At 45.0% G+C, this 129,992-nt stretch overlaps 3 protein-coding genes and 2 long non-coding RNA genes across 10 annotated transcripts in view; 2 read left to right on the forward strand and 3 right to left on the reverse strand.

Moving 5' to 3' along the window:
* The first annotated feature begins 5,432 nt into the window (after positions 1-5,432).
* On the forward strand, positions 5,433-48,168 carry SEC24C (SEC24 homolog C, COPII component). Of its 3 annotated transcripts, none has more exons than XM_032969153.2 (24): positions 5,433-5,542; positions 13,257-13,474; positions 15,053-15,176; positions 15,920-16,329; positions 17,764-17,946; positions 18,381-18,532; positions 18,900-18,968; positions 24,459-24,570; positions 25,104-25,231; positions 31,292-31,430; positions 32,158-32,273; positions 32,689-32,813; positions 35,158-35,349; positions 35,743-35,836; positions 36,356-36,472; positions 37,449-37,619; positions 38,426-38,522; positions 40,130-40,275; positions 40,693-40,831; positions 41,329-41,447; positions 42,050-42,229; positions 42,561-42,752; positions 43,661-43,750; positions 44,350-48,168. In XM_032969153.2, the coding sequence occupies exons 2-24, from the start codon at positions 13,309-13,311 to the stop codon at positions 44,488-44,490; spliced, it is 3,402 nt and encodes a 1,133-aa protein (XP_032825044.1). In that variant the 5' UTR covers positions 5,433-5,542; positions 13,257-13,308; the 3' UTR covers positions 44,491-48,168. The 3 variants fall into 3 exon arrangements, with proteins under 3 accessions (XP_032825044.1, XP_032825046.1, XP_075929461.1); XM_076073346.1 differs by lacking the exon at positions 5,433-5,542 and adding an exon at positions 5,588-5,605; XM_032969155.2 differs by lacking the exon at positions 18,900-18,968.
* A 3,054-nt stretch (positions 48,169-51,222) lies between these two features.
* Positions 51,223-54,848, reverse strand: MRPS24 (mitochondrial ribosomal protein S24). Its single transcript, XM_032969156.2, has 4 exons — positions 54,740-54,848; positions 53,817-53,900; positions 53,147-53,258; positions 51,223-52,372 (listed from the first exon to the last, which is right to left on the reverse strand). Exons 1-4 carry the CDS (start codon positions 54,788-54,790, stop codon positions 52,089-52,091), a joined length of 531 nt encoding a protein of 176 aa, XP_032825047.2. The 5' UTR covers positions 54,791-54,848; the 3' UTR covers positions 51,223-52,088.
* Positions 54,849-73,130: 18,282 nt separating this feature from the next.
* On the forward strand, positions 73,131-86,314 carry LOC116950988 (uncharacterized). Its single transcript, XM_032969242.2, has 6 exons — positions 73,131-73,264; positions 75,106-76,289; positions 78,923-79,084; positions 79,567-79,747; positions 80,628-80,764; positions 84,890-86,314. Exons 1-5 carry the CDS (start codon positions 73,219-73,221, stop codon positions 80,711-80,713), a joined length of 1,659 nt encoding a protein of 552 aa, XP_032825133.2. The 5' UTR covers positions 73,131-73,218; the 3' UTR covers positions 80,714-80,764; positions 84,890-86,314.
* A 14,945-nt stretch (positions 86,315-101,259) lies between these two features.
* Positions 101,260-108,802, reverse strand: LOC142930557 (uncharacterized). Of its 4 annotated transcripts, none has more exons than XR_012946514.1 (3): positions 108,510-108,802; positions 103,987-104,139; positions 101,260-102,988 (listed from the first exon to the last, which is right to left on the reverse strand). It is a non-coding gene; the product is annotated as an uncharacterized LOC142930557 (long non-coding RNA). The 4 variants fall into 4 exon arrangements; XR_012946513.1 differs by lacking the exon at positions 108,510-108,802 and adding an exon at positions 106,921-107,010; XR_012946515.1 differs by lacking the exon at positions 108,510-108,802 and adding an exon at positions 106,414-106,914.
* Positions 108,803-125,050: 16,248 nt separating this feature from the next.
* The window catches only part of LOC116950973 (uncharacterized), a 22,243-nt gene continuing 17,301 nt past the window's right edge, over positions 125,051-129,992 (reverse strand). The window contains exon 9 of the long non-coding RNA XR_012946516.1: positions 125,051-128,922. This is a non-coding gene — a long non-coding RNA (uncharacterized LOC116950973). The remainder of the gene's footprint in view (positions 128,923-129,992) is intronic.

The raw sequence follows: 129,992 nt of genomic DNA on the forward strand, positions 1-129,992 counted from the left end.
TTAGCCAATTGTTAAGAATATGTTAGCCAAACCTACACACTCGCACATACACTATCGTTAGGGACATTTCTTTAATTGCATAATCTTACCAATGACAATGAATATTGTCATTTTAAGGACTTTCCTATCGTCGTGTATTGTCACGCTACTATGAGGAGTTAGCCTATTCTTTTATTGCTCAGTTAACGTAACCATTGAGGTTTAATTGTACGGATCGATGATTAGGGCATGTGCATATTAGAGTGTTTTTAGATATTAAAGTTGCTTAACACAGAAGAGTCTGAGTGGTTCCTTCCTAAGTTCATGAATAATAATCTTAATGATCAGAACCGTATCCTGCGGCGAGTTCTGAATCCTGAGACGGTACATAATTACACTAAAACATAATCAGTAAAAGTTAAAGCGAGAATCATTGTATTATCACGATTGGTAATACACCACTAGACAACGAAGCCGAGCATCATATCACACACATCAATCACAAGAAACTCACAGAATTCACCAATAATAATACACGTAACTACACCTATTGATCATAATACAAACACACACAGTAATAATACTCCTACACACACATACATAGATCATATACATACATTTTCACGTAATACTTTAGACACATTTAATCACACATACGATTGATCATATTACACTTACACCAAATTAACATGAAAAACACACGTTTAATTATTTGTTTAATTTGCATTAATACATACATTTGCATAATTTCGTAAATTACATATTTTTTTTTTCAAAACATAATATATACAACAGTGACGAAAATTACAAGCGCAAAAAGAGATCAGAATAAAAACAGTCACGTGGGATGTGTTCAAATGAACCTACCATTAAAATTATAGACTGATCATTTCTTTGTCAGTAGGCAAACGTACAAAATCAGCAGGGGATCAAATACTTTTTTCCCTCACTGTAGCTTATCGGATTTCTCCAGGATAAATATTCTGATTCTGAAAGCGATTGCATGGTCATTGAAATGTAAGTGCCTGGGTTAAATCTCAGATATTTAGTAGACTAATTTGAAATTAACCTCATTTATAGCAATGTGTCCTGCCAAATTCTACTTAAATATCTATCACGTTTTTAAAAGACTACGTGTTTCTCTTTGTGTAACATAAAGCGTGCGACTTTATTGTTAGCTTTCTTTGCATCGTCTTTGTCAATGCCCATGTTTCTGAACCGTATGTCACAGCACATTACATTTTTCTGGTAAATTGGTGTTGCTATTCATTATAAAATTAATCTTCCAAAAAATCATACTCTCCTCCGCCTCTTTATTTTGAACCTGTCCACCTTCAATTATTGCCTGGGAGCTTGGATATGCAGTATATACATACTCTGGTTGGACGGGATCATTTACATTTCAGAAAAAAATAATACAAAGTACTGTGTACCGCTGTTTACCTGCATGTGGCCTTGATCAAAATAAAAAATAAAAACACTATTCACAACACTGAGATAAAATTACATTTTCTCCAAATTAACCTTATGGGGGACCCCGGGGTCCCATAAGCCCCCGGCTCTCGCATAAACATTAAATTATAATGTAAACAAAAACTTTGCTCTTTTCCACCAATGGGTTTGAAGGATGGTGGAAAGTGTTGTCTTGTTAATGCATTTAAAACTGAAAACTACTTACCTGCAGTACCTCTATTTAAATACACTATCGAAGAAATTATTTACACCCCTCTGTCAATCATCGTGTTTCTCAGTGTGGATTTGTGAACACACTTTGTAAACAGTACATAAAATAGTACGCGTTTTCAATGCGCTGTTCATATTATAACAAGCGCTTATACCAATGTTACTCTACAGAGTAGTGGGTCGCCGCTCCTCTTATCCGCATTAATACGAGCGGTATGTGGGGACTATGGCTTAACCGAACAAAAAACCTATCTGCACAGATGCATACAGACAAGATAAGTATTATAATCAAACAGAAGGAATTAACGGTGCAACGCATCTCATGTTAAATATCTGCAGGTAATAGGTTTACATCGATTGATTCTGGCTGCAGACATTGGTATGTCAAAAGTAATAATAGAGTAGTTTTAGTGTATTATGCATACCATTATGACAAATAAAGGACTTAGGGGCCGTCCATAAATGACGTCACGCGATTTCTGTACTCTGATGTTGTAGGAGAAAACATTTATTAAAAAGTCTATTTAATTAATTATAACGTGTTGTCTATATTTATTTAAAGTTGCGCATTTTATGTGACGTCACATTTCTCACCCCCACCCCCCCTCGTCACACATCGTCACAAATGTCTGACTCTCCCCCCCCCCCCCCCAGGTGCGTGACGTCATTCATGGGCGGTCTCTTAAGTTGTGTAGGCAGTTCGAGCAGCTGTAGATGATACTTATGATCCTGCCCATACCAGAGCATGGAGTGCATTCGCTTGTTCAGCTCTTCTGTCCATTCGTCCTCGCTGCTGCGCTTGGACACGACATGACATAACAGAATGATCCGCTAAATTTCGATTTAAAGCTTTCGTGACTGCGGGGATTCATATTCTTGGTTCTTTCGGTAAAGTCACGTAGAAGGGAACATTTTCTTGCTGTGGGTTTTCACACCTGCTTGTGTTGCAATCGAAACGTCGTGATAATTTTATTGCTTAATTTTATTATTTCCCTTCTACGTGACTTTACCGAAAGAACGAAGAATAGAACGATCCGCGCCAGGTGGGTCGCGGCGTTTATGTGCGCGGTGGGATGGAGTCGCCAAAAATAAATTGCGATTTTGACTTACGTTTATTCGGGGGCCACAACAATGTGCTTGTGCAGCAGTACCAATAGAGCATCACCAAATCGTAATAATAGGGTTTTCCCCTTTTCTCTGGCAACAAAACTGAAACTTTTTTACAAGGATTCATGTCTGCATTAACCACAATACCTGCAGTCAAAATGCAAACAAAAAACATACTATGATAATATATGCATTCTCTTTGGTTCTGTTCGGTAAAGTCACGTAGGTAAAAAATAAAATAACAAAAATCACGACGTTTCGGCCACAACACAAGTGGCCTTCATCAGGTGAAGGGACCGTGCTGTCATGAGGACAGCGTTGGAGTGAAAACAGCCAAGCCCAGGTCGCGTCCTTTAAGTTGCCTGGGAGGAAACAAAACGCTTTGACAAAGGGATTAGCATAAAAATGAGCATGATGTACATAGGAGGTACATGATGGACCATGATGGACCAGGCGCGGTGGGGACCATGACGGACCAGCAGCGGGGGGGGGGGGGGAGTGAGTGGAGTGAGAGGAGTGAGTGGAGTGAGTGGAGTGGAGTGAGTGAGTGGAGTGAGTGAGTGGAGAGAAATAAGCAGTTGTGAAAGTTTGGAATACCACTACTTGAAAAATATATTGTACCATTGAAAATTAGTTTAATGTTTGGTTTGATTTATAACATCTTTCAATGATTGTTTAATTTGAAACCATCCTCTCGGTTGAAATTGTGTCTGTGTTTGTAAATCTGAGTAGTGGTATCCCAAACTTTCACAACTGCTTATTTCTCTCCACTCACTCCACTCACTCACTCCACTCACTCACTCACTCCACTCACTCACTCCACTCACTCACTCCACTCCCCCCCGCTGCTGGTCCGTTATGGTCCCCACCGCGCCTGGTCCATCATGGTCCATCATGTACCTCCTACGTACATCATGCTCATTTTTATGCTAATCCCTTTGTCAAAGCGTTTTGTTTCCTCCCATGCAGCTTAAAGGACGCGACCTGGGCTTGGCTGTTTCCACTCCAACGCTGTCCTAATGACAGCACGGTCCCTTCACCTGATGAAGGCCATTTGTGTTGTGGCCGAAACGTCGCGATTTTTGTTATTTTATTTTTTACCTACGTGACTTTACCGAACAGAACCAAAGAGTATGGATCCTTGCAGTCACGAAAGCTTCAAATCTAGAATATATTCATTGTCCTTGAAACTAATTGGTCCACACCAAGGGACGGCTTTCTTTTGAGCCTCGACTCAACTGGTGCTCGACCACATCTGGTCGAATCCTTGTAAAAAGGTTTCAGTTTTGTTGCCAGAAAAAAGGGGAAAAACCCTATTATTACATTTTGGTACTGGCAAAGGAGGTCTAATGATGTAGACATCACCAAATCATTTGATCAAAAGTTGGTCATTCAACATTCCTATGACGGAGCTCAGTGATCCCATATGTATATTGAATTTCTTTCCCACCATACGTAGCAAACGGTGCTAATTGGGGTCGGCAACCAAAACAACAAAAGCCATTTCTTTTCCAATTCGGTAAAAACTCGAATTGAGTCGACCGAGAGAACCAGGACCGATCCAAATTAACGTCACTGGGGTTGGCCGTGAGTGGGAATCGAACTCGGGTCGCTAGGTTCGTAGTGCAGCGCACTAACTACTAAAACGACTGCTCCCCACACATTACTTTACAATCAACAACCACGTGCGTTGACTGCACGTGCTCGCCTCTCCAAACCACGTGCCTCGTCGCCTCGTGACGTCACAAAAACTACCCCGGGGTCACGTGTCTTCCGCGAGCGCGCGCAGCCGGTTGCGTCACGTGGGGGTGGTGAGGTAAGGATGAGAAGAAGATCGGGCTCCCGACGAAATCACCGATCACAGATTTGACCCCCCCATATATGGGAGTAAGTTGGCGTGGCGTTAGCCGATCGGGTGTGTCTTTACCCATATATGGTCTTGTGAATCACAGTTCGGCTCAGTCAATCCGGCACCCAGCTCAACACAGCGATTAACTCGCAAATAACGATTAACCTGATATTTTTCACGTTTATTATATTTATTTTCCCGTTTTTATTTGAATGAGGAACATTATATTCTGATGTCCGGTCACGTGGGTCCGACACGTCGCGCGGGGCAAGTGACGCTCCGAACCGGATCACGTGGCCCCGCCCCCACCACGTTCACGTCGCCCCAGGCCACGTGGTAGCCGTTCCGGTCACGTGGTGCCCACCCATAGAAATCACGTGACTCAATTCCCCCTCCCCCCACCGGCTTTTCCAGGTCACGTGGTCCAACTCGCGCAAAGTCCAATTCGGGGTTAACCGTCGATGCACGAATCGTAGTCGTGTTTCCATTTCCTAATTTATTTCACAATTCGATTCCTGCGCTATAGCTTTATTGCACTTTGCAATCCATACTACATTACTGTATTGTGGATGATCTGCAGTGGCATAAAAAACCTGCAAACGTAGCATAAGTCGGAAATTGTAGATTCTTACGCGGAATAATTCCCATGTCTGAATCGACAGCGAAGTTGTCCAACAACAATTAAGCTGAATCGATTCAGCAGCGAGCGCCGACGTGTTGGTTTACCGCGCGCATGCGCAGTCTCCCATAGTAGCCCCCCGCTCCGCTCGTATCCTCACCAACCCCTCCCTCTCGCTGGCGCTTGCCCCTCCCCTTATCTTGTGACCACGCCCCGTAACCTCTGGCCCCGCCCTCGGCCCAGGGAGACGTGGCACTCGCTACTGCAGGGCGACGAGGCGGCAGAGGCTCGGCGCGAGCGTGCAGGTGAAGGCTCTCCTCATTTCACCTCGTCTACGCTCCGTACATCCTCCGTCTCTATCGCGTTCAGTGCGTCTCTTATATCTCAGTTCCCTCGCGTTTTCTTCAACACGGGGGAGGGAGGCTGTACTTCTTTAGGCTGTGATGGTGGCTGTGGTAAAGGCCTTTGCCTGACGGGAGGCCGGGTTCCTTATAGTACTTGTAGTGGGATGGGTTTGTTTGTTTGTTTTGTTTGCTATTTGTTTTGTTTAGTGGTGGTGATGTTGTAGTTGTTTACACCTTTGAGTTTGTGAAAGGAGCGATGTCGGAGGAAATAATGGGGAACCGGCAGTGGTGACGTTGAAGGCTTAGTGATGGTGGTGTGGTGATGGTTGTGGTTGCGGATGTAATGGTGGCGCGGGTGCTATTTGATGCTGCTGCTGGTGGTGGTGGTCATTGTTTTCTTAATCGATAGTGGTGATGCTGTTGACGTTGGCAAGTGATCATAATTGTAGTTGTGGTGGCTGTGATGATTGTGGTGGTGGTGGTGGTGAAAGTTAATGCGATGGTTGTGGCGGTGGTGATTGTGGAGTTTATGAAACCGGCGCTAATTGTTTTCTTTATTAATAGAGGGATAGTGACGTTGGTGATTAAACTGGTTTTGGTGGGGTTGTTATTTTATAATTGTGGTAGTATTTTTTTATACTAGTTAATTGATAGTGGTTATGGTAATAGTTATGCTGTTTTTGACGGTGATTGTTTTTTGGTGGTAGTGATATTTGCGATTGAGATGATTTGATGGTGGTGATTATATGATGGTGTTGACAATGATATTGTTATTTGAAGATGGTGTTGATGACGTTATTGTTCATTAATTGTTATTTGATTATTAGATTGAATATGGCTGGTGGTATGTAAGTTATGGGTAACGACCCAAAGGCTATTATGAATATTATGGTGGCGGTGATTGATGGTGTTGATGATTATTACATTGCTGGTTATGATAGTATAGGTTGTGATATTTACAGTAATTGTATTTCTGGTGGTGATAATGCCCAAGATGATTATTGTGATTCATAGTTATAGTGATAATTCTGATATTGATAAGTATGAGTTTAATATTAATGAATATTGATCATGCCAATTCGTTAAGGCTTATCCTGGTGATAAAAAAATATCTTAATTGATGGTGATGATGATCATCATGACAAAGCTGTCATTAGCAATACTGTACACTTTATTCAAATATCCATAATAGAGGTTTTTGGGTTAGATCGCGTAAATATAAATGTATGGTTAAACCTGCCACCACCCAACACAGCCAATTAGTCAGGTTTGTCACATAAACAAAACTTCCAATGTGTTACTAGTATGGCAAACTGGTGAGTTGGGAAGTAAACTATTTAACGACAAAACCTCATGGATCATATTTGTCGCGAAAGCCTAGTTAAATTGTATTCATATAGATGGTATTAAGATGATGGTGTGGATGATGTTTTATAAGATGGTTCAATATGTACATAAATGTGACTTTATTAAATTTTATTGTAATATTTGATTGTTTTGTGTGCAAGTGTAGTGGACATTGATCTGTCAATTTATATCGGTGTTATTTTCTAAACACAACAAACGTAATTGTATCCCATTAATGCATGGCTGTATAAAGTGTAACGTGAAACGTCTGTTTTTTTGTTGGACTACAAGCCCAGTGAGGATTCACTTTACAGGCTGACTTAATACTTTGCTCTAACCCAATTCCTTATATACTATTAACCATAACATATAACCCCAATCCTGCCTCAGGTCATAACGTGACCCCAAATTTCATTCGTAGCTTTGTAGTCGAGTCCAAAACAGTTAGTGTCTTCCTGCTCAAATGTGTGGAGCAGTTTCTCGTGCTCGTTAGCGGTCTGCATGCATGGTTGAAATATAATATGATGGTGAGATCATTACTAATCTTCTATCATTGTATAATCCCAACCATACACGTAATTTTACGTTTTATTTAGACCCCAGCCTGTGCTTAACGGATCCATTGCTGCCCTGCCATTTCCTGGCCACCTCAGAGCCCAAGCCTACAACGTTTGCTTTTCTCAGCTTGTTTCCCATACTCACCGGGCTCCCGGACTCCATCCTGTTCGCTTTCCATAATCTGAAATTGGGTGCATTTTGGGAGATTTTGTCATAGGCCACTGTAGTAATTAACCCAGATAGTCCACTCCGTTGTATTAACCATAACCCTAGCCCTTAAGTCAAAATCATGTCACCGGCTTGCTTAAGAAGTCAACTTAAACCTAACACTTATCAGGATTGGTGTGTCGTCAATATTCATGCCACGTAGCATGCTCTTAAAGTATTTTCTAGCGTAACGTGGATTGTACTATCAGAAATATTTTAATTAACTGCAGTGGTGTCAGTTGGCCAGACATAGTTGCCCTACTATGTTGTGGAATATTATACAGTACTGATGGTAGCTATTGCTCGATATACACCAACAATAATAATGGATAACTCGCAAAACAGTAAACTCAAGCGTGCGCATTTGCTGCAGTGTCAACTGCAGTGTCTCAACAGCTGCTAGAGATAAATGAGCAGTATTTAGGGCATAATGACTGTTAAGGTAAGAAATGCTTAGACCAGTTGAAGATGTTTGGTTTTAAATCATATGAAAATTAGCATGTTAATATGTGCAGGGGGTTAGAAAATGTTAAGACCTGGTTATTTATCTCAAAGGGAGCAGGTTAAGATGTGCAAGGTTTAACAGTTTAAGCAAATTAAAACGTGCAGGGTTTAGACCAGATTAAGATGTGTAGAATTTAGATGACAGTAAGCACGTTGAAATAAAATGTGCACACTGTAGACCAGATTGAGGCGAGTAGGTTGGGGTAAGCGAGGTTGAGAGCAGCTCTGTAGAGAGTAGAATGCTCCTTCGGCTAAGAACAGCAGCAGCAGCAGCCACGTGTACAGACTTCACTGCCCGAGACGTCACGAAGGGGGAGCATTGAGTGCTTGTAAGAAAATAGGCAGGACTGCAGCTGTGCTCCCTGGATGGAAGGGCTTTATCCTCTCTATAGTTGCTACTCTGGCCCTATGTTTGTGACACGCATTTTATATGATGAGGTTACAGACTATCATTTAGGCAGCTCTGTAGCCCACTCGTGCATTTGCTGCCAAACTAATTATCATGGGTGGAAAGGTTTGAGTCCTATGAGTAAAAAAACCAGTCTCCCTCTTTCTGGATATCTGTGAAAAAGAGCTCGTGGGATTTCTCTAGAAGAAAGAAAGATTCTAATTCTCAAATGAGCAATGGGACAGCATTCATCTCCAGCATTAGTTAACATTCCATATTCCCATAACAGCCACTGTTGATTACTACCGACTACAGAATATTTTCTGCTGAGAATACCTTAAAGAACGTGTGATGTCTTAACACATGATCAGGTTGTTGTGGTGGGACTGGTCTAGTGAAACAACAACAATCCACAGTTGTGCTGGCAAATAGCTGAAGTCTGATTTCTTCTAACAATGTTTCAGGCACCAACAGTGTGTATATGCTTTGAATAAAATTTATGATTTTTTTTTAAAGATGTACGTTACATAGTTTTGGACTTGGTATGGAATGAAGGCTGCATTGCTTGGAGTGCTGGTGTGTGGTTTGGATGCTGAGCGGCTGTGGGCTGTATTGGATTTACTTTGAGCTGGAAGATTTTTTTTCTTAAGCTGTAACCAATTCTGTTGTTAAATCTTGAAGCCACATTTAAAGCAATGTTTAACCACTTATCCAACCGATAGGTTATTAATATTTCTGTCAGTTGAGTTTTCTTAATATAAGGTGAGCTATCCTGGATATTCAAGATGCGTAATTTTTGTTCCATGAGAGATCTTGTTATGTAATATAATTGTATCATTTTAAAAGTTGTATTTTTGGCTGCGACATGGACACAAAGTAGTCTGTTCTTATGAATGATCTAAAGTATAATTTCTCCATGTCCACTACCTTAGTGCACACTTGGTTAAATTAAAACAGAAATTTCAAACAAATTACTCACTAAATTTCGTTCTAAAGCTTTCTTGACTCCAGGGATTCATATTCTTGGTTCTTTCGGTAAAGTCACGTAGAAGGGAAATGATAATTTAAAAAACGTCGTGAGAATTTTATTGTTTATTTTTTTATTATTTTATTATTTCCCTTCTTCGTGACTTTACCGAAAGAACCAAGAGTATAAATTACTCACTGGTAAAGATATTTTGTCTTTAAAATTCAAGAAATTGGCACAATTCAGGCTCATGATTGAGTTTGAGAATAGGTTTTTGTTTTTAATGTAGTGCATTATAGCACCTTCAGTAGCTATGGGGTAATGTTAACTAATTGCATGCAAAGTATATGACTCGAAAATCATATATTCTTATGCTCACAATTAATTGTCTTTATTGTATGCATGAGAATCACGTGGATGAAGTTTAACCTTTAACCAAATGCAAACTGGATCACTGACAAAACTTTGACCAAGTATCAATCTCAATGACTTTTCCATAGGGAAATATGTTTGCATGTACACTAATAGGCAGTAATTGAGCTGTTATAGTTGACTGTCTATGCTACTTGGTATGAGTGTAACAATCCTTGAATCAATTGATATGAAACATTTAAGATCACTATGTGCATCCAATTACACGTGTCAAAATTTGTTAGATTTTTGTAAATTATATTCAGATTATTTAGGCGAATTGGGAGGACAGAATTGTACAAAAGAGAAAGAAAAACATGAAAATTTACAAATGGGGAAATATAAGCAAGACACTGAAATATTGATTTGAATTGTCCCCGATTTATAACAATGCATCGAACTACCATCGGGAGTTGATAGGTGGGAATTTGTTATACCCCTACTTAGCCCACTAAACTCAATTAGGCTACCAAAATAGTTGAATAATTGTTTTTGTTTTGCCTGTTTGTGGGTGCTTTATTGTAGGTGAAATTGGCAGGTGTCATTTTGCTAAGATAAGTCTATCGGTGGGGGGAAAGAGTGGAGACTAGCTTTAATTGTAACCCTGTGTGACCAGCGCGGATGATTGGAACAGATGCCCCCTTGAATGGCGCAGACCCCACCTCCTCCGCGGTGGCATCAGCGCGATGAGTGGCGCGTACTTTAACCTTTACCTTCTACTTGCACTTTTAAAACATTGCGGTTGCCTTGAAATGTACACGTATAAGCCATGGCCCAGCTCTGCTCTTGCATCAAGGGGACACTTTCATCATTGTATATGGTGAGGGCTGCTCTCAAGTCTGTACTACGTGTCATTTCTGGGTTTGTTTTCTCTACAAATCCTTTCAGCCACTTCTCTCGACTTTGACAGCTTTGCTATTCTATGAATCATTTTTACTCGTTAAAGCTTGGGGAAAATTATTGGCTGCTTATTTATGTTGGGAGTTATGTTGGTTTGTGAAAAATATAAAAACTTGCACAAATTATATCCTGAGAAACATCAGTAATGGTAAGTTAATTTAACAAAACCCTTGTTTTAATAAATAGTGTAATAGTTTAACAAATTTGTAATGGACCTATCACGTTATATAAGAGTGGATTACAGTATTGTGGACATGTCATGTTGTATTGCGCAGTTTTAATGTCATAAGGGAAATTACCATGAACACATTTACTCGGTGATAATGGATGGACACATGTTTAGGGTTTTTTAAATCCAAACTTTATTGAGGCTGAGTAGTTTCCTAGCAAAAACTGGTAGCGAAGAAAGGAGATGATTGCTTATAACATTAATTTAATTGTATATAGCGTAATTCATGCAATTGGCATCCTGCAACGCTTATAAAGAGTTTCCATAAATAAGACATGTAGAAAGTAGTTCCCATTGTTCTATATACATGTTGTCTGGTGAATGGAGGAATATCAGGAGTCCAACCTAGCTAATGAGGTTGGAATATATAGGGGTTTAAGCTGTCACTTAAGGTTGGAGGTTTCTATACAGCCACTTCCCCATGGATTTTGTGACACAGGTGTTTCATCATGACGCTGTAGAGCATTTTGGTCTTCCAGTTTGCGAGTGAGGGTAGGGAATGGCATTTTTTAAAATCTAAAATGAATAGTTGAGCAATGACGGAGAACATGAAGGTGATGTGTTTTAAGGTGTGGCTGAGGGTGGTCATCGAAAAGGAATGGGAATGTATATTAAAAAAAATTGTGTGTGTGTTGGTTAAGTCGTGTGTTTGCTCGGCACCGATTGCCATTGGCAAAAAACTACTTGTTTTGTCGCCCTGACACGTGCTATTCACATATGATGCGTGCTTCTTGTCCAAAATGTTTTGAGTTTTTTGCAGTGGCTGTTTCCATTGGAATGCACCACCTAAACTGTGGACTGCCTGCGGCCTAGTTTCTACGCTTACTATTTGAATTGGTAGTTTTTGAACCAGAAGAGGACCTATTGAGACATTGTGGGTTTTCATGCAAAGTAAAATGTACTGGGAGACATACTTATGACATGGAGCAGCTTAAAAATGGTAGTGTACAAATGACAATCCACCAGCATGAAAAACATTGTGTCGATGTCCAAAATAAACAGAAGTATTGTTACTTAATATATTTCTGATGTGCCTCACTTAGTAGAGCAGCAGGGTCAGCAGCTATATGTTTGTGAATTCAAATCCAGGCCCAGGGTTGGATGATTCCCAATATTTCTCAGGGGTGACAATACTTGGTGGTACATTAAGGTAGGTATTGGCAACCAAGGAACTTTACTCTAATTTACGTACCCAACCAGCTGAGTCAGCAGTGCTGTTATGCAACTCATGATGCCGTTCTCTGTGGTCTGTACTTTAGTGGCTAATTTAGCACTCCTTTGCACCTTACAGAGTTGACAATTAAACAGCTTGTGCAAGAATGGTAACCTTGATGAAGATGCTGATAGTAGTGGCATAAATGAACACAAACATGTACTTGAATTAAGTTTCTGAATATCCTCATGGACAGTGGGCTCACCCTTGAGCCAGTTTGCACATGCTTTCAGGTCAGATTCCTACATCTTCTATGTATGTGTACATAGTCCCTTGCTTGTACAGATCCCAAACTTTTGTAATACCATAAGTGTTTGAGTTTATATTCACATAGGAAATGCTCACTGAATCTGAAGTTTTTGTGAAAGTCTTGGTTTGAATGTTTGGTTAATGCCTCTTCGAGTATTTTTGTATTTCAGGAAGGCATAATTGGAAAACCAATTGAATTAAATTGCAAAACATTGTCAGAATAATACTGGTAAACAGCAGTTGAAATGTCTATTGGTAATCAAGCAAAATAATAATCACTCTCCTTTGTGCGCCGGTCATCATAGCCTGACATGTAGTGACCCCCACCTTGCACCGCCGGGATGACGGTGCTCCCCCACTTTTAAATGAGGTAAAGGGACTCCTGTGTGGGTGCAGAAAAACTAGATTGCCCAATGTCAACACATTTATGTCACATTAGTGTGACTTTACATTTTTCTTAATTCTTCAAAAACTTTAGTTTCATAGCCTGTGATGCATTGCTGTGGTGTGTACCTGCAAAACAACAACAGTTTATTTTGCTTGGGATTTTATTTCAAGAATGTCTGACTAAGTCTTTTGTTAAGCCAAGGAAATCACCATTTGAAGCATGTGTGTTTATGATGTGGAATGATCGAATTCATTGATGCATTTTTAATCATGAGCCAGCGCTCACAACATTTTCCTATTGTCGTATTCCCACAGGCATAGTTCCTTCAGGTGTGGACGTCTTCTGGGGATGTGCAAGTGCTGAGCCATGAATCAGCAAGGACACGCGTCTGCCCCAGCGTATGGGCCTCCCCAGTCGGGCTACGGGCAGTATCACGCTCCCTATGGTCCCCAATACCAGCAGGCCCCACAGGGCATCCACAATGGGCCGCCCCAGCAAGGCTATGGGGGACCACCGCCTGTGTCGGCATCTGGTGAGTGTGGAGCGGTTTGCATTTCTACTTCCTCTTAATTAAAGGAACTCTTCGAAGGACGGATTTGATTTTGATTGTCACATGTGTGGTTTTGCGTTCGTGTTCTGCGTGCATGTGAGTTCACGTGCGTGTGTGTTCATGTGTATAAGTGGGGAGCGGTAGTGTAGCGGTTAGTGTTCTGCGCTATAAACCCGGCGACCCGGGTCTGATTCCCGCTCACGGCCAAAGCCGGTGACGATTATCTGAACTGGTCGTGGGCTTCCCCCTAGGTGCAGTGTGTAAACATTGGCATTAGGGAGACAAAGGCGGCCGGGCTTGGTGTTGGCCACTCACCCTCTCGTTTGCCGTGCCGGCCTTGATAGGTGCTCACTAACAGCACTTGCCCCAACAGTATGCTAAGGCTATACGGGGGAGCTTTTTTTGTTTTTGTGTATATGCCACTGCTTCTTAACATCACTGATATCAGCAGTCTGTATTGCAATATAAAAAATCTTTGTATCTCTTTTTATATGTAGATAGTGGCTATTTGGCATGGTGTAAAAGTTATTTTACCCATTTTCATCAACTCTAATTATGTGGGCATCAACTTTTAATAGTTTCACGCTGGAAGTGCGTTTTCAATACGGCTCATAATTAAGGTCATTGGGTGGTCATAGAGTGAACAAACCAAATGATTGGCCATTTGATTTTATAAAATTTCTATCTCTTTAATTTAATGTGCCTAAAAAGTACTTGAGTATTTTTTGGATATCATCTCCGTTGTATGAATTCAATAATTTGAGTTACACTTGTAGGCTTTTAGTTTATCAGTCATAATGCCTCCATTCAAAAATGAGCTCGAGGCCAGCATTCTATTATATGGGCTGAGCCAGGGCTGGAACATTCACATTCCTATGGCAAGGGTCTTTCTCTTCATAACACAGCCACTGATTTGCCATAGAGGGTATTAATTTTAGTGAACCTGAATGAACGATGTGCTGGGCTGACATCTGGCTTACCTTTGAGCTGTGTGGTGGCTTGGAGGTGGCAGTACAGAACTGGATTCCAGAATCTGTCTTTATGATGTCAAGCGTGTTTTATCCTTTCTCTGGATGAACGGTTTTTTTCCGCACATGAAGCCAAACAAGTATGAATGGAATTGTCCAAGCATTGCAATGCAGGACTGATTAATAAAGTGTCTTGAGACTTAGTAAAGATTTTATTGTTCAATCAAGACATAGTTATATTGTATTATCATAAGGAAACTTCCGCCCTTTTGATTGTGAGTTAAGCGCTTTCACCTCACAGCTCCGCCTAACCAGTTCTGACTTTTTTCACATTTTCTTGCTGTGGTTTTCACACCTGATGATGATTGCTTGTGTTGCAGTCGAAACGTCGTGAGAATTTTATTGTTTTATATTTTTATTATTTTATTGTTTCCCTTCTACGTGACTTTACCGAAAGAACCAAGAATATGAATCCCTGCAGTCACGAAAGCTTTAAATCAAAAGTTCTGACTTTGTTTTCGATTAGACATCTCGTATGTATGTTAAGCAGTGTGAGTGGGAGTAATGTTGCTCATCCCTTGTTGTTGCACAGGAGCCATGAAGCCTGGCATGGGCCCTCCACCGCCCATGGACCCGTCTGCACCCCCACCAGGACCCCAGACTGGATATAACCAGTTCTCGCAAGGGGACGTTCAGAACGGGCCCTCCGGGCAAAGGTGAGCTGCCACCCACGCCTGATAACAGACTTGAGACTCAATGAGGATTTCTTAGATGAAGAGCATTTTTATTTACTCGTGTCATCTTCATTTACACGTATGGAAGGTAGTTCTTATATTTTGATTTGGCTTGCATTTTGGTATGGTCGTCTTTTCTCTGTAGCCAATGAAATAAGTATTACTTGGAGGGAAATCAACAGTGCTGTGTTATGTAGAAACTAGCTCCCATTTTGGAAATGTGCAATTTCTACTGCTGTCTCGGGGGACAGTCTTTTGTGATATTGGTGGTTGCCAACAAAAGCATGAAATCACAGTTTACAAGATAACATGTTTTTGGTGTGTATGTTGTTGAATACCTGAGCTTTAACCCAGATATGCAGAAATTATTTTTTGTTGCTCCTGTCATGACTATTTTCCACCTAAATACCGTTTCTGCAGAAGTTAACAGTGGTCATCTGATTGAGAGACTGGGCCCCATCATGGAAAAGTGGAATTTTCATCTCTGGCTTAACACCGCAAATAGAAATGATCATTGAAGCAGATGACATTCTTGGCTAGATTCATTTGTTGTTGAATGTTTGTTTTCCCACATTTTTTTAACCAAAACTATACTTGAATGTTTCCATTACCACCAGTGAAGCAAACCGCCTCGACGCTTGCCTGTAAGTTGTGTCGGACCTGAGCTACAACGTTGTCTATGTTAATGACAGTCATTGTTTCCCTTTTTTATTTTGTACCCGCAGACCTCCCATATCGCAGGCGTTCATCCCTCCTGGGGGAGCATCGCCCCCCCCCATGCAACCCTACCAGCAGCCGGCATATCAGAATGCAGGGCCACCCCTAAGTAATCAGCAACCAGCCTATCAGAACGCGGGGCCACCCTTGACACATCAGCAACAGCCAGCCTATCAAAACGCAGGGCCTCCTCCAACTGCCCATCAGCCAGCCTATCAAAACACAGGACCCCCTCCAAATGTCCATCAGCCGGCCTATCAGAATGCAGGACCCCCACTCTCGACCCACCAGCAACAGCCACCCTATCAGAATGCGGGTCCTCCGACAGGACCTCAGCAGCTGACCAATCAGATGGGGGCAATGACACTGGGTGGAGGAGCAACCCAGTTCCAAGGGCCCCCTGGCTCAACTCCATATGGTAAGTTTACCACTGAGCCCAAATCCGTGTAGACGATGCATTGACTGTCCTAAGTGTATTGACTAACATCACACACATTGTCCCTGCTTGGCCCCGAATCGGATTCGGATGCCTTGGGAAACCAGTGTAACATAGTGCAAGTAGAAAACCACCAGTACCGTGAGAGCCCTATGCTGGCTTGGCTCGGCTCGGATGTGCTAGTGGAAATTTGGAATCGGCTGTTTGTGCTTATAATTTTACCACTTACTGCTGTTAACTGTGTTAAGCTCATCTCTGTATAAGTTAACTTTTACAGTCCCTTTAGTGTCTTTCATTGATGAACAAAGGAACAATTTGCATGCTTGTTGCAACTACTTTAGTTGACCTCCTTCCATCCCACAGGAAAAATTGGCTATGATGTGACATTATCCAATACAGGGAATTGTGATAGAGTATTGATGGTAATTTTATTTTCTCGAAGAGAGACGTAATTTTGCCATTTGACATAAATATATTAAACTCTATGCTTACAAGCAGAAAAAAACGAAATGTTGGCCCCCAATAATTGGTTAATAGTCCATAATAAAGGTTTTTTTGGGTTAGATCACGTAAATATATAAATGTGTCGTTAAACCCGCCACCACCAACTAGTAAGGGTTGTCACGTAAACAGAACGTGCCAATTCGTCACTAGTACAGCACGCCGGTGTGTTGGAGAGCCAAGCCACAACATTTACAATTAGATTGTTAGATTGTGACGAATTGGCATGTTCTGTTTATGTGACAACCCTTACGAGTTGGCTGTGTCGGGTGGTGGTGGGTTTAACGACACATTTACGCGATCTAACCCAAAAAACCTCTTATGGATGATATTGGTCGCAAAAGCCTACGTGTTAAATTGGTTTATAGGTTGGTTGATTGACTCAAATGGCTGGGACAGCATACATTTCTCAACCACTTTGTCTTGTGTTGTATACTTAAAAATGTACCATGCCAATTATCGTAAACCAAGTAATCTGCCCACGGTGGGGTGTGACGCTAAAACTGACAATAATGATTGTCTGACATTCATCCTCATATGGAGCCATAGACATAATAGGATTGCTGGAGTTATATTTAACAACAAGGGCAACTCTTCTATTTCTTGCTCTCTGTTCTAACCAAGACTCTCATCTGAACCCTGTTTATCATACGTAGTGAGGAATTACAACACAACATGAAATTATATACTGTATACCGTTTTATCATTTACTGCATCCTAACTAAGTTTGGAAACAAAATGAAGGACTTGAAAATGTGCTGATCTTGAATGGGATGCAGTTTTTACGATGGTGTATTTTTGTTTTGGTTTAAACTATTTTTCACTCCCATTTTAATCTAATTAACATGCTATCAAAATGTTAATTATAGTATTACCTTTCCTACATTTCATCTGCTGGTGTCTTGTTTTTGGCAGGAGCTCAGCCACCCCCCACCTCACTTGGAGGACAGCAGCAATATGGGGGGCCTTCTCTGCCCATGGCTGGTGCCCATGGCTTGCCTCCCATGCCCCCCACTGGGCCCACAGGTGCCATCCCTGGAATGCAGCCCCAGGGTGGGCCTGGACCAGGCCAGCACGGATACCCACCCCAGCAGAATGGTTTGTCATGGTCACAAAGCATCCCTTTGCTCAAAGCAACATTTGAGTGGCAGTGATTTGCAATGGCAACCCTGAGTCATGGGTGGATATTGTAAATTAACTTGAAAGAAGTAATTCTTCCACTATGAAGTTGCAACAATAGATTATTGATTTTGTCTGTGCAGAACTTCACGTGTTACTCAGTCATAAGCTCAATGATTTTCTCCGAGCACAGCGGTTTGCTCCCACGTGAAACCCACGGCATTGGTGAAATATCCTTATGTGTACACAACTTACATAGGAATTATATGAGTCGCAACACTGATTTGAAAATGTTATATTGAACATTGATGGTCCCCCCACTTGTTTTAAAGTTAAATGTAAAACTTTCGTTTCTAGGGAACATCACGGACTGTAACGTGTTGGGCATTTGTGGACTATTTTTTTTTTCTCAGGTGCATATGGCGGGCAGCCTCGGGCTCCTCAGCCTGGCTATCATGGCAGCTACCCCGCTCAGCAGCCAAACTTCGGTCCAGCGCCACACGGATCGGGCCCCCAGCAGCCACCAGGACCACGCCGCCTCGACCCCGACTCCATCCCAAGCCCGGTAGGTGTGGAGCTTAATGCTGTCTTGCTGTCAAGCTATATATGTAGCTTTTTAATTCATAAGAGTGCTTCCCGAAAATATATTTAAAACTAAATGACATTTTACATGGTGGTTATTGTGCGATTGCGCATCAATTGATGGAAAGTAATCGACAGACCTCTTGGGGCCGTTTAATTTAAAGACACCCCTCTCGGCGAGGAGTGTCGTTTTGATTCTGATTAACACGCGCAACTCTCTTCCATCTGATACATTGTTGCATTCTCTGTTTCTCCTGTGTCTGCTGTTTTGTGTTTCCTCCATGCTGCGTGGAAATGGATATATATTTTTTTATAATTTATTTTGGTTTATTTTTTTGCGTCACGTTCAGCGACTTGCTGAACCGTTGGCCCAACAGAAAACGCGGCATAGGATAGACCCAGATGCTATCCCCAGCCCAGTAAGTTTCCTGCTTGCATGGTGTGACTTAACATTGACGCGACATAAGGCCATGGATTAAAAATAGTTCAAATTTGTTTTAACAAAATTAATGATAAGCTTTCATTTCTCTTGCAAATAAGGGGCTTTTCAATATAATCCAATTTTATTTTTGTTCAATTACACCATCATTGTCTTAGTCTGATATGGATTTTTTTTCATTGCACAATTTAAGTTGCAGGTGAGATAGTCCTTTAGGTTAACTTAACTTAAGAATTGTATAAAATTAAATAATGATACTAAAGTAAGAAAAAACTTGCATTTTATGATGCAATGAAACTTGTCCTATGTGGTGCTAAAGGACCAATTCGCCCTTCGGACACTTACATTATAGGCCATTATGTAAGACGATAATGCAGTTCAGTTTTCTTTCCAGGAATTGTGCATTTCATAATTTCAATCTGGGCATCCTTCAACCTGGGTTTCATGCTGCTCAGCGACTTAAAACTGGAATTGTAAATAAAACCAATTTATGTGAATACGTGCATGCCGGTTTGCTTTGGATTATAGGCTTAGCAGCAGAAAACAGTCATTTGCATCAAAATACAATAACTTCAAAATTTGGCAAGATGCAAACATGCCCAGAGACTGCTATGTCTCTGGTTCATTTCCCTCTTCAAATTGGAATTATATTCAAATTAACATGTATAGATACCAAAATTTTGTATTTTTTTCCAATTGGTATTAAACAGTATTATGCTTTTCTGCTATTGTGGGATTCAATTCTCATCCTTCACTCACTTGGTGTGTTGTGATTAAAATAAAAGCAATGATTCTGATGCTGATAAAGAATTGCCTCTGATCGTTACGAGTATTTTTACGTCATGGCCTTCGCGTATGTCTTGTCCACTGCCTAACAGCTCACCGTCCTCTTGCTTGTGTGTGTTTGAAACACTGACCCTTCCTGGCATGCATACTTCTGGCAACTGGAATACGCAGGCAGACAGCGCTGTGTTTGAATACATGACAACTAGTGGAAATAGCCGAGTAGCTCAAGAGGGTTCATGATTCCAGCACCGCAGCCCCTAAGCCAGCGCTGCTAAGAGAATCCTGGTTTTACATCCATGCAGCTGCCTCTGATTAAAATGACCTGAAGTGTAATGAGTTGGTCTCAACCCAAAGCCAAATCACTATATTGTAGATTGTATACAAGTTTGGCTTTTTGCTTAATTTGGCCCAATCTAGCTAAGAGATGTAACAACAAATATTACATTTCAGGTGATTTATATGCAGTGAACCACACTTCACAGAGCATGAAGGATCGCCTTTTATTTAATTAAGACACAATCTGAAAAACAGATATCTTATTTTTCAGATCTGTACACAATGCTGAATGACCCAAGCTGTTCATTGGAGCAGTCTTGAATTTATTTGGGGTGAATGAGGCATACGTACAACTTTGTGGAAAGTGATCAATTGTCCTATGGAGAGATCATTCCCTGCCATGGGAATGTGGGATTTCCACTACTGGCTCAGGGCCTGATACGCCTTTAAGTATGGAGAAACTTTTTTTTTCATGATAGCATTTCGTATCATTAAAAATATATTATTATAGTCTAAATGGATTATTTAACGATCAATGCAAACTTCTAGGCACTTATTACATTCCTACTTATGTATCTTTTCGTTTGTGAGGAATCGTATTATTGTTCATTCAAGCTCAAGAATCATCACTTTTGGTCAGACCACTTTAGTATTGCTAATTTGAGTTAAAGTGTTTCTTTTATAAATGGTCTTCTACCCACCCTGTATAAGTGCATTTGCATCCAACGCACGTCCCATTTTGTTCTGTTCGAAATCTGCAGTTGGTGCAGAACAATTCTTAAAATTCTGGTCGTGGCAGTAGCATGTTGCTGCTTCTCCTTGTTTTGTTATTGCTGATTGTTACCCCTGCACTATTCACGGATTTTGCATGGGACACTTGAGGTCACCTGGCAGACAGACAGGCAGGCACTTCATGTCTTGCTTGATTCACATGCATAACTTTTTTTGAATGTACAACCCAAATAACAAATATCTTTTAGGTAACGATGTACTTAGGCCATCTGTTCCAGGCTGTCGAACACAGGTTTTAAACTTAATGTCATGATAGTGTGACTGTTGTATCTTAATATATCGCAGCTGTGGCATCACGTTGTGGCATACTCAAAGGTGGCACACTTGATGAGAGTCATTTTAAAATCTGTTTATTCATAAACAGCCCTCGGGTAGTATGGGCCACTCAGCCTAGATGGATATCTGCAGGATGAGAGTAGTTTTTTTTGGCACGTCTTCATGTCAGTGACACACATGGGTTGTGGCAGGGGGTCGTAAAATACCTTACTGGTACACGCCTTTCATGGGTGATGGAGCTAGGAAATCTGTATTTGCAAAGACTCATTTTAAATAGAACACACTTTACCGTGTCGATATTTATCGTTAGCCATTTGAATCTACTGCTTACTAAACTTAACTATTTTTCATTTTACCAGGTCAGGCCCATTGAGCTATATAGTTATTTTTCAGACGTGACCTGGCCACAAATGATAGCCCAATGAAGTGGCTTATTTGTAAATTTATAGCAGCCAAAATATTCTAAAAACATGTTTCTAAATGTGGAGGGAAAAACTGCAGGACCCGGAGAAAAATCCACACGGCCACGGAGAGGACATGCACACTCCAAGTATACAGGCGTCAGGGTCGGGATCGAACCCACAACATCGTAGATGCAAATGTGTTGTTATGCTAATAATACATGTCAAATCGTGCAAGTAAGAATGTTATTTTTTATTTGAAAAAAATGTTAAGGCTGAAGAGTGGCATGAATGAGACGATAAACACGGCACAAACAACACTCACAGTGGGACAAGATAGAGCAAAAGAGACAGGGTGAGGCACTGCAACAAGCGAGGTTATTAAATAGAAAAGTGTTCATCTCATGACATGATACCGATAGCACAATTGAATTATTATAGGGGGAAGTAAATGAAACAGTTCAAGACATCTATTCATGAACAGAATCATGAGTGACTCCAGATAGTGAGCATTCATTAAATCCCAGATGCGAAGTCGTGAATAATTACATCTCTACTGATTTATCAAGCAACAGGTGCATAAGCAGATGTGCCGACACTTTTGACAACGTATTATGTTGTACGTGACTTTAAAAATATTATTTCTCTGCTCCTGTGAAACGTGTGTTGATTGTTTTTCAAAAGAACTCTTTCTCAACATCTTTAGCTCCAGGCTCCCAAAATACATTATGTATTTTATGACTGCCAACTTAATGCAGGATTGCGTATGTTTTGTTATAATTTAAATATCTATATAAAATATGAATTTACATATTCAATGACCAAATCACCCTCCATGTGTTCAGTTTAGTTAGATCTGCCAATCTAAGCAGGGTTCAGCTGAGTTTGTGCTTGAATGAAAGATTGCACAAAGTTATCTCCGCCAACATTTTGGTGGATGGTAAGAAATCTGTAAAATCCTGATTCATAAAAATTGCTCATTGCACTCTAGTGTCAAAACAAAGTTACGAATTGTAACAATTTCCTGAAAAGACATATTATTGACCCTACATACTTGCACATACCATGGTCTTAAATGGAAGCTGTCTCTCAGTGGACCCTCATTAGGCTAAATATAGGATAACTAATTTAATTTAACCGCAGTTCAGTGGCTTTCACATGTGCTCTAGAGGGTTGTATACCGTTTGAAAAATAATTCCCAGAAGAAATTGTGGATAATTATAATTTTGTGGGTACACAAACACACATGGGCAAATTGTTTTAAGAGTGCAGTATTACATTTTCGAACGAGCGCTCACCTGTTACTTCAACTGATCAGGTGATTGCCCTTTTTCTTTTTTGACGATGAAGGCACTTTTACTTTGTCATTGTAGCCATTTAAAAAAATACATAATTATATTATACAATTGGTACATTAAGAAAAGATTTCAGAATAAGCACAAGTATACTGTACAATTCCAGAACTGTTTTTTATTTAGGTATATAGGTTGCTTTGTCATGCTGGGTGGTGCAGTGGTTAGCAAACTGCGCTATAAACCCAGCGACTTAGATGCAATTCACAGCCCCAGCTCACATTAGCGGTGAGCACTATCTGAACAGATTCTGGACCCCTCCAACCCACAGACTCTCCATGACCAACATGGCATGGGGAGGCCTCTATCTTGGAGTGAATTGACAAAGGGTTGTAAATCATGATAGTTCTCAAATGTTTATGACCACCCATAATAATACAACTGGGAATGGTGGCATAGGGATATTGAGTTCTCAGTGATGCTATCCCATCAACCTCAGCTCAATTCTTGACTATGATGTATAGAGAGCTCTATGGTAGGTATCTTAAACTAATTTGGATGACATGTGTATCAGGCTTCAAATAGGTACCCATTGAAATACTTTGTGAGCATACATAGTGGGAAGACAAAGGCAGCAGGGCATACATATCCAGCCCTTTTGACAATCTAATCCTGGATGATATCCTCCCATGTGTTTATTCATAGCACTTGCCTCAATGGCAGATGTGTAACGATCCACCTCCCCACCCTCTCCCAGCAGTTCTATGAATTGTTATAATTCAATTCAGGAATCCGTTTTTTTATTCACATTGTGGTATATACAGCAGCCAGTGCCTACAGGGGTCACATGAACCAATTATGTACAATCTATTCGAGTACAAAAAAACTATTTATCCTCAGACGATTGAATGCATTTTATCCTTAGCTTAAAGCTCAATATTGATTATACACAGAAGTATATCCAAGCACATGGTCGTGGCCTTTGTGCGTCATGCAATGGGATGTTCTCGCCTTTACACCCATGTGAATTTTAATTTGTTTAAATTTCATATCACGCTTTCATTTAAATGCAGTTGCTATTGAACTTTTAAATGTGAGTTCATGACATTTACCACACTTGTCCACTCTCACATAGTGACAATATCCTCTGCTTTATTCTTACAGAGAGTAGGGTCAAGTGTCATTAAGCCAGTATGACACAAGGAATTGGCACCATGTTCAGCTTGGTGATGATTTTAAAACCCTGGAATTGTCATCAAAGGGTCACTGGCAGCTCTTTGCCAGACATACCCCAGATGTTTTGGGTTAACCGACTGAGATGACTAGCAGATGCACCACCTGTGTGTGCTCCCCGCTTTCCCAACAACATATCTCACATGTTCATTTACAGCCAGGTGTCTGGTTAGCTTTAGCAATTGTATGTGCGATTGGCAGGGCAAAGCCTGCGTTGTTTTTTGTGTATCTTTTACATGCTCGCGAGTTGAGCTCGGAGAAGTCAGGGACAGGTTCATACACCACACACATGTATGAATGTATGTATGTAGAACTTATTTCGCATGCAAGGGGTAAGCACACAGCATGCATCACTTGCACACATGCGGTATTGTGCTCACTTAGTGCTGTGCGTGCGCCCTCCTGCCACCACAGATCCAGGTGATCGAAGACGATCGGATGCAGCGCTCAAATGACCCCTACATCACGTCCGTGCGTGGTCAGGTGCCTCCGCTCGTCACCACCGACTTCCTCGTCAAGGATCAGGGTACGGACTCGCTGGCGGGCAGAAGGCCGTAGAGATGGACAGACATACAGAGAGGGAAAGGCTGGGAGATTTGTTGGACAGATTGATGGGCTAATCAATGAATGTATAGGCAGGCAAACAGGTGCATGCACAGATGGCTGGACAGCCACTTGGGCAGATGAATAGACAGATGGATGGTTAAATAGAATGACAGACAAACCGATGGATAGACTGGTGGTTTACAGGACAGGCCTACAGGCAGATGGAGACAAGTGGACCAAAGGATGTTGGATGGACAAACAGATAGATGGGAAAACACATGTAGGTTGACAGATGAATGGACAGATTCACAGACAGGTTGATGTATTGACATACTGATGGAAGCACAGATGGACAGACAGAAAGATGGATGTGGTAGGTGGAAGAATGGATGGGCAGCTGGACGGATGGAAATGTTTTACTGGACAGGTCGGTGGGTACGTAAACCAAGTTAATAAACTTGGAAAGTAGATGTCTGCATTTTTACATGCATGTACCCTCGTATGCATCCCCAGGTAATGCGAGCCCACGGTTTATCCGCTGCACATCGTACAATCTGCCGTGCACCTCTGAGATGGCCAAGCAGTCCCAAGTACCCCTCGCGGCCATCATTAAACCGCTCGCCACACTTCCGGTTGAAGAGGTGAGGTCGCCACGGTGACACACACACACATTTCTCATCGTTCTCTTGCCTCTGCTCGCTGGGTGCACCAGCACACACATCGGGATAATTTTGTGCTGTGACACCCCCGAATCTGCTGGACTGCAAGGTGGCCATGATATGGCAGTACAGCAACCGTGGGTTGGCTTTGACATTTTCAGTGATGTTTCCGCGTATGCTAGGGTTTTTCTTTAAATGCTTGGTGAGGCTTTTGTGGATGAACAAAGCATATTCTTGTCTCAGTTCATGGTCCTATGCCGGTGATGGAAATCCAAGTTTCTATAATGGGGGGCCAATATATCCATATAACAACCACTATTCACCTCCCACAAAGTGGCAAATTTTAGCGACCATGAAAGCGCTAACATACCAAGTTATGTTTTTAATTCACATTTTCGCCTATAGCTTTTTCATATGTATTGACATAAAATAATTATATATCTGATCTGTGTTTAAAGTGAAGATATCCTACCAGAACAGCTCCACAGGGAAAATGCACAAGTTTGTAATTCCCTTTCAGTGTGAGAATCTGCAATCGAATTATATTTTATGCATGCAGTAAAGTTAGAGGATACGCATTGTAGTTTGCAGTAAAAGTATGACAGCTGTCAGTGAATATATAACACCAACAATGTGCATTGTTGCCATCCCAAAAATACCATCTCGCAGTCTGTGTTTAGGCCCTGCCCATCTACAATGCCTGGCAATTGACCATTGGTTGTAAATTTGACAATCTAATTTTGAGCCGTATGTTATTTGTGTCAAAAGTTGAGTCTCTCTCTGCTATGGGTACTTGTTTTTTGGTTTACGAAAGAAGTTGAATCTAGTTTTTTAACCGATGAGTGGTGCTATCTAAGTTCAACTTTGTATCTTGTTTATTAATATAATAATATTAAAACCATTTATAAGGCAAAAGAGGGATTTGCAAGATAGACTGCTAAAGGGAAAGGTTATGGCGGAGTTTCATTATGGGAAACACCCACAACGCTTGGCCGGTCTCACCAGAGGACAAATGCAAATCAGCGTGATGCAGACACTCACTTAAAAAGTTTAACATGCTGCCTTTTTAAATTTAGCATCAGCAATGAAACCATCCAGGATTACCACCAGACTAACCTAACACTATATATCTAGAATACCCAGCATTACCACTAGACCATCCAACACTAACAATACACCACCAAGCACTACCACTACATCACCCGGCAATACCACTACACCACACAGAACTAACATGAAAAGACATCACTGCCACTAGACAATCCAGTACTCCCACTAGAACATACAGCACGACCGCTACACCATCCAGCACTCAGGTTAGACCACGCAGTACTACCACTATATTATCCAAGACTATCACTAGACCCCTAGCACTATCACTCGGTGAGAAGTTCTTAACTTTACACTGGTGACGTCTACGTAAATGGATGCAGACTACATAATAGTGAGCAGCATCGTATAATGCTTCAGAATGTATTCACGATGACACCGACTTTTGCTGTAGGTAGACCATCAACGAAGAGTGGCGCTGGACATTTGGATCCTGCTGTACCTTCAAATTCCACGTCGCACTTTTAAAACTCGTAATGATTTCTGCTATTCCCTGTGGCTCCCGAATTGAGAGTCCCTGCTGCACACCACAAATCATTACAGCGCGGTCATGTAGCGCACTCCCTTTTAACTATTGGCACTTTGATTACAGCCGGACAGATGCTTCTTACCGAGACCTTGACGATGTTGAGGCTACATGAAAGTAGCACAGGGGAGAACACTGCCTGCTCGTGTCGTGTGTACCGCTTTTGGGACTTTATTTATAGGTGGGAATTTACACACATGAGAATACAAACAGTACAAAAATGCCCTGTTTAGCCTTATTAATGGAAGTGAGCACTGTTAGTGAGCACCTTTAAATATAATTGTCATATTTATCCAGGAATGTCTCACTGAGTCTAAATATTTTTCAGGAAGATCCGATATGAATATTGTCTACAAATTTGAATTATAAGGAGTGTTTTGTATGTTGAGTAATTTTAGAATCTGGATAAAATCCACTTATGTGATGGGGAATCATTTTTATGATTTGCATTAATGGATCAAAAATCCGCTTGATGTACTGCCATCTCCTGGCCACATCACAGCCCAGCATGTTTTGAGAGTTTCACAACTGTGTAATCCATAAACTGTCTCCTCAAAAGCTCCGGATCACAGACATGCACCACTAGGCTAGCACCACAACATTTATAATCAACTTTTTCTCCACTTTGCTGACCACACCCTAGCAGAGATCCAGAACTAGTTCAAATATCACTTGGCGCACTGATGTTAGCCATGGCCAGGAATCAAACTCTGGTCGCCGGGTTTGTTACACAAGGAAAGACAAAGATCCCCCAATTAGCCTTGTAGATGTGCCATCGGAGGTGCAGGGAAAGGACAACAAACTAACACAAAAAGCACTTCTAAAGAAATTATCTTTCAATTTATATTGAAAAGTGCATTGCTCCAGTTGCTTCTTAATACAATTTAAGTCCTGTGAACAAGCACCTATTGCCAGTGCAGTGTGCATACAGAAACACGCCACTCATACGCAGGTTCACACGTAGACAGATCCACACATGCACACTTTACATACACATGTAGAGGAGTATTGTGTGTATCCAATGAGGGGGCGAGCAGAAGGAGGTGCGAACGGGTTACGTAAGGGCTTTCAGATGGCTCTTGCGAGAAGTGGGTGGTGCCAAGAAAGAGGAACAGCTGGGAGTGGGTTGTGCCAAGAAAGGAGGAGCCGGCCAAAGAGCTCTTAAGGGGGGGGACCGGTGTCGTCGTTGGGGGCCAGGACAAGTATCAGCTGGAAGAGAGTCTCGCCTCTCCTCGTCGCGGAGCAGTGTTGTTGGCTTATACCCCGCTCCGGGCAGACGAGTGAGAGAGCCAAAGGGATAGCTGGGGTAGGATCCTAAGAGTTACTAAGTGTCCGGGTTAAGGACCGAAATAGAGCGCACCTACACAGGTGTGAGTGTAGGATGCCGAGTGTGGAAGTGGTTTAATAAACGGCAACAGGCCCTTACAGTGTTTCTCGTCTCCACGTGGTTCTACTGCACAACACACACACAAAACAAACACGCAGACGCGCATTCATCCATCCATCTGCTTGAAAGTTTTTTAATTGAAGGACAACTTAAGCCAGGGGCATGGAAAGACGAGCACTATCCGCTGTCGCGCTGCGGTTGTTTTTTTGTGGGGCGCCGGCGAGCACTTGCGATCCAGCCTGCTGACGTGAGCTCTATTTGCGTGGTTCCGCCACAATCCCTTGCCCATCTGCCTCTTGGGAGAAGTGTGAAATGGCTCTGGGACTGCCGGGAGATTAGCCCCACAGCAGGCAGTCTCAATGGCATGGCAACGGCTAATAATGGATATGTTCGTTTTGGTAACAATATCGCCACCACTTGAATTCGCATGACTTTGATGTCCTTTCATTGCGAGCCAAGAATCTGTTGGTTATGTGCGGATACCTTTCGATTAGTAAGTGCTTTGAGTAGTTGAATGTTGATTAAAATAATTCACGACATTTTATTTTATTTTAGGTGCCACCGTTTGATTTTTTGTTTTGTTCCCTAACACATCACAGTCCAATGTCAAGTACTATGATCAACAGATTCATGTCTGTTTAATAATGGTATATTTATTCTTTTATTAAAATGTGTGAAATGTGAACTTTTGATGTGACATTCGCAGGAATAATTACCATTATGATTAGAAATTTTCCTCTTGTTTGTAAGTAGTTGTTTTGGTAGCGATGATGTTATGATTAGTCTATTAATTGGTTGATCACAATATTTATAATTGTAATGCATGCAACATGTCATGCATGTAAGAATACATTTTTAATTATTCCTACACGTTTATACCATTATCATAATGGAAAAAAACATTAGTTCATTGATGTAATTGTGACCCTCATTAGTTAAAGGTGGGTCAGGATTTTGATGGGTAGGAGAGTAATTTGGTAGGATGGATATATAATTAGATTAGTCGGTAGGTAAGCAAGTAATTGCAAACGAGGTTGGGTATGTTTGGAAATGGAATGGCTCGGTTAGTTGGTAGGTAAGTCAGTATTGCGTAGCTAAGTTTTGAGGCACAAATAAAATTTCCTTTGACTAATCAAATTATGTTCAAATTACATTTATTTTGTGCGAGATGAATACTTTTTATTATCATTATAATTTACAGATTTAAAAATATACAGCTTGTGTTCATGTGTTTACAGCATCAGTCAGTGCACGTGGATCATTCTACAACAGCTTCTATTGAGCATAGGGCCATTATCTTGAATGTAATTTAACCCAACATTAAAAAAACCGCTCGCAAAAGGATTAAAATAGTCGTATTACATTGCTCTGAAATAACATCGTACATTGCATTACTTTTGAGTAATCAGTTGTCGAGAGTTAATTAATTTTCAGACTTCGTCCTCCTGGTAGTGTAGTCGGGGTTAATTCATTTTCAGTCATCATCCTCCTGGCAGTGCGCATGCCGACCTCTATGTTCGTCTGGCATGACGTGAGTCAACGTGCACCTGTCAGGACATATGAAAATGTGACGGGCAGCAGCCCTGACGTCTCCGCTTGGGCGTGCGTAAGATTTTTGGCAGAGGCTTGAGACGAGTAGGTTAAAGGGGGCATGAAGGCCAGGATCGGAGAAGGGGGGTTGTGGCAGAGAACACCGTTTGAATGATCTGGCATTGAAAACGAAACAATTTCTGCTTTTTCTACATTAGTATTTACTATAAACTTTGTAAATAATTTGTTCTGCCCTACTCCCACTGCGAATTGGGTTTATATTTTTTGCCATTCTTGCATCCTTTGTACAGCTTCCCTTGTGCCACCCTTGGTTGTTGTGTTCTCTCTGCTCTGATGTCCATTGCGCTTGCACACACCCTTTGGTCCATGTCAACTCGGCAATATCACCCATCCTCTACAGAGCCACTCCTCCCATCCACACTGTCCATCTCCCCTCCGCATGCCGTCTTCCATTCATTTGCAGGGAACACTGCAGGTGAAGGAAAATGGCACGTGGAACCGAACATTACTGCCTACCAGCATAGCCCTCAGAGGTGGCTTAGGGTTGGTTGCAAAGAAGGGATCTTGAGGGGCACGTACTGCAAATATCCTTCCACTGGCACTGGAATGGAGAGCTGATGTAGCTCGTGTGCGTGCCGTTACAAATTTATTCGAAGTATTTGCCGAGACGCAAACCGGATCCTATTTATAGTGGGGTCGATGCCATTGAGCATGGGGGGAGGATGACACTATGTATAGACTCGGTGGTGCTCTATTCGGGTCGATTGCAGAATGCCCAATTTTCTCCGCTCTACTGCTGCATGCTTGCGTTGATAGTGCGAGTTCAAATTCCGGTTGGGGGTCGACTCGGCTCGTCAACTCCCCAGGATGAAGTGCGATGATGACCGCTTTGTGTGATGTACACAGTGACCATTCTTTCGACATTCGACATTCACCGGCCCTAAGAACGTGGACTATTTAATCCTGGTTCAGGCTGCCAACAGATATGAGTGCTGCCCCCCAAATGAGCTGGTTTGAGCAGGGGGGGCACTTTTTTGACGTTTTGACTTTGATAGTAATACTCTTAAGGATGATGCTGTACATGAAGAGGATGGTGTTTCTGTTTGATTAAGCTGTTTGTGTCGGGACAATGCTGCAGGACGATGTTGCAGATGATGATCATGCTACTGCGGCTTATAGTGACGATGAAGATGGACAACGGTTTTGAAGGATACAATGCTGCTGCCAATAATTATGATTTATGATGGTAGTGCTGTTTATGAAGATAGTGCAATTGCAGATAATGATTATTATGAAGACAATCCTGCTGCTGATGATGACGACGACAACTTTGCTGCCAATGCTGATGATCATGTTGATGTTGTTTATGATCACGATGCGGCTACAAATCATGATAATGATGGTAGTGATGATGCTTCTGTTTACCACAATGATGCTATTGATGATGACCTTTTCTCTGTGCCTTCAGACCCCGCCATACATTGTGGACCACGGGGAGACGGGGCCTGTGCGCTGTAACCGCTGCAAAGCCTACATATGTCCCAACATGCAGTTCATTGAGGGTGGCCGCCGCTTCCAGTGTGGATTCTGCAACTGTGTCACTGAGGGTGCGTTTGCATGTTTCTTTGCTTCCCCTTGTATCTTTGTGTGTCTGTTTGTGTCTGTTTAGGTGTGTATGTATGTTCGCCATGGGAATGTGGAATATCTACCATGCTGCCATGGGAGGTGATTTGGCTGCAATGCATCATTGGGGTTAATACCACTACAAATCCTCAAGCGTCCCATGGCACAATAATCACATTGTATTTCCTGGTGCCTATGCTCCCCGCCTTCAACCCACACTAAATGAACACGATGTAGTATATGTGTGTACGCACACTTGTATGTATGTATGTATGCATGTGTGTGGGCGTTTGCGGTAGTGTAACTGTGGGGTAATGTAGTGGTTAGCACATCAGTGATGAATTTCCGAACAGGTACTGGGCCTCCCCAATGTTGACTCAGCATAAAAAAACGAGTACCTGGTGCGGTGTGTAAACATCAGTACTGGGGAAAAAAACACGGCCGAGCTTGGTGCTGGTTACCCACCCACTCATGTGCCAGTCCCAGCCTTCTTAGTTGCTCACTAACAGCGCTTGCCCCAACAGTCTGTTAAGGCCACATGGTGAATTTGTCTTTGTGTGTGTGTTTATGGGAGGCAAAGGCGGGGTTGGGCACGTGCTGGCCACCCACCCCCTCGTGTACCGTGCCACCCTTCATAGGCGCTCGCTAACAGCACTTTCCCCAACAGTCTGTTAAGGTTATACGGGGGGTTATTTGTCTTTGTATATACAGTCCCCCAACACTACTTCCAGCATCTGGACCACACGGGACGACGCGTCGATCACTGGGACCGACCAGAGCTCTCTCTCGGCTCCTACGAGTTCATCGCCACAGTGGACTACTGCAAGGTAAGCAGGTACAGCAGGCAGCTGTGACAGCAACAGGAGTGATGGTGGTAGCAGGAACAAGGAGAAGATATGATGTGCTGTTTTCAATTTAACACGTAGGCTTTCGCGACCAATATTATTCATAATAAAGGTTTTTGGGTTAGATCGCGTTATTTATGTTGTGGATTCACTCTTCAACACACCGGTGGGCTAAAGTAGTGAACTAATTGTCTTTTGTCAACGTGACAATTTATTTTGCTGATTGGCCTTGTCCGGTGGTGGAGGGTTACGACACATTTATAAATAACGCGATCTAACCCAAAAACCTGTATTATGCTGTTTTCAAGGCTGCCATCGCAAGTTTAATTTTACAGATGTGCAATGCCAAACGTTTAATACATTTCCGTGTTTGTTTTTCTGATCTGCTTCCATGTAGGAAAACAAACCACCCAACCCTCCGGCATTCATCTTCATGATCGATGTTTCATACAATGCCATCAAGAGCGGCCTGGTGAGCCTGGTGTGCGAGGAGCTCAAGACTCTGGTCAACCACCTGCCTAGGTAATAATAGCAACAACAATAGCGTTTCGTCTGTCTTGTTTCCAACAGGGTGGCACGGACGCAGAGCACACAACCCACAGTCGGAATGTTGCGAGTTCAAAATCCCGGTTGGGGCATCGGTAAAATTAGAACAGGGGACTTATAACGAAACGATATAATGGGACTTCTCCCCCATAGGAATACTATTCCATTTTAATGGGTGGCGGGAATAGGGACCGTAAGAGCGTACATGTAGCCTTTGTGATGCAAATCGGGGCGATTTATCTCGTACGAAACAATGGAATAATGTAGGGATAGGGACCATAACTTAGGAAAATGTTGTTTCATACCTAGCAATCAAAATACGTACTGTACATGTGTAGTGTAACACAAGTCAGAGATGAAGTAGTTGTGGGAGGCACCATTTATTGTAACACCCTTCAGCCGTTCACACATAGGATCTCCTCCCTCTCGCTCCCGTTGCCGTACAGCCCAGCCTAGACACAACCCTTTCCGCGTTGCACCGACGGCGTCGACCGAGACAGCCAACAACTGTCCTGCCACGCAATTATTGAGTGAAGGCGGCGAAGACGACAGGGACGGCGAGACGAGTCCACTCCCAGAACCGGCAGCCCGGAGCTCTCGCTCTCTGCTGCTTTTATTCTACTCGGTGCGGCCTGGCTCTGCCCTGGCCGCGCCTCCCTTCTGAAACCCACTAGGGGGTTCCAGGGGCTTCCCGATGAAGTCTTCCGTGACCCTTGCCCCAGTTCCTCCGCCCTGCCGGCACAGCCGTGTATGTAGTCGACGGCGTGTGCGCTGTCCACCGCAGTTGCCGCTACTGGACAGCAGTCGGCGCTATGTCACTGCACATGTGCAAAAAAAACATACTGTACATGTACTGCACATGTACAGTTCACGTACAGTACCTGTACTATACACCGACCCAATGTACACAACCAATTCTAAGTTCAAGAACCTTTAAACAGCATTTATACTTCTCAAACACTTAAATGAAAACAATTTTGAACATTTCGAAGCAGCCCCATACACTTTTAAAAGTTTTAATTTTTTTTTTTATAGAAAACGTATTTGTGACGTTTAGAAGCAATGAATCGAACAAAAATATTTTTTGTGTAAAAAAGCACAATCTTAAACAGCATTTTTAAAAGATTTTACCTTAACCTATGATTTTTTTTTTATCTTACCTTGAGGAGTGGATGAGTTGTGCTTGATTGTTGCTGGGAGAAGATAAAACACCTTTCTAGGGTCATACCCACCTTCAATGATTTTGTCACTTTTTTCTGGAAATGTTTCTGCAGCATCTGCATCGGCACTGGCAAACTCGCTGTATTTTTACGTTCTTCAAACTTTATCGTGCCTGAATTCTGTAAAACCATCCACGGGGCAGCCTAAATGGTTTCTCTTTCGCTGCTTTTGCCTCTCCCAACTGATCGTGGGCTAAGCTGATCGGCTTGTTGTTGTTGTGCAGATCCTCTGTCCATAACGCCAGCAATCTTTCCTTTTTTTCCATGATAACACTTTGCCGTGTAATTTTAACCTCCGAATGCTTTAAAGCATGCTTAGCTTGCCTTTCTGTTTCATCAGCATTCTTCACTATTGTACGTACACTCGTTGGAGGAAGATTCAAATGGTTGCCCAATGTCAACCACGCATTCACCTTTCCCTACTACACTTTATCACTTCCAGTTTAACATCGAGCCTAATAATATTGCGCTTTTTCTTACGCCAACTACCTGCACTGTCACCTGCACTGTCACTAGCAACTACGCCTGCTACGCATTGTTGAAGGGTTGCCACGATATTTTGCGATGAAGTCTACACGTGAGAGAACACAGTGGGACTGAGAAATACGAGTTGTACAGTACGTTTTCGACTTGGCTGAACTGAGGCGAAAACCACGTAATGTGTGTGTGTAGGGAAATTTTGCATTGGGTTCCTCATAAAGTCAGCGACGTGAGTACGCAACAACGTACATCGAGACGACATATATTGGGGACCCCCTGTACCACTTTTGAGAGAAGTAAATTGTGAAATATTAAAAAGCATATAGCAAAAAGGAGATCTCAATTCATGAATCGAATCGTAACGCCAGATCGTGGTCATTCATTGAATCGATGGATGGAGGCAGAGGCTGGAATTAATTGTTAAATGCCTAGTGATACCATGTTGAAGTGACTTGCTCTTGTCATACATAAGTGTTTTCATAATTTAACATTTACATAATCGTTAGTTATTTCACATTTATACTCCAAACTGCGGTCGTCCTTTAGATATACGCTTGCAGTCTCAGCGGTCTGTCACCTGGCATGAATAAACGCTCGTTGTGCCTGGATATGTGCGGCAGGGAGGGCCAGATGGAGCAGTCGGCACTGCGCGTGGGGTTTGTCACCTACAACAAGACGCTGCACTTCTACAACCTGAAAGCGTCGCTCGCCCAGCCGCAGATGATGGTGGTGTCCGATGTGGCTGACGTGTTCGTTCCGCTGCTTGACGGCTTCCTTGTCAACGCTGTCGAGTCACGGCCTGTCATCGAGAGGTGAGGGTCAGGGGTCGTGAAACTATGGTTAGGTTAAGGTTTGTGTTTGTAGTTCGGGCTGAGGTTAGGGTCGGGATTAACATTGGGGTTAGAGTTGGGGTTGAGTTTAGGATTAAGGGTTTTGGTTGGGTTGAAAGCTAGCGTGAGCACCCAGCAGTTTAGATTGGTGGCTAGAGTCGAGCGTTAAGTTAGGGTCAATGTTGGGGTCTGCTTTGGAGTTGGGTTGTGGTTTGATATTGGGGTTGGCATGGAACATAATACCAAATAAGTGTAAAGGAACGTGGTGACGGCTGCCTTGTAAAACCAGGTCTAGCGTCAAGCGGAGGCTCATATGTACTACCTCTGTGTCCCGTGTGCCTGTGTCTTGGTGCATCCGTTGTGCTTGCGTCGCAGCCTTCTGGAGCAGATCCCAGAGATGTTTGCCGATACGCGGGAGACAGAGACCGTGTTTGTGCCCGTCATCCAGGCTGGCATGGAGTCGCTCAAGGTAAACGACAGGTGCCTGCTTCTCCCTTGCCTGCCCAAGGCTCCTAAGGCATTATGAGTGCCAGGACACCCAGATTTGTTTGTGTTTTCTTTTTTTGTCCTACCATCACCAGTCTTGTGCACCGGCGATTAACCCTTCCAGTGATGTGTTCTGCCCAAACCCATTTACTTTCCCTAACAGCCAATGCAATGTCTCTCGTTCTTCAAGTGCACATCTCTCCATGCTTCTCTCCACACTGTTCAACAGCTGCTCCTTTTTCTTTGCTGATGTCCACATTTTTTAATCCATATAGCCGATAATATGCACTGATTGAAAACTTAATTTGTTTGTTCCATTTGTAATTTACATAACTATGCATGAATCGTGAATAATTCGTTTTTGCATGCATATCTCTCCATGTACGTAGAATCTAACAACGTATGTTTTGTATGTATTACTGCATTGTTGCACTATATATAATAACGACCGCGAGTCCTTTGCTAATGACGCATGCGTCTTTGTCGTCCCTCGCGTTGGCAGGCAGCAGAGTGCGCGGGAAAGCTGTTTGTGTTCCACACTTCACTGCCAATTGCCGAGGCGCCCGGCAAACTCAAGAATCGCGATGACCGCAAGCTCGTAAACACCGACAAGGAGAAGGTACGGAGTTTTTGGAGTTCATGCTCGGTGTATTAAACACTAGAATCACTTGCAAATGAGAGTATCCTGGGGTCTTTGAATTATCGCCTGGTTAAATAAAATAAACTTGAACCTGGCCGTTTGTTGCATTGATGTAAAATAGGAGTGGGGAAACTACAACATAATTTCAATCAAATTTGTAAATAATACAGGGCCGTGGTGGCACAGTAATTAGCACACGATACTAGGACCCAGCCACCGGAGTTACATTACCAGCCACAGCTTAAATTGTTGGCGATTGATATCTGAATCACCAGCCCGCACTGACCAACATGGTGAAGTATGGTCAGACAACCTCCATGACACATCATAGGGAGACCTTCATACAACCATTGATTAACAGATGACTGTCATTTATTGTTTGTTATTATTTCATCTTAGATTAAATTAACAAGTTATTGCGTCCTGCTTGACAATAGTGGTGCTTGAATGACACTAATGCAGCATTAATAATTCAAAGACGTATTAAAAACAGTGATGTACTATTGTTACCAATTAAATGTCATATAATCGTGAAACATCATTAATAATGCAGAAGGCTTTACAAAATGTCATCTGCCTGCTGAGCCTGCAGATTAGGAAACAATAGGCCTCTGCCTGCCATGATGTCAAGGAGAGACGGTGGATGACCAATGTTAACTTTACGCATGGTTAAATCCATCGTATGAATGATAGGTGGAGTCATTTCAAAATCAAAACTCTCACAACCTTTCTGTTGTGATTTGAGCACTCGCTGGACCAAAGCACTTCCTGGCTGGATATTCCATTCCAGTTACCTGTATCAGAATCTCCCACAAACACTCAAGATTACTAAGGGTCGGCAAAGTTTAGTTTTTCAGAAGTGGCGGGGATGACAAATGAGGGACGGATGCAGTGTGATTGCATGCGACCGCAGAATCGTTTGTACATGTGGCTGATTTCCCCCCCCCCCTCCCAGACGCTGTTCCAGGCGCAGAGCAACATCTACCACTCGCTGGCCAAGGACTGCGTGGCGGCTGGATGCTGTGTTGACCTCTTCCTCTTCCCCAACCAGTTTGTGGATGTGGCCACGCTGGGGCTGGTTACACTGCAGACCGGGGGCTCCATTTATAAGTACAACTACTTCCAGGTAGATGGCAAGCTCGGGTGCAGCAGACAGTCAAAAAGCAGGCACACCGACGTCACGGAGCGGGATTGTGTGGAGGTCCTTTTTTCGTAAACTACCACTACCAATGCCCATCATTTCCAGCACTGTTATCATTGTTGGTCCTGCTTTGAAATGGCTTGGAGGCTCAAACGCCAAAGTAGAAGTATTTCCCTGCTCAAGTTCAAGTTGAGAAGTGCTTATCTCTGATGGTGTTCCCATGTCCAACAATATAACCTTCGTAGTATAATGGCAGGGATAAGTCCCTGTACATGATGCCCATTATTAACCTGACAAAGTGGTCTCTATTTTATTGACCTCAAAGGGATGATGGGTTGAGTCATATCCCTGACTAGGATTTTAACTCGTGACCTTTCAATTGTGAATTAGGAATTCTACTCCAGTGCCACCTGGAGAATCCGAGTGGATCAAGGGACTTGTAATGGCCATGCCATAGCACTTACAGGTTCAGAGTTCAAATCTAGCAGCTACTGAGAATTAAACCAGATTATCAAGCTGAATTGTGCCAACTAATCTATTTGAGTTGGTTTTCTGCATTAAAATCTCCTATCTGCCCTTTTTATCGAATCATTGTCTAGCATCCCTTTCTCACCACACAAGGAAGTTTAGATTTCGTAAAATGTATACATCCCACAGGGCATTTTTGAGCACTGACCACAGCACCATCATTATCATCACGACTGTCTAGTGTCGATGATAATCCTGGTGATGGTTGTGGCTGTGTGCTGAGGTGGCTTGTGTTTGTTACTAAAGCCGTGCTCTTGTTTCAGTCGAATTCGGACGGTGAACGTTTCCTCAACGACCTACGCAGGGACGTGCAGAAAACCATTGGCTTCGATGCAGTGATGCGTGTCAGAACCAGCACAGGTATGGCCCTGAGAGCCGCACTACCTCTTGTACCTTTCTAAAATGCTGATGGTTATGTTGCTCACCTTCCAGCTGTTTTGAAGTATGGTTGTGTTTTCGTTCCGTTTTATTCCAATTGCACTCTTGGCATCTTGTCACGAGACAAGATGTCAAGCCGGAACTCTGACAGAGGAGTGCAGCACAAAAGGGGATACCACAGAGCTACCTTTGAAATCCCTTCAAGTGACCTCCGGTGCACAAAGCAGGAGGCAGTACTTTCTCATCCTCTGTCATTGGGTGCGATATTTGTCACATGAAAGTCCACCTGAAATATTTAATTGTCAGAGCTACAATTTAGCCAAATTAAGTGCAGGACCAAATGTATTGTGATAATGTTGTTTGTTCAGTCATTGGTGACTGGGCTGAGATCATCAACTCTCTAAACATGAAAACCAATATTCTTTGGGTCTTTCGGTAAAGCCACGTAGATAGAAAAAATAAAAAAATATCACGATGTTTCGATCGCAACACAAGCAATCGTCATCAGGTGAAAAAAAAATAGCGAGAGAGCTGCTGAGGCAGAATGTTACAGAGGTTTGAGGTGGGTGTAGCCCAAGGGTCATAAGCGAAGTGGGCAGGTCTAGTGAAGAAATTTGCATGCAAATGCAAGATCGGAGTGCTGAGCTCCCCTCCACGACGACGAAGCTGTGGAGGTGGCCATTGTATTGTGAGAGATAGCATGTCAATGTAAGATCGTAGAGCCACCGCCACATCAAGGAAAACGATCAACGGTCGCTGTGTTAGTGAGACATTTAACCTGTTAATGTAAAAATTTTTAACCTGTTAATGTAACACCAGAGAGTCGAAAATAACTACTAAACATCACAGCCAGTTATGACTTAACCTGGTTAATAACGTCCTTCCAATGATTACTCAGTTTGTACCCATCTTCTCGGTTGAAATTGTTTCTGTGTTTATATATCTGGATGGCTTCATGAACAAATCTTTGCTGATAGCCAGTGGGTTTACAGAGTACCTTTGTCTTGGAAAAATCAATTTCGTGTGTGCCCACAGTATTAAAACAATGATCAGCCATGGTTGAGGTATTGGTCCTACTTTGTTTCAGATCTGCCTTATGTTCACGAACACGATCCGAGACATGTCGCTTAGTTTCCCCAATATTACTACTGCCACAGATACAGCTTAGTTTGTATTGTATGTCAGGGATCACATCCTTCACAGATGGGATCAGATCACGAATTTTATGTACTGTGTTGAATCGAACCTGGATCTTGTGTTTGCTCATGATTTTGGAAATCTTTTTGGTGACCTGCTATGTGTGGCAAGGTGATGGTTTTGATTGGTTCCTCAGATGGTTCTTTACCAAGGGTTGGGGTGATAGCTTTACGGATTGTGTAGTCTAACTATCCATTCATCTTGAGGCCTTGGTGTACGTGTTCCAGTTAACTGGCTAGGTGGTGAAAACCCAGTTTAATTATAGGCCTGGATTTGAGCCCAGGATCTAAGTGGTTCTCGCTCAGCACCGTGACCTCTGCGCTTCCTGGCTACCACAGCACGGATGGTTGGTGGGTCACACTTCTGCTGCATTGTGTAACAAATGCTCACAGGTGTGCGAGCAACGGATTTCTTTGGAGCGATCTACATGAGCAACACGACGGACGTGGAACTCGCGGCTATTGACTGCGACAAGGCGGTGACGGTGGAGATCAAGCATGACGATAAGCTGAACGAGGAGACGGGTGCCTTCCTACAGGTGACTCCTTTCACCTGTTGTTTGGGCACGTGATCGGTCAGTTGCTTTTTTTTGGGTTGGCTAGTTGCCTGGCTGTCTTGGTTTGCCATTTGGTAAGCTGATTAATTGGCTGGCTGGTTGAATTGTATGGTTGGTTGGCTGGATGTGTGTGTGTGTGGCAGTGTTTAGCAAACTGCACTACAAACCTATCAATATGGAGTTGATTTTCAGCTAAGGATGTATCTTTCGGTTCTTGTTGGATCCTGTCCTGGGCTTCACTTAAATCGACTCGGGCTTAAATTAAGTCTTGGCTTGGTGCAGTGCATAAACATCGGCACTAGGGAGACAAAAGTGTTGGCCACACCACTCCCTCTTGAACTGCCTTACCTTTAATAGGTGCTTACTAAGTACTTACTCAACTGTGTGTGTGTGTGGCAGTGCGCACTGCTCTATACGAGTGTGAGTGGGCAGCGGCGCCTGCGTGTGCACAACCTGGCCCTCAACTGCTGCAACCAGATGTCGGACATGTACCGCAACTGTGAGACCGACTCCATGATCAACTACTTCGCCAAAGCCAGTGAGCCCTTGCTGACGCATACACACACGTACACATGTACACATACTCCCTTAAATTTACGGAAAAATGTGTACTTGAACTTGTATGTATGCACTTGTACAAAGACCCTCCGTGTAGCCTATGCGGACGATTGGGGCAAGTGCCCTTAGCGAGCGCCTATCTATTAAGGGCTGACACGGTGCACGAGGAGGGTGGCATGCCCAGTACCATCCCTGCACTATAATACGCACACAGTCACACATCAACACACATCCTGATATTCGCACACGTGTACTTGCACAGATACATGCACGCTAACGCATATAAACTGATAATACACGAAAACCCACATGATATGTGGCGCCTTTGTGTGACATTTGCTTTTGCACGCCATACGAATCCTTTTACTTTCACGCACACGTTGCGTTGTGGGCTGCCCGTGTAATCATCTTTACCACTGCTTTGAGTGATGCGCGTCGCCAAACTAACAGAGCACGTGCCACTCTTGTCCCTCCCAGCATTCCGTGCCGTGGCCCATAACCCAACCAAGACGGTGCGTGAGAGCCTGGTGAACCAGTGCGCCCAGGTCCTGTCGTGCTATCGCAAGAACTGTGCCAGCCCCTCGTCCGCTGGCCAGGTATGTGCCCACTGCCAGTTTTTTACATAAGTGTCACTTAAAGGTAGACAGAGCCCAAAACAACTTACAGCTTGTACATTGATCGTTCTCCAAGTGTTCTCCTCCTCCTTGACCTAATCGCAGCCTTCAACATGTTTCATAATACAGGTTTTCTCTGGGTATAAATGTGTCGGTAAACCCACCACCACTCGACAGCCAATTAGTAAGGTTTATCACGTAAACAGAACATGCCAATTCGTTACTAGTACAGCACACCGGTGTGTTGTAGAGCGAATCCACAACATTTACAATCTGAGTGACGTTTTGCCAGTGGTAACCTTTCTGTCCAATACTGATGTTTACACACAGCATCATGTACTCATCTAAGGTTGAGTCGACAAAGTGGAAATATGTTCTAATGCCACTTTGCCATGACATTCGCCTTGGCCAGGAACCAAACTCAAGTTGCCAGGTTCATAGCTCAATGCATGAACCACCACACCAGCACTCCCTATCCTTGTTGCACACAGATGCGCACACCCACTGCAACACCCAGGGCCATGCGAGTGGCATGACTCCCACTTGCTCAACCTTGCCCTGCCTCTCTCTTCCCCACGCCACAGCTGATTCTCCCCGAGTGCATGAAGCTGCTGCCCGTGTACCTGAACTGCGTCCTCAAGTGTGAGGTGCTGCTGGGTGGCGCTGACATCGCCACCGACGACCGCGCCTACCTGCAACAGCTGCTGCTGAGTGCTGATAACACCCAGTCAGCTGCTTTCTTCTACCCCCGGCTGTTGCCACTGGTGCGTGCGCGTGCGGAGAGTGGTGGTGCAGCGGTTCGCGCGCTGCACTGCGAACCTTTCGACCCGGGTTCGATTCCCGCACACGGCCAACACCAGTGACGAATATCTGAACTGGTCCTGGGCATCCCCTAGGTCGACTCAGACTCAAATGAGAACCTGGTGGTGTGTAACTATCGCTACAGGGTAGACAAAAGGCAGCCGAGCGTGGTGTTGGCCACTGACCCCCTCGTGTGCCGTGCCGGCCTCCATAGGTGCTCACTAACAGCACTTGCCCCAACAGTCTGGTTACGGGCTACAACGGGAGATCGTTATCTTTGTCCATCTTGTACAGCACAAGCTGGACGTGGCGAGCGAGGAGCTACCCGTGAGCGTGCGCTGCTCCGAGGAGCGCCTACAGGATGGCGGCCTCTATATTCTGGAGAATGGCCTCAGCCTCTTCCTGTGGGTGGGCATCTCCGTGCCGCACGATCTCCTGAAGGCTCTGTTCAACGTCGACACGTTTGGCCAAATCGACGGCGAGATGGTGAGTGCGCCCTGCGAGGCGGCGACCCTTGACATTGTTCAGATGGAGTGAATGGCGTCCTCGGTGGCTAAATGTTACATGCCTAGCCTGGTATTATAGGTCATGGGTTTGATCCTGACCCTGATGCCTGCTGTATATTTGGAGCTTGCATGTTCTCCCTGCGGTCGTGTGGATTTTTCTCCGGGTACTCCGGTTTTTCCCTCCAGATTTAGAAACATGCATTTAGAGTATATAGCTACTATGCATTTCCACATAACCCATTTCGTTGAGCTATCATTTGTGACCAGGTCGCTTCTGAAAATGAGCTATCTAGCTCAGTGGGCCTTACCTGGTAAAATAAAAACAGTTTAGTACATTCTTAGACAGTGCGAGGATGATGTTGAGAGTGCATGTCCAACCGAGTACAAGGCAGTTAGGTGAGTGATTGGAAATGTTTATATTTGGAACTTCACACTGTATGTAGCCAACCGTGATAATCGGAGGTGCAGGGAAAGGACAACAAACTACACACAAAAAGCAGTTCTTAAGAAATTAGTTTTCAAGTGTGTGAAGTGGTTAGTGTGGACAATATGTGATGGTGAGCATTAACTCTGTGAGTTGGTGATTGCAACATTGTGAATACCAATGGTGAGATAGTCATGTTGAGGTGGTGGGTTGTCCTTATGATAGACCAGGTAATGTGTGAAGTGGTGCAAAAACTTTCAGTTTCAGGATACATTTTCAAAAGGACTCTGCCTACCTTTACAATGCCAGCTCTCTTACATTCAGATTTATGAGTGTAGGGAGAAGACTTTGTGATCAGACTAAAACTCAAGACGGATCAGATACGATAGTCATGTTGACGATAGTGAATATTGTGCAGCAGATGTTAACGAGTTGTGGTGATGATCGCAAATTGCCTGTTTCAGACCATGTTGCCGGTACTGGATAACCCATTCAACAAGCGAGTTCGTGACATGATCGACTCCATCAGAGCCGAGAGACCACGATACATGAAAGTGAGTGCTCACTTTTTTTTCTTGTTTTATAACCTCAAGGGGTGTGTTTGTTCAGAAGCGAGATACTTTTAATTGTTGACGGTTTCGATAATTAATATTTGAAACAGTCAATTTAAATCACAACCGCATGATAACTTGGGCAGACACCATGCCCTCAAGCGGCATCACGGGCACACCACACTACATTTTTAAATGGCCCACTGCTTGCCAAGGCAATCCATGTGCTAATTGGAAAGTGTCTTGAAATGTTGATTAGTTACTCCCAAATTACTTAATTTTGGAAAGCCACGAAGCAATGTCACTGCTCTACTGGCAGACTTTGCAGGCCGGTGCTGCATCCAACTTGTGCTGCACAGGGACATCTGCCACTGGGGGGTCCCCTTGGCTCGAACTGCAGCCAGGGCATTGGAATTGTTATGAGATGTGTGATGTAAGGCGCTTTGAGTTGCCGAGGCATTTAAACACCCTATAAAATGCAATTATTCTTAAAATGCTAAATTTTAAATGGGGTACGAATGATACTTAATGTTGCATTTCCAATGGCCGTTCCTCGGCCTCCCTTGCCATTTACCCCCTCACCCAATCGCCGTTCACTGCAGCTGATGGTCGTGAAGCAGCGTGACAAGATGGAGCTGCTCTTCAAGCACCTGCTGGTGGAGGACAAGTCCCTGAATGGTGGCGCCACCTACGTCGACTTCCTGTGCCACATGCACAAGGAGATTCGCCAGCTGCTGAGTTAGACTGCGCCAACTCCTCATGTGGCTGGAACTCCCATCGCCCACCTGCCACCGGGAGAGGAAGAGAGGGGCGGAGGTGAAGATGGGGAGGGCAGGGAATGAGAGAGGAGGAGACCCCGTTGTTTGACACTTTAAAAAAAACGAAAACGCAAAAATGGCACACCTCGCCTGTTTTGTTTCGTTCCAATTCAAGCTTCTCGTTAGTGGCCGGTTTCAGTCTCAGAGCAACGCCCATTGTTGTTTGTCTTTTGCGCAAAAAAATGTCACTTTTCGTTTTTCTAGGACCTCGCGACATTGCGCTTTTAAGAGTTCTCAAACTCTTATACCATAGTCGTATATTTCTGCGCGTACATGCGTATGCGCATGCGTTTGAAAGAGCTCCTCTTGTGGCAGGTAGGCACAGGGACCCTACAGACTGCTTGGGAACTTGCTGCCTTAGTTGACAGACCACCTTGCCTTGTGGAAACGGCCACAACATCCAAGTTGTTTATTATTAACATTATTATTAGTAGCAATAGTCACAGTACATAATCATAGCTTAATTTGCGACTTTTTTTCGTAGAATCTGACCTGCATTGGTTCTGGATTCCAAGCTGTGCTACCGTTATAATTTACACTTTGCCGTGTTATATTTTATCAATGTTAGCCTGGGTCTTAATGTTAGGTCTGAGTGGATATTGCCTTGGCCCAGGTGCAAAGGCACACAATGCCATGTGTGTCCTTGCCATAGCCAAAGGATTTCAAGTACAGCCTCCTACACTAGTCAGATTAAATCATGGGCCCAGTATTCTCAACACATCGAGGCACACGCCATCTATATTTGCAGCTGGATGCTTGTTTCCCTGCTGTGTGCTGTAGTTTTTTGGCTTCCAAGCCCCACAACTACACCACATTTTAGTCTTTATTCAAGAGGCAAAGGCAATTGCCTCTTGATTGGCTGCTGGTAATCTCGAACTAACATGTATCTGATAAGATTCCTCACATTCCTGCATAGACCACTTTTGCTACCATAGTTTTGTGCATTGGATTTGAATGGTTGCGTTTGCAGCCTCGAGTGTGGCCTAGCTTGGCTGCTGTGTGCTGCTACTGCACCTCAATGCGTTAGCTCCGCTGCTGTGCAGTGATGAAACACGCTTCCTACTGCAAAGTGCAGGTGGTGGGCACCCCCAGTGTTCGGAGGCCTACAGAGAACAAGTCGCCTCTAAATGGGCTTTCTCATGCACTTACCAGCACAGTGTACTGAGAAAATCAGAACCTATAACTCGATGGTTGCATCTGTGGCACTAAAAGCCACCCTGTCCACGTTAAAAATGTTTTTTAATGGCCTGGCTTTCAGAGTAATGATAGTTCTGAACACAGGTCATCATGGACATTACAATTTGTGGAAATTTATCAGCCTTGCTGGGGTTGGAATTTTATGGAATTGTGTTGGGGAGTGATCAGGATAAATAACTAAAACTTTGAGGTCTTTGTTCTTAAATCTGTAACTGGTTTCTGTTCAAACCAACGGCATAGAATGTATGTGATGTAGTTTTGTACAGGAAAAGATTTGGATGAGACTTATTATGAAGGGGAACAAAGTCACTTTCTGCAAATTATGCTCAAGAGAATTTGAATTTTGATGTCAAGTAAAGCCATGTTGCTTTAACGTGTCAGATTGATTTGCAGTCGGTATTGGGGTGTCCATGAATGCCTGTGTAGAAACTTAAGTTTAGACCTATGTGCTCATTATAAACTGAAAAACAAAAATATCTTCCAAATTAACTTTAAAAAAACAACATACCAGCATTTTAAAATTAAACATCCTTGTGTGCTGTTTAATTTGAACGCTATAAGTGTCCAAAACGTACATGTGACTTTGGATAAATTAAGACTTGGTTGCTATTTGATGTGAATACAGGTGTAGATCATTAAAACAAATCTGGGATAAGATAGCAAATCTACAGCTTCGTCGTACGATTCACAAATGCGTTTAAGCTGCATTATATTTACTTACGAGACTTGTTTTTCCTCCTTCCTGTGTGCGTTGTTTATTTTTAATGGTAAAAGAATGGGACTGGAAGAGAAAGATGTTGTATAATACAGTAGTTGTACGAGCTAGATCCAGTCATTGCCGAATCTGCTGCCCGAGACAGGGCACCAGAAATACATTTGTGCAACTTTCTCCGTCGTCTAACGCAAGGCACAGCGCTGAATTGTGCGTGGCACACCGGTCAGCTTCACCGGGGCTCACAACACTGCAACCAGTACCCTCCAACACAAGGACAACGACCCCACGAAGAAAATGAACAATGGGAGGATGAAATGTGTAAATGAATCTAAGCCTCGTGGAAATCAGATGCCATGTCAACATGATTTGCTGTGTAGAGTCCAAATTGATTTATTTGTTACAAATGGTTAACCCCCCCCCACCCCGCAACCTAAGGTTTTAGTGATGGTGAATGTTCTTAAGGGCCAGGATCACAGATTAGCATAACAGGAATGTATCAATTTAAATAGATTTTTACACTTGAAACATGCATTGAGAAAATCATGTCTTAACCAGTTATTTCAGATTTAGAGTATACGCATTTACTCCATGTTATGCTAATATACCTTTAGGCTAATAAAATGAAAGACGAGACAAAAAGGAATTCCTGAATGGACCACAGATCATTGATTCCATGGATGGAGGGTGAATTTCTTAACTCATTGTTAACAGCCAAGTTCCTTACATTGCCCATACACAGGATAACATTTAAATGTCGATGGAAAATGCTGGTGCTTAAATAACCATTGGAGCATTTTCACTAAGAACCTTGTACTGTATATGAAATAATTTTGAACGGACATTACCTCCAGCGATGCAGGCTTGGCACGCTGGCAGAACCTACATTAATATATACTTTATATTTCGTGCATCTCAAATGACATTACGCAGCGATAGATGGAGCTGAAGGTAATATTTCCACAAGTTAAACGATTTAAAGCTTTTTAAAATTTTACCAGATAAGGCCCACTGAACAACCTGGCCAAAAATGTACAGCTCAACGAAGTGGCTTGTGGAAATTTATAGCTGACAAATACGTGTGACGCATGTTTCTAAATGTGAAGGGAAACACGGGAGGACCCGGAAAAAAAGTCCGTGACCACGGGAAGAACATAAAACTCAAAATATACAGGCGTCAGGATCGAACCCATGACCTGTATACCCGGCGAGGTAGTTAACATTTCACCACAAGTGTTTTCCCCCACCCTCCCGACTCATTTTCTCACAAGCTCCGTTTATTTTGCCTCTGTTTCGTGGTGTCAGCTTTGTGTCGACGCATGAGGGAGAGGTCGGCTGGGAATTTTGCAATCAGTTGTCACCAGATAAATTTCTGAAACAAAGACTCGGCATGCTTATTCGTTAATCCGTGCTTTTTATCCAGTTTCACCACAACCAGGGTTTTTTGCCCCCGTAAGTTCCTACAATTTCCAATTTTATGTTAAATATGCAATCATTTTTATTAAACAGTTACTAGGATTAATTGCTAGTATGATGCTCGCGTATAATTATATTTACAAGACGGTTTGCTTGGAGTTGTGGATTTGAAGGGACTGGTCTGGATGATGGAGCAGCATTCTCCGCGTGCTGTACAAACAACGCAGCTGTAAAGTGAGTATTGTATTTTTAATGAAATAAATTTGATGCAGAAGTTACGCCTTTGGCTTATCTGCCACCAAAAAAGTCCCATTTGGATACGTGCTGCGGGGAGGTTTTTTGGCATAAAATATAGTTCTTAACCTCGTTTTGATGGAAAGCAGTGGCCGATAGGCACTGGGGTTCATCGTGGCCATGTTGGATCTCAAAGTTCAGGTTGATTTGAATTGGCGATTAAACAAAGTTCAGGTTGATTTGAATCGGCGATTAAACAAAGTTCAGGTTCATTTGAATCGGCGATTAAACAAAGTTCAGGTTCATTTGAATCGGCGCTTAAACAAAGTTCAGGTTGATTTGAATCGGCGCTTAAACAAAGTTCAGGTTGATTTGAATCGGCGCTTAAACAAAGTTCAGGTTGATTTGAATCGGCGCTTAAACAAAGTTCAGGTTGATTTGAATCGGCGCTTAAACAAAGTTTAGGTTGATTTGAATCGGCGCTTAAACAAAGTTCAGGTTGATTTGAATCTGCGCTTAAACAAAGTTCAGGTTGATTTGAATCTGCGCTTAAACAAAGTTCAGGTTGATTTGAATCGGCGCTTAAACAAAGTTCAGGTTGATTTGAATCTGCACTTAAACAAAGTTCAGGTTGATTTGAATCTGCGCTTAAACAAAGTTCAGGTTGATTTGAATCTGCGCTTAAACAAAGTTCAGGTTGATTTGAATCGGCGCTTAAACAAAGTTCAGGTTAATTTGAATCGGCGCTAAAAGTTCAGGTTGATTTGAATCGGCGCTAAAAGTTCAGGTTGATTTGAATCGGCGATTAAACAAAGTTCAGGTTGATTTGAATCGGCGCTTAAACAAAGTTTAGGTTGATTTGAATCGGCGCTTAAACAAAGTTCAGGTTGATTTGAATCTGCGCTTAACAAAGTTCAGGTTGATTTGAATCGGCGCTTAAACAAAGTTCAGGTTGATTTGAATCGGCGCTTAAACAAAGTTCAGGTTGATTTGAATCTGCGCTTAAACAAAGTTCAGGTTGATTTGAATCTGCGCTTAAACAAAGTTCAGGTTGATTTGAATCTGCGCCTAAACAACGTTCAGGTTGATTTGAATCGGCGCTTAAACAAAGTTCAGGTTGATTTGAATCGGCGCTTAAACAAAGTTCAGGTTGATTTGAATCGGCGCTTAAACAAAGTTCAGGTTGATTTGAATCTGCGCTTAAACAAAGTTCAGGTTGATTTGAATCTGCGCTTAAACAAAGTTCAGGTTGATTTGAATCTGCACTTAAACAAAGTTCAGGTTGATTTGAATCAGCGCTTAAACAAAGTTCAGGTTGATTTGAATCGGCACTTAAACAAAGTTCAGGTTGATTTGAATCGGCGCTTAAACAAAGTTCAGGTTGATTTGAATCGGCGCTTAAACAAGGTCCCCAAGTCCAGCAAGTTGGGGGGTCTCGGCATTGTCAACAATGCACACAAAAAACATTCAATTGCAGAAATCCGTTTACTAAGAATGTCGGTTCAATTGCTCATCCACACGATTCAAGGAGCACAATCTAAGTGGATGTAGGAAACCTATTTATTCATAATAAAGGTTTTTGGGTTAGATCGCGTTATTTAAGCCTATTTATGTTACTCGAGTAGTGTCCAATTCCATGGCTTTTTGATATGCTCTGCCAACTGAAGGAGTTCCAGAAGGAAATTTCTTATGACGTTTGACACTGCCAATAGTATGTGGGATATCATTGTGGATACAAAAATAATTTAAAAGCCCAGCATCTCAATCCAACAACGGTATCTGTTATATTGCAACTACTGCCAGTTGAAAAAGGCAACCAAAGAAGCACATTGCTGGAAAACATTTGACCAGAGAAGTCTCAACGGCTCGAGATTATTTCAACACTTAAACAAATGCAGTTTATTTTCATTTCGGGCAATGTGGAGGGACAACACATGATTTACAATGCACATTTATCTATATTATAGCCAACCTGAGTAAAACTGCATTCAAGTTCAAACTTCCAATGGTAAACTCTTCAAATAGGTTATTTCACTTTCCACAAACTCTCCAATTATAATATGCAATTTAAACTTATGCTGTTTGTATCTAAAGACATTTTCAATTTAAATTTTAGTAAACCTTTCACTCCTGTTGCATAGTCTATATAAAACAATGACATACTTGTATGTACTGTATATAACATTTGTAGATTTTTATTCGATGCTCTTGTGTAAAATGTTCATAGGTTGTCGACTCTGTCCTGTTCATTCTTTACGTCACCTTCCGTTTCGTCACATCTTGACTACGCTGTCCAGATTCCTCGGTATTTTGACCCTGCCACATTAAACAAATTTGTAATGATGTGCATTACACAGCCCCTTTCAAGACCCGGCTGATTTTTCTATTTATCTGTCACTATCAATGAGCTCAAATTTGTACACTTTTTTGGTTTGCATTGAATACCACAATTCATTACCCCCACTGCACAACAGTCTTGCTTATTTAGACCTCACCATGTGGTTGAAGCTGATTTCACAATGTTTTTAGTATATTTTTTTTCCTGCACGAATTCCTTGTCCATTTACACTGCAGGTTCATACTGAGCCTCAGAATTAAACCCTTTAATGAAAAAAGCTCAAACATAAACTTGTGAAGTTGGTTAATTTATTTAATGATTTTTAATCTTGGAAGTCAATATATGAATGAGCCAGTAATGCATTTTTTGTTGCGTTTCACTTGAAGGAAGATGCAACCAAAAATATGGCCGTGACGAGTTTGATTGGAAGCTTCATCATCAGCCATGGTCAATCTGCTGCCTCTCCAAGCTGCCATGATCCCGCAAAGCAACAATGATGCTTCTTTAAAGACAAACATGAGTGCTGTCAGTGTGCTTATGATATCACTGCAGTGCGACTCCATTCGATTTCAATAGGTCACTATGGTAATGTCACTAGAAAGCTGCAACGAAGCTCCTGAAAATCATGTTGCCTCATTTTCCTTATTAAAAAGCTTAAATGTCTGAGCCCATGACCCAGCCTAGGTGTGTATTTAAGAGTCGTTTATTTTGGCTGCATCTTTTAATATTCAACAAAGCAGTCAATGTTTCATTAAACAAGCAGGTTGATGTCAATTTATTGGAATATATAGTTGTACAGAAATATGATGATACCATGTCAGGCCACATGGTGATTTACAGTTGAGAGTTCAAATTGTGGCTGGGGAAATCTCAGCCCATGTCCAGTGGGGAATTAAATAAACACCACTGAAAAGTCAGTGGTCCTATGGGGATACCGATCCCAGCTGCTGGAAACAGCAGTTTCACAACTGGCTCTGGGCTTCCAGTGTAGGCGAGTACTGCTTCATATTTGGTCGAGTAGGGATGTTTAATTAGTTATTTACCTTGTAAAGCCTCATTGAGTTATGAAAAAAGTATTTTTCCTGATTTGCAGCGCACACCATTCTCTTGCCCTGATTAAATTCAAACAAGACTTTCCTACTCTCTGCCTATGATCACTGCACGCCTCTAAGAAGTGTTTTCATTCGCACCTGCACTATCCTGTTGTATCAATTCCCTCCTGCCTCGTAGCCTGTTATTATTTTACACACAAAAAACGTAGTTATATGGATAAACATACCCCCTAATGTGTACAGCATCTTGAGATGTGGTCAATCATCTGTAATAGGTAAGGGGAATGCAGTACCTACCAATAAGTGGATAGTCTACCAGTAGGGGGCACTTTGCTATGTGACTTCAGAATGGTGTCAGCACATTTCTCAAATAACATGGGATATTTAACATCCACTGTGAAGATGGCGGCACGTAATACACCCCCCCTCTTCACCCAAAATATTAACCAGGGCAGCCACCGAGTTCGACCACAAACCTCTGCTCCCAAGTGGCAAACACGCTCGGCCATGTCACCAAAGAGAACTGACTTTAGTTCAACACAGCCACTCGAGCAGGTGTCTTCGTTGACTCCCTTCACAGGTATTTGTAGACGACCTTCTGTGGGACTGCCTGCACTTCCAGCTTGACGGGGCACTTGTAGAGGAATGAGAGTAGCGTCTCGGTGTAGCCGATCAGGAAGTAGTAGCGCATGGGTGGCAGCCTCGTTATCAGCACGGCGCACACCACCAGCACATTTCCGCGCCTCTTCACCACCACCTCGGTCGACAGGCAGCCGTGAAATGTGCCGTACATGAAGCGGCGGATGAACACGTCCTCAATCGAGCGCTCCGCCGCCCCCACCTCGCCGTCCAAATTGGCTACGCAGCGGTACAAGTGGAGATAAACGGGGACATGGCATTCACGTTCACAAAGCAGTTCCCTCCTTTTATTGTAAATTTCCCCACAAATGTTAACCCAATTGTGTTATTGGTATTGTGCAATGAGACAAAGTATATAGTCGCATACATATCCATATGTTGCGTTAGAAAACGGTCAATGGAAGTGGATAGTACAAAGCTAACTTTGAGATACCTTCCATTGTCCTCTGGTCCACACAGCAGATTTAATCTCTTCGCCTGCCTGGATTTAAAGCCAGGATCTCAATGGCACCAGCTCAGCACACTTATCTCTGAGCCACCCTCAGGCAGTTTCTCCCTTCAAAAACACTGCACAGATGGTTGGGTGGTTTGGGAGCCAACTGAAAATGTTAATCCTCAGATGGGGACCTAGCCAAGTAAAGTGAATGAAACCACAACCATTGTTCTTCTTACCAGGCTAACATGACCAAACGTTGTGCTTGAAAATCTGATTTAAACTCTAACTGCTTGGATTCAACATAGGGAACTCCGTGTTCCAACATTAAAATTAGGGGACCTCGGAGGCAATTGGTCACCTGCTCTCACCAGGGTGGAAAGTTTGCTTTTGTGTGTGTATGTACACGTGTGGGTGTAAACTGTTGTACCCAATTACTTGTATAATGGGGCAACATGTTAATCCGGTGATATTCAAGTGCACATACATGTGCCCATACATGTGCATTGGTATGTGTGTATATTTGCGCGTGTTCATGCGTGCAGTGTGTGCATGCGTACCCGTGTGCTGGGAGAGCCATCCCTTGCGGTGTGCAATCTGGTGTGGTGGGTTCGCCTGCTCGTATGTCACGGGCTTATCCCCCTTCCCCACACGAACCCGGCCCGCTTGGTTCTACAGGGCAAGGTGACCAAACATCGCGCAAACGCATTCCAACACACAGCACACTCTTCCACATATAGAAGAATAAGGACAGCCATATTGTTGGGTAGGTAATGTTAGATGGCACCTTTTAAGTACCGGAAAAGGTAACTGAGTGGTGTGACCAGTACCACATCCAGCCTCCTTTGCCATGTCCGTACCGATGCTCACACCCCACGTTGTTCGTACATTATATTGACCATTGCTTGGACAAGACATGACTGTCGTAAAGAATTATGGCCAATTTTCAACAATTATAACAGCCCAAGGACAGAACGCACCCAAGAGAGGTGGAGTCATAAAATCCGTTCATAAGCAGGAATAAGAATATCTGTAACATCGCAGAACAGTGAGGAATGGTAGTGGTGTAGGGACTACTTGAACAGTGGAGGTCAAACGCTGGTGATGAAATCGTATTCAATCTTAAAATTATATACATCTATCATGAGCATCAGAATTCATTCTAGTTGCTAAATCATTCCACGCCCGGTGACCAAGACAAGCGGCGAAGCCTCCGTTCTGCCAAGGTACCTTGAGACACACTGCGCTTGTTTGTAGTCCCCGTGGGCATACGGGGAACGCCGCCATCGGCTGCCTTTTCGCACACAGAATGCCCTGGGAATTGACACGGGTACAGCAAACGAGTACAGTAAAGGGTAAGAGCAGTGCTGTCTGTATCCAGGCTACCAAGCTGCACGCATTCAACCCTTCTCACACACGCACACGACTCGCAAGTTCAGACCACGTTCACCTCGCCGACACGTACACAACTCAAAACGCTGAAGCATTAACCGCCTGCCACTATTACTCTTCAAAGTCAATCGCGTTCCCATGGCGGGATCCCGTATCTCCGTAAAAAATCCGTTAACAATACAAATTCACGGACATTGAACCCACTGATGATAAGTGACGCCATACGCTGTGCATGTCTCATGGGTTATTCGACCATACTTCACCTCGCAGGGTCATTGCGGAGGGTTGGTGAAGGCGGGAGCATAGAAGTACAATACAATAGTTTACATCGCTGCACTGCCCTCCACTGCCTTACAAAGTGGCCTCGAAATCGATAAGGTCTCTGTATGATCGATCAACCATCGAAGCGCTCCCAAGGCTAGGCCCAGGTTAGCTTCAAATATCAGACGAGTATTGGACAGCGTTCCTGGTAATGCTGTAACAGGCAACCGCGTTGTCTAAATAACAACACAGCTAGGTTCTTATAGTCAGCGCATTCAGTGTAAATATAAAGTCTTTGACTTTCAGTTCACATGCTTGAAATACAGCGTTAAGACTAGCGCAGGCCTTTAAAAGGCTGCGCGCCGCTCTCAAACCGCGCTTGCAGCTCGCGGGATTCGTATCTCGCCGCTTGTAAGAGAACAAGGAGCGACACAGGCAACTAATTATACAGGTAACTGAAAATGTAATTTCATGATAAATGTTTATATATTTTATTTCACCCGAAGCGGCGTGAAGGCGAACACCCTTGACGCTGCCATGGGGGCCGCCATGTCGAGTCGCGGTGGATTCTGGGTAAACACGTGGGGCTCATGCAGCCAGACTAAAGCTGCAGCAGCAGGCACTTTCACTGAACAAATGCCTTAGAAGCGGAGGTTTCATCCATTTAGTTAAATATTTGTATCAGGAATTGCAGAATCAAGTACTATGTGGTTGAACTTAAAATTCACGCACATCAATAATTATCTTGCACGCGGCGTTAAGTGGGGAATAAATGGTGGACGATAAGATGAGAACGAATTTGCCAATGAAACTCCTAATCATTATGAGACCTCCTTTGCCAGTAACAAGATATAGGAATAGGTTTTACCCTTTTAACTGGCACGAAAACTGACACCTTTATTCAAGGCATCATGTTTCTGGTCCAACACCAGTGGAGACTAGGCTCTAAGAAAAGCCGTCTCGGGTGTGGACCAATCAAATTCAAGGACAGTGCATATTATTATCAGAGTTGTCTTTTTTGTTTGCATTTTGACTGCTTGTGTTGTGGTTATTGCAAACATGATGCCTTGAATAAAGGTGTCAGTTTTTGTGCCAGTTAAAAGGGTAAAACCTATTCCTAAACTCCTAATCCTTCACACAAAAGCACAGATAAAAGGAGTTGGGAAAATCAATTGTCAATACCTACAGATAACTCGGAGGTAATGGGATAAATTTGCCAATAGTGCATCTCATCAGCGGCATTGATTCAACAAAAGCAACAGCCTGGACAAGCTTGGACACTCAGTGTCTCATCAGCAGTCAGGCTCGCTTGAACCAACACGGGTGGAACTGTCAGATGTTATTGGCAGGGACCCACTCTGTTAGATATGGGACATTGCTCCATTAGTTCGAGCCTGGCCCTGCTCATGTCGCTGCAGTGCACGGAACATTCGACGCCCTCTGGTGGAGGAATCACTGACTGCAGATTATTGGGTTGAAGCTGCCTTGGCAGCGGTTACCGTCAACATAAAACTCTACACATTCGTCCATAACTATAACTGTTAAGAAAATAACAACGCGTACAGGCAACGTTTTGGGAATGACCTCCGGCCCCGCGTGGCCGGGTCGATACGTGGCCTCGTCCCGCGACTTCTGGTGGTGGAGGTGGGAATGGGACCTGGATCCTGGGAGGAGACCTCGCAGTCTAAAAAACCTGACCAACATGGACGCCCGCTAAATAACCTGACCAACATGGATGCCCGCTAAATAACCTGACCAACATGGACGCCCGCTAAAAAACCTGACCAACATGGACGCCCGCTAAATAACCTGACCAACATGGATGCCCGCTAAATAACCTAACCAACATGGTCGCCCACTAAATAACCTAACCAACGTGGAGGCCCGCTAAATAACCTAACCAAAATGGATGCCCACTAAATAACCTGACCAACATGGATGCCCACTAAATAACCGAACCAATATGTATGACCGCTAAATAACCTAACCAATATGGATGCCCACTAAATAACCTAACCAACATGGAGGCCCGCTAAATAACCTGACCAATATGAATGCCCGCTAAATAACCTAACCAACATGGACGCCCACTAAATAACCTAACCAACATGGACGCCCGCTAAATAACCTAACCAAAATGGATGCCCGCTAAATAACCTAACCAACATGGATGCCCGCTAAATAACCTGACCAACATGGACGCCCACTAAATAACCTAACCAATATGGACGCCCACTAAATAACCTAACCAACATGGACACCCGCTAAATAACCTAGCCAAAATGGATGCCCGCTAAATAACCTGACCAACATGGAGGCCCGCTAAATAACCTACCCAACATGAACACTGTGTGGGTTAGGTGTTGAAGTCGGGTCGGTGCTTTGGGGTAATGAGGAATCCCTCTCGCGTCTCTGCTGACAGCGCGACCCAAGCCATGGACGCGGTGCCGCGTAGGGAAAATAAACCCTGGGTTGGTACTGCAGCGCCCCCGTGTGGCCACCACGCGGTGCAACTGCAGCGCCCCCGTGTAGCCACCACGAGGTGCAACTGCAGCGCCCCCGTGTGGCCACCACGAGGTGCAACTGCAGCGCCCCCGTGTAGCCACCACGAGGTGCAACTGCAGCGCCCCCGTGTAGCCACCACGAGGTGCAACTGCAGCGCCCCCGTGTGGCCACCACGAGGTGCAACTGCAGCGCCCTCGTGTAGCCACCACGAGGTGCAACTGCAGCGCCCCCGTGTGGCCACCACGAGGTGCAACTGCAGCGCCCTCGTGTGGCCACCACGCGGTGCAACTGCAGCGCCCCGTGTAGCCACCACGAGGTGCAACTGCAGCGCCCCCGTGTGGCCACCACGAGGTGCAACTGCAGCGCCCCCGTGTGGCCACCACGCGGTGCAACTACAGCGCCCCCGTGTGGCCACCACGAGGTGCAACTACAGCGCCCCCGTGTGGCCACCAAGAGGTGCAACTACAGCGCTCCCGTGTGGCCACCACGAGGTGCAACTACAGCGCTCCCGTGTGGCTACCACGAGGTGCAACTACAGCGCTCCCGTGTGGCTACCACGAGGTGCAACTACAGCGCTCCCGTGTGGCTACCACGAGGTGCAACTACAGCGCTCCCGTGTGGCTACCACGAGGTGCAACTACAGCGCTCCCGTGTGGCTACCACGAGGTGCAACTGCAGCGCTCCCGTGTGGCTACCACGAGGTGCAACTACAGCGCTCCCGTGTGGCTACCACGAGGTGCAACTGCAGCGCTCCCGTGTGGCTACCACGAGGTGCAACTACAGCGCTCCCGTGTGGCCACCACGAGGTGCAACTACAGCGCCCCCGTGTGGCCACCACGAGGTGCAACTACAGCGCTCCCGTGTGACCACCACGCGGTGCAACTACAGCGCCCCCGTGTGGCCACCACGCGGTGCAACTGCAGCGCCCCCGTGTGGCCACCACGAGGTGCAACTACAGCGCCCCCGTGTGGCCACCACGAGGTGCAACTGCAGCGCCCCCGTGTGGCCACCACGAGGTGCAACTACAGCGCTCCCGTGTGGCTACCACGAGGTGCAACTACAGCGCCCCCGTGTGGCCACCACGCGGTGCAACTGCAGCGCCCCCGTGTGGCCACCACGCGGTGCAACTGTTGTGCCACACAGTTGTGTGGCACAACAGCGCGTCAATCAGAATCAATAAATCTATAGTGGAGGAATCCGATTAGCTATGAAGCTCTTTTTCACAGATGTCCAGTCGGGGTGGGTCAGAACGCTAAAACAACAACAAACACGATAGGAGCGCTGTGGCACTGTGCGGTGTGTTCGTGGCTTCAATGTGGCGAACCGTGTTAAGTGAGAAGTTAAGTTTGGGTCACGACTGAGCATTCAAAAGCGAACGACTGCCTCGTTGATGCGGGAGCGGTATTGTGGCCAGAAATTTGCATCACACATCCTGAAGCATCCCCAGCAAGTTGTGTGAGCTAAAGGTGTTCTCTTGTGCGCGCTGTAACGGGGAAGCGATACAAAAGAAATTGGTCGCTGTAAACTGCGACGTTTCAGCTATGGTGAAGATGCAGGATTTCATGATAAGTATTCAAGCTTGCTATTAAAAGTAAATATGCCATTATGCTCATATGAGCGTAGTCTTCTCTCCATTGCCAATCCCAAGATGATCGGGGCCAGTATCACTATGTGTAGGCATGTATGTGTGTAACAAGAGGGGCAAGTATATCGGTAGGTGAGTTAGTGGGTAGGCAAATAAGGTGGATGGGTAGGTGAGTTGGTGGCATTGGTCTATCAATTCGATGGCATTGTCACGATTCAGATTCCAAATTCCATTCAAGAACTGGTTCTTTTTGTTCTTACATTGTGGCGAATGCAGGTGCTCCGATGGGCTCGACCTGAAAGCGTAAGCCCATCACATGAGGCACGTGGAATCTAAAGATAACCATTCTTACATTTGCTCTTCGATCCGTGTGCCCCGATTTAAGAATCGATATTAATCGGTAAGTAGGTCAGGGCACATCCTACGGCTCGAAGCAGAGCTGACAGTGGCAGACCGTGTCTTACAGATTGATGAGGCAACAAGGTCCATCCCGCGGGTTTTCCATTCTCAGATGACAACACATGCAGGTGGTAGATTCATTGAACAACTGGAATGTCTCCGGCCGTGGCTCCATTATCAGATGGGCGCACACAACCCACGCAACTTCCCAGAAGTGGCCTAACAAGAGTCCGGCACTGATGCAGCATCATCATCGTCATCATCATCATCACACGTTGCCTCTGAATTGAAATGATCAATTAGACTCACATCGAGTATGCATAGACGTACACAAGCATCATCAACCATCACGCGCGCTTCGGTCATCCTCGCAGCTGCAGTAGCAGATGGTTTTGGCTGGTCAACGAACAACACGGTCACCGCATCGCGCGCTTACAGCTGCGCTTCTTGCGGCCGTCTGGAACGCTCTTCCCTCTGATATTAGGAAGCCACTGGAGCCATGCACTTTTAAATCCAGATTGAAAACTAATTTCTTTTTAAAGAAGCTAAAGAAGCTAAACATACATACACATAAAGCTAAAGACTGAGATTTTAGACCCGTAGACTCGAGAGAGGAATGCACTGGCGGTGACTTTTCATCCTTAGCGCTTTCTCCAGCTGACCGGCACTCGCAGCCCAAGCAGCTTCACCAGGAGAACCGGTCGGACAGAGATCAGCACTGGTACAGCAGCAGCAGCACCGTCATCATCATCATCACACGTTGCCTGCTTGTTCTAATTATCCAGCGTGGAATTGTCACCTGAAAAATGGAAAATCCCGACGCGGATTCAGTGGCCATGGACCGCCACCGATAGCTTTGTGGTGAGCTGGGCTCTGCGAGAGGTGGATGCTTTAATGCGATCTTCCCTCTCTGCTACTCCAACCATGTGCTGACCACATGACACCTGTGCCTCGGAGCGGCTGAGGATGTGAATCCTTTGTGGATTTGAAACTCCCCCCCCTCCTCGTTGCCAGGAAGTGCTTTTCTCTGAGCAGATCAAAGGTGGGAGTCACTCAATTATTTACCAGCAGAAAACTGGGATTTCTTTAGAGTTGTTTACTATTGTTGTGCTGATAAACTGCAATTTACACTCAAAACACATCCCCTGATGTGTATGTGTGTCAGTGTGTGTGCGATTCTTTGGACTTTGGGCAATGTCAATTCATAATATCTAATTCATTTACTTTGGGACGGTATACGAGTGTGTGTGTAAGCATGTATGTTTGGGAGCGGTAGTCGAGCGGTTAGTGCGCTGCGCTACGAACCTGGCGACCTGGGCTCGATTCCCGCTAACAGCCAACACCAGTGACGATTATTTGATCCGGTCCTGGGCCTCCCCTAGGTCGACTCAGCCTCAAATGAGTACCTGTGTGTAAACATCGCCACTAGGGAGACAAAGGCAGCCGGGCGTGGTGTTAGCCACCAACTCCCTCGTGTGCCGTGCCACCTTTCATAGATTGCTACTCGCTAACAGCACTTGCCCCAACACTCTGTTACAGGCTATAGGGGAAGCTTTGTTTTTGTATGCATGTCAATATACTGCTGGTTGAAGGCTTCCCAGACAGAGCCTTGTGAGGGTTGTTTGACCATACTTCACCACGCTAGTCAGTGGCGGATGATGAAATGGAGGGCTCGGACTGTTTCAGATATCACTCACCCATAATTATAGTAATGGATTCTAAACTATTTTTTTATTTTCCAGAAGCGACCTGGCCACAAATGATAGCTCAAAGAAGTGGCTTATCATGTGGAAGTTTATAGCAGCCAAATACTGTACTCTAAACGCGGGGTGTTGATGAAAAATGAGGGAAAACTGGAGAACCCCGAGAAAAATCCACGCGACCAGGGGGAGAAAGACAAACTCCAAATATACAACACGTGTCAAGGTCGGGATCGAACCCCCGACCTCCTGTATACCAGGCGAGGCAGTTAACATCTCCTAGACACCGCGGCGCCCAAGTCATAGCGCCGTGCGCTATGAAAAGCCTCAGTATCTTCGTACCATTTCTATAAACAAATATAACACGTATTGGGTCAGCATTCCACTGACAGCATGTGCAACTGCATAAAAACACAAATAACACGCGTCTCGCAAAGCACGGCCCAACTGCAGGAGACGACAAAATCATGACATGAACGGCGCCAATTTGTTTCATTTTGCCATCCTAATGTCTGCTCGTGTGCAAGGCCCGTTGCACTTTATTGTCTTACTGGGAGGGCCAGCTTGGGATTTTAAGAGTTTTATGGTAAAACAAAAGTGTGAACCCGCCGCTAGAGCCGCCGAATAAGGAGTTAATAAAATCGTAACGGCCACGAGCCCTTGGCAGATTGTTTCAGCAGAACGTCCAGTTTCGGGGCATCTAAACAATGTGACCCTTTGCGTCCCCGCTTAGTACCGGGGTCACAGCCCCAGCACTAATCGTGCGACCTCTCAGCCGCCGCTTGCATCATAAAGACCTTCTCGGGATGGGCAAATGACCTGGAGAGCGGTGGCATTTTGAGAAAGGACTGCGCCCATCAATCAGCGCCCCCTAATGCCCCTGCAGGCATTAGAGAGAGGTTTAACCACTCACCACAAACTAGCGCCTGCAGGCGACTTGCAGCTGCCACTTGAAAGGACTCATTAAGTGCTTAGGAACCATTTATAGGATAGAACGTGATTCTGTAATTTACTCTACTTTGAGGTGTGTGTGTGTGTGATGTGGCTGCGGAAGTGGTTGAGCAGCGACGCTCCCCAGTCGTGAGCGCGTGAGTTCAATTCCCAGCCAGGGCCATCGTAACCAAAAAAAATCATTGTGATCGCCACCATGGCCTTCATCAATCATCGTCATCATCACCCCTGTGGGGTTGGTCAAATGAGCACCACCTAGTGAGCCTCCACCTCTTTGGGTCATAAGTCAACATTGATTGTCATGTGGATTTACCCCGCCATAGAAACGTGGAATTTACATAACTGGCTCTGGGCCACGCTACAACAGCGGAAGAAATAAGCGTTGGTCCTTGTGTGTACTACCCGTGTATATGAACCTGTGTACTACCCGTGTATATGAACCTGTGTACTACCCGTGTATATGAACCTGTCTACTACCCGTGTATATGACCTGTGTACTACCCGTGTATATGAACCTGTGTACTACCCGTGTATATGAATCTGTGTACTACCCGTGTATATGACCTGTGTACTACCCGTGTATATGAACCTGTCTACTACCCGTGTATATGAGTCTCTGTACTACCCGTGTATATGACCTGTGTACTACCCGTGTATATGAGCCTGTGTACAACGCGTGTATATGAGGCTAAAAACTACCCATGCACTCGTTATTCACAAGTAACGGCATGTGTGGTGGAGCAGTTATGGCTTTAGTTAACGTACAACCTTCCGGTGAAGTTTGGTCAAACAACTCCAAGGACCGATGCGCCTTCATCTGGCAGTGGAATGAAAACGCACTTGGTGGATGCTGCGGAGATGAAGACTTCTCTTGAGACTGCAATGCAAAGGAGGTGGCGCTTGTAAAAGAGGCAGCAGAGGAAGCAAGTTTCAGATCTGCGTGGCGACTGACTGTTCATCTCGGCTGTTCATCTCGACTGTTCATCTCGACTGTTCATCTCGACACAAACTATTTTATTGACTTAAAAAAAAAACACTGCAGATCGTGGACATTTTTTGTTCTAATATTTTTTGTTTCAAATGTGTAATAATTTCTAAAAGCGTATATGTATGTACTTTCTGTAACTTTGTTGTTATTGTTTAAACGTTCGAATATTCGCACTTTGCACTGCTACGGTACTTACTGTAAGTGGCGCGACCATGGGCATCACGGTGGCTATGAGATGTTAACTACCTCGCTTGGTACGCAGGAGATCGTGAGTTCGATCCCGACCTTGACGCCTGCTGCTACTGTATATTTGGAGTTTACGTGTCTCTCTCTCATTATCATCACGGTGGCTATGAGATGTTAACTACCTCGCCTGGTACGCAGGAGGTCGTGAGTTCGATCCCGACCCTGACGCCTGCTGCTGTATATTTGGAGTTTTCATGACTCGCTCTTCATCATCATCACGGTGGCTATGAGATGTTAACTACCTCGCCTGGTACGCAGGAGGTCGTGGGTTTGACGCCTGCTGCTGTATATTTGGAGTTTTCATGACTCACTCTTCATCATCACGGTGGCTAGGAGATGTTAACTACCTCGCCTGTTACGCAGGAGGTCGTGAGTTCGATCCCGACCCTGACGTCTGCTGTATATTTGGAGTTTTCATGACTCGCTCATCATCATCACGGTGGCTATGAGATGTTAACTACCTCGCCTGGTACGCAGGAGGTCGTGAGTTCGATCCCGACCCTGACGTCTGCTGTATATTTGGAGTTTGCATGTCTCTCTCTCCCCATGGCCGCATGAATTTGTTTTTCCGTCCAGATTTAGAATCAACGTGCGTTTAGAGCATTTGGCTGCTATACATCTCCACATGATAAGCCACTTCGTTGAGCTATAATTTGTGGCCAGGTCACTTCTGAAAAGGAGATATAAAGCTCAGTGGGCCTTACCTGGTAAAATACAAGAAAAAAAAACGGTAAAACCTTGATTCAAAGCTTTCGTGACTGCAAAAATGCATATTCTTTGGGTCTTTCGGTAAAGTCACGTAGATAGGTTCAAAGAAAATAGCAAAAAAATTACGACGTTTCGATCGCAACACAAGCAGTCGTCATCAGGAAAAGGGGGTTCGCTTCTAAAGGCAAACTGTTAGTAAAGGTTTGAAATGGGCGTAGCCCAAATGTCAGCAGCATGGGCAGGGCAGCTAATGTTAATGTGAGTGGTGGGCGGCGATCACGACGGTGGTGGGTTTTCCACCAATTGAAGGGCTGCCAGATAAAAAAAAAATGTCTACATCTGATTGGGAACCTGTAGATAACATGACAGCCTCTTCAGTCGCCTCTATGTCAGCTAAATGCAAAGATAACCTGATTTCCAAGTTCCAACTCCTTTCCAAGAAGAAGCCACATCCTCACGTTAAAAAGTTAGACGTTGACAAGATTTGATCAATCAGAGCAACAGTCCAATTTCCTAAAATTGGTTCGAGCTAAAGGGTTGAATTTCGCAGTCACCTCTAAACACATCCCAGTTGATGATATAATTGCCCAGGTTGACGTAGCTCTTAAGGGTTTGGGACACATCACTGCAGACGTGGCAAGATCGGAAATCGCTGCAATCCTCAAAAAAGCTAAAACACAGATTACCAACATCGGTAAGGATGAGCGCTTTGAGCTTTCTCAATGAAAAGAGAGAGAGATGACATTGTCATCCTCTCAGCCGGCAAGGGCAATGCCGCAGTCATCATGGACGAAACCACATACAATAACAAAATTCAGGACCTACTTAATGATGGTAGCTATATACAAATTAAAAGAGATCTCACAAACAGCCTCGTTATGAAAACCAACAATATCATCACTGATTCAACATCTTTCATCGAACCAACCAAGCGGCTTGCCTTAAAACCCTCTGCTGCTAGACCACCCAGATTGTATGGCTTACCACAAATCCATAAAGAGGGTAAACCCCTTCGTCCTATCGTCTCCACCATTGACTCACCCACCGACAAACTGGCCCGATTTATGTCTGAGACCTTACAACCATTCACTGGTAAGACCACCTCAGCTGTACTTAACTCAGCTCACTTGGTATCGTTAATTAAGGATATCTCACTATCTCCAGGTTAGTTGCTCGTTAGTTTCGATGTAGTATCTTTGTTTACCAAAGTTCCCGTGCCTGACACCATTGCAATCATTGAAGATTTGGTCCAACAAGGATTGAATGCTGATGTACCAGCCCTGATGAGGCACTGCCTCAATAACACTTACCTCACCTGGAATGGAACATTCTACAAACAAGTTGAAGGTACCCCAATGGGTGCTCCCTTTTCTCCAGTTGTAGCCAATGTTTTAATAGAAAAAAATTTTGAGACATGCCATCCAGGCATCCACCCTACGTCCGTCCTTGTGGAAGAGGTACGTCGATGACACGTTCGTCATCTGGCCACATGGCCTGCCAGCACTGAACCAATTTCTCAACCACATCAATTCCATACACCCAGCCATCAAATTCACCATGGAGGTGGAAAAGGATAGCAAGCTACCATTATTGGATATTTTAATCGAAAAGAGACCAGATGGCTCAATGGGACACTCTGTCTACAGGAAAGCCACCCATACGGGATGCCTATCTAAAACCTGACTCCCACCACCATCCATCTCAGAAGAATTTCCTCATCAAAACTCTACACCATACAGCTCGACGTATTTCTGACCATCAGCACCTAGCCAATGAACTGGAACACGTACACCAAGCTTTCAAGATGAATGAATATTCAGACTACACAATCCGTAAAGCTATCACTCCAACCGTTGGGAAAGAACCATTGAGGACCCAATCAAAACCATCACCTTGCCATACATAGCAGGGGTCACCAAAAAAGATTTCCAAAATCATGAGCAAACACAAGATCCAGGTTCGATTTAACACAGTACATAAAATGCGTGATCTGATCCCATCTGTGAAGGATGTGATCCCTGAAATGCAATATCATGTTGTCTACAAACTAAGCTCTGTCTGCGGCAGTAGTTACATTGGGGAAACTAAGCGACATGTCTCGGACCGTGTTCGTGAACATAAGGCAGCTTTGAAATGCGGTAGGACCAATACATCGGCCGTAGCTGATCATTGTTTTAATGCAGTGGGCTCACATGAAATTGATTTCTCCAAGACGAAGGTACTCTGCAAACCCCACTGGCTATCAAGAAAGATTCGTTCATGAAGCCATCCATATATACAGACATAGACACAATTTCAACCGAGAAGATGGGTACAAACTGAGCAATCATTGGAAGGACATTATCAACCAGTTTAAGTCATAAATGGCTGTGATGTTCCTATCCTACCACCTTCCGATGTCAGTTGTTATTTTCGGCTCTCCGATTTTACATTAACAGGTTAAATTTATCACACTCACACAGCCACCTCGCTCGCCGACCTAGAGTTTGCGGCTCTGCGATCTTCCATTAACATGCTAATCTCTCACATTAACATGCTGAACTCTCACATTAAAATGTTAATCTCTCATATTAACACGCTAATATTTCACATTAACATGCTAGTCTCTCACATTAACATGCTGAACTCTCACATTAACATGCTAATCTCTCACATTAACATAGCCACCTCAGTGTGCTCGCCGTGGAGGCCGCTCACCGATCTTACATTAACATGCTCATTTTTACCCACCACCGTCGTGATCGCCGCCCACCACTCACATTCACATCAGCTGCCCCGCCCATGCTGCTGACATTTAGGCTACGCCCGTTGAAAACCTTTATAAACAGTTTGCCTTTATAAACTAACCCCCTTTTCCTGATGATGATCGCTTGTGTTGCGATCGAAACGTCGTAGTTTTTTTGTTATTTTCTTTGAACCTTTCTACGTGACTTTACCGAAAGACCCCATAGAATATAGAAACGGTGGTTTAGTTTTATAGTTTAGTTTTAGTGTAGCCAAATTCCCACCAGGCGGCGCCATTGCCATTCCCTGCTGAAAAAAGCGCCAATTGTCGAGCTAAAACGTCCACCAGTCATGGCCAAGGGTCAGCAATCAAAGACATTAGCACTGCAGTGAAACTCATTTCTTTGTTGGTGGGTGGGTGGGTAGGGTTTGCTACATACCCGCATTTATCCACCAAAAATACTCCTGTTAAACCAGTGTGGTTGCGTGGCATAGTGGTAACATTTGTGTGTCACAGCGAGAAGGGCCTCGATTTCATTCCCGATTTGGGCCCCTTTCTGCGTGGAGTTTGTGGTCTCTCCCCCCCCCCCCCACCCCCCACCTTTTCTGCATTCACTCTGGGTTTTATTATGAACTTGGTTTTATTTTACCACGTAAGGGCTACTTGGCTATACGGCTCTTATTATGAAGTCACCTGGCTACAAATGATAGCTCAGCAAAGTGGCTTATTGCGTGAAAATTCATAGCAGCCAAATTAATCTAAACGCGTGACGTTGATTCGAAATGTGGAGGGAAAACCCGGAGGACGAGGAGAAAAATCCACGCGACCACAGGGAGAGAGACATGAAAACTCCAAATATACAGGCGTCAGCGTCGGGATCGAACTCGTGACCTCCTGCATACCAGGCGAGGTTATAAAAATCTCCCCACCGTGGCGCCAACTGGCATTGGTCAAACATCCCAATACTGAAGTATCATCTGGAAGTTACTCAATTGGGGTCACACTTAGGAGCATCACGACACTACCGCCAAAATTGGCAAGACCCTCCTGAACCCGGTGACGCTTTCCCGGGTGAACAAGTGTAACACTAATAACGAGTATGCTGCATTTAGATTAACTTTTCAATGATTTGATCACAGGTGAGAGTAAAGCAATATTTTACAAACAGCACCAGCAGCAGCGTGAAGTGGTTTACAAGAAAGTGCCACACTCAATGTGCTTGCAGTGATTATAATTATATATTTGTTTAGATCCTCTTTTGAGGTTTACAACATCTTTTGACAACTTTGGACGTTATACTAGGTACTTTTTAAAATATTTTTGGGCGGAATTTCCCCCCATACCAATGAAAACACTTAATAATAAGAATTTACAGCTCGTTGTTAATACACATCTGAATGAAAACTTCCCTTTTACACAACAGACATTCATGCAGAGGTTTTTTTTACCATACTTCACCACACTGGTCAATATGAATTGGTGAATGCGGGATGTACCCAGTAGCAGGTCAGATATCACTCACCATTGGTGTTACGTTGTGGCCCGGAATAGAACTCAGGTCACCAGGTGCAGTTGTGCCTCCACTCTACCCTCCACATGAAACACAAAATTGACATTAGGATTCATGTATCCCGAGCTTATGAATACATTTTAAGTGATTACATTGATCCATCACTACATGCTTGCAGTGAACAGTGGCTCGCCAATGGATATGCTGGTCCCTGACAAATACTGTGGAATTCCTCTCCGATATTCCTCTCTGCTTTTTAGTGTGTGTTAGTTGGTTGTCCTTCCCCCCACATCTCCGATTAGCACGGTTGGCTACGTACGGTGCGAAAGAAGTTCCACATACATACGTGTGTTTTTTTTTCGGGTTGTTGCTCGGCACTGTGTCTTAACGTTTTGCCCCACTGTGTTGGGAGCGAGTCGGGAGAATTCTGCTCCCAGCACGTGGGCATCAACAACATTCGGTGTAGCTCGAACACACAACGGAGGGGAAACACAGCACCACCGCAAACGCCGACGCAGCGATGTGGGATTTCCACCAATAGCCGAGGACTGCCAATGGAGATGAGGACAGTCCAACGCTCGCTGCAGCAAGGGGGCACGCACAGCACGCGGTTCGTGTTCATCAAAAAACAAAACTACTTTTTTCGTAAATGAAAACACCATAGAAGTATATCGTTTAACACGTCGGCTTTCGCGACCAATATCATCCATAATAAAGGTTTTTGGTTTAGATTGCGTAAATATATAAATGTGTCGTTAAACCCGCCACCACCCGACACAGCCAACTAGTAGGGGTTGTCACGTAAACAAAACGTGGCCAATTCGTCACTAGTACAGCACACCGGTTGTGTGTTGGAGAGCCAAGCCACAACATTTGGAGAAGCTAGTTGTAATTACTAGCGAAACGTCGTACTCAGATTGTAAATGTTGTGGCTTGGCTCTCCAACACACCGGTGTGCTGTACTAGTGACGAATTGAAATGATCTTTTTATGTGACAACCCTTACTTGTTGGCTGTGTCAGGTGGTGGTGGGTATAACGACACACATTTACGCGATCTAACATAAAAAAAAAACCTCTATAGGCATATATAACTCACCATCATTGGCATAATGGAAATGCAGCTTGCACGCTTGCCACTGTCGAATGGTAATTCGTCAATGTCTCTGGTTCGCCTGTTTCAGTCATGCACGTGTTTCGACGAAAGAGGATCCTCAGCCAACGGATTGCATCACCGGGCTTGCAACCGCTCGGTGCTCAGAATAAAAATGTCATCGTTGACCACGCGGCGGCACGTGGGCAATTTGTTGCGGTTGCACCCGACTTAAGAGCCGCATGGCTTCACAGGGCTATACCTAATACATGAAACTTGAAAACTCGTGATTTGTGAGGCATTTGGCCGCCCCATTGCCACACGTGCCCCTGCGGCCCCCTGCCAGCAGCTCGTTTATTATTCCCGCGTGCACCCCACTGTTACAGAGCACGCACTTTCCATTGCACCGTGGGCAATGAGTGTTATCTAAATATTGGGTCAAATGTGGTGAGCAAACTGAGTTATGAACTCGCCGTGGCGAACTTCAGTGGCGAGCGAAACCTGAACTCGGTCCTGGGCCTACCTACACTTCACCAACCTGCATGGGTGAAGTATGGTCAAACAACCCCCATGACTGACACAGTGTGGGAAGGGCCTCCATCTAGCATTGAATCGGTAAAGGGCCTTACATTATTATATAGATTTGAAGAATTTGTCTTTAAGCCAATACGCCTGAAACATTCGTGAATATTTCTGTTTCAATTTTGTTTCATTCGAAACAAAATGGCTGTTGAAAGGCATAATGTGTTTTGCTATGTGTGTCAAGTGACACCCTGGACAGCCTAGGCAATGAGATGTTACATCTCAAGGGATTTCCCAGGTAAACTTTTTTTTCAACAAATAAATAAGAAGTGGGTACAATGAAATTGGTTTATTCGCTTCCACCGTCGTGGAGTAAACGCAATATTCCACGGCTCTTGAACCAGCAAATATGACTTCACCGGCACATCTTCCGCATCCGCCACTTCCACGCCCCATCCATTGCTTGGACCCTTATCCATATTTTCATCGCATCGTGGCTGAAGGACTGCAACTCTCTCCTTCTGTCGCCCCCCCCCCCCCAACAATCCCTCGTCTCTAAACTGCAGGTGATCCAGAATACTGCTGCAAGACTCATCACCATTCACCCATAAAGGAGACCACATTACCCGAATTCTGTACGGAGTAATCCAATCCCTCCACTGGCTCCCAGGTCAGCTCTGGAGCAACTACAATAGATCCTCCATGGATTCGCTCCCACCTCCCCATCCCCTCGCGTTCCGCTCTACTTCCCTCCGTATGCGCTCCGACTCCAGTAATCAAGTCCTCCTTTAAGAATCCTCCAGGCAACCTTCACTCGACAGGTTCCTCATTTTCTGTAGCTGCCCCCTTGTTGTCTGCAATTGTGTCATCCTACGTCACATGTTGAAGCCCGGGCTCAAAGTCGCCCTCGTCTTCACTGCCAATGACTTTCTCTTCTCGATAATGCAGCGTCTGCTTTACCTCCACCATCCATTGTCTCCTTTCTCTCTCTCTCTCTCTCCCCTACAGTTCTTCTTGGTACTGAGAACCTCAAAACAAAAGCTAAAATGTATCATCAATCCTCTCAAACCAACATAATCCTCCACCTCCGATCAGCACGGTTAGCTACATATGGTGCGAAATAAGTTCAACATGTTGAATTTACGTGCACAGAGATCTTGTGTTGTACATCATATTTAGGCAAAAGCAGTGCAGCAAGTAGGTCGCTGTAGTGTTTCATGTGCTCCCTATGTCACATGGATTTCCTCCGATATACAGACATTGGGCAAAACATCCCGATAAAGGGGTTTTCAGGTAACGCGGTGACTTTATAGCTGATTTCATTAAATGCTACTGTTGTCCATCGTATTATCAGAGTGGTGGATCAAAATAGCTGTTTTATTGATATTTACCACAGAAAAACTGTGATTTTTTTATATTAACCTAGGGCCCTATTTCAAAAGATGGAAAATTAGGGACTGCCCCCAGGCGTCCCACCCAAACCCACCCCAATCCTTTGGAAAGTGCGCACGCTCTGCCTCTGGCCCTTGTTACTTTCAATGTTGCTGTTGGAGCTGATATTATTCCTGAAGATTATTTTTTTATTTTATATTAAGACCGTAACTGCTGTGCTGTTGTCATTACTCGTATTCATCTGCTTTCACGCGTGTATTATTGGTTATAGTACCTGCAAATATTACCGATGTTAATACGGTGTGAGTAAAAATCACCAAGAGAAGCAGTGAATTGCATGAAACGTGTATTTAAAATGTGGGTGTTTCTGTGGAGCGGTTAGCGCGCTGCGCTACGAACTGGTGACCCGGGTTCGATTCCCACTCACAGCCAACACTAGTAGCGGTTATCTGAACTGGTCCTGGGCCTCCCCTAGATCGACTCGGCCTCAAATTAGTACCTGATGCGATTTGTAAACATCGCCACAAAGGAGACAAAGGCGGCCATGCGTGATGTTGGCTCCCCATCCGCTCGTGTGCCGTGCCAGCCTTCATAGGTGCTCGCTAACAGCACTTGCCTCAACAATATGTTAATGCTACACGAGTGATCTTCGTCTTTGTGATCATCTCCAGCTCAGCCCACTGAGCTATGAGCTTTTTTTTCAGAGGCGACCTGCCCACACGTGATAACTCATCACAGTGGCTTATCATGTGAGGGAATTATAGTGGCCAAATAATCGAGACGCTTCCTTATAATCGTAGAGGGCAAAACCGGAGGACCCGGAGGAGAAAAAACAATCCATGTGACCACCACGGAGAGAGAACGCGTGGACTCCAACTATATATAGCCGTCAGAATTGGGATCGAACCCATGTCCTCCTGCGTACCAGGTGAGGGAGATTCATGTTTCGTCGCCACCACGGCGTCCCCGCCATCATCCACAAGCTGTGCACCCTCTGTTTACGCTCGGCCTAGCAACCCATTGACCCTATCGTTCCGTGCACTCACTTCATACCGTACCACCCACCTCCGCACTGCCACGCTCTATCAGCCTCGTCCACTATCATGCTCCACCCATTCCTCCTTCAACCCCTCCTTGCACCATCGCCTCCTGCCCCCGCTGCCACATGTCATTCATTTTCCAAACCCGACTGCTAACGGCCGTACTACGCCGAAGTCGGCAAGCATTGTCAGGCGCTTTGGCGAAAGACGCGTTATACATCCAAAATATAATACAATGTAACGACTGAACAATTTTGGTTTAACACATCGGCTTTCGCGACCAATGCAATCCGTAATCAATTTTTTTTGGGGGGGGGGCGGTTAGATGGCGTAAATAAAGAAGTGCTCACAAGTGACGCCATCACATCATGCCTTCTATTTAAGGAGCGAAACAGGAGGATTTCTCCGCAAATCTAGCTATCGCCTGATGAAGCTAGTTGTAATTACAGGCGAAACGTCGTACTCGGATTGTAAATGTTGTGGCTTTGCTCTCCAACAACACCGGTGTGCTGTACGAGTAACGAATTGTCATTGTTCTGTCTACGTGACAAACCTTACTAATTGGTGGCGGGTTTCACGACACATTTATACATTTACACGATCTAACCCCCCCCCCCCCCAAAAAAAAACACACCTGTATTATGGATGAACACTTTTGTTCAGATTTGGCTGTGAAGGCCCAAAGCATTGGACACCTTGAGGTGCACGCTTGAGTTTCCATGCACAAACACACGCAGCGGTGGGGGTTGAAGTGTTGACGGCCGAAAGTGCCCTTCGAGAGCGTCCACTGCAACAATCTGCGTCGGGGTTTTTTTGCTTTGCCGATCGCAGCGGGGAAGTCCGTAGTTGTGTCTTTTTTTTTTACGAAAGCATTTTGCTTTCGCCTATCATCTTCGTCCAGATGGCAATGATAACCTTCTAAGTCGTCAATTCGAAGAAGACGAAATAATCTCCAACATCACCGCAATATTATTATTCTACTCAGTTGAATATTTTTTTTTGTTCAACAATATATCCTACGGGTTTAATAGAATCCATAATTAAGGTTTATTTTGGTCAAAGCCTCCGTGTCAAACTTAATGGAATCCCTAATGCTTATTTTAATTGGCAAAAAATATTTTTATCGATGTTTTTTTAAATGTATCAAATTGTTCACAAGCATCATCCACCAATCATGCAGTGAATGTAGCCCCTATTATTTTACCCAGTGATTGGTAATTGCTTAGAAGGACATACAAGTCGTGTTTAATTTTATAAAGCACCTAAAATATATATTCACTCTTTGAAAATGTACAAAGAGTGCGAGCTTTAATTTTATTTAAAAAAATAAAATCTCAAACAAAACAACAATATCGTGGAGGCGTATTTTGCGCACAAATTCGTTTTTGTTTCTTTAGTACGTGGGACAAAAACACATGCGGTCGGAACGCTCCGTCCCAATGTTTGGTAAATCCCACATAGAACCACGCGGATTCCGATGACACATTTCCTGCGACTGCGGAAGCCGGCCGCGGTCTATATAAGGCGGCGGGTCACATCCACCGCGGTGCCAGTCGGTGAGGTACAGAGGGCAGTCGGGAGCGACCCACGGAGGGCCACGCGCAAGCCAGCTCCAGCATGTTCCTCAAGATGTTGAAACGCAGAACGTACTCGCTCATCAAAGGTATTGTGCCGCTCTCAATACATCTCACCTTCACGGGTTTCAATGCCTGGCCACTGGCACGCGAGACGATTGGGGCAAGCTAGCGGGGGAGTCCACAACGCAGGACGAGAGAATGTTTAACATTATAATCGGAGACCGCGTGTGACAAGTCACGCAGTCAGTAAACGGTACATTATTAATAGTTTAGTTAGCCTAAAATTGTGATGCTAGGAGACGTAAAGAGACCCTGTTGTAATTTGTGAAGTAGGTTAATACCATACACAAACTGTTGAACATTTGCATGCTAAAAGAGCGTAGAGTATTATGCAAAACTACAGCTGTCTTTTAAAGTATTTAAGCGTGTCTTTTAATATACAGTAATCGTGCATTATGAAACTTGATTAAAAAAAAATATATACATATTTTCCGGAACATAAAAAGTATATGTGCAGGCCTTTATTGTTTCTAAAATTATTGTAATGATCTTTTACAAATTACATTCTTATATTTATACAATGAATTGTGTTACATTTACCCCTCTCTCTTGCGCTGGTGCATGAGTATTATTTGGCTGTTTAATATTTTGTTACATTTTTATTCACTGTTCTTGTGTATAATTGAAGTCTCTCTGAGCGGCGCGATAATAACCAGTTCATAAATAGCATGTAGATTAAATGATTCATGATACGGTTGCTTGGCAGAGATGTGAAACAAACACTGTGCTTGGACAGCATAATTTAAAGACCACAAAAAACCAGATATGATTGTCTTCAAAATCATATAAACACTTTCCCACAGATAAAACTAAAACCACTCACCACATTCACCATTAACACTACTTCCAAACAGAAACGTAGATTAAAATACGGACACATTTATGCCTTGGTCATATTTCAAACCATAACTTTAAAGGTTAGCCTTCCTGTTATTCGGTAGCATTAATGATGAATGTGTTGAGTTTGTTTTACGTGCGCTTGTGCACCACGGCTCACACAGTCCCTCAATTGTTTGTTTTAAATTACAAAGACAAAAATCCCCCGTATAGCCTTAACAGACAATTGGGGCAAGTGCTTTTATCGAGCACCTATGAAGGCCGGCACGGCACACGAGGGGGTGGGTGGACAACACTACGCCCGGCCGCCTTTGTCTCCCTCGTGGAAATGTTTACACATCGCACCAGTTACTCGCTTGAGGCTGAGTCGACCTAGAGGACGCCCAGGACCAGTTCAGATAATCGTCACTGATGGTAGCCGTGAGCGAGAATCAAACTCGGGTCGCCGGGTTCGTAGCGCAGCGAGCTAACCACTCCACTGCATTACCACAGTTATCACGTGCATGTAAAACACCATTCTTAATCCACTGCTGCATCACAGCCTCCCCCTTTGCTGTACGCTTTTCGCAAGGGTTTTATTTCACCTCATCCCACACTGGTCCATACGGGTTTCGTGACGGTCGGGTACAGAGACGCAGGGAGCATAGCGGTAGAGGAGAACGGATTTTCTTACACTGATCTCCGCTGCCTACCATGTATACATTTAGCCTACAACACCTGTTATACATGGTGGTTGTCCATCCATCTAAGCGCTATGCAGGCTTAAGCCTGCTTAGCTTCCAAGATCTAATGACATTGGGCGCATTCCAAGTGATCTGGTTATACCCTCCCCCCCACTTCCGCAGTTGTCATTTAAGCTCGACGTTAATTTACTTTCACGTTTCACCTGACATATGTACGACTAATCGAGCCACAGGTGCAATGTCGTACTGCTGCCCGTATGTGTGGTTTCAGCGATATATACCGTGTCCATCTGTCTAGCTCCGAAGATCGGCACGTCGGTACTAACGCTCTCCTGTCCCGTGCGCAGACGAGTCTGCGGACAAATTCAACAACGGCGTGAAGTTGACCAAATACAAGGCGATGAGCTTCGTCCATTCGGCGCCGGGCGGCGTGAAGAAGAACGCTCCTGCACACCTCGGAAGGCCCGCCATGCCACGACACGAAGGAGCGGTGCGCGGTCGCGTGGCACCGGCAGAAGACGCTGGGGACCGGTTGGAGGCCACCGCTTTGTCAAGTCAACACCCAGAGATCAGCGGCAGCAGCGGCATCGGCAGCATCAGCGGCAATGGAGACGCTGAATCTTTTTCTGCCCAATCCATTGAAAACGCTGCGCTCGCCCAAGCAATCGAGCTCCTCTTAGACCAATGTGGGCCCCTCACCCAGGAGATAGAGGTCCCAGAAGGTCCGCGCCAGGTGTTCGGTAACCATCGTCGTGATCCAGCTCAAGAGGAAGTTGGGCAAAAATGTAATGGCGTGGATCACCGGATGAAAGCTGTGTGTTCAGATGATGTGGAAGTGAGTGTACCAGTGGTTACATTGCAGTCCACGAACAGTTTAGAAGCACTGGTGGAGGATGTCAGGGATTTCACCGCTGCAGGAAAACCTGAATCTGCAGGTTGTAAGAACATACAACTGACGTTGAGTTGCCTGTCTGGTCAAACGCTGTGCTGTGTCAAAGACTGCGCTCATAACGTAGACGCATCTCCCTGCGCGGACACCGCCAGTCTCGATGCCTTGCACGACTCGGACAACGAGCCCTCCACACTGCAGATGGCCGTGAGTCAGGAGAGGGAGCTGCCCGCCGCCATACCCCAGGACGGCGTTCCAACAGCGTCTGGCAAGAAGGCGGTGGCCAGACGACGCTTCTTCAGTGACACCGTCGTCGCAAGCGACGGGCACCGAGTCGGGAAGGCGAAGTCAACGGTGGACGTGGAGCGCGCGCGACGCGGCGGCACCGCACGCCCCGGCAGCGGCGACAGCCTTGGCCAGTTTCACCCGGGCCTCCTGCCGGGCCTCCTGCCGGAAGACGACGAGGAAGAGGTGTTTGTGAAGCATGAGACACGGAGCTCGGTCGCCGAGGTCGCCGAGGTCACCTGCCCGCCAAACTCGTGCCAGGGGAATTCGTCACCGGCGGAAGGAGGACGGTCTTGGTTCGACGAGCATCGGGCCCTTGACGAGACGGTGGAAAGCCAAGAGGATCGCCCAGTCAAGGTATTGAATGTAAAGATTTTTTTGGTAGCTTGCCATTCTCCATGCATTGTCACACGTGAAGGATTTGTGCTTATCAGCCAGTCCTTGATAAACACAAATGCATAATTAATCAGTTATTGGCTGGATGTAGCTAAGGCAGGATAGAGGCTACGTTCTGCTTTGGTAGTTGAGTGGTTTACCAAAGATGGACAATTTAGGTACAACAACCACACAATCTCACTTCTAATCTCTTATGACAGTACTAGGTAATGTTCTAATTCTGTATTGTGGACAAGGCAACGGAGTTTTTCATAACCATTTAACAATTAATCAATAAATCTATTAAAATGTATGAATAACGTTTTTATTTACAGTAAATGTTATGCTAACGCCATCTTTAGCATAACTGAATTTTAAAAAGGACAGGAAAAACGAGATTGAACATCAACAAGAGGCAATACAAATAGGACAAGATGAATGAGACGAAAACAAATTATAGATCGTTAAATCATATCATGATGCAGAATCGTGACAATTCATTACATGTCAGTGGAAGATAAATGAATGGTTACACGCACGGTCTTAACGTATACTTCATATCAGATGGATTGTACGAGTTAATAATGTCTACCAGAGTATTATGGGGCGGTGGTGAATAGGGCGTCACGGTGGCGAGATGTTAACTCACTCGCCTGGTATACAGGCGGTCGTGGGTTCGATCTCGACCCTGACGCCTGCTGTGTATTTGGAGTTTGCGTGTCTCTCTCCCCGTGGTCGCCGAACGATTTTTCTCCGGGTCCTCCGGTTTTTCCCTCCACATTTAGAAGCACGCGTTTAGAGTATTTGGCTCCTATAAATGTCCACATGATAAGCCACTTCGTTGAGCTATCATTCGTGGCCAGGTCGCTTCTGAAAATGAGCTATATCGCTCAGTGGGCCTTACCTGGTAAAATAAAAAAAATGTTTAGTTTCTATTTTTAATGTCACTCTGTAAGCCACGTGCCAACTGACTCAGTTGCGAGTGCTGTGCCCACTGAGGCACCCATTCTCTTTGAACCAAAGACGGTATCGTGCAGCGCCAGTTCGAGTTATATGCTGGAACCGAGGGTGAGTAATAGGGCACTGCCAGTTTTTAGCTAGAGTTGGGATTAAGAGGAAAAGTTCAGATTTCCACGCTGATAGGAGAAAATAATATTTACGGAAAAACCATGTGAGCCTACAAAAATAAAACATAGCTTAAAACAATTTAATCAGCCCAAAGAAATAAAAAAAAATTCTCAGTCTACAAAAAATACTTATTTAATAGATTAATCTCATTTCTCCTCTGTGGAAATAAACATAGTAATTAAACCGACTCCTTCGCCAAAACAATATAATCTCTACTGATTACCAACCCTATTGTTGTTGTTTTTCATTGTGGGTGACCGTGTATTATTTTCCCCTGTATTGAATTACAATCGGAAGTAGTGTCTTGACGCAGTGGTTAGCGCGCACTGCACTATAAAAGACGGACGCCAGAATACGATTCCCGGCCACGGCTACAATCAGTGGCGAGTGATCTTTGAACCGGCCCTGGCACCCACCAACCTCCCCCTCCACATTTACCAATCTACACTGACAAGCATGGTGAAGTATGGTCAAACAACCAGTCAACCCGGCATGGATGGGGATACCTTGATCCAGCAGTGGATTGACAAAGGCCTAATGTTTTTTTCCTACATAATATGTATTCATTTAGCATGGACATTTAAAGTTGGAAAGTTCAAGGGAAAACACAACCGAAAAAATATCGCATGTAGTATCAAAAACTGTTTTTTCTTCTAAAATAAACGTGAAATCAATAAATAAAAGTCCCAGTGAGGATGGTGCTTCGTATCTAATCTCCTGTGTTTGCAAAGCCCTCGTGTTTAACCTCTGCCGTCAAACGGACTCGGACAACATCCAAATAAAATCAACATATGCAATCTCGCCTAAAATTCCATCCGCTCGGAGGTGGATAGTAGTGAGTACAATATTATAAATATACGTATTAACAACGCGATATTTTTTTTACTCTCAACACTAATCAGGAAGTGCCTGTAAAAAAAGTGGTCGTTAAGTCGAAATGTCTCCCTGCTCATATGAGCAATGGGGCAGCACTCACCTCCGTGATTTTTCCGTCAGCAATATTGTGTATATTTATTTTACTACCTCAACATTATCCCGATGATATTATTATTATCGGTGCCACGCCCTGACACGAATAATTCATCGCGGAGCAGTGCAACCGCCCTCGTGTCGGAGAGAACGGGTCGCAGAAGCGAACATTACGGCGCTACCTCTAAAAAAAATCCCTTCAGGTGACCCTCCAGTCCACACTTTGCAACTTGCATACGAGTCAAGCCAATCCATTCAACGTTCAGCGCCAGAATTTAAACAAATTAAGTGCGAAACCAAATTTAATGTCACGGTTTGCTTGTGCAGTCATTGGTGACCAGCCAGAGACCATCAAATCAATTCACCTGAGAGCCCAGTTTAATCACAGGCAACTACAGTGCCAGCTCAACACTCTGACCTCTGAGCCATCCTGCCACCTTGCGACAACCACAGTTGAAACGGAGACGATGCAGAGCTTGCGAAATGAATAATATCTCCACTGCTATGTTTCTCACCAGCCGTCCAGGCAGGCATCGACTCGCCGAGTTACGGGGTTGGATCACCTGGACCAGCTGTGCTGTCTCATGGAGAAGATGGGCCATCAAAAGGAGGCCAACAAGAGGCTCCAGCAGGAAAACCAGCAGCTTCAGACCGAGCTGCAGGCTCAGAAGTTACAGCAGGTGAGGGCTCACATCCGGTTTTACAAAATGACTTGATTCAATGAATTGATCGAACACCGATATGATAATAGGTTTTCCCCCTTTTTTCTGGCAACAAAACAGGTGTTAAGATGTTAAAACACCAAACTGAAATCTTTAACAAGGAATAATGTCTGCAATATTATATCAGCATCACTGCCCTAATTTGGATAAAGGACATCAAAGACTCAATTTACAAGTCCTGCAGTAAAACTGTACATGTCTCAGCAATCGGTACGTTCAGACTTATGAACAACCTTCAACCAATGGTCTCATTGTCCTCCCGTTGTCTTTCATGATATGGACACAATTTTGACTCCACGACCTACAGGTGAACAGGGCTCTGTGCATCGACTGAGCCATTGGACACGACGGCACTATTTGTTGTTTGTAAATCAATATTTGCGTGACTCATTTAAATACTACGACTCTTATAAGTGTACTTTTTCCCAACTCGTTGGCAGGAGGCCATGAGGTCCCGCTGCACATGCGGAGCGGCCGTGTGGCAGAGGAAGGCATGGGGCACTGCAATGCCTGGGCTTTCCTCGCCGGCCCGTCACTCCGTCCACCAGTCCAGCACGACAGTCGCTCGCATGAGGGTCAACTCCGTGTCGGCCGGGTGGCCGACACGGGAGGCACTCGGAGGTGAGCCGACGGAGAGAGCGCTCTTCCCCGTTTTTATTTCATTTGGTTTTGTCATCTTCCTGAAGCATAGTTCGGTTAAGGATTCGCGTCTGGATGTGAGACAGGGTTGGCGCTTGCACATTAAAAGGGAAACCCATCGTATTAGTATCGTTTTGGAGTGAGCCCAACATCTAAATATAGGACCACAGAGGTTGGGCAATTGGTGCCTCTGGTTCTGGATGCCTTTCCACTTGTCTGTGGCTTCTCGTGCCTTTTCAGAGTTCTCTCTCTCGTTCTGAGATTGAACTAAATCTGTGCGCGTTACAAATTCTACATTACTGTTGTATGCAGGAAAATGTCCTTGCGCTGAATAACTATCTTATAACTGGGGACCAAGCAGGACCAACTGCTGGAACAAATTGAGCGGGCTTATTCAAGAAACGATTATGCACAAAAAATGTTACTCCTCCATCATGCTTAAAAGGGCGATATAACTGAATTGAAACATTACCCTCTCATCTTTGATATAAAAAATATATATTAACTGCCATTGGTTTTCACATCTGATGATGATTGCTTGTGTTGCAGTCGAAACGTCGTGATAATTTTATTGTTTTATATATATTTTATTATTTTATTGTTTCCCTTCAACGTGACTTTACCGAAAGAACCAAGAATATGCCAGTATATACTTTACATATACATTACATACATCCACACATCATACTGGACATGTGGGGGAAAAAAATCTGTGTAGCTCATCGGATTTCTCCAGTATAAATCAACATTGATACCTAACTGGATTGATGGTTCTTCACTGATGGGTAGCAATGAAAAATGAACGATTGCCTCGCGTCCCGATGTTGCCAACGACAGAGCATGCCCCGCATGTGTTTTGCAGGGCTGCACCGGCGAATGGGCTCGCTGAGGGAGGAGCGCACGAGGCTGACACGCGCGCTCACTCTGAGATCCGACAAACACGGCTGAGATAGAGCTCCCCCCCCCCACGCCTCCTACCGGTCTTCTGCCTGCACACAGGTCAGTCGCAAACGCATTGACTGACTCGCCCCCCCCCCCCCCCCGGGGCCTTACACGACCAGGGCCGGAATCAACCAATGGGCCAAATCAGGCCCTCGTGATTTTTTGTAGGCCCTCCTTTAGTAGGCGGGTCGAGCGAACGGTAGCCATGGGGAATGAAACTAAAAATGTTGTCTTAGAATTACGATGATCGGCAAGCCGTCGCCACCTCTCTCACAGTGCTGCGATGCAACAAACCGCACAGCACCGGCACACGAGCTGTCCAGTCGATGTCCTCTTCACTTACGTTCCATTCCTTGGCTGCCACTCACTGTATTTGACCACTGGCCATCAATCCTCTTCGGGATGCATCCTGCCCGATCCCACTTCCTATTTTTTTTTAACAGTTTGAATCATGTCTTTAACCTGCATTTGTTCTCTAATGCATGTTGTTCCTCTTTCCGTCTCTCAGTGTAATTCCAAGAATGCATCTCGCTTCGCTTCTCTGTGCACTTTTCGGTTTGTGATCCATTTTCTTGTTAATGACCGTGCGTCTGAACCACCGCTGGGTCATTAGCAGGTACAGCAGTACTCCACTGACTATAAAAACGCAATTGTTTTACAGTGTGACCATGGGGTGGAAATATTTGGTGACATATTTACAAATTTCCATCGTGGCCAGTTGTGGTTTCAGTGCTGGCCTCGGGTCGCATGCCTTCGCAAGATAACAGTGACCTTGAAATCTGAAAATACGTCAGACGAAAGAGGCATCGATAAATAGTGTCAATGTCCCACCGGCCATCCACCCACCCTCTCAGCCACTGGGCTTCGTTGACGACTGACCATCAGATAGCCAATAGGCAGTCACTGTCATCTGTTTAGATTCTTGGATGTGAACTTCAAGGGACTGTATTGAAACTGGTTTACAAGTAAAAATAAAAACAAACCACATTCATTATATTAAACTTGGTAATATAGCACTGAAGGTATGTTTGTAAGTTGTTAATCAGTGATGACTTAACTTTGGAACAATTTTGCCAAGTATTTTACTGTACATTAAAATTCAAGATATTTGAATGTGATCGGTTTTTTTTGTTGTTTTCTGACTTGGCAGCATAATCATTGCAAGTACACAAAAAACATCTCGTGACGAGGTCGTCTGCGAGTTCAAATCCTATTTGTGGATTGACTCAGCTCTGCATCTATTTGAGGCATAGTAGCTATCGAGTGTGCTATACTACACTGTACAATGCTACATACGGTGTAATTGAACCGGGAACCATGGACCGAAGGGGCCCAGGCGCTAGGCTCTGTACAATGTTCCCTCGTTCTTGACGAACTTGCTATCTGTGATTTTGGCTATCCGCGAATCGCATCTAAAACTCTACACGACTGCTGCATCGAGAGAGAGAGAGATAAAGTGATGAGAATGTGATGAGATAATGTGATGTGATGAGATTTACTATTGGTATACATTTATTTAAGGTAATTCATCGTAGGCTATTATCATTATCCGCGAAATTTGCTATTCATGAGCATTTCCGGAATGTACCCCTCGCGAATAACGAGGCAATACTGTAGAGGGGAGAAATGCAATTCCTTGAATCAAAGCCCATACGTTTCAAATAACACACACAGACACGTTTCTGCATGTCGTTTGAAACTTTGAAGGCTTTCTGGCCTGCACTGTTCTTCTCTTACGATAAGGGTTTTACTGGTAGGAACGAAGTTGTAAACTGAGTGTACCAGCCTGCAATAGATTAATGTGTCCGTCTGTCCGTCCCCTTTCAATACTTTAACGAAGTGAAATCTCGTGCTGTTGGGGTGTAAAATCAGCAATAGACAGCGCAGAGACTTGTCCTACCAGCCCACCCTGCAGGGACCTGTTTTAATCGTCATTTACAAAATGTGACCGGGAGCCCCACGATGCCAAACACGGTTATGCCACCCCCACTTTGTCGTAAGTCACGGCAGCTGCCCGCTCTAAAAAGTGCTCGTCACTGCCATAAAAATGCGGCTCTTTTCACCGCGGGCTCGAGAGATTGTAAACAGGAGTTGAGCACGGACCCACACAGGAAACCACTCCTGTCTGGAGCAGTTAAGATCGATCGGGCAGACATTGGATTTTGTCGACGTATGGTGAACCCCCATCGCGGGCCAATCCAGTGCCGGAATAAGCTAGTGCGGGGCCTGTAGCATATGTTATAAAGGGGCCCTAAATTAAACAAACACAAAAATATTGAACGCGAATTTGTTTACTTGCATACTAAAGTTATTGCATTTTTTCATTTGCTACACAGCCAGATAATATGACAAATCGCTAACCTTGAACACCCAGTCGTTCATAATAGTTGAAGGCAGTATAGTACTATAGTAATAGAGCAAGTGCAGAATCACTGAACCAGAATTGACAGCTTTGAAAGCGTTTAGCGCGGGGCCTTTGAAAGTGCGGGGGCCCGCAGCATATGTGGCTACATTTGCTACTAGGATAATCCGGCACTGGCCAATCGGCGCACGTTACCCGCTCTCTACGCAAAACAAGAAAAGGGGGGGGGGGGGCGGCTGAGCAGAACCTGCGGTTAGCGCGAGTGGAAAAGACGGCTGCGGGGTGGGAGGGGGGCTTTCCACAGTGGTCGGCTGAGCAGGGAGCACATGACTGCACTTTCTGAATTACATCGGTGTGAGGTCACACGCCACACGCCCATCATGTGCCATTACAAACTGGTGGGCGGCCGTTTACACGATGAGGCCATTTGTTCCATATTTTTTAATTAGAGAGAGAGAAAAAAACATCATCATGCCGTGTTGTTAATTATGGAAAGCTAGTTGGTTAACGAGGAAACTATATTTATATTTACACATACTTGGACACGTTTCAAAGTCCACCCTCCGCCCCATCCCCCCCCATGTATCTGCAGTTTAAAATTCAAATTGACATTATAAATACAAGTTAGTTTATTTAGCAATAGATGTCTGATTGTTGAAGGTCTTTGTAACGCGACAGCTACTAAGAGATAACTATCACACATGCCAATTTTAAACTGTTATTTGTAAAAATGTAATTGACATTCGGTCCCATGGTGTTAAAGTGCAGTCTCCAACCCTTACCATCTCTCTGGCCTCTGTTTTTATGTGCTATGAAGGGCCATTGCCTGAAACGTTGTCTATTATATATACATATTTCAGGCCACAGTGTTATTGACCAATATATGTGGCGCTTATTTTATTTGTCGACATACCATACATCCAAGTACATTGTACAGTAACAACACACTGATACTATGATAGAAAATGTTGCAATAACTTAATAATATGCATGAGGCTATGTGTGAAAGGCTTGTTTGTTTAATATAATAACCAAAATATTACATGTCTTGCCAAATTTTACCAATATATTTTATCCACTGTAAAGTGAATACCTCCCCATGTCAAATAATAAATAATAGTATATAATAACATAAACCTACTTATGTAAATAACCAAGCACATTAAATAATGGATCCCATTCGCATCAGTACACGAGGATACAAATGAAGACTCTCACTCTTTTTAAAGAAGAGCCATCACTTGAAACATTCGTCATTTACATATTTAGTTTTCGCTTATAAGGGGCAGTGTTAACGATGCACGTGTTGACCTTTAATTTAAACGCTGATTGTCACGGCGCACCTTTAACGAGCCACACTAGAGACGGATCAGCGCAAAGGGCGCATGGCCTCGTCGTGCAAGTTACGCTTGCATCACTCTCTCACTGTTGCCCAGCACAACTTTGTTCAGCATTAGACCTCCTTTGCTAGTACCAAAATGTAATTATAGGGGTTTTTCCCCTTTTTTTCTGACAACAAAACTGAAACCTTCTTACAAGGATTCATGTCTGCGTTAACCACAATACCTGGCAGTCAAAATACAAACAAAAAACATACTAAGATAATATATGATGCATTGTCCTTGAAACTGATTGGTCCACAACAAGGGACGGCTTTCTTTTGAGCCTCGACCCAATTGGTGCTCGACCACGTGACGCCTTCTGTTCAGCTTCCGAAATCGGACCAACAGGATGCCCGTTGTGCAACTGCACATAATTTATGCGTTTAACTTTGTATCACTCCTAACCCTGAGGTATGAAATGTTACGTATTTCCTACAGGGGTGACGAGCACCTGCCGAGGATCTCAACCGTGGAGTTGCTTTCTCTTTTGGGGGACAGAAGACGTCTGCACGCAGCGGTGCCACAGCGTCCCTCGACTCCAAGCGACATTTGACGCGTCGCTCGCAACCGCTCGCCCGCCCCCCTAAAGACAACCTCCGACGTGAAGTCGATATTAGGGGAAGGGGAGCGGCAAAGCCGGACTCGGCAGCAGCGATTGTCTCGCGTATAGGTCCGCCTCCGTCGCGTAGCTGGGACGATTTTGGTCATGTTCAAGTTGGGCCGGTCAGTGTGAAGTCTCCTCTCTGTGTGCGGCAGATTGGGACGGCGGTGAAGGTTTCTCCTTTGTACGACGCGGCGTGAACACGTGAGGTATCGCGCGATTGTACAACCGACGGGCGTGCGATTTTTTTTCCACGTGCACGTTCACAGAATGCGTGTTTGTGCTATTGAAAACGAATGCTGCCTTTGAAACAATTGCAATTGCGCGCGTTTGCGTGTTTGTTAAAACTGTGACTTTTCGCAACGTGCTGTATCGACGTTGATGATGAAATATCCATCATAAGCTAACCTTATAAGCTTAAATTTTGATTTAAAGCTTTCGTGACTGCAGTGATTCATATTCTTGGTTCTTTCGGTAAAGTCACGTTGCTTAGTCGCAACGTTGACGTGAGCGATTGGATGGTGGTGGCAGCTATCATTGTTGGTGGTCCAGGGCCATTGATGTTAATTATATCGTCCGATGACAAGAACCAGTCTCAATCATAAAGGACGACCGATGCTGATGGTGCAGCCTTGTCGGAAGGTGTACATTTTATCCAGCACGGAGGGATAAAAAGGAAATTTAACTCGGGCTTGTAACTTGGAGAAATACCCTCAACCGAGTGAGCTCGAACGTAGCTAATTTCAAAGTGCTGTCCAAACGAGAATTTGGCATTGTTCAACATCCTGCTAACAGCCTTGAAAGCTGGGTTGGGCATTTCACATTACCATGCCATCTATAGGCCAACGACTGCCTTCACAGTAGTTCTCATATTTTTATCAACCCCAAACGGGACCACAGGATGTGCTGGCCCTCCCCCCACAGGGACGTTAATTTGCAATCGTCCGGTTGTGGGTTAAGCACTCTTAACTACCGTGTTCGTCGTAATAACTTATCGTATCACATAACACGTACGATTTTACTACCATTTGCTGTATTCAAGAATCAGCCACTGGTTGATACATTTTTGTTACGTTCCAATTTGCACTAGGGATTAACTTGGACATTGTAACTTAACAATTTATGGGCAGCAAATGCCCATCATTTTATGATGACGACACTTGAAAATGTCCATTTATGACCATGGGGTATTGCAGTATTGTTATATTTTAAATGCACGGTACTGTATTTTTGTTGTAAATAAAGAACTCGGGCAAATGTCACACTGTTCCGTCTGCATCACAAAACTCACGAAAAATATAAATCTTGTAACTGCTGTGACGGTGGTAAAGTATGTGTAGCCTCCTACCAAACAACCCTACTTGGTCCGTGTCAAGTCCAGCCTCATTTGCAAGAGTAACCCGGGAAAGAAAGGGTCTACGGTATTTGTCTAGACGGGAACATGCAATGGTTTACTGTTTTGACATTGCATGATAAAGTCTGAATGAACACAATAGTACTGTCATGGCTTTTGATGTTTAAATTCACTGCCCGGTGAAGGGTTCTTATTCGTGGATAATGGGACCATAACAAAAATGTCTGCAGTGAGTTTAAGGCCTTGCGATATACGGTAATGCCCTGGTATTATCGTATAATTTAAAAGTAAAACGTTGTAACACTGCGCATTTCTTGACATTGCTAAATCGTTCATGCGATATAAGGTAGCGTTATAAACACATTCCTGCGGAGGGAGCTGGCAGGAACGTTGGGTTGCTCGGTCAATGGCCAGGGTCAACGGCGGCACCACGTGATGTATTCCGCAAATATGCCCGACTGTGAGGGCGGGCACAAGCCGGCGTGAGTAGGTTAAACGTTGAGTTTTATAAGGGCACCACGGGGTGACCAGCCCCTCCCCACCCAGCCCCACCCCTCCCACCCCCCACCCAGCCCCTCCCCACCCTCCCCTCCCCACCGAGCCCTTCCCCTCTCCACCCTCCCCATCCAGCCCCTCCCCACCCAGTCATTGTAGTGCGTATTTAATGTGCCGCTGCACTCTGATGTTGTAGGAGAAAACATTTATGAAAAAGCATATTTAATTATTTATTTAACATTGCGCATTTTTATGTGACGTCATATTTCTCAACCCCCCCTCCCCTCGTCACACATCGTCACAAATGTCTGACTCCCCCCCCCCCAGGTGCATGATGATTGTTGCAATTGATGGTTCCACCAGTGTCTTCGAGCAGGAATGTCAGTGCCAGGAGGTTCCATGTTTTTTGGGTCACGTAATTAATTCTAACCCAGGTATGACCACGAAGCACAAAAGTGTCCTGGGCTACTGCATGACAGTGCAACAATTCACCGACCCCCACCGCAACTTCTCGCCGTCCATTCAATGAATTATGCCACTTCAATAGTACGATATTCCGGAAAAAAATATAGTTTGCCTCATAGTGTACGATATGTAATGTACCTCGTTTATTTTTTTGTAGTCTCATATATATAATTGTATTAACACCATTAACTTAATTGTATCATTCCCATACCATTTGCATCCATCGAAAATGCACTCGTTCTTGCTTAGAGTCAATGCACGTTATATCCAGCCACTGGAGCACACACGAGGCGATGCAGAGTAACGCACTACATACTTATGGGCTCCTACTGCCACCTAGAGGGCTCTTAGTAACATTGCCTAAGACGTTTATAACAGTCGTTATAAGTCGTCTCTTCAGTCGTTCAACATTATTGTCACTCGTGCCAGGGGCCTAATTTGTGACAAGTGGAAAGATTTACAGGGTGGTTGAAGGGTTATTTGAGCCAATGTTGGAAATATGTAATCTCGACTACCTCTCACTTTGGTTTAATAAAGGGTTTGACTAAATCATGCATCTCGTTGGGATTTTAGATGGTTAAATATTTTAACACTTAAGGAGTGAAGGACATGAAAGTAATTTAATTTGGCTCTCCGGTGTTTAAAGGACATTAATGAATCTCAATGAGCTCTCAGCTGGTTAAAGAACTTACAGAAATATATTTTACAATTTACAATTTTTATTTTACCAGGGAGGGACCCACTGAGCCATTTAGCTCTTTTTCAGAAGCGACCTGGCCACAAATGATAGCTCAACGAAGTGGCTTATAATGTGGAAATGTATAGCAGCCAAATACTCTAAACGAGTGATGTTGATTCTAAATGTGGAGGGAAAACCCGGAGGACCAGGAAAAAAATCCTCGCGACCACGGGGAGAGAGACACGCAAACTTCAAATATACAGCAGGCGTCAGGGTTGGGATTGAACCCATGACCTCCTATATACTAGGCAAGTAGTTAACATCTCGCCACCGTAGACTAAATAGAGGACAATAATTTATCTAATTTAATTTCACTGCGCTCTTGTATTTACCGAAAGAACCAAAGAATATGAATAAGAAACAAAGCATCGTGTATATGTTTAATGACTTGTCAGTGAGTGTAATCTAAAATACAGCAAAATACCTAACTTAAATACCAAAAAAGCCTTACCAAGTCTGATATTATGTGTCAATGCTCAAAACAGAAAATCAATGGAGTAAATCATGTGGACAATTTTTACATCTTTATAGAAGAAAATTTCTCCGTCACAGTACCAGGTCTCCCTTGGATTTATCTGCCGAATAGAAATACAACTTCTTGCTGTGGCCAGCAGGTGGCCTAACTGCATAAAAAAACAAACGTATTCAAACGTTTGTCCTGCCCCATTGGGAAAGATTCAGGAATGGTGATAAGCTACCAAAAGTTATTGGAAAGTCATAACATACATCATTATATAGTTCAAAACAGAACGAGTTGGAGTTCCATGGTATCGAAACCAACATAACTAAAGAAAAGTGAGTGGCTTCCTTTCATTATGTTAAAACATTTTAATGTAGGTCACCCACTTTTGATCATAGGCTTTTCCCCTTTTTTCTGGCAACAAAACAGGTGTTAAGATGTTAAAACACCAAACTGAAACCTTTTACAAGGAATTATGTCTGCATTAACCACAATACTTGTGGTCAGAATGCAAACCAAAAACATACCCTGATAATATATGCATTGTCTTTGAAACTGATTGGTCCACACCAGAGACAGCTTTCTTTTGAGCCTCGTCTCAAACGGCAGCTATATCATGCAGACTTGATTCTTTGAAAAAGGTTTCTATTTGGTGTTTAAACATCTTAACACCTGTTTTATTGCCTGGAAGGGTAAAACCTATTATTATTTTAATACTTTTTATACTGGCAAAAAATATCCCATGATGTGAGCTACTAATACTGTAATATAAACCTGTTTAGCTAATTGGCAATTCTGTACTTACACTGTCAGCAATTGCTATTGCGTGAACTCATCTGCTCTAACGGAGTCACTCACAAGATCAATTGGGCAAGATACACAAACTAGGAGCCAACTTTACTACCTTGTGTCATCATACATGCCAACCCCTCCAAATTAAGTGACATGCTGCCAATTTTTTGAAACCCATTTTTTTACCACGTAACAATAAAAAAATTGCGCTTAAAATAAATCAGTTTCAACTATGTAAGCGGAATGCTTAATTAGCTTGAAACGTCAATATTCGATAAGAGGGCTGTTGTAGATCATTTGGCAGCCCGTCGCGAAAACCGAGTGCGCTAGTGGCGTGTTTTGCGTCCCGGGCAACAATGCGCGCCACGCGATTTTTCGTTGCCTCCACGTGCGTCGCAAGTGCGGTCATTCGTGCTGGTCACGCGCTGTGCGTGACTCATCCGTTGCGGCGGCGAACGGACGCCCCGTGGAGCGAGAACTGTATTTTGGCTGCAGGATAAACATGTGGCGTGACATTGCCGCTTCGCGATTGGGTTAGAGGTAGAGAAAATGGGGCGGTAATTTACACACCCACCCCTCATACCCCCCCCCCAGCCCGTCTCGTTGAAAAATGTAACCCGAGTTTGTCATCTTGGAGCCTGCGTTCAGTAAGTCACACTGAATGGGAGAGGGTGGGGGGAGGAATTTGGGGGGTCGGCGAGCCACACTTGAAATAGAACGAGGAGGATGTGGAGGCACGTAACGCAGTATTCTGACTGGAACATATCCGGGGGGCCGTCCTGACTGGTTATTACCTCTAATCGGTGATTACATTTTCAAATAAACAAAGGGCTGCGATGGCGTAAACACACCAACAACAGAAGTCACCGCACTCACTGGCCTACAATGGTAATGATATGCATGTAACAGGCTCCTTTGGGCAATTCCCCTTGATAAGCCAGATTTGGCGAGGTTTTCAAAATTGACTTTTTTTTAGTATAGTATACAGTCTCGTTTAATATTAAACGTTGAACGGAGCCAACGGTGCTAATCGGAGGTGCGGGGGAAGAACAATGAACTAAAGAAGGTACAATAGTAGAAACGACCAACATGCCTTCCACATAAGCCTCACTTTTCCATTACAGAACAGTACTCGAATTAACTCACACTATCCTAACAACAGGTTTCCACTTCTTCTTTGTGTTTGCAGCTGTTAACCATGTTTTACTTCAGAGACACTACGAAAACATGTAGTTGACTATTAACAATATCGGTCTTGCCCAAAAATCTTGACATGTTCGAGGCAACGATGCCCTGTACAATCTACCCAGTTGACATAAATCATGTTTTTGAGTAAACCCCTTTGATAAAATCCACGCCACATCGAGCAAGTGGCACTAGTCACGGTGCCAAGGCATATTCTCTTGTGGGCATTTGTTTCACTTTCTGCAATTTTGACATTTATACCCAAGTGAGATGGTGGGCGAAAGGCAAAAAACGCCACGTGTTCTCGTGTTTGATTACTAGTTGTAAGCCAGAAGTAGTAAACTACAAACAACGTTATGCATTCATACCTAATGCATCAGACAGAAGACGAACACGTATCATACGTTCTTTGGCCTGCTGTTCACCACTCCCATGCTGGTGAGAGGGGCCTACTGTTCAACACACCAGTGCTGGTGAGAGAGTCCTGCTGTTCAGCACACCCGTGCTGGTGCGAAGATGGCGCCGATGATGGTAGCCTCAGCCGGTCGGTGCGCCCTGTTTTGTCTTGTTTTGTCTGTCAATTCAGTGTTTTGCCAAGATTTTCGGAGTTCTCTAACAAGAGACGAACTTTTAAATATCAGGGAAACAACTCCTGTGGATTTAATTCCTACTTTTCTGCTTCCAGCGGCAGAATTAGTAGGCATTCTAGTCAATGCCGCGCTAGGCTTTGCTCAAGCAGCGAAACGCCGCCCAAGGGGTAAACGGTCGGGGGCTCTAGTACGGCTACGCAGACGCGGGATCCGAACAGTGCTTCCGAGCTTTTTCCTCTCCAACGTACGTTCACTGTACAACAAAATGGATGAACTTCAGCTACTGATGGTAAAAAACAAAGACTTTCTTTCAGCTTCTGCTTTGTGCTTCACGGAAACATGGCTGTGTGATTTGATTCCGGACACTTCGCTACAACTAGCAGGATTCCATCTTGTAAGATCGGATCGTGACATAGCACTCTCCGGCAAGACGAAAGGCGGTGGTATTTGTTTTTTATATTAACAGTGGCTGGTGTGTAGATGTCACAGTGATTCTGCAACATTGTTCTCCACTCCTTGAATCAATTTTTATAACTTGTAAACCGTTTTACTCGCCTCGCGAGTTCGCGTCGCTCATTTTGGTCGGAGTTTATTTGCCGCCTTGTCCTCAGGTTAAAGAGGCCCAACGCATGCTCGCCGATCAGATTCTGAGTGTGGAGCGAGCAAATCCAGATTCGTTGGTTATCGTACTTGGCGACTTTAACAAAGGTAATCTCAGCCACGAACTCCCCAAATACATACAATTCATTAAATGCCCAACCAGAGAAGGGAACACTCTGGATCACTGCTACACTACAGTCAGTAGAGCCTACCACGCCGTCCCCCGAGCAGCACTAGGACACTCTGACCATGCCATGGTCCACCTGATTCCTGCATACAGGCAGAAACTAAAACTCTGTAAACCTGCTGTGAGGACATCTAAACAGTGGACCAGTGAGGCTGTGGAAGATTTGCAGGCGTGCTTAGACTGTACTGACTGGGATATGTTCACGACTGCTACCAATAGTCTGGATGAACTCACAGAGGCTGTGACGTCCTACATCAGCTTCTGTGAGGACTGCTGTATCCCAACACGTACCAGGGTGAACTTTAACAACAATAAGCCCTGGTTCTCAGCAAAGCTCAGAAGGTTGAGGTTGGAGAAGGAGGAAGCGTTTAGGAGTGGAGATAGAGACAGATTCAAGGAGTCGAAGAACAGGTTTAGCAAAGCGGTGAGAGAGGCTAAACGACTGTACTCAGAGAGACTAAAACACCAGTTCTCTACAAACGACGCTGCTTCTGTCTGGAGAGGGCTCAGGCAGATCACCAACTACAAACCCAGAGCCCCCCACACCACTAACGACTCCCGCCTAGCCAACGACCTGAACGAGTTCTACTGTAGATTTGAAAGACAATTGGCCTGTCCTGAACCACTCCTTCCAACCCAAGAGGCCCCATCCCCCACCAATACTACAGAGACGACTATCTCCTTTCAGGAGGAAGAAGTTAATAGACTTTTCAAGAGGCAGAATCCACGCAAAGCAGCCGGGCCGGACTCTGTATCTCCAGCCGCCCTCAGGCACTGCGCTGACCAGCTGTCTCCGGTGTTCACCAACATCTTTAACACCTCCCTGGAGACATGCCATGTACCAGCCTGTCTCAAGTCCTCCACCATCATCCCTGTGCCCAAAAAGCTAAGGCCAACAGGACTAAATGATTACAGACCGGTCGCCCTTACATCTGTGGTAATTAAGCCATCACAGACCCTCTCCTGGACCCCCTTCAGTTTGCCTACAGAGCCAACAGGTCTGTGGACGACGCAGTTAACATGGCCCTCCACTTCACCCTACAGCATCTGGACGCCCCAGCATCCTACGCCAGGATCCTGTTTGTGGACTTCAGCTCTGCCTTCAACACCATCATCCCTGCCCTGCTTCAGGACAAGCTCTTCCAGCTGAACGTGCCCTACACCACCTGTAAATGGATCACAGACTTCCTGTCTGACAGGAAGCAGTGCGTTAAGCTGGGAACACAAGTCTCTGACTCCAGGTCCATCAGCACCGGAACTCCTCAGGGCTGCGTCCTTTCCCCTCTGCTCTTTTCCCTGTATACCAACAGCTGCACCTCCAATCATCTGTCCGTCAAACTATTGAAGTTTGCGGATGACACCACCCTCATTGGGCTGATCTCTGGTGGGGATGAGTCTGACTATAGGTGGGAAGCTGACAATCTGGTGACCTGGTGTAGCCAGAACAACTTAGAGCTAAATGCTCTAAAGACAGTTGAGATGGTTGTGGACTTCAGGAAGAATACAGCCCCACTCACCCCCATCACCCTGTTAGACTCCCCAGTCAAAATTGTAGAGTCCTTCCGCTTCCTGGGCACTATTCTCTCCCGGGACCTCAAGTGGGAACTGAACATCAGCTCCCTCACCAAGAAAGCTCAACAGAGGATGTACTTTCTACGGCAGCTGAAGAAATTCAACCTGCCAAAGACAATGATGGTGCAATTCTATACAGCGATCATTGAATCCATCCTCACCTCCTCCATAACCGTCTGGTACGCTGCTGCCACTGCCAAGGACAAGAGCAGACTGCAGCGTATCATCCACACTGCTGAGAAGGTAATTGCCTGCAATCTACCAACCCTCGAGGACCTGCACACGACAAGGTCCATGAGGCGAGCGAGGAAGATTATGGCCGATTTCTCCCACCCTGGACACTCTCTGTTTCAGCTACTCCCCTCCGGCAGAAGGCTTCGGCCCATCAGAACCAAAACCTCACGCCATAAAAACAGTTTCTTCCCATCTGCTGCTGGCCTGCTAAACAAGGCCAAGGGCTTACACTGTTTTTAACATTTTATCTACATAATGACACCTTGCCGATATTAACTATGTTAACCTATTTGTATTTTTTATTTTTAAATTATATCTTAAAGCTATTTTATATTCGATATTTATTCAATTTTATATACTTCAGCCCCTTGGTGTTAGACTTTTAACCCTTATTATAGTAAGACTTAAATTTTGATTTAAAGCTTTCGTGACTGCAGTAATTCATATTCTTAGTTTTTTCGGTAAAGTCACGTTGAAGGGAAACAACAAAATAATAAAATATATATAAAACAATAAAAAAATTCTCACGACGTTTCGACCATAACTCAAACGGTCGTCTTCAGGTGTGTTGGTTGTTTTATATATATTGTATTATTTTGTTGTTTCCCTTCAACGTGACTTTACCGAAAAAACTAAGAATATAGTAAGACTTGTTTAAAACTTATTTAAGATTTTAGATTCCTATATGTTGAATGTATGCACCATCCTGCCAAAGTAAATTCCGTGTCGGTGTGAACTTACATGGCGAATAAAACCCTTTCTGATTCTGATTCTGATTTGTTCATATATTTTCTTAAGCTGCCATTTAATTAAAAATGACATGATCATTATATTCTGTAAACAATATGGCACACTCATACGGTATTCACATAGTACACTTATGTTGTTTGCTTATTTAAAATAACATGCAATCATGGTGAGCGAGAGCATTGTTCACCGTGGTTCATGCACTGCACTCTACATCTGGAGATATGAGTTTGATTACGCCAGCATTAGTGGTGAGTGATGTGTCATCTCGTCCTGACCGCCCTCTACACTTTCACCAACCCGCACAAAGCGGCGTGGTGAGAAGTGGGATTACTTTCCACGTTGTGTGACACAGCAATTTGGACGTCCTTCATCGGCCAGTTGACTGAATGGTGGTGTATTCTGTGGTTTTAGTGGGAAGTCGATGTTTATCTGGGATTAGTTGGAATTGGAGCTTTCGTGGTGAACTGGACTGGGTGTGACTTTCCTGGTGTTTATGTCCCCCTTTAAGAGTGTGCTCCTAATCTCAGCTCGTTACCTGTGTAAAAGACACCTGGGAGCCAGAAATCTTTCTGATTGAGAAGGGGTCAAATACTTATTTCCCTCATTAAAATGCAAATCAATTTATAACATTTTTGACATGCGTATTTCTGGATTTTTTTGTTATTTTGTCTCTCACTGTTCAAATAAACCTACCATTAAAATTATAGCCTGATCATTTCTTTATCAATGGGCAAACGTACAAAATCAGCAGGGGATCAAATACTTTTTTCCCTCACTGTATCACTATGTACAATGATACGTAGATCCTTTTTGGTCATCCACTAGTGAATTCGCGATTCCCCACGCCACGCAGGTCGTGGATGAGTGTTAGTACTATTTTTTTAATTATTTGACCACATTTAACGGTGATTAGTGAGGGTTTATGAAATCGGGGAACTTGTGTAAAGGGCCTCAAAGGGGATGCCAGTGCCGAAAGTGGTTTGCTATTGGTCGGGGCGGCGCCGCTCGATCAAACGTTCCCGTTTTGAGTACACGCCGCAGGTCCAATCACCTTCGTGGGCAAAGCGTTCACCGTGGAGCGAAAGCCTCCTCTGTACGAAAAAACTATGAATCTTTTTTTTTATTTTACCAGGTAAGGCCCACTTGGCTATACAGCTATTTTTCAGAAGCGACCTGGCCACAAATGATAGCTCTACGAAGTGGCCTATAACCATGTGGAAATTTACAGCACGTTTATTCTAAATGTGGAGGGGGGGGGGGGGGAAACTGAAGGACCCGGAGAAAAATCAACGCGATTACGGGGAAAGAGACGCGCAAACTACAAATATACACAAGGCGTCAGGGTCAGGTTCGAACCCATGACCTGTGTACTAGGCGAGGTCGTTAACGTGTATGAGCACTTTCGCCTCTCTTAGTTCTGCCCGCGTAACCCAAAACCGCACTGATCGCAGGACAGTTAAGCGTCAACATTCCCCGGCAAACCTCGTTCAAGTACAGTAGTTCGTAAAAAAACGTCGGTACAGTATTTTAATTGAGAATTGTCTAACCCAAGGCCGTAGCCATGGAGTCAACATTGGGGAGGACCAAATCTTCCAGGGGGTCTGGGGGTCCCCCCCCCAAAAGAAATCAAAATTTGAAAACTAATTTCCTGCCATTTTCTGCCTAAAATATTTAAAAAATTCACTAACACGTCGGATGGACTATGTACTTTTTACAATAATGTCTAATAGTGTATTGTATTACATTGCTCTGTTTTTTTCTTTTTTACCTTTTCTTGTTTCATTGTATGTAATGACAGAGATTAGAGATTAATAAAGTGCAACCATAACCACAATCATATAAACAGAAATCTATTTTATAGCAATATATTGGGGGGGGAGGGGGGACACACATTTTGAGCATATTTGAATATTATAATTACAGCCTTGCTCTAACATCAGTCCCACTGTTCAGTCGGGTTCCAAACCGCTCTAAAGGGTTTCACGTCGTTAGTCCAAAAACCTCGGCCACTAATAATGAGCCTGACACGGTGAACGGCCGGTGACTCGCCCCTTAAAGCAGGTGCCCCCCCCCCCCCCACCATCGCCCATGGGCCCCGCATATCTCCAAGGTGTGAAATGAAAAGAGCCACCCCAGAGGCCGGCGACGTGGCCTCCCAACAGTCGAGCGGTGGCTCGGTCGCTGCCCCGGAGCGTCTCAGCTGACAACGAAACACGGCGGGGCCAGTGCCCGAGGTGCCTGCCCCGGCCAAACTCTACGACATATCACTCTCAGCGGCCACGTGTGACGCGACGGACAAGGCTGGTGGTGGCGGTGCCGGCGGTGTCAAAAGTTTGGCTTTGCTGGCTGCCCAGGAGAGCCGGACGTCCTTCTTCAAGCCGGCGTGTCGAAGAAGCCGCACGGGTCAAGGTGCTTCACCAGTGAACTGTGGAGACACAAACTGCAGGAGACTCCAGAATAGGTGGAAGCTTGCGGCATAAAATGTTGCTCTATAAATAATAATTATTATTATTATACATCACTTTGCTCGGGTACATGTTTTATTTCGTCTATAATATACATGGGCTACTCGCACTTGTTAGGAGGTGCCATCACCGTGCGTCAGAGGTGTTGGCAGTTCGTGGTCCGTGATGCCCACGTGCATGGAATGCCTCAACCCTCGTGACGACGGACGGCTCCGTGTAATACGATAAAAGTGGACGTGAAATAAAAGGGGACACTTGTAATTCTGAGCGCCGCTTTTTTTTATTTCAGTCCCCTTTCGTCGTATAACAGCGCTGTGGCGGCGGGAAGAGCATGCAGTGCAGGGAATGGCACGGGGAGACCATGCGAATAATCGTGGCGTGGCATTGCCTGGGCCACGATTGGGTTTGGGGAGGATAGGCGGTATAGCAATACCCCGGTTTGTGTCGGGGGACGCGCTCCAGAAAGTTTGCGAAGAATGTCGAAACGACGCCCGTCAAAGCAATGCAACAGGGTAGGCGGAGGCGAAGGCTGATCACGAGAAAGGACAGTTGATGTTGTGAGCGACGTAAGGGTGTGCGGGTTGAGGCGACGCAAATCTGGAAGTGGCGTTAATAATATAATAATTAATAAAGCGACGACGTATTTGCGAAACTACGTGAAAGGGGGGAGGGGGGAGATCAATCACGGCATCATTGTACTCTATACCCCACCCCTCATTTCCCTGTCGAGCTGAAAGATGTAACCAGAGCCATTCCTGTAACCTGCTGAACTGTAGGAGGTTACAGGAGGGATGGATTTAGGGGGGGGGGCACACTCAAATAAGAACGAGGAGGGGAAGGCATCAAATGCAACATTCACACCGGGCCCCATTTCTCGTGAGGCCGTCTTGACTGGTGTTTACTCGTTAATCGCGAGGGGTACGTTTCAGAGATACTCGTGAATAGGTCATTTTGCGGTTAATGACATTGGCCTACGGTAGTCTATCGTTTTAATAAATTACCTTAAATAACTACATGAATAAGCTGTTGAATACATGCAAATTATCATAACACAAATATAGAAATTGGTCATAATATACATAAAGTAAATAAACATATGGACGTATTAAAATCACTTTTAATAAATTAACTAACCTCATATGAAGATGATGCTCCACATGATCACTTTCTCGCATCACGTTCTCTCTAATCACTTTACATCCCATCACTTTCTTTCTCTCTCTCTCCCTCTCTGTCGATGCAGCTGCCATGTAGAGTTCCAGATGCAATTCGCTGTTTGCCAAAATCGCGGATAGCACGGTCGTGAATAACGTTGGAATACCGTGCTTCTAATTGGTGATTACATTTTACAGATATTTATTTTCCACTCATGCCACCCCCAGATCTCTTCAGAAGGAAGTGTCGCGTTAAACCAACGCGTTTGATTTTGTTCTCATATTTTATTAGAACATATTTTCATACCGTAGATCTGTCAAGTTGTTTTTATTTTTTCCATTAAGTGATATAATCTTAAAGGAGTTACATCACATTCGTCGTCGCCCATTCAACTCTGCTTCTGATATCTGCCAGGTACGGGTACATTCTGGGTTTTTTGGTCATAGGCAAGAAGTTCTTATTACTTTCTAATGATCCATAATAAACACAGTGTTTTAAATGTCGAACATTGTAAATGTACTGAGGTTTTTTTTCCTACAGTGAAGGAATTCAATTTCGCTGAGCGCTCCTGTGGGATAATGCTACAGTAAGCAGTCAATGGAAAAAAATGTGCAGTTGAACACTGTGTTTTGTAACTGTTTCCAAGGTAATCAACACGAGTGGGTTTATTTTTAAACACAACTGTTAACGTTGCACTTTTTGCACTTCCACAATGGGAAAAATAATCTTGTATAACTTACAATTGAAGCAATTGGCGGGACCCCGGGGTCCCATCACTGCCTCGGGGTGGAAAAAACCTTGTAGCGACACGGGTCTCGCCTTACCGACAACAAAACTAGTGGTCAATCGATTGGCCTCGTCGAGAGCTACTCGGGGCACTAAGTTTCGTAAAAAGTTGTAAAATTACATAAACACGTTCAATTCACTGCCTGGGGGGGGGGGGGGCTCGCCTTGGCAAAGAAGCTGAGGATCGACGGCTGACCGGAGGGCATTGTGGACGCGCCCCCCGGGGCTTGCGTTTGGCCGGTGGGGTGGCGCCCATCGTGTCGATCGCCGCCTGCTGGCGCTTGTTGGCAAGAGTCTGGGCGGGCGGCGCATTGCTGTTGGGATCACGCAGTGGGGCGGACTGAAAAATAATAATTATTTACCTGATTTTTGCGGGACCCCCGGGGTCCCGCCAAATGATTCAATTGTTGACACACAGAACCATGACCTGAATGAAATTCCCTGCTTCCGATGACATCGGACTTGTTCTGTCGTACGGCTGATGCAGAGCAACAACTTCAATGTCACATTCAGGTGGTCTAGCCAGATAGCCGCGTCAGGAGTAGCGGAGTGTATCATTGCTGTGATGTCTCCTTCGTATTTGTGGATCGGGCATTGCGTCGTCAGACGTTGTACCGTCTGTTCAGGATGACCACAGTCGCACACTACTGGAGAGGTTTTTAAAAGTTTTTATTTTATTTTACATTTGTGCATCAGGTATCCGCATCTGCAATGGTTTGTCCAGCAGATGTGGTTTAGGGTGGATTATGAGCTCCGTGGAAGGTCAAACCCCTGGATCTTCTGCGTTGGGTCTATCACAACCTCAGTGGCGAGTGATAACTGAGCAGGTCCTGGGCCTCCACCATTCACCAAATAACAAACGTAAAGTATGGTCAAACCCCCAATGACGAACTTGGAGCGGGAAGGCCTCCATCCAGCAGTGGATTGACAATGGGTGTAATGCAATTTTAGTATTCAAACACACCAAAGAGGTTGCAACAGAGCTAGGTTGGTGAGTTTTTGAAGACCTTGTATGTATGTACCTGTATGCTGAACTTCTTTCGCATCGTACCTACAATGCTGAATTTCATCTTTACATCACCGAACAGCCCGCAAGTCAGTAGTGTCAGTTTAATGTATTTGGTATGGCCCTGTGAGCCATTCGGCTCTTGAATCGGGTGCAACCGCAACAAACAAAAACGTGAACAAGAAAACATCTTAAAGTGACTATGCGCAAACAGAAAAATCCAGGAAGTCATCTGGACGTAACCCACCGGCCCACAGGCCAGCTAACCAGCCGGCCAGCCGATTAAGTACGGAGTTTGATTTCCATATTCGGTGGTAGCAGGGGTTCGCTTTGTCCCCCACATTAGGAATCGCGGGTGCATGTAATTCATTTCTTTTTAATCTTAATTGTAAACTACTGAAAATGAATTAATAAATGTGCCCGGTTTCGGCGGGGGATTGCCCCCCACCCTCCCCCGTGCTCTGCCCCCCCCTCCGCAAATTATGCCCAAAGCCCCTACCTCCCCACCCCTGGGTGCCCCCCTCTGGGACGTTACAATCCCCCAGGGCCCCCTCTCCCCCCACCTGCATATCCCCCATGCCCCCCTCCCCCAGCGAGTGACATCAGAGCCAACTGTAGGTGTCTCGACAATGGTATCCTCCACCGGATGATGAATATGTTGAGCCACTCGCTGGCAATTGTGAATTTAAATGTGTTGGTGATTCGAAACGCAGCCCACTGCGGCATCTACAGCTGGTGGCTTCGGGGCTCGTATCACGTCAAAGCACTTGAGCCATTACAATTCATATGATGTATGCCAGGGCCTGCAGACAGCTCTGAAAGTTTTTATGAAGCCACTGAAGCTGTGCACTTTTAAACCCAAATTGAAAACTAATTTCTTTAGAATTTCTTTTTTTGTGTGTTTAGTGTGTTGTATCTTCCCCCATACCTCCAATTATCACGGTTGGTTACGTACGATGCGAAAGAAGTTCAACATACGGTACATACATACAAAGTTCATGGAATCGTTCCCAATGCGTATTGGTCAGATTACATATAAATGGTGAGATTACATTGATGAATGTGTCGATTTTGTTTTCAGATGACCGATTGGATCTTTTTTTTAAATGCAGTAATTGGTGACTAAACTAGGACCATCGACTCACTCACTACACTTGAGAAGCTATTTTAATCACGTGGCTGCCTGGATTTAGAACGCAGGATCTGAGTGATTCTGGCTCAGCACACAATCCTTTGAGTTACCTGGCCAACTCTGCCTTAAGACATAATTTTCTACTTTTTTTTTACCAAGTTAGGTTTTCAGCTAGCCTGGTATTCAATGTAAAAAAACATAATAATAAATTGAATAAGAGTGACACACTTGGGAACAGGACAAGCAACATATTTTTTTTATTCAAAACAATGCTCGTGTAAAGACTTGATCATTTTGTGAGCATACTGTTTATTATCAGAACATTGTTCAGCTATTCTTGGCAGTGAATCTCCCCAGTGACATTTTATGAAATATGTTTTTTTTTACATCATTCCAAATAATGCATCTACTGTATTGTCACAAAAAGTATATAAGCTAAGTTAAAAACGGATTTCTTTTACTGTCACTGGCAGGACGTTTTTGATGTTTTCATTCTTAGTGACATTCCTTTCTTCGTTTCAGCCGGGAGTGAAAACCCTGTTAACTTCTGTATCAACCTGTTACGTGCTACATCACGGAATCGTGAGTGGGTGGTGGTGGCTTCGGGACGTCATCCCCCAGCAGTGGATTGACCACAGTTGATAATGGTGAGACACGTTACTTAGTCATGTTCATAGACCCCAAGTCGGTGGTGGAAGTTTAATCTCTTTTTTATTGGGAGGCTAAACTAAGCCACACGAAAATCACTGAGCCTTAAAACTTACTTTTGACATGATTCTTCTTTATAGCATAAATTAACTGAAATAACAACTTTAACTCCAGCATACCTTACAGCCAGGTTTGGCAGGCAGGTGTGCCACAAATATTATCTGGAATGAAATAAACTATTGTTTTTTATTTTACCAGGTAAGGCCCACTGAGCTATATAGCTTTTTTTTCAGAAGCGACCTGGTCACAAATGATAGCTCAACGAAGGGACTTATCACGTGGAAATTTATCGCGACCAAATACTCTTAAACCTACGTTGATTCTAAATCTGGAGGGGAAAACCGGAGGACCCGAAGAAAAATGCACAGACCACAGAGAGAGAGAACATGCAAACTCTAAATATACAGAGATTGAACCTACAACCTCCTGTATACCAGGCGAGGTATTTAACATCTCGCCACCGTGGCGTCCTTTAAAAAACACTCAGGAAATTAGGGTTAAAGCTACCAGCAATCTTCACCTATGGTTGTGGGACACACTCACTGCTTCCTTTCATTTTAGATTTTTAAAGAAAAACTTTGTCAGGTTATGCCACGTCTGCACACGTTGCCACAGTTGCCACAGTTGCAGTAAATCCGTTTCCGGTCAAGATTGGTGTGACGGCACTCGAATCACGGAGTGTAATTATAGAATCACCGTGTGTTATGCTGACTTGTGCACCTTGCAGGAGTGAGATGGATTCGTACCATGTAACTCAATTTTAACCCACTTCCCAATGTGGTATCTACTGCAAACTTGGTATACTTATGTCATACTGATGACAATACTATATTCTATCAAAAATATATTTTAAACAATCTTTTTTTATATGTTAGATGTTTCGGCTTGGATCTAATTGTCCACGGTAAACTGACGTTGGCTGTAAATCACCACGGGCCCCTTACGTTGTGGAAAGCTTCGGGGCCCACTTCCTGGAGTCGTGGAGTTCTGCCATTACGAGTAGGGTACATTTCTTTAAAGCGTGTTTTAAAAAAAAGTTTTTAAAGAAATATTACTTATTTTGTCACTGGTTCTCCTATGGCTGACGGAGCACACCCGCGCCCAAACGTATCACCCGCGTCTGAATGCGTGGGTTGAGGCTTGTGGGAGGCCACAGCCGACGGCTACTGGTGACATTCGCAAACAAACTCGTGGTCGCCAACCTAAAGACTGCACGAGGGATCCGCATGGAGAGAAAATGCCGTCGCGGATGAACATGAACCTGCACCCACACAAATGCAACACCGATCTTTGTTTTAGTAAACTCCACAATAATCGACTACACAGCATTGCAGTTCGTGACCGTGGGTCGTAAGATGACGGGATGCCACACTAGCACATTCACAAACCTGTCAACCCCTTGTCAGTGCCTGCCTTATTACAGACCAATTCACACCTTATTGGTAACCCTGTGCCACCGATAAATCTCAACACTCATCCTAAAAAGTCCCATCACAAGGGAGAAACACAAACAAATAGACAAAAAAAATGTTTTGCCCGGATTAAGTTGGTCGGCTGTACGCCACGTGAACCTGAAAACTCAATTTCCCTGTACAAGACAACGGGGTAAACCGTACGGGTTGACAGATATGGACTTTTCAGAACACCAAACGATGTGTACAGTACAGGCATAGGCTTTACCGTTTCTGGAAATAAAACAGAGCTGTTAAGATGTTCAAACAGCAAATCGTGACAGGAGTGGCCACATGTTGTTTCATAGCCACATTGAAAGGCCAGCAGGTAGTCATTCATTCATAGCAATTGAGAGAATCTGTGTGTATGCCATTATATACACATACAGCCCTTTTGTTAATACACCGCTGGTCGAGGGCCTCCCCATGCAGATCGTAAAAGTTCCTTTATGACAGTGCAACAGTTAGCGCGCTGCGCTATGAACCCGGTCACCGGAGTTCGATTCCTGCTCACGGCCAACACCAGTGACGATTAGCTTAACCGGTCCCGGGCCACCCCTCAAATGAGCACCTGGTGTAAACATCGCCACTGGGGAGACAAAGGCGGCCGGGCGTGGTGTTGGCCACCAACCCCCTCGTGTGCCGTGCCGGCCTTCATAGGCGCTCGCTCACAGCACTTGCCACAACAGTCTGTTGGTACAGGCTACACGGGGGGATCTTTGTCGTTTGTTTTACGACAAATTCGCCACGCAACCCAAGTGTGAGTCACCACTAACATCGCAATGCTTTTGTGCGATAAATTACTCGCCTTTTGCGGTCCTCGCGTACCTCTTGGCACTCCTCAGGGGGGTGAAGAGAAGGCAACGCAGCAGCAGGAGCAGCAGGAGGAGGAGGAGAGCGAGAGTGAGAATCGCCAGTGCGGCAAACAGCCACGCCGATGGACATCTGAGCCACTCATTCGCTGTCACGGCATAAAATCAAACCCGAGACGACATCAGCAACGCCACGGAGCCTTGGCAAATGTCAATACGGCAGCGTGAAATAGCGAGAACATATATCGTTAAGAGTTAGGCACGTTGCAATTAATCAACATTTTACAATTATAATGCGCATGGGATGATGTCAAGAAGTGCACGCTCCGACCACCTGTTTGTCAGAAAGTACACGCTGTGTCAGAAAGTACACGCTGTGTCAGAAAGTGCACGCTGTGTCAACAAGTACACGCTGTGTCAACAAGTACACGCTGTGTCAGAAAGTGCACGCTGTGTCAGAAAGTGCACGCTGTGTCAGAAAGTGCACGCTGTGTCAGAAAGTACACGCTGTGTCAGAAAGTGCACGCTGTGTCAGAAAGTGCACGCTGTGTCAGAAAGTGCACGCTGTGTCAGAAAGTGCACGCTGTGTCAGAAAGTGCACGCTGTGTCAGAAAGTGCACGCTGTGTCAGAAAGTGCACGCTGTGTCAGAAAGTGCACGCTGTGTCAGAAAGTACACGCTGTGTCAGAAAGTACACGCTGTGTCAGAAAGTACACGCTGTGTCAACAAGTACACGCTGTGTCAGAAAGTGCACGCTGTGTCAACAAGTACACGCTGTGTCAACAAGTACACGCTGTGTCAGAAAGTGCACGCTGTGTCAGAAAGTGCACGCTGTGTCAGAAAGTGCACGCTGTGTCAGAAAGTACACGCTGTGTCAGAAAGTGCACGCTGTGTCAGAAAGTGCACGCTGTGTCAGAAAGTGCACGCTGTGTCAGAAAGTGCACGCTGTGTCAGAAAGTGCACGCTGTGTCAGAAAGTGCACGCTGTGTCAGAAAGTGCACGCTGTGTCAGAAAGTACACGCTGTGTCAGAAAGTACACGCTGTGTCAGAAAGTACACGCTGTGTCAGAAAGTACACGCTGTGTCAACAAGTACACGCTGTGTCAGAAAGTGCACGCTGTGTCAACAAGTACACGCTGTGTCAACAAGTACACGCTGTGTCAGAAAGTGCACGCTGTGTCAGAAAGTACACGCTGTGTCAGAAAGTACACGCTGTGTCAGAAAGTACACGCTGTGTCAACAAGTACACGCTGTGTCAGAAAGTGCACGCTGTGTCAACAAGTACACGCTGTGTCAGAAAGTACACGCTGTGTCAGAAAGTGCACGCTGTGTCAGAAAGTACACGCTGTGTCAGAAAGTGCACACTGTGTCAGAAAGTGCACGCTGTGTCAGAAAGTGCACGCTGTGTCAGAAAGTGCACGCTGTGTCAGAAAGTGCACGCTGTGTCAGAAAGTGCACGCTGTGTCAACAAGTACACGCTGTGTCAACAAGTACACGCTGTGTCAGAAAGTGCACGCTGTGTCAGAAAGTGCACGCTGTGTCAGAAAGTACACGCTGTGTCAGAAAGTGCACGCTGTGTCAACAAGTACACGCTGTGTCAGAAAGTGCACGCTGTGTCAGAAAGTACACGCTGTGTCAGAAAGTGCACGCTGTGTCAACAAGTACACGCTGTGTCAACAAGTACACGCTGTGTCAGAAAGTGCACGCTGTGTCAGAAAGTGCACGCTGTGTCAGAAAGTGCACGCTGTGTCAGAAAGTACACGCTGTGTCAGAAAGTGCACGCTGTGTCAGAAAGTACACGCTGTGTCAGAAAGTACACGCTGTGTCAACAAGTACACGCTGTGTCAGAAAGTACACGCTGTGTCAACAAGTACACGCTGTGTCAGAAAGTACACGCTGTGTCAGAAAGTACACGCTGTGTCAGAAAGTGCACGCTGTGTCAACAAGTACACGCTGTGTCAGAAAGTGCACGCTGTGTCAGAAAGTGCACGCTGTGTCAGAAAGTGCACACTGTGTCAGAAAGTGCACGCTGTGTCAACAAGTACACGCTGTGTCAGAAAGTACACGCTGTGTCAGAAAGTACACGCTGTGTCAGAAAGTGCACGCTGTGTCAACAAGTACACGCTGTGTCAGAAAGTACACGCTGTGTCAACAAGTACACGCTGTGTCAGAAAGTACACGCTGTGTCAGAAAGTGCACACTGTGTCAGAAAGTGCACGCTGTGTCAACAAGTACACGCTGTGTCAGAAAGTGCACGCTGTGTCAACAAGTGCACGCTGTGTCAACAAGTGCACGCTGTGTCAACAAGTACACGCTGTGTCAGAAAGTACACGCTGTGTCAGAAAGTGCACGCTGTGTCAACAAGTACACGCTGTGTCAGAAAGTGCACGCTGTGTCAGAAAGTGCACGCTGTGTCAGAAAGTACACGCTGTGTCAACAAGTACACGCAAGCGCGTGCACTTGTTGACATTATCCCCGCGCTTGATCGTTCGACGAGTCGGACTTGTACGTGTGTGTGGTGCGTGTGTGTGGTGTGTGTGTGTGGTGCTTGTGTGTGGTGCGTGTGTGGTGCGTGTGTGTGTGTGGTGCGTGTGTGTGTGGTACATGTGTGTGTGTGGTGTGTGTGTGGTGCGTGTGTGTGTGTGGTGCGTGTGTGTGTGTGGTGCGTGTGTGTGGTGCATGTGTGTGTGTGTGGTGTGTGTGTGGTGCTTGTTTGTGGTCCTTGTGTGTGTGTGGTGCATGTGTGTGTGGTGTGTGTGTGTGGTGTGTGTGGTGCTTATGTGTGTGTGGTGCATGTGTGTGTGGTGCTTGTGTGTGTGTGGTCCTTGTGTGTGATGTGTGGTGTGTGTGTGTGGTGCGTGTGTGTGGTGCGTGTGTGTGGTGCATGTGTGTGATGTGTGGTGCTTGTGTGTGTGTCTGGGTTGTAGTAGACCGGGCGTGGGAGATGTTTTCCCAAGAAAGCCGTGAAAACAAACGTCGACTCGCCCGCTCGCTCGGAGGCCGCATGTGGGAGGAGAGCCACTCTCATTTCTGGGAAGAGAATTTCTGCTTTTTAATCACACACACACACAAGCACCACACACACACACGCACCACACACACGTACAAGTCCGACTCGTCGAACGATCAAGCGCGGGGATAATGTCAACAAGTGCACGCACTTGCGTGCACTTGTTGACACAGCGTGCACTTGTTGACACAGCGTGCACTTGTTGACACAGCGTGTACTTTCTGACACAGCGTGTACTTGTTGACACAGCGTGCACTTGTTGACACAGCGTGCACTTGTTGACACAGCGTGCACTTGTTGACACAGCGTGTACTTGTTGACAGCGTGTACTTGTTGACACAGCGTGTACTTTCTGACACAGCGTGTACTTTCTGACACAGCGTGTACTTGTTGACACAGCGTGCACTTGTTGACACAGCGTGCACTTGTTGACACAGCGTGCACTTTCTGACACAGCGTGTACTTGTTGACACAGCGTGTACTTGTTGACACAGCGTGCACTTGTTGACACAGCGTGCACTTGTTGACACAGCGTGTACTTTCTGACACAGCGTGTACTTGTTGACACAGCGTGCACTTGTTGACACAGCGTGTACTTTCTGACACAGCGTGCACTTGTTGACACAGCGTGCACTTTCTGACAAACAGGTGGTCGGAGCGTGCACTTCTTGACATTATCCCTAATGCGCATTCCATCCTGGGATCCAAATGCGCCACTAACCAACCAGCGGCGTGATGAGTTGCCACCATCGTGTGCCGCGATCTGATTCAAGACCCAACTTTTTTCTGTTCTGTTCTTTAACATTAGCCTTAAGCATTAGCGAAAGGGGATTTTAGTGTAAACCCTTCGTCGTGCTTTTCCTGGAAGGCTAATGCAATTGTCGAAAAACTGCTTTGACGCATTAAACGTTGAGCAAGTGCACTTTTGCACCATATTCCTATGCAGGGAACTAATTGTATAAATACAGCGTAGGAGGGGGTCGATGGTAGCAGCCTTGACCCTGGTTAGGGCGAGACATCATCATCACGACTGTCACCAACGCGGCGACCGAACGTCGATCAGTTTAACACGTATGCTTTCGCGACCAATATCATCCATGATACAGGTTTTTGTTTGGTTAGATGGCGTAAATACATAAATGTGTCGTTAAACCCGCCACCACCCGACACAGCCAATTAGGAAGGTTTGTTACGTAAACAGAACGTGCCAATTGGTTACTAGTACAGCAACACCGGTGTGTGGGATAGCAAAGCCACAACATTTACAATCTGAGTCGGACGTTTGGCTGTGTCGGGTGGTGGCGGGTTTAACAACACACATTTACGCGATCTAACCCGAAAAACCTGTATGATGGACCAACATCGATCGTCGGTCTTCCAAGCGACAGCAACACAAGCGATATTCCAGTTTGTTGCTCTGCATCGACATCAGGCGTGCGAAAGAGAGAGAGATAGCTAATAGAGCGTTAGGTGGGTTGTGATGCAAAAGGCTTTGTAGAGCATACACTTACATGTGTTGTTGCCAAGGGCAGTGGCATTGCTGCTCCCCACACGTGTAAATGTATCAAGTCTGAAATTGATAGAGCTGTTATCAACAATGGCACAAATCCGTGTTGTGTTATGGATGTATGCACTGTATGTACTGTATGTTGAACCTCTTTCGCACCGTACGTAGCCAACCGTGCTAATCGTTAAGTGCCGGGTGGGTGGAGCCATGAGAAAAATAGCGGTGGGAATGTTGTGTATATCCCGGTAACGATCTTGTTTGCTTAGTGACTGCAAAGTTAGCAACAAGGCTAACAATAAAAAATAAATATATACGGAGACAATTTTCATATATGCCCATTGTTACAGATACTACAAATTATGTGTATAGTGTTTCTGTAGCTCACTTCACCTTTGAGCTGAGCATGTAACGACTGATTATGGTGGATGTAATCTCCAGCGAAACGTCGTACAAAGTTGTCAATATTTAGCTTGCTTGTAAGCATTCCGGTTTGATAATACTGTAAACCAAATGGCATTTTTCTCCACGTGACAACTTTATTTTATGGCTGTGTCAAGGGGTAGAAGATTATAGTTAACCATGGACATCACACCTGAACATTCTCATACAAAATAAATTATCAGTCACTGTTCTCGTCTCTTGAGATGTCACCTGGTTAAATAAGAACACATTCCTGCGGAGGGAGCTGGTAGGAACGCTGGGTTGCTCGTTCAATGGCCAGGGTCAACGGCGGCACCACGTGGTGTATTCCACAAATATGCCCGACTGTGAGGGCGGGCACAATCCGGCGTGAGTAGGTGAAACGTTGAGTTTTATAAGGGGACCACGGGGTGACCAGCCCTTCCCCATCCAGCCCCACCCCTCCCACCCCTCCCCACCCTTCCCCACCCAGCCCCTCCCCACCCTCCCCACCCTCCCCTCTCCACCCAGCCCCACCCCTCCCATTTTTGGATGCACGACGGACGGACGGACACAATAATCCCCTGTGGGCTGGTGTAACCAGGAGGTTCCTACCAGTATAAACAGTTGTGGTGGAAGGGTGTGTGTGGGGGGGGGTTATGTGTGTCACAGTAGGGGGCACAGGTGGTGCATCAGCCAGTCATCTCAGTCAGCCGACCATGTGGCACCTGGGTCTGCCCCGTGACCTCCTGCCAGCGGGCGTTCGATACTTCACGTGGCCTCAAGGTGCACATGGCCTGGCACAAGCGTCGTGGTGACGTCACCGCCACTTAGTGGCGAATGGCGGTTGTTGTTGTTATTGTGTACCCTGAGCTTACAGGACCCATCAATATTTGTCCGGCTAGCCGAGGTTTTATCGCACATGCGGGTCGAGGCATTCTCAGCAAGAGATGTATGGACAATATGATGTGACTTGCCTGGCATAGTCTGTGCTGCTGCTGTTGCCATCAGTGTCCACGTCGGTTGGGAGAGGAGTACATTGGGTTGTATTCATCAAGTTACCTGTACAAGGACATGACAATGCACGGCATTTGCATAGTCAGCAGGAGTATACGTGGCACACAAACTACAAGTTTCTACTAAAAATAAAATGTGCAGCTCTTTGCCAATACAACTGCTGGCACAAAGCCTCCCCCAAGCCATTCATGTAGGTCATGGAAATGGTTTGACCATACTTCACCGCGCTGGTCAGTGTGCTTTGCTGAAGGTGAGTAGGATTTGCTACCTCTGAGTTGAACGCGTCATGAGAAGGTTATTTTCACACAAAAAAACAAACGTAGTGAATTAGTAAGCAAACTGACGATGTCCTGGGAAAACTGGTGGATTTCCCGGGACAGGTACCTCAAAAGGAGGAACATTCCGGAAAAGACGAGGACATCCCTTCTAGCTATGTGTCTTTCCCAAGCAGACACAATAGTATACAGTATGACATATACTATATGCCATTCACTTGCACATGTCCTTCGGATCCATGTTCCTCTTTCTGTCTCTCACTAGAATTTTCAACCGTGCCTCTTCTCCATGCTCCTTTGTGCACATTTGAGCATTTACTTGTTCCACTGTGTCTTTGTCAAATCTCCACGTTGATGTCACAGCAGCTCGTAATACGCATGATTAAAGCGGACACAACAGTGATTAGACACAAATGTTAAAGTGATGTGAACATATAATAAAAAGGTTGAAGTGGCAGGAAAGATTGAAAAGATAACAAAACATGTTCTGCCACTACATTTAACCACAAACCTTATTCAAAACCGAGGCTTGTTAAACTTAGGCGAGCAAGTGAGGTACACCTTGAGTCAACAAAACCCGAGTCGATTTACTTTCGCTCCCCCTTCATTCACACGCACACGTCTAAATAAGTTATTTCAAATCAAATTTAAAAAAATCCAGAGCTGGGACGATCCATCAATAAATCAACAAGTAATTAGTCAAAGAATAAAATGTTTTGACCCCACGAGCCCTCGCGGTGTGATGACGATGCCGATGACACCACAAAGCACCCCCCCCCCCGCACATAACCTCCCGTCCAGCGGCACATGTGGTAACAGAGGTGATACTTTCCCACACCCCCCACCCTCTACCGATGGGTAGAGCAATCTCTACTCATCGGTAGAGATATTCTAGCTCTAAAAATAAAAATTCCAGGTGCACGCGATATAAAAGCATTTCGTCAATGGACAAAACGCCGAGTCTTAAAAAAAGAGATACTGTATTGTGTTGACGAGGCTAAAAGTTGGCAGTTTTCCACTACATTTCAGCCAAAGTGTTCGTTAAAAAACTACGTGCTAACATCTCCATATATATAAAAGGCAAAGTTGTGAATATGTGTCTGTTCAAAATATTTAGCGTACTTCCCGACATGCAACAAACTTGAAATTTGCTTGTGGGTACTTTCACTGTACACCATGCAAAAAATATTAAAATACACTTTTGTGGGGTTTTTTTTGGGGGGGGAGCTCAATAATGTATTTATTTTTTGCACGGCAAGTGAGCTGTGACGTCAAATCTGTCACGTGACCCGCGCATGTGGAAGCGTAACGCATTGTAGTGTAGTGGTTAGCGCGCTGTCTGTGTGTGTCTGTGTGTATGTCCGTCTGTGTGTGTCTGTGTGTGTGTCTGTCTGTGTGTCTGTCTGTGTGTGTCTGTCTGTGTGTGTGTGTGCAAGCGTAACGCATTGTAGTGTAGTGGTTAGCGCTACGCTGCGCTACGAATCCGGCGACCCGAGTTCGATTTCCGCTCACGGCCACCACCGGTGACGATTATTTCAACCGCTTCTGGGCCTCCCCTAGGTCGACTCAGCCTCAAACGAGTAACTGCTGTGGTGTGTGAACATCGCCACTGGGGAGACAAAGGCGGCCGGGCGTGGTGGATCCAAGTCCCGGGTAGTACAGCTAGTGCCAAATATGTGAAGAATCGGGAGCAAGCAAAATAAAACGTCCACTTACGTTGGAAGTAATATTGAGATTATTTTTGTGCCAAAGGGTTTTAGCAACTACCATAATCAACATTGATGTTACGTTCATTTTTTAAAAAAAAAACTGCAGAAAACGTGAAGATGCCTGAAATATGTGGACAAGATTCAAATTCAGCACACAAATGTTGCTCGGGGTAGTTACGGTACTTTCCAGTTAAGTTACGAAATAGAGGTGCGTCACTCACACGCTTGTTCAATCCTGTGACCTTGAGGACAGCCTTTGCAGCAAAGGAAGTTGGAGCAGTCATCTGTGAGGCAATGGCGCACGTGAATTGTGGGGGCGCAGCCACAAACCCGGTCGCGCACAGCTGTGCATTTGTCCAACTCCTGATGAGACAGAGCTGGAAGCAATACAAAAAAAAGCACACGCGAGTATTAATCACCTTTTAAACGGCGGTGTTACCCACCCGTGCGTACAAGTTTACGATGCGAATTTCACTTTACTGCGCTTTTAAAATCCAATAACAACCTACGTGATTTGAAGTATCGGAGTTTTGAAATGTCACTGCCAATCTCATTGTTAAGTACAGTCCTGTATATAATGTGAATGGGAGCGGTGGCACAGTGGTTAGAACGCCGCGCAATGAACCCGGAGACCCAAATCAATTCCCAAAAACGGCTATAATCAGTCGTGTCCCCCACCTCACCAATCTGCATTGATCAGCACGGTGAAGAACGTTCAAATGACATCCATGACTGGACATGACGTGGAGAAGGCCTTCATCCAACAGTGGATTGACAAAATGCTGTGAAGTGTAAATCTTCTTGTGCTGTGCGTACACATTTTTGAGAACACTTCGGCACCTAAATGAGCTCAGTTGGGAGGGCTTGTACAGCAGCAACCATGCGAGCTGAGTAGTAAGTCGTTACGTTTGAGTCATTACCCGTATTGCAGCGTGTGCACGGTTCGCAGTTCTGGCGCTTGTTGAGCTCCTTCCGGAATGTTCCAGACCTGCAGGGCGCACAGCGTGTCTTGTAGTTGGCACCACACGGCAAAGACAAAAACGTACCTGCAACCGACATAAAAAAATATTAATGAAGCAGCTAATCGACTAAGGGGCGATATATAGCTGCCCCCCCCCCCCCCACACATCTTCCATGATGTCTGGTCAGTGTGGAAGAGTAGGCCACAGCACCCGCTCGAGGGCTTCTCTCGAGTTTTATATGGAGACGTATTGTCTGATTGTTTCTTTTGTTGATTACATTCCCCGCAACGGTGCTCATGATTATTTTGAGCTACGCATTTGGTAATTTTGCGTTAAACCTGGGGCCTTGTTTTAAAGAGGGGGCCCTTGTCTGTAATACCTGGAAGTTAACCAGCATTGAAACTAAACTAAAAACTACATTCTTGATTTGAAGCTTTCGTGGCTGCAGGAATCCATACTCTGTGGTCTTCTTGCGAAACTGCTGTAGTTGTCCCACCTGGTGAAGATCGAAACGTCGTGATTTGTTTTATTTTATTTCTACCTACGTGACTTTACCGAAAGAACCAAAGAGTATAAAACTAAATTTTGATTTAAAGCTTTCGTGACTGCAGGGATTCATATTCTTGGTTATTTCGGTAAAGTCACATAGAAGGGAAAACAATAAATAATGCAAATATAAGACAATAGTATAAAACTACATAATTTTTATTTGATCAGGTTAAGGCCCACTTTTTCAGACGTGACCTGGCACACAAATGATAGCTCAACGAAGTGGCTTATCATGCGGAAATTTATAGCAGCCTAATGCTCGAAACGCACCTTCATTCTAAATGAGCAGGGAAAACCCGGAGGATCCAGAGAAATTTCCACGCGACCACGGGCAGAACATGCAAACTCCACATATACAGGTGTCAGGTCGAGATCGAACCTACGACCTCCTGTACACCAGGTGTGGTAGTTAACATCTCGCGAGGCTGACTCTGGCGGTGATACAAATATACTCTGTTTGAAACCAGTCCAGAGTTTGCCTATTATGTACAGTATGTACGTTGAACTTCTTTCCCACCGTACGTAGCCAACCGTGCTAATCGAATCAATGATGCTAAAATAATGCACTCCCAAAAGGTCGTGTGGCTGTTGGCTGTGGTAAAAAATGTGGAGTCAGATATAAGCAGAAGTGGTGGTTTCTGTTAATCTCGTTTCTAAAGGTTAAGAGGTCATCATAAGTTCTGTCGTTATGATAACCACAATTTATGTCACTTCAAAAAAATGTGTGTAAAACCGGACGGGGCCTCTCGATACGGAATGGCATTTATAAACTTTGGGTGTGTCTGGACTTGAACGGTCGCCCGCACACAAGAGCCATGAGTAGCTATCACTTCCTTGACAATGGGAGTTACCTCGACCGACTGCATTTGCGTCCACAACTTTCAGTCAGGAGAATCCTGTAGCCCAAATTGCCGTCAATGCACACGCGCATTTGGATAAACAAAAAAAAACCTCCATCGTTCAATGACACGTCAATCTGTGGCAACAAGAAACGTGCAATAGTTGTTGCGTTCTGAGTGAGAAGAAACAATAAATAGTATAAGTCGTGAACTGTGGTCTGTTCACCTCGGTGAATGGACGTGTCTGATGAAATGCAATGTCGTCTTCTTATATGCCGTCTAAATACGACGTTGCTAGACAATGAGGCCTTCAAGGTATCAAAGACAATGATGACCCGTATAGCATTAACAGACTGTTGGGGTAAGTGCTGATAGCGAGCACCTATGAAGGCACACGAGGGGGTGGGTGGGTGGCCAGCACCACGCCCGACCGCCTTTGTCTCCCAAGTGGCGATGTTTACAACACACCGCACTAGGTACTCATTTGAGGCTGAGTCGACCTCGGGGAGGCCCAGGACCGGTTCAAATATTCGCCACTGTTGTTGGCCGTGAGCGGGAATCGAACTCGGGGTGGCTGCCGGGTTTGTAGCGCGGTGCGCTAACCGCTGCGCCACCGCTCCGCACAACCATTGCGTACTGCGTACACCAGGCACCCGATCACAGCTGTATACATGAAGCGTGAAAGCATATACCGTACTGCACGAGGGGCAGGAACACAGATTACGCACTGTCATGGTCAACGTGTATACACCATCCACGTGCATACGCAATGCCACTTTGAAGGTACAGTGATGACATCTGTAGGTTTATAAAAAAAAATACCGCTGAGCACAATGTAGTTTCGCAAGACGTTAGCAGGGCGTGGAGGGAAACGTCGCACGCCAAAATTATGGAGAGAAAAAAGTCGATTGCTTGACATGAATGTGTCACTGGATCTCAGTCGCAGCACGGTTTTAGCTTGTTGGCCATACTACGGTACCCCTGAGTCGATTGATGATGCAATGCAGTGGTTCTTAAACCCCCCTTTCTGGGGGTGCGAGATTTTTTTAGAAGGTTAAATAATCGAAAACACAAATTAAGCACGGGTGCGTAAGTACAACTACTCTGTTTCATGAACCTCTGTGTATCTATGAACATTTTAATTTGTTTTTGAACGACTGAGAACTGAAGGGGTGAAGAAGGCTGCAGTAAAGATGAAGATGCACTGATGTACTGAAATGGTTATAGCCACGGATTTACAAGTGCGTAAGTACACGTGAAATCAGTGGCGGAGCCAGTGGGGGAGGGGGGGGCACGTGCCCCCCCCAATGATCCGATCTAAATCCCTAATTTCGATCGGATCATTTTGGTTTATGCGTGATAAATCGGGATTTTGCGACCCCCACTGCCCCTGTTTAGCATAGTATTACGTGCCAGGGACTCTATGAGATGATAGGACAATAGTCTGAGTCCATAATTGGCAATAAGTAACGGCAAAGCAGTTATAAGTGACTCAGAATTGTGCGCAGTTGCGTATACAGTACACCACTTCCCTGAAGGCATTCACCTTCAGCGAGCACACGAATACAAAGCAAGGGACAATTCCTTACTTACGAACAACTCCTCTATCATTTTTCATTGCTTGAGGGGTTCCCCCCCCTCTACCTGAAAATCCTGGCTCCGCCTCTGCCCGAAATAACTTGCAACCGCAAGTTATGAGAGTTGCTCGATACATTTCAGTTGTCAGGTCAAATTGTTGAGATATTTGCTTTTACTTTACCTGGAGGACACTTTTCACAACAGATGTTGTCAAACAAGTAATGGGTCGTTTCGTTGCACGCCCGTGCATTCACCACAGCCAGAAGGACGATCTGAAACAAGAGACCCCCGTTCACAGGCACAAATCAAAGACAAAGATCCCCCGTGTAGCCTTAACAGACTTGTCGGGACAAGTGCTGTTAGCGAGTAGCACCTATGAAGGCTGGCACACGATGGGGGTAGGTGGCCAGCACCACGCCCGGCCGTCTTTGTCTCCCCAGTGGCGATGTTTACACACCGCACCAGGTGCTCATTTGAGGCTGAATCGCCCTGGGGGAAGCCCAGGACCAGTTCGGATAATCGTCACTGGTGTTGGCCGTGAGCGGGAATCGAACCCAGGTCGCGCTAACCGCTCCACTACCGCTCCCCACTATTCAACACGCACACACATTTACACATTTACACACCCTGGCTACGTTGAATCTAAGGTGTAAAATGAATGTTTATTATTTTCATGGGAAGGGGTGGGGGGGAATAAACGTAGTTGAGTGTGTGCAGTGGCTTCGCGGGGCAATTCTTAGGAGATTAACGTCATATCAGCAACGGCGTGCAAAGTGCAAATTGTGCTGGAGGCAAGCAAGCTCGTCGCTAGCGTAACAAAACAGCACGCTTTCCCCTCGCATGCTGCTGCTGATGATGATCCTCGACCCTCGATCCACACGCACCACACGCACACAGTGTGGCCGCGAGCATTTTGTTTAACACAACCTCGTTAGCCACACCACCTTCTGGGAGTGCATCATTTCAGCAGAAAGAGTCAATATAATCTTCGACATTCGGTGTCTCATCAGCAGTTTGGCTTCCTTAAACCAAAGCTGGTGTATATATAGGCAGGAACCCTCTCTGTTAGACGTATTATACGCAAAACTTTATAAAACACACAACTAAGTAAGCGCACAATACGCCTCAATTGGTTATTTATTTCGTTGCTTATATTTGTTACTTAAACTTATGTTTGTGTTACCTTTATTCTTTACAAAGATGTTAATGCTTGTTTCGTGTTATGTATTAAACATGTCTTTATAAGATTTTCATTTTATTTAGGTTTCATACAAAGTTTTCTAAAACATCCAAGTTTCGATAATACTCATACACATTCATTGCCATTGTAGCCAGGGCTCAAATTACAATTATGTACTCTAAGACAACATGAACAACGTGAGGAAAATGTCAGCAACATTCCGTAAACTTAACTTCTGCTGCCAGGGCTCAGAATGGAGGGTCGATCATGTAAAGCGCAAACCATGAAAGGCATTCACGTGCACGCGTACTGATGGGATAACATCAACATATGAATTATGGGGGGACGACATGAAATGAGAAACGAATCGCCTTTACAAATGTACAAATACTCACAGACAAAGATTTCCACACGAGTCCACCGGCAGTATTCATCTCTGATCGAAGGCACTCAGGACTTGGTCAACTTGGTGAAAGCAAATAGTTGGAGGCTTTGTGCGGACAGCTCGCACGCAAATTATCTTATTTGGCAAATGGTGCCGCAGTTTATTTCCATAAATGTACACCAAAGCCACAGTGAGTTTTTGCGGTCGAGTCATTTTCCACATTGTAGGTATTTTTAAAGGGGTATGACTTTTGTTTTTCTTACTCTAAGGTATAAAATACAATGCAATTTACATTTACATAGCGTCTAAATGCAATCAACGCACCTCCAGACACTTCACAGGGGGGAAGAGAGGAAAAAAACACATTTGATTTGAAACCAAGGGCAGAAGTCTCAACTCCACGCAGTTCAAGACGAAGAGAATTTAAGACTGTATAAGCAGAAGCTGAGATACAGCAACCTTCCATGGAACGAAGTTTGGACTTTGTGGCTGGAGTGGAGACAACATGCCGGAGGGTATAGCGAGGTGGGAGAGAGAATAAGGTAGAGGCAGGGGCAAGACCATGAATAATCTCAGAAAACAGTCACTGCAATCTTAAATTAAAGTGAATCCGAGACTTGACAGGAAGCCAGTGAAGATATCGTGGGTACTGGAGTGATGTGATCACGTTTTCATGTACACAAACCTGTCAACCCCTTATCAATGCCTACCTTATTACAGACCAATTCAGACCTTATTGGTCACCCCGTGCCCCGTATAAATCTCAACGTTCATCCTACAAAGTCTCATCACAAGGGAGAAACACAAGCAGACGTAAAAACGTTGCCCGTATTGAAGCGGCTGTACACCGTGTGGACCTCAACACTCAATTACCATGTACAAGAATACGAGTAAACCATATGGGTTGACAGGTATGATGTACAGGCGAGGAGGAGCCTTGTAACGGGCATTCTGAATAATCTGTAACCATGAAACGAGGGAATGTGGGAGAGGTAATGAAGGCGTGAACTAGGTTCTCAGCAGCCGGGTGGAGCGCAAAAAAATTATGTGTGCGGGCATGCATGTTCAGATAAGGAGGCCTTATAGACGTGGGAGACATGAAAATTCAGGGTCTTAAATAACCTCACAGTTGCGCACCCTTTTTTCCAATGTAATATTACAGTCCAGAAGGTGCAACACTTCACTTGAAGGCTCTTGCTTTTTACCACTCTGAATGATCTCAGTTACGGCGGTATTGAAATGAAGCGATTTGGAGCCAATTCGGTCGGAAATCGCATCAAAGGCCGGACTTCAAGATTGGGACATTGCAGATGGTTTAAAGGATATCCATCGCAATGGAATCTGGGTGTCATCAGCATAGAAATTACCCATTGGATGGAGATACGTGGAAGGGCAAAAGAAGCAATGCCCATTTCCTCCTCACCACTTGCTGGTGGAAGAGCCTCCCACGAGATGCAGCGCTCTCACAGCAACACCTCTCGAGGTATTTTTTTGGCCTACTCTTCCACCTTCACACACAATACCTGCAGTCAAAATGCAAACAAAAAACATACCATGATAATATATGCATTGTCCTTGGTGTGGACCAATCAGTTTCAAGGACAATGCATATATTATCATGGTATGTTTTTTGTTTGCATTTTGACTGCAGGTATTGTGGTTAATGCAGACATGAATCCTTGTAAAAAAAAGGTTTAAGTTTTGTTCCCAGAAAAAAGGGGGAAAACCCTATTATTACATCTGGACCACTGTGAAGGCTTTCCCACACTATGGCAATGATGGTGCTTGTTTTAATCACACCTCCCCATGCTGGTCAGTGCAGTTTTATGAGTGGGGGCCCATGACCGTTTGAGATATCAGTCGCCACCGATATTAGCCATTGCCAACATAGCCCAGAGGAAATATATGGTGTGAAAAGGTGAACACTCAACACTTAATTGACCCTTTTCCATTCCGAGACGTCTGCAAGTTGCATCGTGGGTCCCATTCACCACTACATCTCGGGACGTGCAAGCGATTCAGCGTTCATTTAATTTAGACAGGCATAGCCTGAAAGACATTGTACTCACCGCAGAGAACCGTAGCGACATGACCGCACTCTATAATAGCTGGTGCCAAACTGTGCCACACGTCCCTCCGCATGGCCTTGTGCGAGCCTCGGTACGTCTTTTGACCCGAAGACTTCCCGATGAAGCGAGTTTTGATTCCGTTTTGATGGACAAACAACTGATGACGGACACGTATGTCATCGGAGCGGGAAAGGGTTAAACGGCAGTGGAGGCACAGAGGCAGACAGACGTGGTTGTGGATAAACATTCAAGGCTGGAAAACAATGGAGTTGGGACAATTGGTCAATAATGTAGATAACTGACAAACAAATGATAACCAACACGTTTTTTGTTGGTCGTTTACACCCTGCCCTCCACTCCCTTCCGCCTTAAAAAAAAAAATCCGTAACCACCGACCAGCCGTATCAGTGCTACCCAGCAGACGGTACCAAACGGCGTCAGGAAGCCACACTCATTTCCTCCCTTGCAGCGTCACGCGTGGGGATGGAGGGATTTACCCCCGTCCCTCAATATTTTTTCAATTACGGGTAGTCCTCGGTTTACGAACCTTATTCGTTCCTGAGACCCGTTCGTAAGTCGAACGATTCGTAGGTTGGAACACAACAATACACAACACATTCCTGCGGAGGGAGCTTGTAGGAACGTTGGGTTGCTCGGTCAATGGCCAGGGTCAACGGCACCACGTGGTGTATTCTGCAAATATGCCCGACTATGAGGGCGGGCACGAGCCGGCGTGAGTAGGTTAAACGTTGAGTTTTATAAGGGCACCACGGGGTGACCAGCCCCTCCCCACCCAGCCCCACCCCTCCCACCCCCCACCCAGCCCCACCCTCCCCTTCCAGCCCCTCCCCACCCTTCCCACCCAGCCCCTCCCCACCCTCCCCACCCAGCCCCTCCCCACCCTCCCCTATCCACCCAGCCCCACCCCTCCCATGATGCACGACGGACGGACGGACACAATAATCCCCTGTGGGCTGGTGTAACCAGGAGGTTTCTACCAGTGCTACTTAAATGCCCATACGGTCAAGTTTATGAAATATGTTACGGTTCAACAAAAAGGGAAGCATTGTTAAACTCATAATTAAGATGAAATATTCTACATTTATATGTAACACTGTAAATAAATGCGAGAGAGCTGTTACAACAAGAGGTTATTTACGTGGCGATGGGCAAGCAAGCGGGGTCCGAGCTGGAAAGGAATTCCATCCACGGACGCAAGCACGTCAGTTGTGTTAACGGGAGAGATTAGGAAGAGAGAGATTAGGGAGAGAGATTAGCATGAAATGAACTTCCGTCGCAGCAAAAGAGTATTATCCCCGCATATGCGCACAACAGCGGTGTTCATGGGAGATTAGCACTATGTTGATGGGAGAGATTAGGCAGGGAGATTAGGGAGATTAGCAAGTTAATGTCATGTCTATGTGTAACACAAGCTGCGGCGCTGCCAACTGCGCTGTGAGAGGCAAGCGCGTCCACGCAAGAGAACCACCGCAACGGTGGCCGCGCCAGTGAGGCACAAAGCCCATCACATGCGGCGCCGGAAGCTCATTTCATGCTAATCTCTCTCTTCCTAATCTCCCCCATTAACACAACTGACGTGCTTGCGTGCGTGGGTGGAGTTCCTTTCCAGCTCAGACCCCGCTTGCTTGCCCATCGCCACGTAAATAACCTCTCGTTGTAACCTCTCTCTCGCATGGTTCAGCAGTTGCACTGCTGGATTCTTTTTTCCGCCTGAGGACGACCGCTTCTTGTGTGTTGCGATCGAAACGTCGTGATTTATTATTTTGTTGTTTTATTTTTCTACTTCAGTGACTTCACCGAAAGAAGAAATAATAGATCGCGACGTTCCGATCGCAACACAAGCAATCGTCATCAGGTGGGACAACCACAGCAAGAACAAACTGCTGAAAGTAGGGGAGAGATCTGCCGTGGCACGAGGTGAAAGAGGCCTCGGCAGTAGAGGCGGCTCGAGATTGAAGATTGAACCGCCCCTACGGGGAGGGTTTCCACGCAACTATTAGATATTTTAACAGACTGCGAGACAAGAAGGCTCGCCTGATCCGAGTCTCTCACCTTTCTGAAGAGATGCCGCGACACCAAGCCGACCTCTCCAGTGCTGCTGCGGTGGTCCACTTTACTCCAGTGACCAGGGTGCTGCTGCGGGGTCAACTTTCTGCCCCGCCTCCTACCCCCCCCTTCTCTCTCCCCCCCCTGCTGCCGAGGCCTACTATATAACCTCGTGCCACGGCAGATCTCTCGCCTACTTCAGTTTCTTCTTGCTGTGGTTGTCCCACCTGATGACCATTGCTTGTGTTGCGATTCAAACGTCGTGATCTATTATTTTTTCTACCTACGTCACTTTACGGAAAGAACCAAAGAGTATGGTTTCCTGCAGTCACAAAAGCTTCAAATCAAAATGCTGTGTAGTAAATATCAAATAATAGATACAACTTTTTTCAATTACCTTGAGCCTTGATGCTCGCTTGTCGTCGGAAGCAGTGACGTGTGGTGAGGTCACTGGCTGGGGAGGCACTGGCTAGTGTCAGAGCCAGATTCACACACTGAGGGGGGCGTGGCCTCATGGAGGGGGCGTGGCCTCGCGTAGGGGGCGTGTCCTAACAGTGAGGCAGATGTGATAGCTGCCTCCCCTGGTGCTTTTTCATTGCAGTTTCATGACGAGACCTGCAGCCACGAAAGCTTCAAATCAAGATTGAGACCAGCGAGCCTAAATATCTTTATACACATACGTGAAATAAGTTACCTGGAGTATGGAAGGCGAGGACATAAAATGAAGGGGTCTACAAACATTACATTGGTGACATACTGAGATAGTAACAGGCACGCGCTTATTGCCCGCGCTCCATACAGTTACTGAGGGGTTGCGCAATCAGAGGGGAGGCTGAGCTCGTCGCTGCCTCACCTCTCGTCTCTTCCTGCATTTGCAGCGGAGCTCCGCAAAATTGGCGATTTTTACATAAAAATGATTGGAATCGTACAGAAATGACATTTATAACACAGATCAGTGGGAAAATCTTTGTATTTATTAGATTAACTTTTTTTACTTTTCGTAACAGCTATTTTTCATTGGAGTATGACAGGTGAGGCTCTGCCTCCCCTGCCTCCCCTGACCGCACGTCCCTGGTCGGAAGGGAGGCAATGAGTCACCACAATTACACACACACACGGCGCACGCACACACAAAGACAACGATCCCCCGTGTAGCCTTAACAGGCAGTTGGGGCAAGTGCTGTTTGCGAGCAGCGCCTTTGAAGGCCGGCACGGCACACGAGGGGGTGGGTGGCCAGCACCCCTCCCCGGCCGCCTTTGTCTCCCCAGTGGCGACGTTTACACACTGCACACCAAAACACTCACTCCCAGCGCGAGGCCGACACAATTACATCTCGTGGAGGATCGCTCCTCTGAGCAAAATCGTTCCTCGGTTCAGTTTGCAATTGCGAGTTCGCGTTTGAAGTCATGGGAAGCTGGTTCGTAAGTACGGGCTTACGTAAGTCATGCGTTTGTAAGTCGAGGATTGTCTGTATCCGTTTAGCTACGTAATTGGACCGAAAAATCGGTAACATTGTGCAATGCCAGCTCAGACAGGTACCATGTCACGAACATGTTTTGCATCAAGTGCTAGGATAACACAAAAGGGAAACTTTACTTGAATTTCTGGTTCAAGTAAACACATTTCAGATATTTATCAAAACTGATTTCATGTGATACAGGTTTGTTGAATGTACATTATTTGCATGTGTTGGTATTTTTGATGGATGTGTGGTGCCGCCGCAGCGGAGCAGCTCCGTCGGGGGCCGTACCCACCACCGTGACACCACCACCGGGGAGTGACAACGCCGACGCGGCGTGCCCTCGCCCCCCACCCCGCACGAACGCACACACCCCCCATAGGGCCGGGAGGGAAGGTCACCTGGCCGACGGGTTTTTATCTAGAAGCCCCTTATGGGATCAAGCTTCATGGTTTCCTGCGGCCGGGAAATTGGGCGATCTCCCCCCGTAGCTGACGTGCACCGCGGCGCCGTGACCTGATATTAAAATTACGTGGTCACGGCGGAGGCAGTAGAGCCACCACGGATAAAATCACACACACACGGCACGGGGCGTGGGAATGGCGGTACGCCTTTGTCATAGGTAAAATTAGGGACCCCAATAACAACGGGACAGGAGCATTCCGAAATCTGAATGGACAAGGCAGCACGGGGTGCGGAAGCATCCGAATGCCTTTTGTTTTAGGTAAGGTCACGGGTCCGAATGTGAAAGAGACGAGAATAACTCAGCCTCTGAATGGACAGGGCAGGCGCGGGTGCGGAAGCATCTGAATGCCTTTTGGGTGGATAAAATACGGAGGCTTAGCGTAGCAAGAGAGACTTCTTCTTCAAATCATCGCGGTCCACGGAGCAGGAGAGTCAGCCGTTCGAGACGTCCGTGTGACGAGCTCCAGCGCAGCCAGGCTCAACCCTCTACGTAGACGACTCACAGCCTCGTCCTTCTACAGCGTTCAGCGCAGCAGAGTGGAAGTGCAAGTGAGAGAGAAGTGAGTTCGAGTGATTTAATCGAGAGTGGGGAGCCGAGCGACAGGCAGAGTAAATTCAGTCTAGGATCCCAGGGGAAATAGGCTTGCATCCACTGACCCACACAACTACGCGTAGCTTAACGGGTTACTCGCGGTAAATAAAATCACTAGTAGGGGGATAAACTGTGTCGTGTGGTCTTTGGGAGCATGAACAGGAGGGTAGAGCGTGCGTGGTGTCCACGTACATGCGCGGTTGTTTACCACGAGGCGTAGTGTTTAGCGCGCGCGTGCCTATGCGACTGGTTTCGGTGGTGTTTAGCGCGCGCGTGCCCGTGCGATTGCTTACAGTAGTGCTTAGCGCTCGCGCGCCTGTGTCACGGTGTTGCGGTCGCGTGCCTGCGCGGTTGTCTCTAGCGAGGTAGCGAACTAAGCGCCTGGCATGCGCGTATTCGCGCGGCTGTTTAAACGGCCCTTTAAATCGGGGAGGCGAAGCGACCGCCCTCCAATCAGCCGCGCGCGCACGGCAGATGCCCCTGGCCTCCCACCCCCGACTCCCCGCTCCCTCGCGTGTGATTGGCACACGGGGCTCGGCAGGCGGCAGCGTCGTGTTTGTTGTTGCCGGGGCTCGTAGAGCGTGTGTACGAGAGAGTCACGCGTCAGCATACCGTACCTATTGGTTTACGTATGGGAATCACGCGTCGGCGCACCGCACCCATTTGTTCACGTGCGGGACGGGGTTTTACTTTGCGAGCGCGCTCACCGCGGCACGCCGCCACTGAACAGCGTAGCGCGTCGTAAGCGTAGAGCAGGCGGCCGCATCGAGTGAAACATACTTACGCGGTCGACAACACAGTCAGGGGCACAGGGGGGCGAGGGATTAGGGGTCAGTAGCCCGGACCCGACAGAGCAGCCGGGGGGTAGTGGTATGAATAGAACGGGGGAGTCGGGGAGCAACGGCCCCGACAATTCGGTGATGGCGGGGGACGGTAGTCCCCACAGATGCACGCACACGTTTGTATTTTGTATGCGTGTGTAATGACGACTTGACACACTTCTCTTGAGATGGCACTTTATTGAAGACACGTTCACTTGTAATCAGGCAGAGAGACCCCACTGCAAACAGCCCCGAGTCTCCCACACACATCTCCCTTATATGAACCTTACGGTGGTACCCCAGGTGATCATAGTACCCCGGCTCTCGCATAATGTCCGTGATGCAGTAGTCATTTTTAGTCTGTTGATGGTCGGCGATGCGGCAATCGACTCATCTCGACGAGCTGTACTCACGATGCACCACCGCCACGGTGTGTACCGCGAGCGTTCGGGGTTTCGGCGCAATCGTCCTCGCTCCGTTAATTCGACATCGCGTAGTAGCACTGATTTCGGATTGATTGGTACCCCAGTACCAGAGTTAAGGGGCCGTTCATAAATGACGTCACGCGATTTTGGACGATTTTTGACCCCCCCCCCCCCTCGTCACACGGCGTCACAAAAAGTCAGACCCCCCTCGAATATGACGTCACAAAGCTCTGCCGCCCCCCCCCCCAAAAATATAAAACATGCTTCAAATCGCTTTAAACTATTGTCATTGTAGTGCGTATTTAATGTGGCGCTGCACTCTGATGTTGTAGGAGAAAACAATTATTAAAAAGTCTATTTAATTAAGTATAACGTGGTTGTCTCTATTTATTTAAAGTTGAGCATTTTGATGTGACGTCACATTTCTCAAACTTCCCCCCCCCCCTCGTCACACATCGTCACAAATGTCTGACCCCCCCCACCTAGGTGCGTGACGTAATTTATGGACGGCCCCTAAGTACACCCCTGGAAAAAATAGTGTCCCAAAAATAAAATATTTTATTGCCTCGGCCATTTGTAATTATTTGGTATTCCCTGGGGAACCGCCATGAGGATAATTTATCAACACGAGGTCACGCCCCCCTTCTCGATCATTCTCGCTGACTCTGGACGCTCGCTCTACCGGCAGCCTCTACCGTCCTCTTCCGTCACCTGATCACGCTCCCTTCTCGAACATTCCCGTAGCCACCAGTCCCTTCGCACTCACAACTCATACCCCTGTCATTACCCCCCCGTGGCACTCGCGCATTCGTACTGTCGTTGACTTCCCTGCCATTACCTCCTGTGGCCACTAGTCCCCTCACACCGCATGCTGCCTCTATTGTCATTACACGTGTAACGCTGCATACACCACAACGAAGCACAGTTCTTGTTTCATTCGGCAAGCCTATGTTTTCATGCATAAAATGGTACGTTAAAATAGCCTTGAAAAATATATTAAATAATTTACTTTTGTCCAACTTTCTGATAAATACTATTCATGCATCGTCAAAACAAATGTACACTTTGTCACATTCAAACTTATATAAGAGATGCTGCTATTGTGGTCAGAGGCACGCTTTGTTCATGTTTAGGTTTAGATTCAAGCGTGTACAGTACCTCGCATTTTACATCTCAGACTTCTCTGCTGTCAGAGAAGGGGAGTTGATTTCCTTTCTGTTGAAATTGTGATTGGGCAATGAATTGGACGTCTTAGGGTCTTGGGTTTGACAACGGCGTGAATGAATGAGCTAAGTCGCGTGCAGATTCCGCAATAAGGATTCTATGAATGAAAATGGCCGAATGTTGAATTATTCTTGCATCACGTGATGTGGGAATGGATTTTGCACAATGGTGGGTCCAGGGCAAAAGGAAGAGTTTGAGACTAGGCTCGAAAGAAAGCTGTCTATGGTGTGGACCAATCAGTTTCAAAGACAATGCATATATTATCAGAGTATGTTTTTGGTTTGCATTCTGACCACAAGTATTGTGGTTAATGCAGACATGATTCCTTGTAAAAGGTTTCAGTTTGGTGTTTTAACATCTTAACACCTATATTCTTGGTTCTTTCGGTAAAGTCACATAGAAGGGAAACAATAAAATGATAAAAATATATTTTAATTATTTTAAAATAAAAATAAAATAATCAAAATTGTTTCCCTTCTACGTGACTTTACCGAAAGAACCAATAATATGAATCCCTGCAGTCACGAAAGCTTTAAATCAAAATCTTAACACCTGTTTTGTTGCCAGAAAAAAGGAGAAAACCTATTCTCATATTTTGGAACTGGCAAAGGAGGTCCCATGACGGGATTAGTCTGTTTAGCGTTTCATTCGAAGCTGGTCTATAAGCAGTGGCACAGTCGTTAAAGAGTGGTAGAATGATAGCTTCAACAATTTGCAGATAGAATCGAATGGGAAAAAATGTTTGTTTCTGTATGAAAACAATATTTTTTTATTTTCGTTGAGATGTGATCAATGTGGTTGGAATGTATTTGAAGCACTCCGTTTTTTAAATTGTTTCTCATATTCGTAAGAGGTGAAGGGAATGAAACTGGATTTGTTTGAACAAAAATAGCCTCGTCTTACATTTTTGGAGATTTAGCAGCAATTTTAATGACAATTGATATTGAATTTTGATTTAAAGCTTTCGTGACTGCAGAGATTCATATTCTTGGTTCTTTCGTTAAAGTCGCGTAGAAGGGATACAAAAAATAATTTAAAAAATATTGTTTCCCTTCTACGTGACTTTGCCGAAAGAACCAAGTATATAATTGATATTGAATGAAGACGAAATCGTTTTCGAAATCTGTTAAACTTCGTTTGGAGAGTTATTTTCATTTGAATTATTTTATTATTTCCCTTCTACATGACTTTACCGAAAGAACCAAGAATATGGTATGAGTGTCATAAGAAATAAATTTAGTTCTGAGTGATGCAAGTTTGTTTTTTTATCCAAGATTTTTTAAATATATGGAGAACAGACCTTTTGATATTCCCACTGCATTCCTGGTTTGAGAAAGACAATAATGAACGCTTGCAAAGAATATAAGAATAGAATTGGACCCAGCATGGAACCTTGTGGAACACCCTTTGTTATTTTAATACTTGTGTATGAGATGCTATCACTATGTACCTTTTGAAAACGGTCTGAGAGGCAACTCTGAAACCATTTTATTGTACCGCCTAAACAATTTTAGTTGACCAAGTCTTGTCAGTAGAATATCATGGCCAATGGTGTCAAAGGCTTTTGACAAGAAATAGTGCATGGCAGTAGTGGCCTTTATCCAGGTTACTGAAAAGAAAATGTAATGCATCCATATTAGCTGTGGTGGTGCAGTAATACTCTCGAAAACCAGACCGTTTACAGTGCTGGAGATTGAGATTTTAGGGAGCAGTTTATTTGTGATTTTCAAGTATTTATGTTCACTGGTGAAAGAATAGAGATCGGTGTTTAATTATCACGATCTTCTGTAAGTGCAATCCTGTTTGTGTGTCTTTGTTTCTGTGTGCCTCTATTTTCAAAACTGCACCATTGCCCCGTGCGTTTCACACTCCGACGCCTCCACATACAGGTAGGCTCCTCTGATACGTGTACCTTTGTTGCTAACATGGCTTCCACAATGTGTAACGATTACCCCGTTTCTTGGCAATGGTTTCTACTTGTGCATTCGATGACGTAGAGGTCACCAGCCACCCACGCACATACACAGTCTCAGTGGGCATGAGGACCCAGAAAATTATCTGGGGCGACTCATGTGGGATCGTGAATTGGAAAAGTTAAGGGAACCCCTGCACTTTTCAATGAAACCCTCCAAGTTCACGTGGAACAACAAATGCACCGACGAGCTCATAACGGTACGTCTTTTTTTATACGTATTAATCTTATTGTTCGAGTTGTTGCTTTCGCGACTGCAGGAATTAATCTTTGTTTTTTTCGGTAAAGTCACGTAGAAATAAGCAAAACCAAAGATTAATCTTATTGTTGTAAAATACTTTGCATTGCATTTTATGCACGAATTGTCGATATAAGTTAAATTGTCTTTGAAGACTCCATGTCCATGATAGATGCTCTCCGGCATTTGAACTGTAACAACAACAACAACACATGATTATGCAATATTCGTTTTGTGCAAATACAACTTGGTAAAACCTCATTCGCGGATTTGTTTTTGTTTCACGAAATTCGATTGTTCACGATGTTATATTTTGTGTACCGGTTTAAATTTCGCGCCCGTTTTTTTCTTTTTGACTATTCCCGGTTTGGCAACGTTGCCGCGTGGGAAAGGGTTCCTTGCGCAAGTAGTTAGCGGTGGGTTTTTTTCACCTCGATCACGGAGTCTTTAAGTGTCAAGCGAGTGGTGGATGTGAGGGTAAAAAAAAGGTTTAGCTAAAAAAATCGAGTTGTTGGGATAGCCCTGGTCGTGGTGATTCTGCGTCCGCCAACCATCATCACGCCCCCATCATCATCCAAGGTAAATAAAACTTCCAAATTTACGGTATAATTTGTTGGCATTTTAATTTTCTCCATTCTACTTAGTTCAAAATGTTGCTGTATCTACTTGTATTATTGTACAATTTAATTAAGTATACGGATGTTATTTACGCGTAGAGTACAGGATGAATGTTATGAAACATTTTCATTTTCTCCCGTATCTTCATTCGGACACTGGAACCTAACCCCCCTTTTTCCCTTATAAACATCGTATCTACATTCGCAAATTCTACTTTAGCGCAGATTTTTCAAGTACCTAACCCTCGCGGATGTCAAGGCCTTACCGTACCTTTAAACTAAAGCTATTGTCACACCTGTGTTGATGCCAAATGTGTAAATTGTTCAGTGCTATGACTAAGCTCAGGCGTTTATAATACCGTACTTCAAGAGTGATGAATGAAAACGTTCTGGAAACTGTAAACATGTATTAGAGTAATCTTAGTTTTTTCGGTAAAGTCACGTTGAAGAGAAACAAAAAAAATAATAAAATATATATAAAACAATAAAAAAATTCTCACGACGTTTTGACCATAACTCAAACGGTCGTCTTCAGGTGTGTTGGTTCGCATAAATGTATTTTTAAACGGCGCATTTATTTATTTATAAAAAACGTTAGCGCCACGCGCAGCGATTTGGCAGTTTACCCAGGACTAGTCCATCTA

Source organism: Petromyzon marinus, chromosome 41, assembly GCF_048934315.1.
Source record: "Petromyzon marinus isolate PM22_M1 ecotype Great Lakes invasive population chromosome 41, UKy_Petmar_22M1.pri1.0, whole genome shotgun sequence".
Classification (NCBI taxonomy): domain Eukaryota; kingdom Metazoa; phylum Chordata; class Hyperoartia; order Petromyzontiformes; family Petromyzontidae; genus Petromyzon; species Petromyzon marinus.

Bases quoted from the DNA above. Each gene is read 5' to 3' on its own strand.
- SEC24C (XM_032969153.2), top strand. From the start codon at position 13,309: ATGAATCAGCAAGGACACGCGTCTGCCCCAGCGTATGGGCCTCCCCAG. The intron at 32,274-32,688 runs GTAAGCAGGTAC...GCTTCCATGTAG, and splicing joins CCACAGTGGACTACTGCAAG to GAAAACAAACCACCCAACCC. The intron at 38,523-40,129 runs GTATGGCCCTGA...AAATGCTCACAG, and splicing joins GCGTGTCAGAACCAGCACAG to GTGTGCGAGCAACGGATTTC.
- LOC116950988 (XM_032969242.2), top strand. From the start codon at position 73,219: ATGTTCCTCAAGATGTTGAAACGCAGAACGTACTCGCTCATCAAAG. The intron at 76,290-78,922 runs GTATTGAATGTA...GTTTCTCACCAG, and splicing joins AAGAGGATCGCCCAGTCAAG to CCGTCCAGGCAGGCATCGAC. The intron at 79,085-79,566 runs GTGAGGGCTCAC...ACTCGTTGGCAG, and splicing joins AGGCTCAGAAGTTACAGCAG to GAGGCCATGAGGTCCCGCTG.
- MRPS24 (XM_032969156.2), bottom strand. From the start codon at position 54,790: ATGGCGGCCCCCATGGCAGCGTCAAGGGTGTTCGCCTTCACGCCGCTT. The intron at 53,259-53,816 runs GTACCTTGGCAG...CTTGCCCTGTAG, and splicing joins CAAGCGCAGTGTGTCTCAAG to AACCAAGCGGGCCGGGTTCG. The intron at 52,373-53,146 runs GTACGCATGCAC...ACCGCTGCGTAG, and splicing joins ATGGCTCTCCCAGCACACGG to CCAATTTGGACGGCGAGGTG.